The following is a 128492-nucleotide window of genomic DNA, read 5'->3' on the forward strand; positions in this document are numbered from 1 at the left end:
TTGAAAAGGGTTTGATGTAGAATGCTGTGACCCACCTTTAGGATTATGGTGTGTGTGTGTGTGTGTGTGTGTGTGTGTGTGTGTTCTCAGGGGTGAACCCAATCCTGAGGAAAGTAGCAGTGGCAGCCGCATCAAAGCCCCACGTGGAGATCAGGCAGGACGGCGATCACTTCTACATCAAGACATCCACCACAGTCCGCACCACAGAGATCAACTTCCTCATAGGGGAGGAGTTTAATGAGGAGACTGTAGATGGCAGAAAGTGTAAGGTAATTTCACCTGTGACACAGAGGTACAATGTGCCACAAACAAACGTGAATGCTGGAGGGGTAACATCTCCACAAGCTGCTGGACATCATAAGCAGCCTGTACACAGGTACTGCAAGTCCTGTGGAGAACAGGACCACAATCTCTGACGTTTCCCACTCAATAAACATTAGAGGGGCTCATTACACAGAAACCACAGTGTTGTCCATGGGGATCCACAGGCTCTAGATTGGATCATGTTTAGAAAATAGGTAGCTGACATTTTTCAAGGGTGGTATTAAGCTATGTAAAGTTTCTATAATGAGTTGGAATAATGTGTGAGTCCAGAATGTTCTTAGAACCTTAAGACCTCAACAGTTGCTAGAGGAATAACTCAGCCCTTTTATTTCCTGTTAATTATGTAAATTTTTCATGTCAATTTACCGTCTTAACGTATTTTATAAATTGTTAAGGTTCTTGTTATCATATACACACTATTATTATTATTATTACTACTACTACTACATTATTACTACTACTTCTATTTTGTCATTTAATTTTTAAATGGACCACAATTGAAATATTTTAACATATTTAGAATCAATGTCCATTGTTCAGTGTTGTGAGCTAATATACTGTATGTAGCTTCTCTTAAAACAATCATATTGACATTCAGTTTTGGCGCCATTCATCCTTGACCCGAAATGCATAAACATAGCAAACAGCAAATGTCAGCTCTCCCCGGTTTTGCCGTGATCAAAGCCATAAGCACCCACGTAAAGAACACTTTGCTATGATAATACTGAAATGGTGTTTACTGAAAGGTTATGGATTGTAATTGTAATTTCCTAATTTGTCTGTATGGAGGGGTGTAGGCGTGGATCAAGTCCTGGATCAAGACTAAAGATCTACGCTTTCAATGACTTCCTGGAATTGGCCATCAGAGGCCCAGTGAAAGTATTGAACTTTGTCTTAGCAGTGATGTTCATGCCTCTGGGTCCTTCATGCCTGGGAACAGTTTAGGGAGCCATGAGTGTCTGGATAGAGATGTTTAGCAATGTTGACTCCTTTGCAGAAGAATGAAGGTCGGCGTTTTTGAGATCCTAGTGATTCAAGTCCTACTTTGATTGTGAGGTTTGAATGCTAACCAGTAAGCTAGCACAACAATTCAATCAATTCAATTTTTTTTTTTTATATAGCGGCAAATCACAACAAACAGTTGCCCCAAGGCCCCAAGGCAACTGTATCAAAGGAACTTAGGGTCTCCTGAAATATTCCATTTGCATTGTGCGGAACCTCACCCCTACATGTTGTCCAGCTGATGAACTTTTGTGGTCATGACCCAGTATGCAGGTTCATCAGGATCCAATCAGTTGTCTAATTGGATAGTTGCCATGTCACCAATAAGACAAGATTACTTTTCTAAACAGAAAAACAAGAAAAATCTGAGATTTCTGACATTCACCAATTTGCATCACCTCCAAAATTCAGTGGAGTCTTTCATGCCCTAATATCTATCAGTGCTGCAAAGTTGGTGAGAATTCATGAAGTAGTTTTGACGTAATCCTGCTAACAGTCAGAGACAAATAAATGAATGCAGTTGATTTTATTACATTCTTGGTGGACGTAAAAATACTCCTCCTCTACCAAAGGAACAAGTGAACATTCAACCTTGAAATCAGCCGAGAAAACTTGTTCTGAGTTGACAATGTTACAGAGCACTGACTCAAAACAAGATGTTTCCACAACTCTTTCTCTAAAGTTTTTTGTTTTTTTAGCTGTATCTGATATTTAGTGTAATTAGATATTTTGACAAGAAATTAGACAGTATACTTAGTATGACTTTGTGTTTTGCAGTGTAGTTTGCTGAACATGTTTATTCTCAAAGTTAGTTTGTACTAGATATCAGATAACCAAATGGAAATGACCTAGCTGGGAATTCCTACTAGTCCTAGGCTCCACTACTGTAGTATTAAGGACAGCATGTTGAAGTTGTTTTTACATTTATGGTAGACTATATGTTGCACTAAAGTAGGTTAAATCATGTTACAAGAGTGTGACAATTAAAAACATTTAATTATGGTGAATTACCATTAATTTGTTGATTTTCAATTCAACAGATCTATAGACAACAGTACAATTAAAGGTGTATGTCAACAGAATCATATGTTTTATTTTTGTAAATTAAACAAAACTGGATCTGGTTTGTTAGCTATTTGAAAGTATCTATATTATAATAGTCAGTTGGCCTCTCTGTGTGTGTGTGTACGCACACACACATGTATGGCTTCAGTCATGCAAAAACTGGGGAGAGCTGACATTTTCCATTAGGTATGCTTATGTATTTTGGGTCAAGGATGAACGCTGCAAAAACAGAAAGTTGATGGGACCAATGCATTTGGAGAAATTAATAGTTTTGGAGAAGCTATGAATATTAGTCAACATTGGGGTCCAACAGGACCCTCCTCCTGTCCTGTGCACCAACAGCAATTCTTGTATATTCATCTGTGAATTGTTTCTGTAATTTGTGTCTGTATCATGGCCCAAGCAGAGGGTTACCGCTTTGAGTCTGGTCTGTTTGAGGTTTCTTCTTCAGAGGGAGTTTTTCCTTACCACTGTTGCTCTGTGGGTTGGTAAGGTTAGACCTTACCTGTGTGAAGCACCTTGAGGCAACTCTGTTGTGATTTGGCGCTGTATAAATGAACTTTAAAAAAATCAATTTGGAGTTGTGATATACACATCAAATAATATAAAGAGTTTAGGACCAGTGGACCCTCCCCAACCTAGTTAGAGTTCCTACATTTTCTTAGCAGAACCTGTTCATAGAGGGTTTGTGAATAAATGGTTCCTTTTTATTTCTGAGTATCGCTGTGGTAACACCTCAGTAATAAGTGTGAACTTGCTTTGAGACACAGTTTACTGATGACTTTATTGCTGGCAGCCTCAGACACACATGAAAGCGAACTGACGAGTCATGAGAAAAGTCATAAAAATTCCACGTTTTTAGTTGTTTCTTGTTTCCCAATCAGAGTTTGGCCACTTGGGAAACAGACAACAAGATTTACTGCAAGCAGGCCCTGCTGAGTGGGAACGGCCCAAAGACCTTCTGGAGCCGAGAACTCAAAGGAGATGAACTCATACTGGTGAGTAGTTTCAGGAAAAGGAAAAACAAAATTATTTTATTTTTTGACAAAGTTTGCAGAAAATAGAGTGCACATCTCTACCAAACACCTGATCTTACAGTTTTTTGACCTCACATAAATATGGGGGTTACGCCTCTTTTTTTGCAGAGCCCCTCAAAACGCTGTGTGATGGCAGTGATTCCCAGTTTGACCGCGTTATGTGAAAACTGGCTCATTCTGTGTGGGAACACCATTTGAAAGAGTGGGGTTTCAAAGTGAATCTGGATTTGAAAAGGTCGCTGCCGTACGTTTACTGTTAGAACCTACATTCCACACCCACCTGATCACGATCTTGCTTCCATCAGAAACACATCTGTCACAACTTTCCAGCCGTTTACATCAAGAATGAAGGAGGTTTTTCTGTAAACATCTGGGCCTGCTTGGATTTATTGGCCAGACGGAGGGTGGAGTGGAGTCTAGTTTGGATGTGATGATCAAATCAACTTTATTGACTGTGACTAATGTTAGAAGAAAGACGGTAACCAGGAAATCAGGGCAAAGGGCCGCAAATTCAGACTGAACACAGACTTTCAAACAATGTTTTAGTGTTTAGGATAAGGGCGCATCTCCGTCCGCGTGGAGCAACAGGACGTCATGTGATTGGCATGTGTGCTTTGACCACCAGGGGGAAAACAACTCTTCAAAGCAAGTTTGGGAGGGAGCGGCCTGCGGCACAGAAGTGTCATTTAGAATTCCATAAGTGTATACAGCCAAACGTTACCTAATTAACACGGAATTAGGCCAAACACCATCACAAGTAATTCCACCCATTTATGGAATCTTACATGCAGTCAAAAAAAAAAAAAAAAAAAAAAAAAAAGGCAGCCATCTACTATGTAAAGTTTTGAGCCATTAAAAATCTGACAAAGTGAAGCAAAACTAAAATCTATATGCTAAAATAATAACTTTATGTGAAACTAAGTGGATGTAACTGATTCATCACATCGCTCCACATGCTGAGCCAATCATCAACATGTAGGCTTTGCTCTGCATTGTGTTTTTGACTCCTCCCACTCACTCCCCTTGGGATGCGAACTCACAATCGCCAGCATGGGAGGCGACGCTCTAAACAGAGGGCTAAAAGCCAGGAGAATCCTTCAGGTGTTGGGGAGTGATGTTAAATGACTACTAGTGCACAGTGCCTCCTGCTGGCCTCCGTCACAAACACAGCATGCCTTTCATTTTGAAAAGGGCGCCCTCTCTTGCACACCCAGTAGCGGTTTTTGGTACAGGCAAACTGGGCAGCTGCCTGGGGCGGCATTTTTTCATGACACGTGGGGAAGTGGCAGCGGGGGGTGGGGGGGCATGACATGATCAAATTTCTATCAACCCTAAAACTTTTGCAGATTAGTTCATGCTGAATATTTACACATTTAGCCGAATATTTGCAATCATCAAGCTAAATGTTGAGACAAATATGCACCTTAAAGAGCTAGTTATTCCTCCTTCAAAGACAGACTAATAAAATGTCTAATGACAGACATTTAGCATGCAAGGGCGTGTTTATTCAAATTAGCAATTCATGGATGTTTTGTATAAGCGTTATATTGTAGTCTGCAGTCTTTTGATGGCAATTTCAGGGGCACTTCTAAAATATTAATAATAATAATAATAAAATAATAAAAAATGGCTGTTTGTGCAAAATGTAGTGGGGTTTTTTTTGGAGGGGGTCTCACCCAAGGAGTAATTCAGTGTAGAACCGCCACTGCACACAACACAGTAATGGAGAATGTTGTTGAAAGATTAGAGTTTAGCCCTGTTCAGACAATATTATGGCTATAGAAGTTGTATTTGTTATCAATGAATAGCACAGGAAAAAAAAGAAAACTCAATATAAATGACAGAAATGGGAGTGACTACTCAAACAGTGTCACTCCTCAAAATTTCTTTACAGCCACTTTTTTTTTTTTTCCACACTATGTGAAGAGCAGGTGGTTTGAACACCGGTCATACCGTCACTAAACAAATGTGTGCATCCCACTGACTATGGATTTGTGTGATTTATCTGCATGCACAGCTGCACTCTTCACAGACCTCAGTGTGTGTGCGCCACATGTCAAAGGTGTTCTGAAGATGCACAGAGCTGATGAGCTTACCCAAACACATTCACACAATTTCAGGAACTTTAGCTGTAATATTTGTGAGAGCAAACAAAAACAAAACAGATGCAGAAATTCTACATTAATTAAAATTCAGGGGTGAATTTCCAGTCTCCACTGCTGGTGGGATGATTGTCTCCCAAATAAATCCACTTTATGTCCATACATGAGATAAACAGTGGAAAACTCCTTTTCTACAGGATATTACTGACGTGTTCACACGGGACTAATGTAACCTGAGGTAATTTTTGGATTTTTGACAAAAGGTAAAAGGTGCCACAATCTTCAGACACCGGTACAAAAAAATAAAAATCACTGAGTACCTGCGAGTTTGTACCAAACATACCAATTAGTTAAACTTGGTTTGGATGTCGTGTTAAATAAAGTTACATGTCTCCGTCTATACATGTCAGCACTCAGCTTCTGTACACATCAGTGAGAAACAGCTCACAAATCCAGCTCTGTGCACCTGTTTGAGACCCGCCCACTGAGCCAGTCTGTGCACCGTGTGACCCGCCTACATTGTCTGTGCCCCCTGACACCAGCTCCTTTCCATTTAGAGTAGAGCACTGATGGGTCACAGACAGCTGGAATGTTCAGGATACATCGCCTCAGCGTCTGTGGACGTCCTCTGACCGACATCAGCTCACTGAAAAGGCTGATTAACATGCAAACACCACAGGTTTTAAACTAGTTTTACTTTTTTTGGCTTCCCTGTAGCAGTGGTCACACATGAACGTGTCAGGACGAGAAGCTTAGTGACAGCTGCACACTTTGGAGGCCTTTGAATGCACTAAGTATTGATTTGGAAAATGAACGGCGTGCTGATAATGGCTGCTTTAAATGGGTTTTGGATGGGACCCTTCAGGCTAAATCTGCGCCTCCTCTGGCGAGTGTTAATTAGCCTCATTGATCATCCTATTGAGAAATACCACTGGACCCTGGTGTCGCCCCCCAGTTAATGTCCCCCTCGGTCTCATGCTGCACACCAGATGGTGTCCTCTCCATTTTTCATGGCACTGACCTGTCTCCCTGTCACGCCACACAGCCTCAGCTAATGATGATGTGTGGAGCTTTCCCATAATGCAACACTCCTGGGATGCCTATAAATCTCAGCGTCTGGACACTCCCCCCCCCCCCCCCCCCCCCCCCGCTCCCCCAACCTGGGGCAATATTTCTGCCATTATATGTTGCTTTTTGTCACATTTGTTCCTTTAGGGGGGAGCGGCCATGTTGATGACCAGAGTGCGAGTTGATGTCACCACAAGAACAAAAACACAAAAAATATGAAGCCTTTAAATCAGAGCTTCAGTCTTTATCAGACAGTTTATGAAGGAACCAGACAAAGTCTGAAAATCATTAATTCCCCATCTGAAGAGCAGGGACATGTGAGATGGGTGTGGCCACGGGCTAATACTTTTCTTCTTCCCTTTCCTCTGTTGCTGTTTCAGATCTTTGGGGCAGATGACGTCTTGTGCAGGAGGATTTACGTACGAGCGTAGCAGACCTGCATGTAAATTCATACGACTCACACGTCCACAATAAAGCAGAGGGCTTAAACTGATTCCATAAATGGCCAAGAGGGGGCAGGTTTTCTTTGCAACCACCAACTCCAGCAACAGGTCACTGAATATTTTCAGAGAAATCTTTCAGCTGGTGGTACAAGCATCAAATTCAGCACAAATATACCTTAGACATTAGTCTTTAGAAGAAAGAAAAAAAATGGACACTTGAACTTTCATAGGGAGCCATCTCCAACCGCTTAGTCTAATAAAGGGTCACGGGGGGCTGGTGTCTATCCCAGCAGTCATAGTGTGCAAGGTGGGGTTCACCCTGGACAGGACGCCAGTCTGTCACAGGGTCACATACAGACAAACAAACACATTCACACCTACGCACAATTTAAAGTTTCCAGTCCACCGAACCGGCGTGTCTTTGGATGTGAGAGGAAACCCACACAAACACGGGGAGAACATGCAAACTCCACACAGAAAGGACACAGGTGGGAATTAAACCCATGACCTTCTCGCTGTTAGGCAACAGTGCTAACCACTAAGCCACAGTGCTGCCGTGAAGAATTATACAGGGGTCAAAATCAAAAGATGGTCCAATCAATTGTAAACTATTAAATTGTAAACATTATTTGTCTGATCGTAAAGATTCGAAAAAGGTGTAGTTTGGACAGTCTGACTGAATGTTCTGGAGTTTTGGGGGAAAACAGCAAGAATGGTGACAAAGGTCAATTTCACTTTGTACAGGGGTCAAAAGTTAAACTTGCTCCAATTTTGGTAAAAGGTGATGCAAATTATTGGTCGAGTTAATGGGATTAATAAATGGAATAGTTCTGACTGTGTTGAATGTTTGGTCTCCAAAGTAAAGGTCAAACAAGGTCGACATCCACTAGATTCTGACATGTGACATATGTTACGTGCTAACCAAGCAGAACACACAGTCCAAGTTATTCCTTTTTAAAACCCTATTAACCAATAAGTTGCATCACTTTTTACCAAAACTGGAGCAACTTTAACTTTTGACCCCTTTACAAACTGAAGTTGACCTTTGTCACCATTCTTCCTGTTTTTACCCCATAACATTCAGTCACAGATAGCTCAAACTAACCAATATTCCAAACCTTTTTGGAGTATTTATGGTAAGAATATTTCATTTGGTGAAAGATGAAATATTCTTTCCATTGAACAACTGAAAAACCATTATTTGTTTTATAGAACACCTATTAATTCATAACAACAGAAAGGGACTTACGTTTTGGTGTGTGTCACTGGTCCTTTGACATCAAGAAGTTCCCAACAGTCCAACACGAACTTTAAACAGCAGTTCAGTCCAAAATGGTCCTCAGTCAGATCGTTCAAAAACTATCCTGATGATTTCATCCGGAGCTGATGCCGTGCACTGACGTCTTCATGTACAGACTGCCGTCTGCTTTTCTCAGTCCAGTGAAAATTCGCACAAGAAATTTTTTCAAGCTCTTCATCCGACAGCGGTTCTACCTTAACGACATCCCAGCTAATATTGTAAATACCTCCTGACGACTTACTGGAGTTATTTTTTCTTTTGTGTTACAATGAGCACCATCAATATTTAGCAACACCACACTCTAAAGTGGTCGCCTGCTCACTATTTTTGTAGTGCCTGAGCAAAGGACCCCGCCTTTTCGAAGTGCTCTGCGAGTGGTATTGGATGTTTGTGTGTGGCACCTGGAATTTGTCTGACACCTGCTGCAAGAAGGATCAAATGGGCACTCACAGGGCACTGTCTGCCTTTCGGCCGCTGGTGTGCACGAATGGTTGTGGTGACAGGTGTACGAGGCGTTAGAGGCAGCTCAGATTTTTCATGAATGGCATACAATTCCTCCTTCATGCAACATTCAGCCTCATTTGTGCTGTGTGTGAAGGGGTCCTAACTTTTCACCCGTGTAATTCTTTTATTGATCCCTACCTGGCTGCCTTTTGAAAGTTCATATGGCCAGTTGGGTTTTTCAGAAGTATTTGTGCTGAATTTGGTGCTGGTTTGAGCATTTGAAGGATTGTTTCAGTTATAAGTTGCACTACAGGTGATTTCATTCATTAACTGATTCTATCTGCTTAAAGTGATCTTCAACCCTCTTGCACCCTTTCTGGAATCAGTCTGAGACCTCGGCAGTAAAGCGCACTTCAAACCAGAAGATCACCAGAGAGCAGGCCCCCGCCAAAACCACTCTGCATTTATGAAAAGTTCTGTGGCGTGTGTGTGTGTGGGGTTCTTTGTGTGTCCTGGCTGCGTTTTTGGCCATTTGTGAATGTCTGTTAATTTAATGTCTCCTGGTTCGACCATAGTATGTGTCAATTATTTCATTAGTAAAATAAAACTTCTCTTTACCCCCTTGTGCTGACTGGCCCCATGATTTCATGTGACCTGTTGTAGAAACATCCAACAATTTCATCAAGTCAAAACAAAAATGTTTGCCGTCCATCCAGGGTGGTAGCTGGAGCCAGGTAGGGGTCAACAAAGGGTTACACAGAGGTCAAAACTGAAAAATGCTCCAATCACTTTGAAATGTATACCACATTATTTGTCATAAAGATTCCAAAAAGGTATAGTTTGGATCATGTCCGACTGAATGTTATGGCGCTATGGGGCAAAAAAATAGAAAACAAAAACAAAAGACAAAAACAATGACAAAGGTCAGTTTCAGTTTGTACAGGGGTCAAAAGCTAAAGTTGCTCCAATTTTGGTAAAAAAAATGATGCAAATTATTGGTTGAGCAAATAGAGTTGTACAAAGGAATAGTTTGCAACATCTGCCACGCTTAATTATCATGTTACAGGGTGACGTACATTATGTCATAGAATCCAATGGATGTTAACCTTGTTTGACCTCTACTGTGGACACCAAACATTCAACATGGCCAAAACTATTCCATTTATTAATTCTATTAGCTCAACCAATAATATGCATCACTTTTCTAAAATTGGAGTAACTAACTTTTGACCCCTGTACAAGCTGAAATTGACCTTTATCACCATTTTTTCCAATTTTGTTTTTACCCCATAACATTCATAGATCGTCCAAACTATACCTTTTTACAGTCTTTATGATAAGACAAATAATACAGTGTAGTTTACAATATGATTGGAGCATTTTTTTAATTTTGACCCCTGTGTAATTTCCTACCTGGCTGCCTACTGAAAAATCAAGTGGACACTCCGCCTTTTCAAAGGGGTTAATAATGTCTACAGCCCCTTTCACACCAGGCCTGCATACTGTTGCATATCTATTATGCAGTAATGGCTGTGTATGTTGCGCGCAGGGGGAAGCTTTGGCCTGCCTCTTCTTCTGTGGTTTTGAAGCTTCTGTTGAACGAGTCCATGAATAAAATCTAGCAGTGCAGGTCTGTACTGATAAAAACCTGAAAGGATTTTTCACCAGACTGGCATAGGGAAGCGTACAATTGCAGAGGCATGGTGTACAGTAGTGGAGTGTTACGGAGACCTGCAGTGCTCTACGCCGAATGTCTAAGAAAAAATTAAACATTTAATTTTTGGGGTCCATTTTGTGGACCCCTTTGTGACCCTCAGCGTATTGCCCTGTAGGGCTGCATTAGTTCAGTGTAGTCAGTACGCTGCATTACATAACTCTACGTTGGCCCGGTGTGAACGCAGTTTAAAGTGTATTTGTGCCAAGTTTGGTGCTTGCGTCACTATCTGAAGGATTTCTTCAGTTATCCACTGAGCTAAGAGCGCCTGACTGAGTCACGTTAAGACAACATAATAAACACCGATGCTGTGGATTTATTGTCAGAAAACCACGATGACCAAAATAAAAACATATGTTCAACTACATTTTTGTTGATTCAAATGATTATTTAATTCTAAACATCATACACACACTCCACACAATCATAAAAGTGAAGAGACATGAACTGAGGTACAAACACGGTTTCATATGTACAATCAGCTCTGGCCGCTTGTTGTGGTATAAAAATACAAAGCCAGTAATAAACGGTTCCATGAAGATTGTCTTTAGCTGCTTCTCTTACTGACTGGAGCTCCGAGAAAACCTCTTCCTTGTTGTCAGGTCATTTATGTTTAAACTGCTCATCACCATGTGCCTTGATAACACATTTTGGTTTGTTTACAACCGGCTCATGTTTATTATTTTTGTCAGCCCCAATAGCTTTTCTGATTTGTTACATACGATTAAAGAAAAAGGCAGAGTCTCGTCAAATCAAAAAACAAACGTCTTTCTGTCTGTTCTTACCGTCTGATCTTACCAATATTTACACACACAAAAAAAACCCAAGTTACAAATCTCTTAAGAAAATACAACATTTACATTTCTTGCAAGAAACAGATACGGATAAACTGGACGGGAATTATTGCTTATTTTCTTGATGCTAAAACTGTGTGTATATATATACATATACACACACACACACACACACACACACACTATTCACCTGTCAGTTTTTGCCGTCAACACTGGCCACAGAACAGTTACACTTTTTGTTACTGGTGATAAACTGAGACCACCAAACCTGTTGCACTAATTCTGGATATTTAGTCACCAAAAACCTCTATACAGGCCCAAATCATTAGAAGTTGGGAATGACACACACACACAGACATTTACTTTGACTTCTACTTCATTGCAGACAGTATGAAGCAAAGATATTTCATGTTTTGTGTGACCAAATTCCTTTCAATATACATCCTGCATTTCAGTCCTGCAACATCTTCAAAGAAGAAGGAAGAAGAAAAAGGACAGGAGCAATTTAGGGTGGCCAAGTGGTTAGTGCGCTTGGATTCAGTGCAGAAGGTTCCTGGTTCAAACCCCACCCCTGCCACATTTCTCCATGTAAATCTTGTGCCAAATCAACATGCAGATCCACCTGGAATGCGATGGTGACCGAGTGAAAACAAGGGAGCAGCCGAAGGGTCTTAATATAGGTTTCACACACACACACAAAGTTTCAAAAGCAGAGGATACTGACAGGTGACTGTAATCATGATGTCATGAGTGTTTGAGGAGCAAAGCTGGGCAGACGATCTCCAGATCATCAACAAATGCCTGAGAAAATGATAGAATTCCTTAAAAATAACTGGAAGGGATTTGCTGTTTCTCCCTCTGCAGCAGTACTTCCCCAGTCCTGGTCCCTGTGACCCAGAGTACTGCATGCTTTCCCATCTACTCACACCAGACCAGCTCAGTCAATCAGCTGCTGGCTCAGCACACCTGATAGAACTCATCATGTGCAGATGGGCAGGCAGAAATTCAACATGTGTTACTTTGTGTCCCGTGGACCCAGATTTTGAACCACTGCTCTGTAGCGAGTAATAGAAAACAATTCAGAATTTCAGTGTGTAAAAGGCAAAGGGGGCACATCTAAACAGAGCAGCTGTGATCTCCAGTCCCTCACACTCAACTGGGAAGTACAAGATTTTAGAGCAACATGTGCTGCCTGCAAGACAACATTTTACAGGGACGGCTGTGCATTTTTCAATAAGACAATGCAAAACCACATTCTGCGCTCATTACAAAAGGCGTGGCAGCAGAAGAAGGTGCAGATATGAGACCGGCTCACCTGTACTTCCGAGCCATCCTCAAGAGGGAATGTACGGAGAACAATGAAATGAAGCAAAGACCCCATTACTGTTGTGTGTTTGGAGAATGAATAGGACAAAAAAACAGCTTCATCCCATCCTCAATACCAAAACATCTTTAAGTGTTAAGAGAAGGAAGGCCGGCATTTTGTTTTTTGTTTGTTTCTTTTTTTGGTGTTGCAGGCATTAAATGCAGGGATGGATGTATGTGAAGTGAAATCAAGTTGACTACAAAAAAAAAAAAAAAATCTCTCTGCTTCCTACTGCCTACAATGAAATAGAAGTTAAAGTAACAGTAAGAATCACTGAGGCTTTTTTAATTCTGCATTTTCCACACTGTCCTAAAGTTTTATCTGATTTGAGGTTGTACATGAAAAATAAGGAATATAAGTGTACTTTCAAGAGGGCAAATTGCTGCTCGGCTACATTCAGTTACCTTAAAAGCCAAAGACTGAACATAAAAATACAACAAGAGGAAGACATCACAATCCAGAAATGTATAAAAATACATTTGTCTTGTAAAATAAAAACTCCAGGAACAACACATCCAACATAAATGACAAAAGAACTCGACATAACATCCTTTGGTTAAAACAAAAACGATAAAAATTTCTCTATTGTAATACTTCCAGTGGCCTCAAACTGAAGGTGTACTTGGGCAGTCGTACTCTTGAGTTCTGCACACATTCTGCTGACATCGTGCTGGTGCCCAACATCCACCCAGCACGCACCAGCGATGTTGACCATAAGTGCCTCGTTGTACCGTCCCAATCAAAAGCACAAAACATTCACAAGCTGTACGACTTCACCGCTGGAGGTCAGCTCATGCTCCACGTGGTCGCACACGTTTTCACAGGTTGCAAAGTGTTCGTGCTACCAAAAAGGCTTTACTCCTAAATGTCTGCTTATCTTGGCAACAGGAAGCACAATATGTGTCTCAAATGGAACTTTTCTTCTGAATATTCATCACGTGGAACAGCCTGCGTTCAGTAGCGTTTTGGTATGAACAAAACTGCCCTGCCCGTTCCAACATAACATCCGCGGCAACACGACTGTCTGCAGCCTGGACTCGAGTTAGCCATTTATTCTGGAGCACTTTTGACACATTTGGGAAAAGTAGAAGAAGAAAACACCCACCAGCTGTCTCCAATGACAGCGTGACAATAGAATCCAGGTTAAAAAATTTTTTTCATCACCACCCGACAGTCTGTGTCATACTTTGTTTAAAATCAGATGTGGACTACAGTGCCAAGTACTTCACCTGGTACTTGTTAATACTGAGATAATGAAGCACCTCAGGGCTGCACGTGGTTGTACAAGACTTCAGGTTTTCTTGACCATCTCCCATCAGCCACCTGTGGCAGTCGGCAGCCATGTTGCTTGTGACGTGGTTTTTGGCCCAAGCGTCCAGCCAGGCCTGAAAGCGTCTGTGCAGGCGGGTGTTGACCCACTGATGGGACTGGAAGAACCAGAATAAAGCAGTTCAGCTGGGACACAGAGCGCATTACAAAGACAAACCTAAAGCAGCCACTGGAATGCTGAAGTGATGACACGACCCAGACTACGCCTTAAGAAGACCAGAGACGGCAGGCGTTTACTGTGGGACCAGTCTGTTCTTCTCTCATGTCTGTAAATATGCACGAGTATGAATCACAGTTGACACGGACCATAAAACGGAAATCAGTCCACGAGCCCATTGAAATGTAGTTACCATGAGAGGGCACCAAACTCTTTGTTTTATCTTATTTATATGCTCATGGACATAAAACAGCATGACAGATGAGTTCTGTAGTTAAAAATATTTTTTAAGACTCATTTACTTTTTGGCCGTATGCGTAGCAAATATGTCAAATTGACCATTAAACATTAGACAGTACAGGTGAACTGGTTTAGGAGTCATTTTCTGTGGTGTAGATTTGAACAAGGTCTGCTTAATTGATACAAAAGATCATTTTAGAGCACAAAATAAGGTCCACAAAGTATCAGATGGGCTAGACCTGATTTTGATGGGAACCATTTGATAAAGTTGATTTAGTTCAAATGAATAAATAAAAAATCTTTCCAGTACATTAATAAGAAAGAATCAATCATACGCATACCTGATAAGTAAGATAATGTTGATAAGACTGTTATGTGTCGACGCGAGTTGAGGAGCGGACCTGCGTCAGACAGAACCCAGCGCTAAAAATAACCAGAAAGCGGTTCCAACAACAGAAACAATTTATTTTTCACCTGTGCATAATAATGTGTACAAAACTAAAAGAACGTCCTTCTGGTGGAGTGACTGTTGGCACGCTCTTAAGCGCCCAAAAGGATAGAAGCCCGGCGTTCCTGGACCCACTACCACCAGACAAACACCCCCCAGGTGGACACGACAAACTGACTCTCTGTGAAGCAAAGAAGAGGTGAGGTAAGTCAACAGTTACAACAATATCTTTCAAAAGACACACGCTATCAGCAACACATTCAGGTCTGTATTTTTTAACTTTATGCAAATGAGCAGCTTCTCACAACAGGTGGAGGATCACTTATCCTGCACGCCACAGCAGTGAGAAGCAAACTGCACAATTCCCATCACAATTCCAGTAAACTGTGTAACAAAACACCAAGTTACTATCAACAATTAGTCGAACACTTAATCACCTTTAATGTGTGCTGACAGCAAGTGTCCTCACCCTTCCTTGCTTCACGGCTCAATGTGTCAAACCCAGGCGCGGTCCTCAGCGTCTCACAAACGGACATCACAAGGTCGAGTTCCCGGCAGTTCTGCTTGAATCACACATGCCCCAAATGCAGAACGCCATCCAACCATCCGCTTCAGCTGAAAGTCTCCAAGGCCGCACGTGAGCACCAGTCACAGGTGCCACACATGATGCCGATGAGGGTGAGGACTCTTCAGCCAGCACCTTCTCCACAGACAAATCAGTTCTCATGCCACCTGAAGAGCAAAGAAAAGAAAAGAACACCAAAACATCCAGCCACACCCCCCAACACACAACAAAGATAGTTAATATAGTCCTCCAGTGGTTAAAAGAAACTGGATTCCAGGAGAAACAGCCGCACAAATAATGCTTCAGTGCACAACCGGCCCTCTAGAGCTCTCAAAGACTCACATCTGACAGGACCAGGAGGACACCCTTCAATAGAGGATAACTGGACAAATCAATCTGGTCAAAATCTTTCTGAGTTTGTTCATCTGTCAACAGTGGGGGCAGGATCACCAAAGAAATCTACCTAAATCTAGCCGCCTACCTGATGGCACATTAAAAACAAAACAAAAACAAAAAAACCTCTGCACTGAAACAAAAGAACCCATTCGTAGATTGACCATCCAAAATGAACCTGAAGACATTTGACAAGAACAACAAAGTCACACAGAATGTTGTTAAGGAGGAAACGGTCTTGACAAGTGTTTTGGTCACATGTTGCTCGTGGTACATCCGACCCGAGACTCCCGTGCAACCATTCCTGACACCAAGCCATTCCAGCAGCACTCAAGGATCTACCAAAGACATCCAGCCCTAATCTTAGGTCTCACAATCACACGATGAGGCCTCATGTCCACAGAACATTTTTTTGTTTTCTGAAAGTGATGACTGAATGCCCTCAAAAAGGGTTTTCAGTGGGTTGGAGTGGATGGGAAGAGCTCCTCATGACGTGTTCCTACGACGGGAAGAGCTCCTCATGACGTGTTCCTACGACGGGAAGAGCTCCTCATGACGTGTTCCTACGACGGGAAGAGCTCCTCATGACGTGTTCCTACGACGGGAAGAGCTCCTCATGACGTGTTCCTACGACGGGAAGAGCTCCTCATGACGTGTTCCTACGACGGGAAGAGCTCCTCATGACGTGTTCCTACGACGGGAAGAGCTCCTCATGACGTGTTCCTACGACGAGAAGAGCTCCTCATGACGTGTTCCTACGACGAGAAGAGCTCCTCATGACGTGTTCCTACGACGAGAAGAGCTCCTCATGACGTGTTCCTACGACGAGAAGAGCTCCTCATGACATGTTCCTACGACGAGAAGCGCTCCTCATGGCTAGCTTATAAAGAACAGCAACAAAAAGTACTCACCCAGAGCAAAGAACCAAGCATTTGTCCAATCTGTTATCACAGATACATTACTTGTTTCTATTGTGATAGATTTTGAGTGACAAATCATCAAAAACGAGTCTCCTCATTTGCCAGAAGAGGCACTGCAGTGACACCACAGCACCTCTCTGAAAGGTTTTCAACTCAAAGTGCTCTGGGCAGGTGCACAGAAAAATACTCGTAGGTCCCTTCTTAAACTGTTTTTTCCTTCTTCTTTCCTGGAGGCGGTGCTGTTGGGCAGAATATTTCATGATGCTTGTCCTCGGACCAACTTGATACAAAACTGAAGGTCTACATGTCTGGATGCCTGTCTGAAGCAGACAGGGATCATGAAATATTCGGTTCTGTGCTAATGCTGACACAAACATCCATCACAAGGTCTACCGCTCAGATGAGCAATGCAAACATGTCACCCACACATAAGGTCACACTTTTCCACCCAATCACATAGCTCCACTGAACCACCCAACACAAAAGGCCCGCCCACTCGGAGGTTGGCCGAGTGCAGGCTTAAAATGCCGGGGAGCCCGGACGTTGTGGTTCTTATAAACAGCGCTGCATGTGACGTCTGTTTTCAAGACCCCAGCGCTGTAATGGTGACTCCTTCTTGTCCAATGTTGGTATCTCTTTAATACAGCATCTGGTTTTTTAAGTCCGTCTACTGTCAATATTTGAGTCTTAAGTTCACTCACTACACAAAATTACCAGGGTGGGGATCACAGGCAGAAAGGCCCCAACTGTTGCATACACTCCATTCTCATTTTGAACAAGTGGAAGAAAAAAAAAAGCTGACACTAAGGACATTATATGGAGATGGGGCCGAACAAAAGAATGACCATTGATCTCCTGCAACGGCCAGGGGCCACATAACTCCATAAATTCTTCTAAGGTATCTCTCAATTGCAAAGGCTGAGCCTTGGAGACATGAATGTTACTGCCGTGACAAGTTAACCTCTAAAGATTTGATACTTTGACTGCGTAAATCCATTCCACTTTTTTGATCCAATACAATGACAAACCAAGATACTCCAAATCCTCACCTACAGTTGAGGATAAATGTATTAACCCCCCTATGAAGTTGAATGTTTTCTTCAAAATTTTCCCAAGTGCTTTCTTAGCAGAACTAGCAGTTTTCAACACAGCATTCTCAACATCCTAGTTTTGTTTTGGCGCTTACATGGTTTTTCTTTTGACGCAGATTCAATTCATTATTTCACAAAAAACAAAAAACTACCAGGGTCAAAATGATGAGCTCCTGATGCTAACAGTCAGTTGCATGTCCTTTTTGCTGGATAACAGCCTGCAGTCATTCTCGGTCTCAGACACGTCCCCTGAGGAATCCCAGCCCACTCTTCTTTGGCAAATCTCTCAAACTTCTCCAGATTTGATGGTCTTCTGGCATGGACCTTGGTCTTCAGTTCACCCCAGAGATTCTCAGTGGAATTCAAGCCAGACCTTTTAGCAGGCCAGTCAGTAATGTTCACTTTGGTCTTCTGGAGGTACTTCCTCACTGGGAGTTTTGGGTCGTCGTGTTGGAAGACAAAGTGACAACCCAGACTCAGTTTTGCTGCTGACTGTTTGAGGTTTTCTTTTACAAATCTTCACGTCATCCTTTCTAGTGATTGTCGTCTTTTGAGATTAGTGTTAAAAATAAAAAAGCACTTGGGAAATTTTTGAAAGAAAAAAAAAAAGGGGGGGGGGGTTTACTCTGTGCTGCACTTCATAGCATCCATCGACTCCACAAAGACAACATGATCATCCACAAAGTTAACCTTTCTTTGCTGATAAAGGAACATACGGTGATCATCACCAGAAGAACAGCATCTCAACCCTCCTGAAGGAGTTCAGCTCAGATACCTCTGATCCCTTGAGCTTTCCCCTCTCAGCTATTTCACTGTTTGCCTCACAAGTCCTGAAATACTTATGGCGCCTTTGACCTGTGCCGCTGGGCATAAAACCAGACTCCTCAGGTTGCTGAGCAGCACACAGCTTGTACTGAATCCTACAGACAGTAATTCTTTACCCAGCAGCACAACACACTTGTTTGACTGAAATCCAAACATCACCTCTAACCAAACAGCTACTACATACACCTTCACATTTTGTTAAACTTGATAAACGTATCAAACAGTTAATATGTTAACATAGTTTAAAATACAACAGCGTGCATTTACCTGATGAGCTCGTGTGAGCGCTGTGTGTCTATACATGTAATCTTCCGATTTGCAAACATACACCATCTTGTAGGAGTTGATCTTGAACATGCACTCCATTTTTAGTTTGCCGTCTTCGTCCTGCATCTTGTCTGAAGGGCCCTTTGTGAGTCTGTCCTGCTGCAGCTGCTCCCATCCCCTCTGCCACTGTCTGATCCTTCTCAAATTCCTGAAGGCCAGAAGAAACGGACAATCACATTACTGCACGAGAAACATTCTATTTGTTAGGCTAACAGCACAGGTTTGCACAAAATGTATGTCTGTTAACAGTGCTATTTTGCAAAATGCCTGATAAGTTACACAATCCTGTCTTTAAAAGTATATAATGTGCAGCTTCAGATGTGGTCAACAATAACACACATGTTAACAAGCGGTGGCACTGAGAAGATGCTAGCCAAATTTGAGAGGACTGTCCCTTTAAACTAGTATTTTTAAACTCATGCATTGAAACTCACCGAGTCACAGATTTAGAAAGGGAGCCAAATCGTTCATCACAAATGAGGATCTACAAGAGCAGCAGAAGTAAAATATCTGCACAGTGCAATTTGTGTGTGGGTTGACAAATTGTGATTCAAATTTTGTGCAGGCAATAAAAATGACTCCACCCCACCTGAATGAAAGGTTTAAATGTGTACTTACCACAGGTGAGCGAGGACTGTAACCATGCATTCAAAGCTCCACTTAAAAGACACGACAGTGAGGCCAATTTCAAATGTGAGAAACAAACACTAGAAAAGCACTGCCCCATTACATACTAATCCAAAAAGTGACCGAAAAATACTCTAATGTGTACGTTTTCACCAACACTGCACAGTATTATGATCATGCAATGGAAGCCTAACAAATGATTTTTCCTGCAGGGTTTTTTTTTTTTTTTGCTGCTGGCCCCTCGTAGACTTGATGATTAAAAACACAAGATGTGAGTGAGGCCCATCGATAAATCAAAGATTTATGCAGTGGGTTAAATAAAAAGTATATTTTTTGGTATTGAAAATTTGTTCAAAATGTTTATGGAAATGGACAGCCATCTCAACAGCACACCCCCCCCCCCCCCCCCCCCCAAAATAAATAAATAAATACATATAAACCACAGCAAACAATCAAAAACAGCCAAGCTTTATGTGCAACACACATCTTGAGTCTAAGATGGAGCAGACACGGTCACAGCTGTCAGGAAATAAAACACACCAACATTTGAACAGAAATTTACAGCATTTTATTTACAAACCCTACTCTTGTGTACAGGTATCTTTGATTATGTGCTTAACCAGTGGAAAATCTCAGCCACAACAAATGAAGCTTTACAGCTGCAATTAGTGACAGGTCAGATACAGGGTTTGATCTGAATACAATCACAAAGAGCATGGTGGAGGGAAAAAAAACCCCAATATGAATCCACTCCTAAAGATGATCAAACCATAAATAAGACTTGTTTCTTCATCAAAAACATTGCAGCAAAAATGACCAAGAGAACATAGAGTGACAGAAGAAGGAGCCCAGTTATTTTCTTTACACTTTATGTATCAAAAATTTTTACAATAAAAATCATAATTTAATTCTCAACACAACAAGTCTCATCAAATGAAATGATTCCTTGTAAATGTCTGCTGGGAGGGGGTCAATTAGAAACCACACGTTCTAATTAATCATTTTAAAAATCTAGGCAATAATAAATAAAAGCCCTAATAAAAATGAACTAAATCAAAGTATAAATAAAATGCCCTTTAAAAAACTATATTTAAAAGAAACTATGGCTGCGTAAAGTGCCAGATCGGGTGTCAGACAGGTCAGAAACCTCCACGGTGAAGCGCCACACACACGGCACTGGAACCATCAACCGAGGTCACATGCAACCAAAACACATTGGGCATGATCACATGACCGCTCTGAGGCAGCTCAGTGTGCTCCGTCAGAGTAACACTGTCAAAGTCACATTACAGACGGGTTCCTAACAGTGTCACAGCAAAGGGGAAGTTGTCAGAACAAAACTCCCTCCAACATCCTGTGACATATTAAAGTGACACCAAGCCCCATTAAGGACTTGTTAATGTGTGACTCGCTTGTTTTATTGATGAACCTTTTGAATGTAGCTACTGCTGCCAAGAACCAATATTCTGCCACATACGCAGGCTGAGGATGCTTAATTTGTTTTATTCTTCTGTCAAGCATCCAGTGATTTTACATAAAGTAATATATGTGAAATATAACTGATTTCACAAATCCAAGTCCTTTTGGTCTTCACTGTCAAATACGAGTGCAGGCCTGCAGATCAGTAGACTTAAGTTCAACGACAGCACTTGGCCCCATCCTGCTGCTGTTTCCTTTTCAAACTGCGAACATTTTGTCTGTCACCACAGAGGCAGAGACCTCTGACATACAAAAGGATTGTGATTGGAGAAAGCTTGTGCAAAAAAAAACGCCACCGTTTCAGTTGTCAAAAGGAGTTTTGTTTGGCTCGTCAGCAGTGGACAACCTGCTAAGGCGACTGTGGCAGAAAAGTCAAGTGTGCAGACAAGAGAGGTCACAGGTGGAGCCTCACCTGGGGAGGAACACTGGCTTCTGGGCCAGATGGTCACGCAGCTCTGGAGAAGCAGAGTCCGAGTTCAGGTATCTACCCACGTAGTCTGACCACCTCTGGGGGGGGGGGGGGGGGGGGGGCAGATGATTATAGCAAACAAGTGGCTCAGATCTTCTTAAATATCTGTCACTTAACATTCGAGTTCCCAGCACTGGAAAACATAGTGATGTAGGCACGCGTACACAAACCAAGCACACACTGACTGAATCGTACCTCTGCCTCCACTGGCTCATCAGAGTTTTCCTCTTCTGTGTCCAGTAGCTCTACAGTCAGACTAACAGGACCCCAGTTCTTAACAAACATTACCTGCACCAAACACAAGCAAAGAAAGAACACACAGATATCCGTCTTGTTATTTCACAAATATATCTCCTACAGCGTTGAAAGTAACTTCATCTGTCGTACCTTAAAGCAGTTCTCTTCTGACATAAGCTGCTCGGCTTTGCGCTGGTAGGCCGCTTCTGCTGTGGCCCTGGACGACTGTGAGGTCAGTGTGCCCCCGGTGGCTTTGTTGGCGCTTTCACTCAGGTACATATCCATCACACAAACACTGACATCGTCACTGACAAGGTGATGGAGCTGAGAAACAAATGGTGTTTAATGTGGTGCACGAAAGCTAATCAATCCTAACAGAGGCGACGGGGCAGGGCAGAGTGGCTGTGCACTCGATGCATTAAAGAACACACGTCACAAAGTTTGGAGACGGGTGGTTTCAGGGAAATGAGGACTATCGCTCTGAACACTAACAGAAGGCTTTGTGGTTTCTCCTTGTGCGTGTGGCAATATGAGCCAAAACAGACTGTGACTAATAAAAGGGAAAGTTAACAAAGCTCCTTTGTGAGGTGTCTGGTCACCACGTCCCACCAGAACAGCTTCAACGCACCTTCACTGATTTTCCACGTCCAAGGAACTCGAACAGTGAGAAGAGAACACAATTCTTCCAAGAGATATTCCACCATTTGTTCTTTTGATAATGGTGTTGAAGAACGCTGGCTAATACTTTATTCAATATTTTTAAACCTACCACAGAGCAGAGCATGGCTGTATAACAGCACCTGTGTGGAAGCACAATTTGTTGAATTTCTCTGTTCATTTATCCTGGAATTTCCTTAAATTTTCCACTCTGGATGGCATTACCCTGAGCTCTAGTAATACTGTGAGAAATCTTGGAGTCATTTTTGATCAGGATATGTCATTCAAAGCGCATATTAAACAAATATGTAGGACTGCTTTTTTGCATTTACGCAATATCTCTAAAATCAGAAAGGTCTTGTCTCAGAGTGATGCTGAAAAACTAATTCATGCATTGATTTCCTCTAGGCTGGACTATTGTAATTCATTATTATCAGGTTGTCCTAAAAGTTCCCTAAAAAGCCTTCAGTTAATTCAAAATGCTGCAGCTAGAGTACTGACGGGGACTAGAAGGAGAGAGCATATCTCACCCATATTGGCCTCTCTTCATTGGCTTCCTGTTAATTCTAGAATAGAATTTAAAATTCTTCTTCTTACTTATAAGGTTTTGAATAATCAGGTCCCATCTTATCTTAGGGACCTCGTAGTACCATATCACCCCAATAGAGCGCTTCGCTCTCAGACTGCAGGCTTACTTGTAGTTCCTAGGGTTTGTAAGAGTAGAATGGGAGGCAGAGCCTTCAGCTTTCAGGCTCCTCTCCTGTGGAACCAGCTCCCAATTCAGATCAGGGAGACAGACACCCTCTCTACTTTTAAGATTAGGCTTAAAACTTTCCTTTTTGCTAAAGCTTATAGTTAGGGCTGGATCAGGTGACCCTGAACCATCCCTTAGTTATGCTGCTATAGACGTAGACTGCTGGGGGGTTCCCATGATGCATTGTTTTTCTCTTTTTGCTCTGTATGCACCACTCTGCATTTAATCATTAGTGATCGATCTCTGCTCCCCTCCACAGCATGATCCCTCAGCCCCAACCAGTCCCAGCAGAAGACTGCCCCTCCCTGAGCCTGGTTCTGCTGGAGATTTCTTCCTGTTAAAAGGGAGTTTTTCCTTCCCACTGTCGCCAAGTGCTTGCTCACAGGGGGTCATTTTGACCGTTGGGGTTTTACATAATTATTGTATGGCCTGCCTTACAATATAAAGCGCCTTGGGGCAACTGTTTGTTGTGATTTGGCGCTATATAAAAAAATTGATTGATTGAAATTGATTGATTGACCTTCAGTTCTTTGGATGCTGCCTTTAGGTCTTTAGAGACCATCTTGAATTAATCTTCTTTCTGGAATTCTGCAAGGTTGGCCACTGAGCAGAGGAGCTAAACAGCTTCTTTGCCCAGTTCAAGACCACCACCGCACACCTGCAGTCACTGCCTCCCCCTGGTTCCAGCACCTCACCTCTCCAGGAGTATGAGGTGAGGAAGAACCTAAAAGCAGTGAACTCCAGGAAGCTGCTGGCCCTGATGGTATCCTGGGGGGTAGTGATTAAACCATGTGCAGACCAAATTCTTTAATCTCTCCCTGACACATGCCACCATTCCCACATGTCTAAAGGCCTCCACCATCATCCCTGTCCCCAAAATACCTGCCATAGATGGACTGAATGATTACAGACCCATCGCACTGATATCTAAAATTATGAAGTTCCTGGAGCAATCAGTCTCACAGCACATCAGAGACCGCCTCCCTCCCTGCCTCAACCCCCCACCAGTTTGCTTATAGGGCAAACCGGCCTATGGAGGATGCCATTGCCCTCACTCTCCACACAGCGCTGAGCCACCTGGAGAACAAGAAGAGCTATGTGAGGATGCTCTTTGTGAACTACAGCTCAGCGTTTAACACCATCATATCGGACATTCTCATCACCAAACTGCTGAAATTACAGATCCCCATCCACACCTGTAACTGGAATAAAATCTTTCTGAGGAGCTGCCCATAGTCTGTGAGACTTGGCCCCCACACTCATTCTCAGCACTGGTTCCTCTCAAGGCTGTGTTCTGAGCGCTCTACTCCACCTCCAAAAATGATACTAATTATTGAAAAATGTATTTTGTGTTCACTCATGTTGCCTTTGTTATGTGCTAGTGTGAATATCTGAAATACTTTTAGCAGCACTCTTAGACATATTATGACGTCCTGTCAGAGCACCTTCAGCCACAGACTGAGACCACTGAGGTGCACCACAGAATGCCACAGGAGGTCCTTCCTACCTGTGGCAATCGGACTCTAACTCCTCCCCCTTCTGCAGGATAAATACATAATGAACAGAGTTTTTCAGTTACTCTGAGCTGTGTGCAACATTGTTGAACATCTTGTGAAAATGTCTGAGTCATTTCATATAAATTGTTGTACTTATTGTTAAAAGAAAAAAAAAAATTGTACACTGTTTACTGTTCAGTACTCTGCCAAAATAATTTCCTTCAGGAAAAATAAAGTTAATCTTATCTTATTATGAGGACTGCTTTCTTCAACCTGCAAAATATTTGTCCCATACTGTCTATGGCTGATGTTGAAAAGAACAACATAGAAACTTTGTCATTGCACATATACATACAACAAAACTTGTCCTCTGCATTTGGGATAAAATAAGATACACTTTTGGATGCATCCCATACATGTGCCAGAGAAAATGGATATTGGCCAAAAACCTAAGTGTTTTTGTCACCTTTGTCATAATCTGACAATGGCCTTAAAGCGATAAAGCATATTCTGCCCCTGAAAGGGCCACTTTAATAATGTAGTAACTCAAAAAAAAAAAAACAACAAAAAAAAAAAAATCAGACAATGATCAGTTGATTAGTGTGGATGTAAACATGCTCACTGTCTCGTACAGTGTTTTTGTGTGATACTGACCTGTCTGACAATGCTCTGGATGAGTTTGTCCATGGTGAAGCCAATGTAAGCATGAATAGTGAACATTTCCCTCATGGAGTCCTCGTACTGAGCTGGTTCCATATTTCCATCCAAAAGATTACGCACCATTTCCAAAAAGACAGAGTAATAGTCCTCTAGTTCAACTTCCGCTGAAAAAAGATAGTTCAGAGTAAAATATGTCATTTGTGTGATAAAAGGAACCTTGTCTCAAAATAATGTACAACAGGTATTAAGTTTAATGACAGAAACACTTCAAAGACTCGGCAAACAATCGTCTGATGCTGCCACACTTACTAGGCTCCTTCATCTTCAGTTGTATTGCTGGATTTTCATTCTTCTCCCTCTTGAGCCCCAAAACCTCCCTTTCCCACTCTTGCTCATGTGCGTCCTCCTCAATCTGCTTCTCAGTTTGGGTATAGATGTACAGTAAACGGGAGCAGAGGATGTGGTGCAGACGAAGGAAGATATACCAATAGTTGTTAACGAAGAACAGGTTATAGACATCGTCTGAGTTGCGCAGCTGCTGAGCTGCTGTGTTGCTGAAGAGCAGTTTGGACTTTGACACGTTGCTGCCTGGCAGGCCGTTGTGCCTCTTGTGGCCATCCTGATCTGTGTCCATGTCTTGGTCCGCCTCCTCCTCCTCTTCTTCCACATCTGAAAGTTCACGTCTCCGTGCAAACAGCATGTCAGGGATGAAGTGGTGGATGATCTGTTTGATCTTGTACTTCTCTTCTTTATGGATGCCCACCTGTCTTTTGACATGGTGGATGATGAGGACAGCAGCATCCTCCAGAATCTGGCTGTCACTGTAGGTCAGAGTCATGTGTGGACCGCTCAGTGGAAGTGTGGCGGTTCCTCTGATGCTCGCTCCTTGGCGCTGTAGAAGACAGGAAAAGACAGATTGATTACATGTTTTTTTTTTCCCTCTCTTTGTGAAGTACTGATCTGGGCCTCATGTCCAAGCATGCTTACGCACAAAAAACATGGCATATGTCCAATCTCCACGCCAGCGTTTAGATGTATTCAAAATTCTGTTTTTTTAGTGAAGCTAGGGCTAGAGGCCGGCGATCACCTTAGTATTTCTTCTGTTTTTCTTGTTGTTTATGCTGACAAATTATACTGTAAGTCTTGTCTTTCTGCTGCCGGATTCTGTTTTTTTTCCACTCTGAGTTAACGGCTCCATCCAGAGATGGGTGTGGTGTCTGTTCTGAAACCTCCTGTCCTGTGCACTAGCACATTTCCTGTATATTTGTTTTGTAAATTGATTTGTAAACTGTCTGTATCATGGCCCAAGCAGAGGGTCACCTCTGTGAGTCTGGTCTGCTTGAGGTTTCTTCCTCACAGGGAGTTTTTTCTTACCACTGTCGCCTGTGTTCTTGCTCTGGGGGTTAGTAAGGTTAGACCTTACTTATGTGAAGCGCCTTGAGGCAACTTTGTTGTGATTTGGTGGGATATAAATGAAATAAATTGAAACTGAAAATGTGTCAAAAGTGAAATGACCGTGGGAATCTGTGGTGCGTCCTGAAAATTCTAATAATGCCTCACATTCACCCCGATGTGAAGGTGGTGCCATACAAGGTGCTCACTACACACTGGGAGCAACTAGGGGATTAAAGACCTTGGCCAAGGGCCCTTAGTGATTTTCCAGTCAGGCTGGGATTTGAACTGAGGATCTTCTGGTCTAAAACCCAACGCTTAACCACTAGAACATCACCTCCCACTTTGCTCATGGATATAAAACCATGCGCAAAGTGAAGCATAAAATGGAACTACAACAGTGGCTGCGTTAGCATCAGAGTACCTCACAAATGGTGCAATCTGATGTGAGCATGTACTCAGGGAATGCGAGGATTTATTTGCAAATAATAACTGGCTCATAAACCAATTTCATTTACCACCGTCAACGGAGTTGCGCTCAGAACTGCGGCCAGCCCAGAACGCAATACAGAGAGGAGCCAGGGATTGTCTGTGCCTATACAGGCGCTCACCACAGTGGGCTTGCTGGAAACAGGGGCATTCCAGCGGGACCTGGCAGATCAGTCAGGATTGTGCCAGTCAACCTTATGCCGAGTCATGCCAGCTGTGTGGAACACAATCATCCAAATGTCATCAGGTACATCACATTCCAACATTACAGAGCCATACATCACATTCCAACATTACAGAGCCATTTGAGACAACAACATTACAGAGCCGGTGTCACAGACCGAACAGTCCGCCCCTAAAAATCAGTCCGCCCTGCCCCCACTGCAATTTCAATTTCAATTTCTTTTCATTTATAAAGCACCAAATCACAACAGAGTTGCCTCAAAGCACTTCACACAGGTAAGGTCTAACCTAACCAACCCCAAGAGCAACAGCGGTAAGGAAAAACTCCCTCTGAGGAAGAAACCTCAAGCAGACCAGACTCAAAGGGGTGACCCTCTGCTTGGGCGCTGGAACAGCCAACGGACCAGCCTCAATTTCAACATCCAATATAGTAATGGGTATTAAGTTTGAAAAGCATATCCCTCTATGATTTCTATGGACACGACTACGGAAGCAGGCCACAGTCTCAACTTGTTGAAATTCCCTCCCTGGCAAATAAACTGCACTGTCACCATAGTGGATTTTCTGCACTAAATTCCACACCCACATTTGTCATAAGCCTTGCAGGGTCTCTAATCACCTGCTCCGTGGCCTGCTGTAGATTCCTAATGTTACCATCCCTGTAGAGCTCTATGTTCGCAGACAAGATGGCAGCGGCTTCCCCAGTAGGGTGGAGGCTAGGGTTATGACTACAAAACTTTTTTCAAAACTTTCATTTTCCTGATGTTGCATTTGATGAACTTTTACCCATAGATCACTTTTTTGAAGTTTATTTCACTGGATCATGAAAAAACCTCCCGCACCTAGCACCACATCACTTTTAAAAATACACGAGTTTACACAATACTATTTAAAAATAATGTAACAAGAAAAGAATTAACAAGTATCAAGAAATAACAAGAAAATACATACAAATAAATATTGCTAAACTATATTATTAAAACAATAATTAAAAGAATTAAAAATAAAGGTAACATAGATGATGGGGGAGGTGATGGTCTAGTGGTCAAGGTGTTGGGCTTGAGTCCAGAAGATCATGGTTTCAAATCCCCACCTGACTGGAAAATCACTAAGAGCCCTTGGGCAAGGCCTTTAATCCCCTATTGCTTGTGGTGTGGAGTGAGCGCCTTGTATGGCAGCACCCTGACATTGGGGTGAATGTGAGGCATAATTGTAAAGTGCTTTGAGCATCTGATGCAGATGGAAAAGCGCTATATAAATGCAGTCCATGTACCATTTATATAAATGCAGTCCATTTATAGATAAACATGAACATGACACTCAACAAAGTCTGCTGCTAAACTGGTGTCTAAACACTCTGTCAACCAGAAAAGCGTCACAGGTGCTTCAAAGTCTGGCTGAAGATGGAGTTAGTGTCCCAACACCATCACAGTCTGTTGTCTGGCATCGAACAATCAGAGATGCAGAACAAGTTAAGAACCGCCTCATGGAACTGATCTCTGAAGAGAAATTTTGTTTGCATTTTGATGGTAAGAAAATTGACAATAAGGAGTACCAAGTTGTGTAATTGAAAAATGACAGAGGAACATTACAACTTGGCATTTTGGCTTGTGACAGTAGAACCATTGCAGACATCTATATACCAAGATAGGACCTCCTTGATGAGTACAATGCATGGAACAGTATTCAGATGATCATCTCTGACACAACAGCAGTCAATACTGGTCACAAAAATTGTGTTGTAGCCAGGCTTCAGAGAACATTTCGACACAAGGGATTCGATGAACCTCAATACATCGGCTGCCAACACCACTTTCTTGATCTTGTTCTGCGACATGTGTTGGACTTCTTTTTTCCTATACGGTCACCTAACATTAACTATGAGTTTATTGATGAGATTTTGGAACAGTATGATGATTTGCAAAATGCACACATGGGCACAGAAGTGATACCAGAATATGAGAACCTTGGCTGGAGACATGATTTTAAATTCCTTTTTGAGCTTTGTGAAGCATACAAGTTTTACAAAACAGAGGAAAAATGGCCTCACATCAAATGGCACAAGCTGCCATCACTTTACACTGCCAGGTGGAACTCACGAGGAATTTTAGCACTTATTGCATTTTTCCTTCTTGCAAAGTGGCGAGAACAGCTGAGGGCAACTTGCGATTTCATTGCAACTACATGGTCGCGGGCCTGGTTTTCTAACCAACACTATTCAGAGACAGATTATGAAGTCCTGCTGTCATCAATATCCATACCTAAGTGTCCCAAAGCTGTGAAATGCTTCTCTACTCATAGTAGCTCAGAGAGCTGTAAGGTTGATGGAGGAGGTTTGTTCTACTTGCAAAACAGACAAATATCTTAGCAGCAAATTTATTAACACTAATACACAAATCTGAAACACTATTAAAAAAACAAATGCTATATGTACTCATTTTCATGTATTCCTCATGTGTATTGTATGTAAAACTGACATGTTATAATAAAGAGTGTTTGAGCCGCTAGGTGTTTTAATGTGAAATATGAAACTGTCTTAGGTGCGGGAGGTTTTTTCAAGGTCTGGCAAAACCAAAGTCATTTTTGTGAGTTTTAGGTAAAAGTTCATCATTTATAACCCCAGGCTAATAAATTTGAGATTTGTCATAACCCTAGTGGAGGCCGTCCGGCATCAGCAAGCCACGGCGGCCCCAGAACGACAGCCAGTTATCAATAAAGCTAAAGCCTTGCTGCCTACAAAACTGCGCCAGCCACCTATTTAACGACGTCAGCCTGCTAAACGCCTCATCAGTACCCCGGGAGGGGAGGGGACCAGAGACTATTAACTGTTGCCAACACATCTTTCTGGCAAGGTCACAAGTCCTCTCTATGTCCATTTTTGTGACCTCTGAGTGCTTCATCCTGATATCATTGATGCCAACGTGAAAAACTATGTGACTATATCTAATGTCATGTTCCTTCGTCTGCCTTGCCTTCTGCAGCGTCAGCATACCATACCATACCCTTTATTTATATAACACATTTCACAAATATAGTTTCCAAAGTGCTGTACAAAAAAAAAAAAAAAAGAGGACCACACACTCATGCGGTGTTAAAAGCGAAAGCATAAAAATGGGTCTTTAGACAAGACTTAAAGCACTCTACAGTGGGGGCTGTTCGAATGTTAAGGGTGTCAGCACCCTAAGATGAGATGCAATGTCGGGAGCTCTGGCCCCAGAAATACATTTAACATCAGCCGGCATCTGTAACCTGACTTTGCGGGTGATAGAATCCCCTATCACTAAAGTCCGGTGTTTCGGCCTAGAGACAGGAGTGGAAGTCACTTGTGGGCTCAGAGAATTCACATCAGGCGAAACCAAGGGAGAGAACCCGATTCACAGTTCGCACCAAGCCCTACGGGGCTTCCTCCGTCTAGCCACAGTCCAAAAGCCGTTCTCCACAGCCAGCGTTTCTAAGCCTATGCTAATGGGCTCGCAAGCCGGCCCAACACTAACCTCATCTGGAGTGCCCGTAACGTCTAACTCCACTGAGCTAAGAAGCTGCTCTAACTTACGGACACGGCTCTCTAAGAGAGCCACCCTATCTTCCAACATCACGCAGGATTTACGGAGGGTGTAAAGTAGGATTTGTGACTGCACGAGTCATTTTGGAACCGAGCCGCTTGTCTAAAGCCTGGTTCACACGACAAGATAATTAGGCCGATATCGGACCCGATCTTCTCCTTCTGACAATCTTAAGGATGCCCCGGCAATTGTGATGATGCTAAAGATAATCTTATCAGATATTCTTGCCATGTGTGGTGTGTTCAGAGCGCTCTGGTCTGCTCGGAAGGACGTCAGGGGTGCTCAGATCGCAAATCAGGGATATTCAACATGTTGGATTGTCTTGGCCCGATATCGCAGTGTGTTGCGTCCTCCGACCACAAACAAGCACACAGCCTGCTGAACGTGACGTGCAGCCAATTAGAAAGCAAGGTGATGGACGCATAGAGAGGGGGGAGAAAAAAATAAAAAATAAAAAAAATAAAATAATGTGATCAGTCTTGCGAGAACCTCGTGCTGACCAGTGAATGCTTACAGGAGTTTGAAGATGTAAAAGTAGCACCAAAACAAGCTTAACTGATTTATAACATTAAAAAAAGTCAAGCCATTGACAGGTTCATAGTACATTTAGATTCATGTATCAAAGTAGTTGTGTCCTTTACTTTAAAAATTGATTTTCCATATGTGCTGGTTAATTGCTATACCCCTATAAAAAAGATGCATCAAGTTTTACTTCTGTGTGTTGGAGCTACAGGCATGTTCAGTAAGTGGGATTTGTCAAAAACCCTCAACCATACTGATGTGTTTTGCTGTTGTCCAGCACTTTGTTGAGACAACTAGGGTACACTTTTTGTTGTCATCTTATTTTTAAGAAGCACAGCTATAAGGACAAAACATGCTGCACGAGGCACAACGCTGTGAACACGTCATAAATAGTAATGCCTTTGCTTACCTCATCATATAGTGTTTCAATTTCGCTGAGTAAGGTCTTTGACCGAAACACTTTGTTATCATTCTGCTTGAAGTTAATGCCTTGATGATCCAGAGATTTCAGGTAATATTTTTCATTCTGTTCTCGCCAGATTTTGTTGAAGGCTCTCTGGGCTTCTCTCCACTCCTCATCCTTCATTTTTAGCCTGAGAACAGTGACAGTACAATGGCACACGATCTTTAGTAGGTCTAAATAAAATGCTATAAAGACTCCGCAACAGTTAGGGTCAGACCAGTGAGACCTTTTGAGGACAATGGGGACAGACACAGCTGGATTTCTCTTGAGCCCCTCGATGATGTCCTGGGCTTTGTCTCCATATATCCTCTGGATGGCCTTACGGTGAATGACCTCAGAGGAGCCACCGACTGTGTTGTCCAGCTTGAAGCGCAGCTGTTCCTCTGCAGACATGCGAGAAAGCTTCCTCTGTACAGACTCCAGGGCTCTTATTGTGCTGAGGTTGGCTTCCAGAACAATATCCAGCTAAAAGGGACATCACAACAACAGGGAGGGAGAAGACATTCTGAATGTTTCACTCTGGTCCTCTAACAAATGATTTGGTGAACCAATAAACTAAATCAACAGGAAATTAATGAAACACATTTTCTGGTTCCACCATTTAAAACTGGAGCCTCAAACTAGCAGGTCATTTTCATGCAGCTCCAGGATTTAGGGTATAAGGGTATGATGTTAGTCTGAAAGGCAGAAACCTTTGTTAGTGTGCAAAGATGTGAACATGTTAGTGGAACAGCTACACAGGCTAGGGGATTGACTTTTTTGATTGATTGCATTTATTTGTATGAACATATACAATACTACATGTAAATGGAGGGTAACACAAGCAAAATTGACTTGTTTCCATTATGTCCCTGAGATATCACAGACTCATATACACTTATAGTTTGCAGTTACGTGGAGACATTCCTCACCTCCAAAACGCTCATCCTCACATCTATAAATGTGCTCTTCATACTGAGTCTTCTTGGAGCTGACAACATGTAGAATCCTCAGACCACGATGGAAACGACACCACAAGTGTCATTCAAAACCTGCAACAGATTCATTCAAAACATTCATTTAACTCACTGAGAAGTTTCTCCTTTCACTGTGGGGAGGTGCTGGTCTAGTGGTTAAGCGTTGGGCTTTGAGACAAGAGGATCCTCGGTTCAAATCCCAGCCTGACAGAAAATCACTAAGGGCCCTTGAGCAAGGTCCTTAATCCCCTAGTTGCTCCCGGTGTGTAGTGAGTACCTTGCATGGCAGCAGTCTGACATCAGGGTGAATGTGAGGCATTATTGTCAAGCACTTTGAGCATCTGATGCAGATGGAAAAGCACTATACAAATGCAGTCCATTTACAGTGATGCATGCAGTAATATGGTATAACATCAATTTATAAATCACTTTTACAGCCACAGCCAAGTCAAGAATACAAGAATGTCAACAGAAGTGAAAGAATCTCTTATTTAAAACAAAACAAAAAACCCCCACCATCATTCTGTATGGCACAGCAATTTAACTGAATTTTGATTTGCTGTAGATTTGTTATCACTGAGATTAAAGAATATATGTTGAGCTTTTTTTCAAAAATCAAAGCTTTCACTTTGATGAAAAAAAATAAAAACTATTCTCTATTCAACTGTCTATTTGTAGCTGGGATAGGTCCCATAACTGGAAATAGTGGATTCAGGAAATGGATGGATGTTTGGTTGCATTAGTGTGCCGTTGCAGCCACTAACAGAGTAATGGTAAATGGACTGCATTGATATAGCCATACAAGGTACTCACTACAAAAAGCCAAACTTCAAGGCACAGTTGGGAGGGACAGACATTCGGTGTACAAATGCCGTTGGACTACTAAGAATGTGGGTGGATCCCGCCTTGACTGATTTGTGCACAACCCTTGCACATGCTTACAAATGTACAGGTTGTGCACGTACTTTGTACTAAGACTGCTGTTAGAACGCAGTAAGAATATTAAAAAGGCACTTCGAATCCCGTATGATGCGGTACGATTGCCACCCGAAGTCTGGTCGGAAGGCATGCAGGGGGAGGGGCAGGAGTCCTCTGTTGTTCTTACAAGACGTGCATTCCTCTCTCCCGTATGTCGAGCTACATTCAACCAATAAATTGAATTCATGTTAACCAGGTACTTCTGATAAGGCATCACTGAAGTTCATGCAAACAGAGCGATCAGAAACATTGCGGTCATCAGATCACGCACATGCCCGTGCGCAATTACCACTGCAGCTGCCAGTAATAGGCACCAGTCATCATGCAGTGCACTGATCCATAATCAGAAGGTCCTGGACTACATGTTTCAGGTCATAAATAGGATGCCCGTTGAAATCCAGGAAGAAGCGATGGCAGGTTTTTATGGATATGGCCATTACAGCGCGTGCACAGGTGCTCACATGCCCCCTCTCTCAGTCAACTCGCCATCTCTCATCCTCTTCTCCCTCTCATGGCATGCTGCGGGCCATTCAGCGGTCATAACAGCTGAACGGCGCAGCTGACTGATTGGATATTATGACACCTCATGCTGGAGCTGTGCGTCCCATTGCCTAACCGGACAGGTGAGTGCCATCTGCGTTTCATGTGCCGTTTTGCAACGGGTGCACGTCTGCATTTCCAAGTTGCCACAAACCCTACCATAACATGAGTGACATCCGCAATGTACAGTAACCAGTTTCGGAGTCTGTCTGGCTCACTTTGGGTGGGTCGTTGCACCGCGATTGAGGGGCACTGGATGTGCACACGTTGCATATTCAGGACATGCTGACAGGCTTTGATGTGTCTGACCATGGCGCGTTTCCCTCAAAGCGCGACCAGACTGTTCTGAATACTGTTTGACGTGTGAGAGTATTTAGAACGCAGCCAGACTTCAGTCAGAGTCCACCTTGACTGCAATTCAATTGTTCCACAAATGTTTTGAACATGAACAAAACATTCGGGGTAGCCGCACGACCATGCCCGACTGTTTAGACTGCTCTGAGAATGCTGATGTTTCGAAAGCCACCTTAACACTTCAATCAGAGGGGATTGGGGCTCATTTGGCCTTGATTGTGAGCTCGGTGTAAGCAACAAACTAGCAGATATAAAGTCATGAGTTTGATGTCGATTCTAACTGTAAAACAGCCATGACTACAGTAATGGTTTTCATAAGCAGACTTCACGGACCTCACTCTCTACAAAGCGGTGTCCTTCCTGTGCACTTGGGTTGCTGGTAGCTCTTTGGCAGTGCTCTGTAACTGGACCCCAGCCTCTTACAGGATGTGTAGTCAATCTCCATGGCGATGCCTTCTGTTGCACGTTCCTTGAAAACATTTTCTGCATGGTTCGACTCCCCCTGGCTAAATTCTTGGTAGCCCAGGAAATTTTTAAACCATGTAAAAAGCTCCGGGAATTTTCTGTCAAGCAATTCACAATGGACATAAAACAGACAATTAATATTAAGATTGGGATCACTTGCAAAAAAACTATTTTTAATGTCAACACCGGTTCACACTTTCAAAGGACTGAATAAAATATTGCAATTGGTTCAGAAACATGAAAAACAAGAAACGTCAGGTGAAATTATAAACACTACATTGGGGGAGGTGACGGTCTAGTAGTTAAGGTGTTGGGCTTGAGACCAGAAGATACTGGGTTCAAATCCCCTGCTGACTGGAAAAATCACTAAAGGCCCTTGGGCAAGGTCTTTAATCCCCTATTGCTCCCGATGTGTAGTGACCGCTTTGTATGGCAGCACCCTGACATCAGGGTGAATGTGAGGCGTAATTGTAAAGCGCTTTGAGGGTCTAATGCAGATGGAAAAGCGCTATATAAATGCAGTCCATTCACCATTTATTTATATTTAATAAAAACCCATCTGACTTGTGTACATCAAAACTTACTGTATAAAGAAACCATCAATGTTAGTCATAAAAGCTGCTAGTGTTGAGAATCGAACCAGTCGTCCTTGCGCAAGTTTTATCGAGCAAGTTATCTAAATGACTCCTGCAATTAATGGACATATGATGGACAGCCTGATAGTCCATGAGACAGAATCAACTGTTGGGTGTTGCGTCATATCATGCGTCTGCAATGTCTGAAACCACTTACAAATATAATCCCATAATCTGTCACGTTTCCTTCTGTTGGGGTGTATTTTCCAGTTTTTCACAGGTTGACGTGGAGTGACTCAAAAACTGACAGGAAACGGACTTCAATTTAAGATGTTGTATTGTACAGCTCATGTCTACATCAGCCTGCAAGCTGACCACACACACACACACACACATTTCTCCCTGCACTTCAGCTCCGTTCCCCTCAATGTGATCAGTAAAGCATACGTTGTATTAAACGATATGTATAAAAGTAAAACCGTGTTCTGTCTGTGTAGCATGGTAAGCAGAAGAACAGTATGCATCATGGCACATAAAGTTATTAGTATTACTATCATTAATTGTATAGGAGATATGCTGTTATTATTAGTATTATATGAAGTTAGCAAAGTAGCAAAATAGCCATGAGACAAACTGCCCCAACACTACCTCCAAGGAGTGGGACAACAGCCCAGCTGGGGGGGTGATACTTTTTTGAAAAGTGTGCAGATAAATCAGCACAGTTCTCTGCAGTGAATGTGGGCAGGACAGCTCAATTTCTCACTTGATTTCTGACTGCTGCACTCTAGTCAATCCATACATAGCCGAGACCAACAAATTGATGAGTTTTGGGTTGACTGTTCCACTCCGACAAGCTACAGTACAGTTACTCTGTTGCTACAATGTGGCTTCAGAGCCCCGAGACAGTCTATGAGCAAACTTACCCAAGGAATGGGATGACTAACTGCACCAGCTCAGTACGTGATATTATATCCTGGTTAAATATGTGCAGACATCGTAAGAAGGTGTCATATGCTTCAGAGCTATGTAGAGCCTTCTTCACCTGTTAAAAATGTTTAAAAAAAAAAACAACATAAGTCTAACCAACTTTCTCTTGATATGACAGAAAAAAAACCTTAACATTTGTGTTACAATTGCTAATTAATGTGTAAAATGGTTGTAAAAACACAGACCTTCTCAAAGAACATTGATTCAGTGCTGGTACTGTGTTTGCTCACTTCGGTTATGCCATGATCCTTCCCCATTATTTTCGGTTTCTTCTGCAAAAAGGGGGAAAAAAAAAAAAAACCCACACACATTTGATAAATGATTAAATATTAAACAGTGTTTAAACTGTAACATTATTGAACAAGGCCTACTTTTCAGTACTCAATACTCAAAAGTCAGCAACATTACAATGCATGCTTAAGGCCCCTTCACACAACACGATTTAAGCCGACTAGCGCACGAAGAAGGAATTGTATGCCGTTCATGAAAAGTCGTAGCTGCCTCCAAAGCCTTGTACATGTGTCGCGACAACTATTCGTGCACACCAGCGGCTGAAAGACAGTGTGCCCTGTGAGGGCCCATTCAATCCCTCTTGTGGCAGGTGTTGGCCAAATTCCAAGTGACACACACGAACATTGAACACCGCTCACCTGACACTTAGAAAATGTGTGGCCATTCACGCTGTCAGCATGAAAACAGTCAGCAGACAATCACTTTCGAGATGGATGTGAAATTTAAGTTCCCCCATGAGTGTGGTTTTGCAAAAAGCAACACACAGGTCCACGTCCCCGCTCCCCCGCATGCCATGTGTAGGGGGCATGATGCTTTTTTAAGTGACAGTTCAACCCATACTGAACAGTTGTATTGTAACATCACTATACAAATACAGTTTGATTGATAGAAATAACAGTTTTCTTCAAATTATACAAGATACGTCATTCTTAACCAACATTTAAGAACATCCAGACAAGGACAGTTTGATAAGATTTCCACCTTCTAACGTCAGATGAGGGCACAAAGTAAACTGTCATATTAATCTGGAGTACCAACAGCTGTGAGACAATAAACACGTAGTTATTACTAGGGATGCACCGATCCACATCTTTTCCACTTCCAATCCTGATACCTGAATTTGGATATCTGCTGATACCGATACTATTCTGATACCAGAACTCTGCTTTATCATCATCATCACCATCATCATTATTGTTGATTTTATGAGGACATTTTGTATCAGTTATACAGCTTCCTGATGAAGTGGTATAGAGGAGGATTTCTTAAAAAGAAGACCTGAAAGTTCAGCTACAGTTTGCCAGAAGGTACATCTAAGATGCAAGCCTAGATTTGATGTTTTGGTGAAAGAATTAAGTTATTTTATTTACTGTTGGTTCAGTGGCTGAAGTTTCATCTTGAACACCAGATGGCACACCCACCCCAAGTACATGCACTGTTCTCAGGATGGAGCACATATCCACATTTCCAAAATGCAAAAAAGAAGTACTTAATGTTTTTAATTGAATTTACCACACACTCAGCTCGGCGTTCAACACAATCATCCCACAACAGCTGGTGGAAAAGCTAAGACTGCTGAAGGTCGACAATGGAACCTGCAACTGGATCCTGGACTGACTTCCTCACAAATCGGCAACAGACAGTCAGGGTGGGTCACTCCACATCAAGATCCATCTCAGTGAGCACAGGCTCATCTCAAGGCTGCGTTCTGAGCCCCATATTGTTCAGCTTGCTCACCCATGACTGCACTGCTGGATTCAGCACCAACCACATCATAAAATTTGCCGTCAACACAACGGTAGTGGGTCTCATCCATAATAACGATGAGTCTGCTTACAGGATGGAGGTGGAGCAGCTGACAACATGGTGCAGAACTCACAAACTTGCTCTCAATGTGGACAAAACTAAGGAGATGGTGATTGATTTCAGAAGGTCTGTAAAAAACATCACTTGCCGCTGAATGTTGATGGGGCTGCTGTGGAGAGGGTGAACAGCATCATTTTCCTGGGAGTCCACCCATCTGATGACCTGTCCTTCTCCACCAACACCATCGCAGTCACTAAGAGAGCATTACAGCAGCTCAAACCCTCTCCGTAGACTCAGAAAAGCAGGTCCTTTCCGACTCCTCATCTTGTCACCTTCTATAGGGGCACCACTGAAAGCATCCTAACATACAGCTTCAATTCCTGGTATGGGGGCTGCAGAGCCTATGAACAACAGCGGCTAAACAGGATAGTGAAGACAGCCAGCAGGATCATTGGCGCCCCTCTTCCATTCCTGATAGAGCTTTATGAGCAGCGCTGTGCTCGAAAGGCGACCTCCATCATCAAGGACTTTCATCATCCTTTTCATGGCCTGCTCTCCCTCCTGCCATCTGGGAAGCGGTACAAGAGCACCGGCTGCAAAACCAGCAGAATGATAAACAGCTTCTTTCCACAAGCTGCCCGGCTGGTGAATAGATCGTGTCCCCTTCCATTTACCAAAGTAACTCATAGCAGTGTTTGACAGTTGTTCACCTGTCAAAATCACTTAAAGCACTTTATGATTATTATGGACAAAAGTAACACTGAACATTGATTGTGGTTAGTGATCATGTGACCGTGGCATGTGTGATTAGAATGCTTGCTTATTTTGTCTAATATTTTATTACTTACTTCAGATTTTTTTTTTTTTTTTTAAGAACAGCTTTTATTTATTTATTTTAACACACTGCAAGAAATGAGCTGATGAGAAATTATTTTTCATTTCATTCAGTGTATGCATATACTTGGTGGAATGACAATAAACCAAATCTTGAAATCTTAACCAGGTTAGTCCCACTGAGATGGAGATCGCTTTTGCAAGGGAGACCAGGACAATTATAAAATTCCCAATTCACCTAACCTGTATGTCTTTAAATGTGTGAGGAAACCCGTGCAAAGACGGGGAGAACATGCAAACTCTACACAGAAAGGCCACAGGTGGGAATCGACCCCATGATGTTCTTTCTGTGAGGCAGCAGTGCTAACCACTAAGCCACTGTGTACTCATATTTAATTACTAGATGGAGGACCGGGGCAATCCACACATTCGCTGGCTGTTGCCAGAGTGCTGCTAACCAGGCATAAACAGAAATCAATGAGCATGATCACCACGTGATGCATGTGACGTCAGTGCACTGTCTACTGTAGGTCACGACGGAGCTTCCACCTCTCGGTACAACAGCTCTGCAAGCATTGCACGTTGCTGTCTTGCTTTGCGGTGTTTAAGCGGACGTGTCAGCGACAGTTTGCAACCTGCAAACTGTGGAAGGGACCTCCCGAACGGAGACATCTCTCATTACAGTACTCTGCGTCTCAGTGAGAGAAACCCCTCCGCCCCTCACTCCGCAGCCAGCAGAGCAGAGCAGCACTTGTGGGGACGTTTCAGAGACAGCTCCTTGATCAAATCAAATCAAATTCATTTATATAGCGCCAAATCACAACAAACAGTTGCCCCAAGGCGCTTCATATTGCAAGGCAAAGCCATACAATAATTACAGAAAAACCCCAACTGTCAAAACGACCCCCTGTGAGCAAGCACTTGGCGACAGTGGGAAGGAAAAACTCCCTTTTAACAGGAAGAAACCTCCAGCAGAACCAAGCTCAGGGAGGGGCAGTCTTCTGCTGGGACTGGTTGGGGCTGAGGGAGAGAACCAGGAAAAAGACATGCTGTGGAGGGGAGCAGAGATCAATCACTAATGATTAAATGCAGAGTGGTGCATACAGAGCAAAAAGAGAAAGAAACACTCAGTGCATCATGGGAACCCCCCAGCAGTCTAAGTCTATAGCAGCATAACTAAGGGATGGTTCAGGGTCACCTGATCCAGCCCTAACTATAAGCTTTAGCAAAAAGGAAAGTTTAAGCCTAATCTTAAAAGTAGAGAGGGTGTCTGTCTCCCTGATCTGAATTGGGAGCTGGTTCCACAGGAGAGGAGCCTGAAAGCTGAAGGCTCTGCCTCCCATTCTACTCTTACAAACCCTAGGAACTACAAGTAAGCCTGCAGTCTGAGAGGAAGCGCTCTATTGGGGTGATATGGTACTATGAGGTTCCTAAGATAAGATGGGACCTGATTATTCAAAACCTTATAAGTAAGAAGAAGAATTTTAAATTCTATTCTAGAATTAACAGGAAGCCAATGAAGAGAGGCCAATATGGTGAGATATGCTCTCTCCTTCTAGTCCCCGTTAGTACTCTAGCTGCAGCATTTTGAATTAACTGAAGGCTTTTCAGGGAACTTTTAGGACAACCTGATAATAATGAATTACAATAGTCCAGCCTAGAGGAAATAAATGCATGAATTAGTTTTTCAGCATCAATCTGAGACAAGACCTTTCTAATTAGAGATATTGCGCAAATGCAAAAAAGCAGTCCTACATATTTGTTTAATATGTGCATTGAATGACATATCCTGATCAAAAATGACTCCAAGATTTCTCACAGTATTACTAGAGGTCAGGGTAATGCCATCCAGAGTAAGGATCTGGTTAGACACCATGTTTCTAAGATTTGTAGGGCCAAGTACAATAACTTCAGTTTTATCTGAGTTTAAAAGCAGGAAATTAGAGGTCATCCATGTCTTTATGTCCGTAAGACAATCCTGCAGTTTAGCTAATTGGTGTGTCCCCTCTGGGCTTCATGGATAGATAAAGCTGGGTATCATCTGCGTAACAATGAAAATTTAAGCAATGCTGTCTAATAATACTGCCTAAGGGAAGCATGTATAAAGTGAATAAAATTAGTCCTAGCACAGAACCTTGTGGAACTCCATAATTAGTCTGTGAAGAAGATTCCCCATTTACATGAAACAAATTGAATCTATTAGATAAATATGATTCAAACCACCGCAGCGCAGTGCCTTTAATACCTATGGCATGCTCTAATCTCTGTAATAAAATTTTATGGTCAACAGTATCAAAAGCAGCACTGAGGTCTAACAGAACAAGCACAGAGATGAGTCCACTGTCTGAGGCCATAAGAAGATCATTTGTAACCTTCACTAATGCTGTTTCTGTACTATGATGAATTCTAAACCCTGACTGAAACTCTTCAATAGACCATTCCTCTGCAGATGATCAGTTAGCTGTTTACAACTACCCTTTCAAGAATTTTGAGAGAAAAGGAAGGTTGGAGATTGGCCTATAATTAGCTAAGATAGCTGGGTCAAGTGATGGCTTTTTAAGTAATGGTTTAATTACTGCCACCTTAAAAGCCTGTGGTACATAGCCAACTAATAAAGACAGATTGATCATATTTAAGATCGAAGCATTAATTAATGGTAGGGCTTCCTTGGGCAGCCTGGTAGGAATGGGGTCTAATAGACATGTTGATGGTTTGGAGGAAGTAACTAATAAAAATAACTCAGACAGAACAATCGGAGAGAAGAGTCTAACCAAATACCGGCTCACTGAAAGCAGCCAAAGATAACGATATGTCTTTGGGATGGTTATGAGTAATTTTTTCTCTAATAGTTAAAATTTTATTAGCAAAGAAAGTCATGAAGTCATTACTAGTTAAAGTTAAAGGAATACTCGGCTCAATAGAGCTCCGACTCTTTGTCAGCCTGGCTACAGTGCTGAAAAGAAACCTGGGGTTGTTCTTATTTTCTTCAATTAGTGATGAGTAATAAGATGTCCTAGCTTTACGGAGGGCTTTTTTTTTATAGAGCAACAGACTCTTTTTCCAGGCTAATTGAAGAGCTTCTAAATTAGTGAGACGCCATTTCCTCTCCAACTTACGGGTTATCTGCTTTAAGCTGCGAGTTTATGAGTTATACCACGGAGTCAGGCACTTCTGATTTAAGGCTCTCTTTTTCAGAGGAGCTACAGCATCCAAAGTTGTCCTCAATGAGGATATAAAACTATTGACGAGATAATCTATCTCACTCACAGAGTTTAGGTAGCTACTCTGCCCTGTGTTGGTATATGACATTGGAGAACATAAAGAAGGAATCATATCCTTAAACCTAGTTGATCAGAAAATCGGAAGACTATATTGGAAATTTCTGATCTGTGAATTACGTTAGTATCGGAAGCCGAAACAGATACTGGATCAGATTGGCCCCTTCCTTAGTTATTACTAATACGGACATGTGGAGTGGTGCCTACCTTGACAGACGCTGTGTTTCCCACAACAGAGGGTCTCCTGATCGGCAATCCATTCTGGCTCACCCTCTGTTTGTTAAGCAAAGCTCTCTTCGCAGTGGCCCCATGATCATTCCGCACCGACTCTGCCTTGTCTGGTGGAGTCTTTGGCAGCAGCTGAGAACATCAGAATACATCATTGTCAACATCTCCAAAATCACGTCAATGAAAAGTTTGGTATTTAAACTTTTAAAGTACTGTACTGCCAGAAAGGCAGGTGATCATCCTGAAAAAAATATCTTTTGTTATACACCATCCCCAAGCTTTGGAAAAGTAAAAATCTGTGAAAACAGTGATTTTAAAGAACAAGCTAAGGTAAATCTGTCACAATATAAAAACCTACGGCACTCAACATGATAATTGTGTGCGGTGAATAGATGGTTCCTAGCGGTGGGGGGAATTCAATTCTTAGGTTAATTGTGACGCAGATGCGGATAAGCAACACGTTCTGGCTACATCTGAAGTTTTAACTTCAAAATCTAAAAATGAAACGACCCAGTTATGAGACAGAGCACTCGTTTGCAACACCAAAAAAAATTTCTGCTTTTATCCTCACTGTCTGTAAGCCTGTAATAAATTCAGCTGACTGCCCCTATCGTGCAGTGGAAAACAAACACCTTTATTCATAGATTTACTTTTGTTTACGTTACCTTTTTTCAAATATAAAACTACACAATCTGAGACACGCTTTGCTTTCATGGCATCATGTTGCCTCACCACCTTTCTTAGCACAGTGCAGCACACTTGTGTACCTCCTCAAATTAGTAGCTTGATGTTGTGGCAGACATTCAACACCAGGGTTATAGCTAGAACCATTTTAGTGCTGGATAAATTACGTGATCGCGGCTCACGGCCGAGGATACAGGGGCCCCCCCGCAGGGTCAAGAGGCAGAGACCCCTGAAGCTATAGAGTTTTATACGTCTAAAATGTTATTGGCAAACCCCATTTTAAAAACTTTTGAGTGGTTTTAAATGCATTGAAAGCAAAAATAATAGAGAAAAAAGACATTTAGATTTAATATTGTAATACCAAAGTTATTTTCTGTCAAAGTCTAGGTTAATAAAATAAGTAAGATTGAAAATGTTAAACACATTAATATTTGATGGGCATATAGCATTTGCTCTCTTCTTTAAAAATGACACACTATACTTTTAATCCAGTGAATAAGGCAGAGTTTTTCTGTCATGACAGTTCCCCCCCGGCCCGACATGTTTGAGTGGGATTGCATTACTTTAAAAAAAAAAAAAAAGAAAATGAGAAATATATTTATTTCTTTAATTATTTGGTTGAAATTGCAAAATAAAATAAAAGTATGACAATATAAGCTTGAAATACAATGGAACTGGTACATTTTTCAGCAATATTTCAGTTCATTTTTTGGAAAATCTGTGCTGGGTGGTATAGCCAATTTGAATATGAGAGCCAGGTGGAAATTTGCAGTGCTGGGTGGTGCCGCCCAGTGCCACTGACTGTAGCTAGAACCCTGTTCAACATGTAATGGACAATGTGGACATAATTCACCATACCAAGTGTCGTCACTTGTGGTTACAGTGCATTCCCTGTTTTGCATATGATAACACGCAGAGATGTGTAAGCACATATCAAGTGTCTCAGCCCCTTTAATGTTTTCCCATCAGGACCCCTGCAAGGGCAACAGCCAATGGCCGATGTTGTCCTGCATGTGACTGTTGTGCATGTGACAAAACGCTGACATGTGTGAAGTGTATACTAAAGTGTCTCGGCTCCCTTAATGTTTGCCCATGTGGTTAATGGGTGGGAGTGAGCTGTTCTATATAGGGATGGGTATTGATAAGATTTTATCGATATCGATGCCATTATCGATTCTGCTTATCGATCCGATTCCTTATCGATTCCCTTATCGATACCTTGTGAGTTTTGTACTAAAAGTAGTTTCCTTGAGTTTTAAAGTAAATAAATATGAAATTAGTCACTGTATCCTTGATCTCTGGACATAAATAAAAATAAACAAAACGGTGTTTCGCTTTGAAGTTATTAATTCAGACTGGATTCTATCGTTCTATCTTGACTTGTCAGAGAGCCGCGTAACGTTTGGAGCTGTGTGAACAGAACGGAGGACGATTCTCGTTTCTTTCTCGCAACGAGGCAGGAGTCCCAGTTAGTAACTTTAATCCGCACAAAAGTGAATCACAACTCATATTCAGGGATGAAAGTGGTGAAAAACAAAAAAAGCTGAAACCCAAAATTATCCCCCAACACCACCTGCACGAAAATGTTTGAATTCTAGAAGCTGTGAAATGCAATCTGGGACTATTACAGACAATAAACTGGAGTATCCATTTAGGTGAGAAAAAAAAAAAAAAAAAAATACAACTTTCCTTATTCAAATTCATTCCAGTAGTATTCTGCTCTTACTAGGATGCAGCAGTTTTCTAGTTTGGCAGATAGTTCTGGAGGAAATCACTGAAGAAATTAAACTGAAAATATGGTTTGACCGAAACAAACTGTCATTAAACTTAAATAAAACAGGGATGAAGTGGAGGTGTAAGAGTCACTAGGTGTTCACAGGAAACACTTATTTACTTGTATTTCTGTATGTATTTATTTATGTTCATTGTTAGTTGCTATTATATATTTTCTGTTGTGTTTCTATTCAGGTTCTTTTTGTCTCTTTCTCTAAAATTGTATATAATAATCATTAGGTTATTAATATATAAGCAAAAATAAATTTAAGGAATATTACAATTTGAAAACAAATGCACCCGAACGTGATGACGGCTGCAATTGCTAAATGCTAACTTTTAACATTGAAAAGGCCATAGACACGCTAACGCGTTAGCATCGCTCCCATTTTTAAGTTATAAAATACATCTATCAACTGTTTCAGAAGACCATAACAGGTCGGTTTAACATAGAAAAGGTAAATAATACTCACAGATGTATGCTCTTTAGGGTTTTAGCGGGGGAAAATTAAGCGAAAGAAAGAAATAAATGAAGCAAACGATCAAAGCATTGCTTCGATTGGTTCAAGGTTCAAAGCAAAACCGCGCTGCAGAAAAGTTGATTAAAGACCCACAGCAGGGTCTGTAATCAATGTAGAGAAATTATTTTTCCATTTTCCTGACAAACACCCGCCAAAACAACGGCCACTCTGAAGGACCGATAACAGAATCGTTAAGCACAAAGCTTATTGATGTCGGTGGATCGAATCATTTCTTAACGATACCCGAAAGGAACCGGTTCTCGATACCCATCCCTAGTTCTATAATGTCTGTGTGTTGTGTGAACCAAAACAGGAATAAATGGCACGCCATTGCATTGTCAAAATAGGAAATTATTGCTTCTTTCATCCAACACATTTTCCACAATGTACTGAATTCAGCCCCCCTTGAAGTGCTGAAGCTCAGTCCTGGGCCTTGGAACTCACATATTCAACACGTAGTGTGTCCCAGGACTCAGTGGCCAAAAGTTTGAATGCAAACCATGCAGAATGTACAAGAAAATGGCCAAGGTGGGTTTTGAACCTCAAATCACAGCAAGAATGACAAAGGAGGTAAAACAGACTACATTTATATGCTTATGATTGATTACTTTATGTCTCCAACCAAATGTCTTGTGTTCCAGCCAAAACAACACATTCGTCACTTTTACAAGTTAGTTTGGCCAAAAGTATTTCAACTGAGGGATACAGAGTGAACGTTTGCCTTTTGATCCATGCATTTTCCGATGTTTAATACTTTGGAATTAAAGATCACTTTTCAATTGAAGTGTATTTTAACTGTAGAGAAAATGAACTGAAGAATGTTTTGTAGACATATCTTCTTTGCTGAACAACTCTATCCATATTCTTTCTTGCAGTTTATAAATGGTAAATGGACTGCATTTATATAGAGCTTTTCCATCTGCATTAGATGCTCAAAGCGCTTTACAATTACGCCTCGCATTCACCCATTCACACAAACACACACACTGATGTCAGGGTGCTGCCGTACAAGGCGCTCACTACACACTGGGAGCAACTTGGGGATTAAGGACCTTGCCCAAGGGCCCTTATTGATTTTCCAGTCAGACTGGGATTTGAACCGAGGATCCTCTGGTCTCAAGCCCAACGCTTAACCACTAGACCATCAATTTCATGCAAAAATGTATAAACTGGTATAATGTTTTATATGAGAACGTGATTTAAAAAAACGACATGTCTGCATTAACTTGGCAGAAGGCCCCATCTAAAATACACCAACCATTCACAAAACTGCTGCCTGTGACCTTACAACAGGCAAAGCCGAACCGATACAGGATGTTTCAAACAGGTACCAATTTCGATATTTGGCGATTCTGAAATCAGATACAGGCGGCGACAAAATTATTAGCCGGTAATGTAATGGGCCATTTTCTCCATATGATAGGCCCTTCTCAGACATCGATGTCCCTGTGCAAAATGGAATAAAAATGAATTAATTCAAACTTTACCTTTTTAATCTATTGTAACTTGAACCAATTTAAAGTCACATATGATGCAAATGCCATATTCAGTTATTTTATGCTATATTTCATATCATTTGATGTTATACATGTCATGCACTAATTCATATTAAATATCAACTTCTGTAAATAGCTTGATGGTATAGTGTGCTGCTGCTGGTGGCAGTAAGGCAAACTGAATATGGTGACAGTGCAAATGTGGGTTGGTACTCGTAGGGTAATATTTCAGAATAAAAAGGGGAGTCTTGTTTTGGAGCTATGTTGTTTTAAGAATTAATGCTGATGCCACGTTAAAATGCGAATCACTGCACTCCATTCGTTTCTCAGTATTTTCTTTATTAAACTGGTGCTTGTAAACACGATAAATATTTATCTGTAAGTAGTTCATATTGGGCGATTATATCTGCTGGCTGATTAAACTGGTTTGTTGATTTATTGGTTGGGCTCTAACAACAGGTCCTAAACATTTGTTTGTGGATTTGATCTAAGCTGTAGATGAATAGACTGAAGCAAAGAAATGCACATGACAAAATATGGCCCAAAATGGAAGGCTAGAATAACACCCCCCCCTATGTCACTTGATGTCTTAAGACAGAACCAGGCCACTGTCACAAATATTACAGATGACTGAGATGTAAAAAAAATAGTAAGGATATATACCTGCACATGAAATTTATACATTAGAAAGGAATACTAGAACATTATTCAGTGGTTCTACATGTGTCACATTTGGAAAAGCATGGATGTTTAAAAAAAAGAAAGAAAAAAAGTGAAGTCACAATGTGAAATTTAGTATCCTTCCTTCTTCTAGATGGGGAAGGGGGGGGTGGGTGATCGCCATGACTTACCACTGAACTGTTTGCATCAGGTAGGAACTGTCCGAACTCAGAAAGCAGGTCCTCCTGATTCTTGAAGAGCCTTGCTACCTGAGTGTAGACCTCCTGCTCAGTCAGTGTCGGGGTGTAGTTTACCCCTGCCTCCTTCGCATTTCGTTGTTCCTTCTGCAAAATTTATTTTACAACAAGAGGTTGTGAGATTGACACATTTGCCTATCCATAAAAGTATAGGCATGAGTAATAACAGTAGACACGTTTCTACGGACATCATAGGAACCTGTGTTCACTTGCCTGGTATGTATGCAGGATTTCTAAGAAGGCTTTGTAGATGTCTGGCTGACCCTGGAAGCGGTTCTTTATTTTGTTGACATAATTTATTGCATGGTTGAACTCTACAGGCTGGTTGTTTTGGAGTGGTGGTCCAGTGGTCGGTGTACTGCTCACAGGAGTGTAACACTGAACCAAAGGTGAGCGAGGTGAGGCATATGATGGTATTGATGGGTTGGGCTGGCTGGTGGGAGTATGGACTGGAGACTGCATTAGCTGTTGAAAACAACAGTATCTTTGATTTTGTACAAGCACTCAGGTTATCAAACTAGTGATAAAATGTATACAACCAATTTTTGTCAGAATCTCAAATGTTCTGATCATCTAAACTCAATAAAGTCAAAGAGAATGGAGTACCAAGATATGATACGATGATGCATTTTAGACAACAGCCACTGGTGGCGCTGTGGAAGTACTACATTCTCTTTGATACAGTGGAGCCATATTGATATTCACAGTGTACCTTGCTGGTTTTATTTGGTGCAGGTTGGGTGGAGATAGGCGGCATGTTAGTGATTAGAGGGCTGGTTGGTGCCACATTCTGGTGTTGGTGATGATTTGCAGGCTGTTGGGACGCTCCACTCACAGAGATGCTCTGAACAGAAATACCTTGTGGTGTGATGTAGTGAATGTGACCTGGTGTGGTCACGTTGACAAGGTCATTTGTTTGCACCTCAATCTTATAACCCGGAGGCAAGAAAGTGTTGAAACCCATGATGAGGTCTGGATGGCCCTTAAACAGCTGGGAGACACGGCTGATAACTCCAGGAGTGTCTATGCTGTAGTAACAAAATTAATAACAATTTTCTACTGTCACATATGAAAAATTGAAAGTTTTTTTTTTTTTTTCATGTTTTAACCCCAGCTGTGAAAGTAACAGCAGTAAAACTGCACCTTACCTTTGTGACTTGAACTCTTTCATAATATCAAGGAAATCATTATAAACTTGTGGCTGATTCCCAAACTGTAGCTTCACCTGATCCAAGTATGACAAGGCATCTTCTACCTACAAAAACAAGAGTTTAAAAGATATTTTCTTATCCCTACATACAGCATCAACATGAATTGGGGTAACATTAGGAACTTACAGCAGGCCACAGAGCAGGTGATTAGAGACCCTGCAAGGCTTATGACGAATGTGGGTGTGGAATTCATTAGCTTAGCAGAGAAATTATTGCAGAAAATTCACTATGGTGATAGTGCAGTTTATCTGTCAGGGAGGGAAATTCATCAAGTTGAGACTGTGGCCTGTTTCCGCAGATGTGTCCATAAAAATCGAGGGATATGCTTTGCAAACTTAACACCCATTACTACACTGGATGACGTTGAAATTAAGGATGGCCTGTTGGCTGTTCCAGCAATATCAAAGATTTCGTGTCTGCTACCCACAACTCACGTGGGATGTCTCAAACACAAACCTACTTCCAGGCATCTTATATATGCTACTGTGGAACCACCCCCAAATCCAAACAGTCCAACTGTCAAACCCATTGAGGTCCTTAGTCTGGGTCTTATTAACATAAAATCACTGTCCTCAAAATCACTGTAGATTAATGATCTAATTATTGATCATCACTTAGATATGTTTGGGTTATGTGAAACCTGGCTTAAACCTACAGCTGTCCTCTCCTTAAATGAGGCCTGCCCACCGGCCTCATGATGTAAAGCAAGGCTGAGTTGTTGCTCTTATTTATCAATCAATCAATCAATTTTTTTTTATATAGCGCCAAATCACAACAAACAGTTGCCCCAAGGCGCTTTATATTGTAAGGCAAGGCCATACAATAATTATGTAAAACCCCAACGGTCAAAACGACCCCCTGTGAGCAAGCACTTGGCTACAGTGGGAAGGAAAAACTCCCTTTTAACAGGAAGAAACCTCCAGCAGAACCAGGCTCAGGGAGGGGCAGTCTTCTGCTGGGACTGGTTGGGGCTGAGGGAGAGAACCAGGAAAAAGACATGCTGTGGAGGGGAGCAGAGATCGATCACTAATGATTAAATGCAGAGTGGTGCATACAGAACAAAAAGAGAAAGAAACAGTGCATCATGGGAACTCCCCAGCAGTCTACGTCTATAGCAGCATAACTAAGGGATGGTTCAGGGTCACCTGATCCAGCCCTAACTATAAGCTTTAGCAAAAAGGAAAGTTTTAAGCCTAATCTTACAAGTAGAGAGGGTGTCTGTCTCCCTGATCTGAATTGGGAGCTGGTTCCACAGGAGAGGAGCCTGAAAGCTGAAGGCTCTGCCTCCCATTCTACTCTTACAAACCCTAGGAACTACAAGTAAGCCTGCAGTCAGAGCGAAGCGCTCTATTGGGGTGATATGGTACTACGAGGTCCCTAAGATAAGATGGGACCTGATTATTCAAAACCTTATAAGTAAGAAGAAGAATTTTAAATTCTATTCTAGAATTAACAGGAAGCCAATGAAGAGAGGCCAATATGGGTGAGATATGCTCTCTCCTTCTAGTCCCCGTCAGTACTCTAGCTGCAGCATTTTGAATTAACTGAAGGCTTTTTAGGGAACTTTTAGGACAACCTGATAATAATGAATTACAATAGTCCAGCCTAGAGGAAATAAATGCATGAATTAGTTTTTCAGCATCACTCTGAGACAAGACCTTTCTGATTTTAAAGATATTGCGTAAATGCAAAAAAGCAGTCCTACATATTTGTTTAATATGCGCTTTGAATGACATATCCTGATCAAAAATGACTCCAAGATTTCTCACAGTATTACTAGAGGTCAGGGTAATGCCATCCAGAGTAAGGATCTGGTTAGACACCATGTTTCTAAGATTTGTGGGGCCAAGTACAATAACTTCAGTTTTATCTGAGTTTAAAAGCAGGAAATTAGAGGTCATCCATGTCTTTATGTCTGTAAGACAATCCTGCAGTTTAGCTAATTGGTGTGTGTCCTCTGGCTTCATGGATAGATAAAGTTGGGTATCATCTGCGTAACAATGAAAATTTAAGCAATACCGTCTAATAATACTGCCTAAGGGAAGCATGTATAAAGTGAATAAAATTGGTCCTAGCACAGAACCTTGTGGAACTCCATAATTAACTTTAGTCTGTGAAGAAGATTCCCCATTTACATGAACAAATTGTAATCTATTAGACAAATATGATTCAAACCACCGCAGCACAGTGCCTTTAATACCTATGGCATGCTCTAATCTCTGTAATAAAATTTTATGGTCAACAGTATCAAAAGCAGCACTGAGGTCTAACAGAACAAGCACAGAGATGAGTCCACTGTCCGAGGCCATAAGAAGATCATTTGTAACCTTCACTAATGCTGTTTCTGTACTATGATGAATTCTAAAACCTGACTGAAACTCTTCAAATAGACCATTCCTCTGCAGATGATCAGTTAGCTGTTTTACAACTACACTTTCAAGAATTTTTGAGAGAAAAGGAAGGTTGGAGATTGGCCTATAATTAGCTAAGATAGCTGGGTCAAGTGATGGCTTTTAAGTAATGGTTTAATTACTGCCACCTTAAAAGCCTGTGGTACATAGCCAACTAACAAAGATAGATTGATCATATTTAAGATCGAAGCATTAAATAATGGTAGGGCTTCCTTGAGCAGCCTGGTAGGAATGGGGTCTAATAAACATGTTGATGGTTTGGATGAAGTAACTAATGAAAATAACTCAGACAGAACAATCGGAGAGAAAGAGTCTAACCAAATACCGGCATCACTGAAAGCAGCCAAAGATAACGATACGTCTTTGGGATGGTTATGAGTAATTTTTTCTCTAATAGTTAAAATTTTGTTAGCAAAGAAAGTCATGAAGTCATTACTAGTTAAAGTTAATGGAATACTCAGCTCAATAGAGCTCTGACTCTGTCAGCCTGGCTACAGTGCTGAAAAGAAACCTGGGGTTGTTTTTATTTTCTTCAATTAGTGATGAGTAGAAAGATGTCCTAGCTTTACGGAGGGCTTTTTTATAGAGCAACAGACTCTTTTTCCAGGCTAAGTGAAGATCTTCTAAATTAGTGAGACGCCATTTCCTCTCCAACTTACGGGTTATCTGCTTTAAGCTACGAGTTTGTGAGTTATACCACGGAGTCAGACACTTCTGATTTAAAGCTCTCTTTTTCAGAGGAGCTACAGCATCCAAAGTTGTCTTCAATGAGGATGTAAAACTATTGACGAGATACTCTATCTCCCTTACAGAGTTTAGGTAGCTACTCTGCACTGTGTTGGTAAATGGCATTAGAGAACATAAAGAAGGAATCATATCCTTAAACCTAGTTACAGCGCTTTCTGAAAGACTTCTAGTGTAATGAAACTTATTCCCCACTGCTGGGTAGTCCATCAGAGTAAATGTAAATGTTATTAAGAAATGATCAGACAGAAGGGAGTTTTCAGGGAATACTGTTAAGTCTTCTATTTCCATACCATAAGTCAGAACAAGATCTAAGATATGATTAAAGTGGTGGGTGGACTCATTTACTTTTTGAGCAAAGCCAATAGAGTCTAATAATAGATTAAATGCAGTGTTGAGGCTGTCATTCTAAGCATCTGTGTGGATGTTAAAATCGCCCACTATAATTATCTTATAAATCTAGGTTTAGTTTATTAGCTGTTGGGGGTCACAAATATAACTCGTTTGAACATCTGATTCTCCGCTCTGCCCACAATGTTAACGTACTGCCAAAATCAGAAGAATAAATATCAGCCGTTTTACCTTGTCACTGTATATAGGCCCCCTGGGCCATACTCTGAATTCTTAGATGAATTTGTTGAATTCATCTCTAACTTGTCAACGAGTGCAGATAAAATTCTGACAATTGGTGACTTCACCATTGATATAAATAAGCCTTCTGATCCCCTCTGCAAATCATTTATGTAAATTATGGATACATTAGGATTTTAGCAATGCATTCAGGACTCAACACCAGTGGTGGGCACAGCTAACCAAAAAGTTAGCTTCGATAACCATTAATCAGATAACTGAAAAGTTATATTTTATGACACTAAACCGATAAACTGCTAAAAAAATATATATATATCTTTATTACAGATAACAATAACTATTAGTATTGATTTGGACGCGGCCACATCAAATTACAGTGTCGGCTTCTGACAAACCAGTTTCACTTTAAGCGCCACAGGGGTTGCTGGGTAAATTCAAGGATCACAAACGCAAAGAACGCATGAAAAATGAATAAAAAATAAAACCCCAAACACTGTCATCATCTTTCAAAAGCAGTAAAACACAGTATTAGAAGTCACAGTTTATCCCGGTATTAGATACACCGCCTTTTACGAACTAAAAGCTGCTGCTTTTTTCACACGCTTTCAACCCTGCTTCTTAAACAACCGAAATACATCCATTAATACATTGATTGGCAGAGTAAAATACACGTGGTAAATATCGATTCTTACCTGTTAGTTTCAGTGGGATTCATCTGAATAAATAATCCACATAAAGCGTCCTTTTTAAAATCCAAAACAGTGTCGAAACGTGAAGAAAAGTCCCTCCCTCTGTACACACAGCTACGCTATGAGAGCTCCTCTCCCCCACCGAGTCTAGGCGATTAAATTACAGGCAAAAATAAATAAAATAAAGTTAAAATTAGTCTGGTTTGCTTTGTAACTGTAACGTCCAAAGTGAACCTGAACTACGCTACCCACAATGCTTTCTTTTATTTGTGCTAGAAAATTATTTTGGGGGACTTTTTCATACGCCCGTTTGATTGAGTGGTGTCGCAATGAAAATCTACACACACGGGGAAATTCACACGGGTCTTATAAATACATATCAGCTATTTCTTTCTGAAATCTGACCACATTTATTTCAATGCAAGTCTACTTTAAGGGAAGGGCAACTGTAGGTTTAAGCCAGGTGTCACATAACCCAATCATGTCCAAGTGGTGATTCACAATTAGATCAATGAATTTGAGGACAGTGATCTGATGTTAATGAGACCCAAACTAAGGGCCTCATTGGGGTCAACAACTCAACTGATCGGTTTTTAGTAGTGATGGAATGAACAACACTGGTGCGTCAACACTGTGCCGAGCACACAAGAGTAAAACCCCGTATTGGTGCGTGTATCGCTTTAAGAAAAAAATCATGACCGATACAGGAACTGTGTCGTTCGACTGCCCCGTGCCAAATTGTGTTTATAAGGAACCAAACTGTATCGACATGTTGCAGATTTGTTGGATGGAGTTTTGCTGTTGGATTTTTGCTTGCCGTCACCTTGTTCCACTGACTTCATGGATTGTTCAAAGACGTTTCCCCAGTCTGCAATAATTTTGATCTTTTGACGCCAAATAAGGTAAATCTTTGTTTACTGTTATTTTTTCAATTAGATATGTTTGTATTCCTTTACAATGTAAGTCCCTTCGGCTGCTCCCTTGTTTGCACTCGGGGTCGCCACAGCAAATCCAAGGTGGATCTGCATGTTGATTTGGCACAGGTTTTACGCCGGATGCCCTTCCTAACGCAACTCCACATTACATGGAGAAATGTGGCAGGAGTGGGATTTGAACCCAGAACCTTCCGAACTAAAACCAAGCGCATTAACCACTTGGCCACCACCCCTGCTACAATACTGGAAGAAAAACCAGAAAACATATCCACACCTTTATCAACTCGCACTGAAATTTTTATGCTCACCATCTTCATCTGTACCCTGTGAAAGAGATTTTTCTAAGGCAGGGGAACTGGTGTGTAAGAGGAGAAATCGCCTTAGAGCAAAGACACTTCAGAAACCTTTGTTCCTCAATAAAAATGCATAAATGAATCTATTTTTAGTCTTTTATTTCATATACTTTAACACAAGTTAACAATTTTCTATACATAAGTTACAAATTTTAACTCTGAATTTTATTACAAATTTGCTATATTTTACAAACCAACTCAGTTTAGCATTTACACAAACAAGGTTTTAAGCAAATCTCTTTTCATGAACAGCTTAACTCGACACACAAATTGAGCACATGAGATCATATTTTAAATAGAGGACTAACGATTAACTATTTCACAGGCTGATGTTGGGTTTGCAGCATGTTAGCTTTTCCATCTTTTTTTCATTTTATTTACCTGCAATGATTTTATAACTACTGCAGGGGTCACTACTGAGCAACCAATACAGTGTCAATACAGTGCTGACACAGTTTGTGTAATGTGTCAATACACTCCTTGAGGTATCATCATCCCATCACTAGTTTTTAGGGTGGTTCCTGAATAACATTCACAAGGTGCCTGGAAGTAGGTTTAGATTTGAGGCATTCCACGTGGATTGGTGGTCGCACACAAAATATTTAACATTGCTGGAACAGCCAGTGAGCCATCCTTAATATCATCCAATGTAGTCATGGGCAGTAAATTTATAAAACATATCCCTCTATGATTCTTAAGGACATGTCTGCAGAAGCAGGCCACAGTCTCAACTTGATAAATTTCCCTTCGCTCCTGATCCTGAGGGAAAGCTGCGCAGTGCAGCCTGTGCAGGATGTTAGGATTCACTCCACCTCTCCAGCCCCACCTCCTCAGTGTCCAGCAGCTCGACGCTGTCAGCTGATCAAGAGACGCCGGGTAAACAGGAAGAAGGTATCACTGCCGACGAAGTAAATCCACTTAAGCAGAGGAAATATCTCCAGAAAAATAACTTATTTCTGAGAGACCAGAACTGGAGTTTAAAACGCACGCTTGCGCGTGTGCCATGACACTGACGCTGTCCCCTGCCGGTTCCTCTCCGGGGGCAGAAGACCAACTCCCAGCGAAACAGCTCAGGCGGCACCGATGCCAGAAACGGTGGAAGCCCAATAGTCCTCTGATCGTAATAAGCATGATGAAACATTCCGGTCTCGTTGCGAAGATCAGAAAGAGCCTGACACTCATACACCAGCAGAGACTGTGTGTCCGTCGCAAGCAAACACGCCACTACTACAACAATAAACAATGCATACGGGACGGGGGCAGAGACAGAAAGATGGCTTGCCACAACAGCTGGCGCCATCTTGTCACTCCCAGCTTCTTCTAAACCTCCAGCCTTCTGCCTCAGGTCACGCAAGTGACCACTGAACCAAGGCAACTGTGTTTTGGGAAGGGGTGGTTTTAACACAGGTGGCACAATCTCGTCAAGTGTAGTTTTGAGCACTGAGTTCAAACCATCCACAAGACTGTCCACTGATTGAGCATTCTCCAAACATGAAGCTAAGATACTAGGCAGTCTAGCTTCGCGTTCAGTCATAGTTAAGGAGTTAATGTGTCACCGCAGTAAGAAACAAGGTTGTTGTTCCACTAAACATGGCAGCAAAACTGTAAACCTAATAAGTTAGTGATCAGAGACCACCGATGCAAGAGGCGTGATCTCAATATTCGTGACAGCAATACCACGTGTGGATAGTCCTATCCACTTTCTGTTTTATGATGTTCATCTTTGACCCAAAATACATAAACATACCAAACGGCAAATGTTGGCTCTCCCCAGTTTGTCCGTGATCAAAGTCTCTCTCACACACACACACACACGCCACCTGACTTTAAATATATAGATAAAGTACCTTCAATCGCTGAAACTGCTGCTGTCCCTGGCTTGAAGACAAAGGTGCAGGTGGATGAGCATGGCTATGTACCACAGAAGGCCCCTGTGACTGAATAGCAGGGCCATGTGTGGGGGGACCAACATGAGGTGTAACACTATTTCCATGTCCAAGTCCACTTGTGCTTTGAGGCACCGTAGATACCTTTAGGAAAAAGCATACTGACATTATAAAATCTACCGCATAAATATTGAAGGATCATGTACAGTACTCAACAACGACTTCAAAGTTACTCAAAGTCAATACCTTAATCAAGAGTCAAAATGTACCACTTTATAAAGATGATGAACAAAATGTAGATTCCAAAGATGCATAGTTTGGTCTATCTGTGACTGAATATTATGGAGTTATGGGGTAAAAATTGCAAGAATGGTGACAAAGGACAATTTAGGGAATAACCCTGATGTGTCTGATGATTTGCGGACGATAACGCTGGATTTTATGGTCGCAAATTGGTCAAAAGGATTTTAAAATAGCTATTTGCAATCGTAATCCAGCATTAACGTCCGCAAATCAGACACAAGGGGGTTATCCCCATTCTAATCCAATTCCAACGTTTGCACAGATCTGTGTCCACCACTGAAGGTTACATCTTAACCCGCATAATAATATAGTTCAATAAAACTGTTATGCAGACAAAGGGTGTAATTGGCTAGTCAAAGTTTACCGTAGCAACAGTGTCTTCATGCCAAACTAGAAATTCTGTAAGCAGAATCCACAATACTTTTGTATGGTAGCTTAAATTAATCCATTTCGGCATTGTCATCGCTTCGCCACTTTCACTCGCTCTCAGCACCAGTACTGACATCTGCGTAGCAGTGTGTGTGGTCAGGGCGTGGAGTAATACATCAATGATGAATATTTTGCCTCCGTCCACATGATATTTTATGGTCTGAAATCTCACGATTTATCAATCAGATTTGCAGAAAAATGTAATTAGATTAGAATGCAATCTGTACAGGGATGCAAATTATTGCTTGAGTTAATAAGGTTTTAAAAAGGAATAGTTTGCACCATGTGTCATGTTCAGTTATCATGTTGTGGGGTAACATTTCAACTCAATTTCAATTTATTTTCCTTTATATAGCGCCAAATCACAACAGAGTTGCCTCAAAGCGCTTCACACAGGTAAGGTCTAACCTTACCAACCCACAGAGCAACTGTGGTAAGGAAAAACTCCCTCTGAGAAAGAAACCTCAAGCAGACCAGACTCAAAGGGGTGACCCTCTGCTTGGGCCATGATACAAACATAAATTACAGAACAATTCACGGACAAATATACAAGAAATGCTATTGGCGCACAGGACAGGAGGATCACAACACAAATACAACTCCCATCACTGGATGGAGCTGCACCTTAAACAGAGAGAAAAAACAGAATCAGGCATCAGAAAGACAAAAAATACTGTATAATTTGCCAGCATTAAACAACAAGAAAAACAGACAAATACTAAGGTGATTGCCGGCCACTAGCCCTAAACTTCACTAAAAGACCCAGAATTTAGGTAAAGCTGAGGCCGCAGCCTGCTCCAATTACTAAGAAATTAATTAAAAAGAGTAAAAAGCGTAAAACAAAACTGTACCATTATGCTAGCCATATGAAATGGAAAAAAAGTGCGTCTTAAGTCTGGACTTGAAAGTCTCCACAGAATCTGACTGTTTTATTGATGCAGGGAGATCATTCCACAGAACAGGGGGACGATAAGAGAAAGCTCTGTGACCCACAGACTTCTCATTCACCCTAGGGACACAAAGTAGTCCTGCACCCTGAGAACGTAAAGCCTGGGCCGGTACGTAAGGTTTAATTAGGTCAGCTGAGGTGCCAGTCCATGAATAATTTTATAGGTTAGTAGCAGAACTTTAAAATCTGATCTTTAAAAACATATGTCATAGAATCCAAGGGACATCTACCTTGTTTGATCTTTACTTTGCAGACCAAACATTCAACAGTCAAAACTACTGCATTTATTAATCCTATAAAGCTCAACCAATAATTTGCACCACATTTTACCAAAATTGGAGCAACTTTAATTTTTGACCCCTGTACAAACTGAAATCGACCTTTGTCACCATTCTTGCTGTTTTTACCCCATAACATTCAGTCACAGATAGTCCAAACTATACCTTTTTGGAATATTTAATCAGACAAATAGTTATGATTGTAGCATCTTTTAACTTTGACCACTGTGTAATTCTTCAACTGACCCTTACCTGGCTGCTTGAAAATTGAAAATTTAACTGGCCGCTCTGTTTTATCTAAAGAGTAATGTCTCAGGAGTATTTGTGCCAAATTTAGTGCTTGATTCATAATTTGAAAGATTCCTCTGTCAATATTCTGTTATCTGCTGCAGTATTTCTGCAGATTCACCCCAAACAAATTCTTGTATGTACCGTTACATTTCTTTGTCATAAGGACTTGATAATGAAATGTTAGGAATCAATGGCATTTTCACGTACAGTAGTGTTCAGAATAATAGTAGTGCTATGTGACTAAAACGATTAATCCAGGTTTTGAGTATATTTCTTATTGTTACATGGGAAACAAGGTACCAGTAGATTCAGTAGATTCTCACAAATCCAACAAGACCAAGCATTCATGATATGCACACTCTTAAGGCTATGAAATTGGGCTATTAGTAAAAAAAAAAAAAAAAAAAAGTAGAAAAGGGGGTGTTCACAATAATAGTAGTGTGGCATTCAGTCAGTGAGTTTGTCAATTTTGTGGAACAAACAGGTGTGAATCAGGTGTCCCCTATTTAAGGATGAAGCCAGCACCTGTTGAACATGCTTTTCTCTTTGAAAGCCTGAGGAAAATGGGACGTTCAAGACATTGTTCAGAAGAACAGCGTAGTTTGATTAAAAAGTTGATTGGAGAGGGGAAAACGTATACGCAGGTGCAAAAAAATGATAGGCTGTTCATCTACAATGATCTCCAATGCTTTAAAATGGCCAAAAAAAAAAAAACAGACGCGTGGAAGAAAACTGAAAACCATCAAAATGGATAGAAGAATAACCAGAATGGCAAAGGCTCACCCACTGATCAGCTCAAGGATGATCAAAGACAGTCTGGAGTTACCTGTAAGTGCTGTGACAGGTAACGCCTGTGTGAAGCTAATTGATTTGCAAGAATCCCCCGCAAAGTCCCTCTGTTAAATAAAAGACATGTGCAGAAGAGGTTACAATTTGCCAAAGAACACATCAACTGGCCTAAAGAAAAACGGAGGAATATTTTGTGGACTGATGAGAGTAAAATTGTTCTTTTTGGGTCCAAGGGCCGCAGACAGTTTGTGAGACGACCCCCAAACTCTGAATTCAAGCCACAGTTCACAGTGAAGACAGTGAAGCATGGTGGTGCAAGCATCATGATATGGGCATGTTTCTCCTATATATGGCATACCAGGTATCATAGATCAGTTTGGATATGTCAAAATACTTGAAGAGGTCATGTTGCCTTATGCTGAAGAGGACATGCCCTTGAAATGGGTGTTTCAACAAGACAATGACCCCAAGCACACTAGTAAACCAGCAAAATCTTGGTTCCAAACCAACAAAATTAATGTTTCGCAGATGTGACGAAATCATGAAAAACTGTGGTTATACAACTAAATACTAGTTTAGTGATTCACAGGATTGATAAAAAAGCAGTTTGAACATAATAGTTTTGAGTTTGTAGCGTCAACAGCAGATGCTACTATTATTGTGAACACCCCCTTTTCTACTTTTTTTTTTTTTACTAATAGCCCAATTTCATAGCCTTAAGAGTGTGCATATCATGAATGCTTGGTCTTGTTGGATTTTTGAGAATCTACTGAATCTACTGGTATCTTGTTTCCCATGTAACAATAAGAAATATACTCAAAACCTGGATTAATCTTTTTAGTCACATAGCACTACTATTATTCTGAACACTACTGTATATATCAGAAGATTTATTGCATTATAAAATTTTTATTCCCCAATATCGGTCAACTCTACTAAAGTAGTAAAGTCATCTGGAAACTAACGAGCAGGTTGTGTAAAAATTTTGAGTGGCTAATTCAAGTAATGTTGTCTCCATGAGCTAAAATGATATCATTTTACACTCACTGGTCCTGTGACATAATTAATATACAAATCAGGCCAGTGTTGCTATAGTGATTATTCCCCCACTGGGTGTACACATCTGAGAAGTTTGCCTGGTTTAGGTGCAAGGGCTCTGGCAATGTAGTAGCAAATGTTCAGATAAGACAGAGCTCTCAGCTATATCCCTTGTCAATACTGTGCTTCGGCATGCGAGAGATAACTGCAGGCCTCAGATGGGAGTAAGGTGGGATGGACTCACTTCCCATCCGGGGGAGGATCACAGACTTGGCCAGCAAGTTGTGTTAATACCTGGTAGCCCTGGGAGATGGAATACTGGATGCCTGCAGATGGTTGCATGTTGTCTGGTACTGCTTCGATGACAGGAGGTGTCGGGGAGAAAACCCGATGCTGGAAGCTCTCTGCAACACTTGGAACTGGGAGACGGCGTGATGGCTGCGGCTGTGATGCAAACACTGGTTCCTGGTCATCCACGCACCTCTTCATTGTAAACACATGTTTTGACGATGGGGACTAAATCAAAATCAAATCAATTTTATTTATATAGCGCCAAAGCACAACAAACAGTTGCCCCAAGGTGCTTTATATTGTAAGGCAAAGTCATACAATAATTACGGAAAACCCCAACGGTCAAAACGACCCCCTGTGAGCAAGCACTTGGCAACAGTGGGAAGGAAAAACTCCCTTTTAACAGGAAGAAACCTCCAGCAGAACAAGGCTCAGGGAGGGGCAGTCTTCTGCTGGGACTGGTTGGGGCTGAGGGAGAGAATCAGGAAAAAGACATGCTGTGGAGGGGAGCAGAGATCAATCACTAATGATTAAATGCATAGTGGTGCATACACAGCAAAAAGAGAAAGAAACACTCAGTGCATCATGGGAACCCCCCAGCAGTCTAAGTCTATAGCAGCATAACTAAGGGATGGTTCAGGGTCACCTGATCCAGCCCTAACTATAAGCTTTAGCAAAAAGGAAAGTTTTAAGCCTAATCTTAAAAGTAGAGAGGGTGTCTGTCTCCCTGATCTGAATTGGGAGCTGGTTCCACAGGAGAGGAGCCTGAAAGCTGAAGGCTCTGCCTCCCATTCTACTCTTACAAACCCTAGGAACTACAAGTAAGCCTGCAGTCTGAGAGCGAAGTGCTCTATTGGGGTGATATGGTACTATCAGGTCCCTAAGATAAGATGGGACATGATTATTCAAAACCTTATAAGTAAGAAGAAGAATTTTAAATTCTATTGTAGAATTAACAGGAAGCCAATGAAGAGAGGCCAATATGGGTGAGATATGCTCTCTCCTTATAGTCCCTGTCAGTACTCTAGCTGCAGCATTTTGAATTAACTGAAGGCTTTTCAGGGAACTTTTAGGACAACCTGATAATAATGAATTACAATAGTCCAACCTAGAGGAAATAAATGCATGGATTAGTTTTTCAGCATCACTCTGAGACAAGACCTTTCTAATTTTAGAGATATTGCGCAAATGCAAAAAAGCAGTCCTACATATTTGTTTACTGTCTCTACTTCTTACAGTCAGATAAGCCTCACAAAATTACCAAGTGGTACTTGCACCGTAAACCAAGATCATATAGTTCCCAGCACTTCTCATGAGTCGTCTTCTTTGTCTTTCGGCTGTTCCCGTTAGGGGTCGCCAAAGCAGATCAATCGTTTCCATCTCACCCTGTCCTCTGTATCTTCCTCTGTCACACCAACCACCTGCATGTCCTCTCTCAGCACATCCATGAACCTCCTCTTTGGTCTCCCTCTTCTCCTCCTGCCTGGTGGCTCCATCCTCAGCATCCTTCTCCCTATATACCCTGGGTCCCTCCTCTGCACATGTCCAAACCATCTCAAATCTCGCCTCTCTGACTTTGTCTCCAAACCGTCCCACCTGAGCTGTCCCTCTGATATGTTCATTCCTAATCTTGTCCATTCTTGTCACTCCCAAAGAGAATCTCAACATCTTCAGTTCTGCCACCTCCAGCTCTGCCTCCTGTCTTTTTGTTAGTGCCACTGTCTCTAAACCATACAACATAGCTGGTCTCACTACTGTTTTGTAAACTTTCCCCTTCACTCTTGCTGATATTCTTCGGTCACAAATCACTCCTGCCACCTTTCTCCACCCACTCCACCCTGCCTGCACTCTCTTCTTCACCTCTCTACCACTCTCCATTACTTTGAACAGTTGACCCCAAGTATTTAAACTCATCTACTTTCACCACTTCTACTCCTTGTAACTGCACTATTCCACTGGGCTCCCTCATTCACACACATGTACTCAGTCTTGCTTCTACTGACTTTCATTCCCCTTCTCTCCAAAGCATATCTCCACTTCTCCAGACTAGACTCAACTTGCTCTCTACTCTCACTACAGATCACAATGTCATCTGCAAACATCATAGTCCATGGGGACTCCTGTCTGATCTCATCCGTCAACCTGTCCATCACCACTGCAAACAAGAAAGGACTCAGAGCTGATCCTTGGTGTAATCCCACCTCCACCTTGAATGAGTCTGTCATTCCGACTGCGCATCTCACCGCTGTCACACTATTCTTGTACATGTCCTGCACTACCCTAACATACTTCTCTGCCACTCCAGACTTCCTCATACAATGCCACAACTCTTCTCTTGGCACCCTATCATAAGCTTTTTCTAAGTCCACAAAAACACAATGTAACTCTTTCTGTCCTTCTCTGTACTTTTCCAACAGTATTCTCAGAGCAAACATTGCATCTGTAGTGCTCTTTCTCGGCATGAAACCATATTGCTGCTCACAGATCTTCACCTGTTTTCTAAGCCTAGCTTCTACTACTCTTTCCCATAACTTCATGCTGTGGCTGATCAGCTTTATGCCTCTGTAGTTACTGCAGCTCTGCACATCACCCTTGTTCTTGAAAATAGGAACCAGCACACTTCGTCTCCACTCCTCAGGCATCCTCTCACTTTCCAAGATTTTATTAAACAATCTGGTTAGAAACTCTACTGCCATCTCTCCTAGACATTTCCATGCCTCCATTGGAATGTCATCTGGACCAACTGTCTTTCCACTCTTCATCTTCACAGCAGCCCTCACTTCTTCCTTGCTAATCTCTTTTACTTCCTGATTTACTCTCGCCACATCATCCAGCCTTTTCTCTCGCTCATTTTCTTTATTCATCAACTCTTCAAAATATTCCCTCCACCTTCTCAGCACACACTCCTCACTTGTCAGCACATTACCATGTGCATCTTTTACCACCCTAACCTGCTGCACATCCTTTACAGCTCTGTCCCTTTGTCTGGCCAATCGGTACAAGTCCTTTTCTCCTTCCTTACTATTCAACTTCTTGTACAGCTCGCAATATGCCTTTTCCTTTGCTTTTGCCATTTCTCTTTTCGCCTTACACCGCATCGCCTTGTACTCCTGTCTATTTTCTTCATCTCTCCGACTATCCCAAAACTTTTTCGCCAACCTCTTTCTCCTTATGCTTTCCTGGACCTCTTCATCCCACCACCAAGTCTCCTTGTCTTCCTTCCACTGTCCAGATGTCATACCCAGTACTGCCCTAGCTGTCTCCCTCACCACATCTGCAGTACTTTTCCAGTTGTCCAAAATTGCTTCTCCTCCAACTAGTGCTTCTCTCACCTGCTCGCTAAATTTCACACAACAGTCTTCCTCCTTCAGCTTCCACCATCTGATCCTTTGTTGAGCTCTCACTCTCTTCTTCTTTACCTCTAAAGTCATCCTACAAACAACCATCCTATGCTGTCTAGTGACACTCTCTCCTGCTACCACCTTACAGTCTGTGATTTCTTTTAGCTTGCATCTCCTATAAAGAATGTAGTCCACCTGTGTGCACCTTCCTCCACTCTTATATGTTACCCTGTGCTCCTCCCTTTTCTTAAAGTAGGTATTCACCACAGCCATTTCAATCCTTTTTGCAAAATCAACTACCATCTGTCCTTCCCCATTCCTATCCTTGATACCATATCTACCCATTACTTCCTCATCACCTCTGTTCCCTTCACCAACATGCCCATTGAAGTCTGCTCCTATCACCACTCTTTCATGCTTGGGCACACTCTCCACCACCTCATCTAACACACTCCAGAAATGTTCTTTCTCCTTCATCTCACAACCTACCTGTGGGGCATATGCACTGATGATATTCATCATCACCCCTTCAATTTCCAACTTCACACTCATCACCCTGTCAGACACTCGTTTAACCTCCATCACACTTTTAACATACTCTTCCTTTAAAATGACCCCAACACCATTTCTCTTCCTGTCCTCACCATGGTACAACAACTTGTACCCACCGCCGATGCTCCTGCTCTTACTTCCCTTCCACTTGGTCTCTTGCACACACAATATGTCTACCTTTCTCCTCTCCATCATATCAGCCAGCTCTCTCCCTTTACCAGTCATACTACCAACATTCAAAGTCCCCACTCTCATTTCCACCCTTCTAGTTTTCCTCTTCTCCCGCTGTTCGTGGCAACGTTTTCCTCCTCTTCTTCGTCATCTTTGCCCAGCAGTAGCCCAATTTCCACCGGCACCCTGTTGGGCAACAGCACCGGTGGCGGACGTTGTTAACCCGGGCCGCGACCGATCCGGTATGGGAATTCGATTCTGAGTCTGCATAGTTGGGTTGGCTTGTTTTACGCCGGATGCCCTTCCTGACGCAACCCTCATTTATCCGGGCTTGGGACCGGCACTCAGAATGTACTGGCTGCACACCCCATGTGGCTGAGTTCAGCATTTCTCATGAGTAAGCAGTATAATGTCTAAAATGTATTTTGTAATACAAGTGGAGCTGAAGAAACAGTTGTATTTTCCCAAAAATCCATCACACTAATTAAAACATTGAATAACAGTGCTGTGAATTAAACTGACAATACTGTGAATCCCCAAGCTTTTCTTTGACAAGTAATTTTGGTTAAAAATATCAAATGCACCTGCTACTCTTCATACTTCTCACTACCGTTACAACAGACGGTTTGAGGGTGTGTAGCAGGAAAATGATCATTTCTCTATGTTAATTGTGGACCCACTGCTTCCGATTCATAATCAGCAGGTCCACATTTTATTCAACCTCCATCAAAGTCATTTAAAGATGTCAATCATTACTCATCATTCTGCTGATTAAAGTCACTTCCAAGACTCTTTACTATTGTTGTGGACAAGAAATGAGAATTGTCCAGTTTCATACCAGACAATTTTTATTCATTCGTCATTAACATGCTTTTTTCGTGTGGTAGCTGACGACACGGTTCTCTGGTGTGGACTGGACCATTAATATCTCCTGCTTCGCTGGTTCGTAAAGTGAAGCCACTGTCCCTCATGTAAAGGAAAAAAGTAAAAATAAACAACAACAACAATAATAATAATAGTAATAATAATATCTTCCATATGTAGTTGTGGGACTGACTACACAGGCCCAAATGCTGCGTGGCTCTCTGCTGAGTAAAGTTGGAAAGATAGACTCCGGAATTAATAACTTCAAAGCGAATCACTGTTTTAAATCAAATGATATGTCTTTCCAAACACTGTAATACAGACAAACTACAACGGACCAAAACGTCACACGGATAATTTCAGATGGCCCAGCTTGGGTGCATGGTCATCACTGTGCACACTAAGACATGGCTGGGGGCGATCCAAAGGTGATTCCTTTTGTTTTTATTTTTCCCCATGTTGTCATCATTTGCACACACGCATACACCAAATGCCTTGTACATGGGTGGTTGGAACACAGGTGACAATGTGTTCCCCAGCTTTGCGATGTGCTGATGTGGCGGTCAGCTGTGATGTGGAATGCACGAACACAGTCACTCAGTCACTGGCTGTGGCCCATGCTCAGCTCCCTCCCTACTTGATTTCGAATGACATTAAATACGATTTGATTACATGTCAACCACAGTCCCCTGACAAATGCATAACTGTGTTGGCTATGACTGTGTGAGATCATGTCAAAGTGGACATCATATCACTGACGAGCGGCATGGCCCCCCGTCCGGTGCAGTTCACATGAATGGGCTCACGAGCTGTCCACACGATACACAAGTGTACACAGCGACATGATGTGATCGCCTTGGTGAACATGCTTGTGAGCGTCTGACAGCTTCAAGGCTCCTGCCTGCGCTGATATGATCCGAGTGACACGGCCCCCTGTCCAAAGCAGCAAAGCGCTCACATGAATGGACTGTAGCTGTCCACAGGAGTACACTCGTGTGTCCTGGCTGTCAGCTAATATCCACCAGCTGCACGAATGTTGCTACCACGGTCAGATGGCAGTGCAGCCTCATCTACACCGCTGTTGTGTTTCTACCACAAGGCCTCGCGAATGTGTAGTGCATGTGCTGTGGCCGAATGGTTGTGCCGACTGCTGTACAAGGCATTCACGAGAGCCATTCAAACCTTCCTCTGTGCACCATTCGACCTCATTTGTGTTATGTGTGAATGGGGCCTTTAGTTATCACATCACATGGTAGCATATGTCACGTCATAGAATTGAATTGACGCTGACATTGTTTGATCAATACTCTGTAGACAAGCATTCAACATAGTCAAAACTATGCCATTTACTAATCATATTAGCTCAACCAATAATCTGCATCACTTTTTAACCAAAAAAATTGGAGCAACTTTAACTTTGGACCCGTGGACAAAATGAAATTCACTTTTGTCATTATTCTTGCTGTTTTTACCCCATACCATTCAGTCATCAGTGATGAAAGTGGGCCATAGGAAAAGAAAAAAAAATTTAATTTTTGGCAAGCCCCTTAGGGGGTCCTACAGGTGTTGGCCATATAATTAGAATATCATGAAAAAGTTTATTTATACCAGTAATTCCATTCAAAAAGTGAAATTTGTATAATGTATACATTCATTCCACACAAACTGATATATTTCAGGTGTTTATTTCTTTTAATTTTGATGATTATAACTAATGAAAACCCCAAATTCAGTATCTCTGAAAATTAGAATATTGTGAAAAGGTTGAATATTGAAGACACCTGGTGTCAGACTCTAATCAGCTAATTAACTCCAAACACCTGCAAAGGCCTTTAACTGGTCTCTCAGTCTAGTTCTGTGGGCTACACAATCATGGGGCAGACTGCTGACTTGACGTCTTGCCTGGACTAAAGACAAAAAGGACTGGACTGCTGCTGAGTGCTCCAAAGTTATGTTCGCTGATCAAAGTACATTTTCCATTTCCTTTGGAAATCAAGGTCCCAGAGTCTGGAGGAAGAGAGGAGAGGCACAGAATCCACGCTGCTTGAGGTCCAGTGTAAAGTTTCCACAGTCAGTGATGGTTTGGGTGCCATGTCATCTACTGGTGTTGGTCCACTGTGTTTTTTGAAGTCCAAGGTCAACGCGGCCATCTACCGGGAAGTTGTAGAGCACTTCATGCTTCCTGCTGCTGACCAACTTTATGGAGATGCAGATTTCATTTTCCAGCAGGACTTGGCACCTGCACGCAGTGCCAAAGCTACCAGTACCTGGTTTAAGGACCATGGTACCCCTGTTCTTAACTGGCCAGCAAACTTGCCTGACCTTAACCCAACAGAAAATCTATGGGGTATTATGAAGAGGAAGAAGCAACACGCCAGACCCAACAATGTAGTAGAGCTGAAGGCCACCATCAGAGCAACCTGGGCTCTCATACCACCTGAGCAGTGCCACAGACTGATAGATGCTTTGAAATGACCGATGCGCAGTGAACGCATCAGCCAGCAGCTCTCGACACTCTGATCACTTCCGCTGCCTTTCATGATGAAATAACGCTGAATTTATGTGGAAATGATTGTTGTACAAAACCTTCAGATATCTGTCGCTGAGATAGATGATGACTGGTGTGTAGTTTGAAGCAGGAATGAGGTGTTAATCCGTGAACCGCGTCATCCGGGGGACCAATTTTTAGGAGGACGGTTCGGTCAGCGACACGTTTTTCCGGTCATTTCCGGAGAACTTTCACCACCGAGTCACAGATAGTACAAACTATACAATTCTGGAATCTTTATGAGCAGACAAATAATATGGTATAGTTTTCAATATGATTGGAGCATTTTTAAATTTTGACCCCGTGCAATTCTTTGACCCCTATTAAAAATTCAAGCAGGCCAGTCTTTTTTTTTCTTTTTCAAAAGATTAAGGAGTATGTGTGCCGAATGTGGTGCTTCTTTGAAAGATCTGAAGGATTGTTTCAGTTATCAGCTACACTAGATGAAGCATGGACCATGACGGACGGCAAGATACGGCCGACTGCAGCCTATCTGTTGCATCTGAACAGTTTCAGTCCACTTGGGCACTACAGCATTATTAGGATTCTTCTCCCCTCAGGCCTTATGGAATAGACAAAAAGCTGCTACAACTTTACTCTTGAACTTATGTTAATAACTTTGACCTTCTCATTACCTGTTATTGCTCTGTTGGCCCTCCTCCTCCTCTTTCCTACTATTAAGTAAGTTGCTTAGACTTCTCTGTTTTTTTCACTCTGGGTCAACACAGGAGAACTGTTGGATGGATGAGATTTGCCTTGAGATTCTGACGTTTCTAGGTGTCGTTGGGCCGTCACAGTTCCCTTATGCAACGTTCCATGTTAATCAACACAGCAGATCAACCATGGACCTGCTGTGTTGATTTGGCAGGTGCCAGTCTTACACGTGGATGCACTTACTGACGCAACTCCACCTTACATGGAGAACAGGCATGGGTGGGCTTGAACTGGGAAACAAGCGCACTAACCGTTTGACCACCATGTCTGCCCTCGTCTTGTCTATCATACTTTACAAAACACTGCAATTATCATTCTACCTATCCTTTCTATCACAGCTACCAAAACACTGATTCAGGCTTGTATCCTTTAGAATTGAAGAAGAAAGACAAAACACGCAATCTTATATTTCCTGTCTGTCTGCATATGATACAAAATACAGCTGCTTGAAAATATGATCATGTCACTGCAGTGCTGGCAGCTTTCAAACTTTAGTTATTGACTTGGTGAAGTTAACTGGGCTACAGCACGGCAAGCAGGCTGTACGTGTTACTGCGTTACGAAGACCGAGGACACAGAAGCTAGCAAGCTAACTTCCAGAAAACACTGAGCTAGCACGAAGTTGTGGGACACATTTTGACAGAAAGATTTGTCATATGAGGTACTTTCTTTTCACTACGAACCATCTCATAACAAGGTCCGTCCGATTCAAGTATTAAATAAACAGAACCAGAAGAAACAGAAAGAGAACTCAACAGATCTAGCAGCTAGCTGTGGTTGTTAGTCTTCGCTAGCCTCACACGAAGCACACTACTGACGCTACATATTTTGCAGTAATCTACTGCGCACACAGTACTTTAAAGAGAAACAAACTCACATCATTACGGAAATAGCGCTTAGATCGCTGGTCCATACAGCAGCTAACGTTAGCCTAGCACAGTGCTTGTTCTCGTTACTGTCACCGGCTAAAGGGCTAAGAGTTTGCGCTAACTTACCTCGCAGGGCTGCGACCAGCAGCAGCTGCACACACCCGACCAATAAACCGCGATTCTTACATTTACCCGTCAGTAAAAAGACGTAAAGGAAACTCTAATAGAAACGTCAACATTAAAATTGCCCGTAAAGGCTACGTGGCTATCAACAATGTATGAAGCGGTGGACCTCGAATGCGGGGGGCGTGGTTTTGAGGAAGGCGGGTTTGTCCCCTCCTGGTCTAACCTGCATTCGACAAAAACAAACATATGCACAAACTAAAAATTAAAATCACATAGGACTAAAAACTGTGCAGTCCAGTTCTAGGATTATGATGCCTGGAGAGCTGAAGCAACGTCAGACTTAAACTCCTCTAGGGGCAACGATAAAATATTGGCCGGTAATTGGTTCCAAGCAACAACTGTCCGGTACTGGTCATTTGATGCTGTGAGTTGGATGAAATCCTGCTTCCTCCTCCAGGCAGAATGTATGTTGGCAGGGGCACTGCAATATATATATATGTGCAATATATCAAGTCGCCTTCCTTCCCTCCTATGCTCCAGTGGCTGCCACTCCAGAGTGCGACAAAGGTTGGTTACAATTCCTGGTTCCCGCCTGTATTCGTTGCAAATGAATCTGGCTGCTTGGCGCTGGACCATCTCAAGCTTATAGCCTTGTCTTTAATGAGGTAAGGGTCTCAGGAAGCACTTGCATACTCTAAGTGTGGCCGTACTAGTGTGAAGGATGCCTGTTCCTTCACCATAGGTGGGCAACATGACAAATTTCTCCGAAAGAAACTTAATACACCACTGGCCTTGACTGGCCCCATACCGTACCATGACATACGGGGGCAATGTCTACATGATGACGGTTAGAACCAGAATTGTCTCCAGCAATGGAAGACGTCACCATGCCTAAATAAATGAAAACATTGTGTCTATGAAACACCACAGGAGCGCACCGCCTGCGGTCAGGTCAGGTCCTGCAGTGGCTGAGAACCACATGATGCTGCCTTCAAAATCCACACAAATCACTGCTTCTTCACAACTGCTTTAATAATAGAATCCTGTTGGTGGCTCAGATCTTCAACAGGAAGGTTCTGTTACTGAAATATGACAGAAGGGTGTAATAATATCTGTCAAGCCAGAACACAGCAGAAAGTTTCTATGGTTCAGATCCTGACAACACTTGTGAATTTTATTTTCTTTACCCTTCACTTTTTCATATGAAGTATTATTATTATGTCACGACATCAAAATATCACTGTCAGTGCATGATCTAAAGCCCTGGTCACACGGCACTTACAAAGGACACGAAACGAAACGAGAAATCTGGACTTACGATGACTTTCAGAGACATCATTTAGCCGTCGTCCAGCTTCGTTGCTGTAGCTGGCGCTTCATCAGAATTTTCAAACTGTTGAAAATGTGAATGAATCCCAACGATAACTTCAGTTTGTCCATAATCCGTTTTGCTTTCTGTCTTGATGGTTCCTCATCATTTGCATAGTTCCTGTACCGTCAGCGTTCCATTTGACTGTCATCCAACTTCATCCAACCTTTGTTCTTTTATGCGCTCTGGACTCGCAGGCTTTTTGGTGATGGGAGAAGTCTTGGCTCATTCGTCCATTTTTTCTTGATGATTTGTGACTTTTTTCCTTTGTTCAATGATCACCATGTGCCATGTGACTGGGTCATAATAGGCTCCACCCACCCATCCACCCTTGACCCTTGACTGGAGTAATCATATAGAAAATGAATGAATGAATGACCTATATGTCTTTAGTACCGAGCAGGTTTAGGGGAGTCCACAACACTGCTCATACTCATCGTTTCATATTGATTTATGTTTCAAACATTTTTGTATGATTGTATGATTTGTGGCCCTGTGACAGACTGGCGTCCTGTCCTGAGTGTACCCTGCCTCGCGCTCTTTGACTGCTGGGATAGGCTCCAGCTCCCCGTGACCCTTAATTGGACTAAGCGGTCGAAGATGAGTTCGAGAGTGTGTGTGTGTATGATTTGCAGTCATCTTGTCACAAGTGCTGTGGACTCGGCTCCTCTTTTCCCTGCTTGAACATGATTTGGCCTCCTCACCCTGCCCTTCTTCATGCATTTATCACATCAGAACTCTGACATCAGACTGATGCAGGTGAGCTTGAATGCACCTATAATGATGGCAAAATTATTTTCAATTTCAATTTATTTCATTTATGTAGCACCAAATCACAACAAAGTTGCCTCAAGGCGCTTCACACAAGTAAGGTCTAACCTTACTAACCCCAGAGCAAGAACACAGGCGACAGTGGTAAGAAAAACTCCCTCTGATGATCTGAGGAAGAAACCTCAAGCAGACCAGACTCAGAGGGGTGACCCTCTGCTTGGGCCATGACACAGACACAAATTACAGAACAATTCACAAAATGAATCTACAGGAAATGTTGTCGGTGCACAGGACAGGAGGGTTACAGGAACAGACACCACACCCATCTCTGGATGGAGCTGCACCTCAAACAGAGAGGAAAAAACAGAATCAGGCATCAGAAAGACAAGAAATACAGTGAATTTGTCAGCATTAAACAACAAGAAAAATAGAAGAAATACTAAGGTGATCGCCAGCCACTAGCCCTAAGCTTCACTAACAGACCCAGAATTTAGGTGAAGTTGAAGCAGCGGCCCGCTCCGTTTACTAATAAAATGAATTAAAAGAGTAAAAAGCGTAAAACTAAACTATGCCAGTATGCTAGCCATATGAAAGTGAAAATAAGTGCGTCTTAAGTCTGGACTTGAAAGTCTCCACAGAATCTGACTGTTTTATTGACGCAGGGAGATCATTCCACAGAACAGGGGCAGGATAAGAGAAAGCTCTATGACCAGCAGACTTCTTATTCACCCTAGGAACACAAAGTAGTCCTGCACCCTGAGAATGCAAAGCCCGGGCTGGTACGTAGGGTTTAATTAGGTCAAAATGATGCGTTTTGAAGTCCTTATGTGACAGTTAAAGAGCAGCAAATGTGATTACTTGTGATTATTGTAATTCATTATTATCAGGTTGTCCTAAAAGTTCCCTAAAAAGCCTTCAGTTGGTTCAGAATGCTGCAGCTAGAGTACTGACGGGGACTAGCAGGAGAGAGCATATCTCACCCATGTTGGCCTCCCTTCATTGGCTTCCTGTTAATGCTAGAATAGAATTTAAAATTCTTCTTCTTACTTATAAGGTTTTGAATAATCAGGTCCCATCTTATCTTAGGGACCTCGTAGTACCATATTACCCCATTAGAGCGCTTCGCTCTCAGACTGCAGGCTTACTTGTAGTTCCTAGGGTTTGTAAGAGTAGAATGGGAGGCAGAGCCTTCAGCTTTCAGGCTCCTCTCCTGTGGAACCAGCTCCCAATTCAGATCAGGGAGACAGATACCCTCTCTACTTTTAAGATTAGGCTTAAAACTTTCCTTTTCGCTAAGGCTTATAGTTAGGGCTGGATCGGGTGACCCTGGACCATCCCTTGGTTATGTTACTTTAGACGTAGACTGTGGGGGGGTTCCCATGATGCACTGTTTCTTTCTCTTTTTGCTCCGTATGCATCACTCTGCATTTAATCATTAGTGATCGATCTCTTTTTCCTGGTTCTTTCCCTCAGCCCCAACCAGTCTCAGCAGAAGACTGCCCCTCCCTGAGCCTGGTTCTGCTGGAGGTTTCTTCCTGTTAAAAGGGAGTTTTTCCTTCCCACTGTGGCCAAGTGCTTGCTCATAGGGGGTCGTTTTGACCGTTGGGGTGTTTCATAATTATTGTATGGCCTTGCCTTGCAATGTGGAGCGCCTTGGGGCAACTGTTTGTTGTGATTTGGCGCTATATAAGAAAAAAGTTGATTGAAGTTGATTGATTACTTGGACGTGTGGTCGCTGACAGCAAATTCAGTGACACAGTCCCAAGGTCTATGTGGTGGAAGACATGTGGCTTTTTTTTTTTAACTAATAATTTTAAATCATAATAGACTGCTCCAATTCATATGCTGGACTTTCTTGGGTAGTATAGATAGAGGAAAGTAAGGTCAAAATGTACATGTCTTATGTGGTTGAGAATTTTTTAAGTTACTTTTTCAGTGGTGTCAAACTGTTCTATCAACCAAAGTGATCTACATGATGTGACACCTGGCCATTCCACCAGCTGCAGAATCCACTAAAACTGGAACAGCTGTAGTGGTACACAATAGCACTGTGCTAGACTCTGGTAGGACAGTTTACCATGGAGAGGATCAGATGGTGCAGTTTGCCCCTGATCTCAGCTAAATCACATTTAGATGGTGTATTTAGATTAGATTGGATAGAACTTTATTGATACCTTGGGAAGACTCTCTGAGGGACGCTGAAGTTCCAGCAGCATTGTATAGCAGCACACAGGGTAAGAAGCACACAGAGTATCAACTGTGAAAGTGGCAGATTGACTCTGTGGTCCTCTACAGTAACACAGGTGTGTCCCAACTCCAGGGGTGTCTTGGGAACTTGTCATGGTACTCCTCCTTAGGTTGTATAGCTGAACGAAGAGAGTATTCACCTCATCCACATCCAGCTACAGATCCCAACAGGTTAGTTCCTTCTGAAGATGTAATAGATTATGAAATTCTCTTTGCGATCAAAAACTGCCTTGAAATTTGTCATAAAATCTGTATTAGATAGTGTCAGTGCTCCTTCCTCCACCATCCCAGTTCCATATAGTCTTTCTGATCCTGAAGTGTGACAGGCCGGCAGAGATACACAAATTGTCCTGGATATTATAGCAGTCAAAATACAACCTATACTGCATGAAGAACGCTTCAATATGTAAAACAGTTACTTATCTTGAAGGAAATTATTTTGCCAGAGTATAGCAACAATAAACAGTAAATACACAATTACAGAAAATGTTAGTATAATAGACAAGTTTTATAATAAGTACAACAAATTTATGTGAAATGACTGGAAGATATATTGCACATGTTTGACAATATTGCACATAACTGAATAACTTTATGTATTCATCGTACAGAAGGGGGAGGAGCTATACAATCTGCCACAGGTAGGAAGGATGTCCTGTGATGTTCTGTGGTGCATCTCGATGGTCTCAGTTTTTGGCTAAAGGTGCTCTGACAGGACATCAGTGTGGCATGCAGGGGGTGGGAGGTGTTGTCACAGATGGTGACCTGTTGAAGAACATGTTGAAGAACAGGTTGAGCTCTTTGTCCTCATGTAGGCCTCCTTCCATCATCTGGTCTGCCTTCTTACCATGACCAGTGATGGTTCTCATCCCTTCCACACCTCCCTCATGTTGTTCTGCTGCAGCTTGGTCTCCAGCTTCCTCCTGTAGCTGTCCTCCCCCTCTGAGATCATCTTCCTCAGTTCTTGCTGCAGTTTCTTCAATCAATCAATGAAATTCTTTATTTTACCAGGTAGGCATCGAGATTAAAAATCTCTTTTCTAAGAGGGATGTGGTCAGGAGGGCAGCACAGTGTTCCAACAATAAGTTTCAAGTTTATTCAGTTCAAGGACAAAAAGAAGAACTTAGCAACAAAATAAAAACAAAATAAATAAAACTGATTTCTCAGTCAGTCAACCCATGCAACTGAAAGGGTGTAGATAGAAGGAAAGCTTATATACACTGACCGCTTTAACATCAGCAACTTATACTGATTGCTACAAAACCACAAAACAAAGTGAGCAGAACAACAAAACACAGATATCTCAAAAATAATCAGTAAACTCAAATTCCTCATCATAGGCACACATCGCATAATATCTATCTGTCTGTCTGTCTGTCTGTCTCTCTCTCTGTATATATATATATATATATATATATATATACACTCAACAAAAATATAAATGCAACACTTTTGGTTTTGCTCCCATTTTGTATGAGATGAACTCAAAAGATCTAAAACTTTTTCCACATACACAATATCACCATTTCCCTCAAATATTGTTCACAAACCAGTCTAAATCTGTGATAGTGAGCACTTCTCCTTTGCTGAGATAATCCATCCCACCTCACAGGTGTGCCATATCAAGATGCTGATTAGACACCATGATTAGTTGATCACACTGAGACAGACGTGCGGAGGAATTCCGCGCGTTGTGGCGGTACCGCATGGCGCAAAGCAACGCCGTGATTAAGCCTCACGGGACATGTTCTGGCATGTTTCTGAAAAAATTCTGAAGGAAAAAAAGCCCAAATCATTCCGCCATTTCCTGACAATGAAAATCCGCCGAGGGGGCTGGACCACTCCTCACTCAAAGCCTGCTCACAGGCGAATGACGCAACCGACAGGCGTGGAAAAACTCACACATGCGCACGAGGGTTCAAGCTTGTCTGACGCAATCACACGTGATTCAAATCCATATGGTTTTGAAAAAAAAATAAGGTCGGATACTTTTCTAATAGACCTCGTATACACACACACACACACACAAAAAATCAATGACATAATTGTCCATACCTTAACTAACAGCTATATAGTCCTTCAACATGAATTGTATTTTCAGAATTCAGACAATTTTCAAATATTCAGAAAACATCAGTTCCTTATATTGGTGTTTAAACTGATTGATATTTGGACATCACTTGAGTTCCTTCACCAGATTATTCCACATTTTTGGGCCACAAGTAGAAACACAGAAACCTTTCCTGGTCGTCCACGCCAACAATTTTAAAATGATACAAGCCCTGTAAATTATATTTTCCCTCTCTCTCCTTGAAGAATTCTTGAATTCTGAGGGGCAGTTGCTTATTTTTTACTTGATACATTAATTGCACATTCTTAAATGTAATCATATTGTGAAGTTTTAATATTTTAGATTTAATAAACAATGAATTGGTGTGGTATCGATCATAAACACTGTGAACTGTTCTTAATGCTCTTTTTTAGAGAATAAATAATGATTGCAGTGTAGTTTTATAATTATTACCCCAAACTGATTTTTGGATAGAAATTTAAACTGTACATAGTATTAATGAAATCCTCAGTCACTTTATGCTTATGCGGATTTAAAAGATCTATATTTATATCTCCACAAACAAATATTCGTTTGTTATACTTATACATCTGTGAAAAGAATTTCTCAATCCATTTTTGAAACTCTTCAATTTTAGAGCCCAAAGTTCTGTATATGCAACTAATAATATGTTTACCTTTTTCCATGCATATTTCAATTGTCATGCATTCCAACAGATTTTCCATGGCCATTGTCAAATTATCTTTAATTTTGGCAGCATACAATGCTGCTCCTCCTCCTCTATTTTGCCTATTCAAATGGTTAAATTCATACCCTTCCAATTCGTAATTCCTATCATCAACCTCTGCAAGCCAAGTTTCCAATATGGCAATTATACTAAAGGGGGAAGACCCAAGACACGCTGGAGGGACTACATCTCTCGGCTGGCTTGGGAACGCCTTGGGGTTCCCCCAGAGGAGCTGGGGGAGGTGTGTGTGGATTGGGAGGTCTGGGCAGCTTTGCTTGAGCTGCTGCCCCCGCGACCCGACTCCGGATAAAGCGGAAGAAAATGGATGGATGGATGGATGGATAATCTTTGATCAGTGTCAAAGTCTTCAGCTCCTCTCTGTCTCCACTCTTGAATGCAGCCTTCTTCCTGTTCAGTGTCACCATGATGTCCTTGGTCATCCACGGACTGTTGTTGGGGTAATGGTGCACAGTCTTGGTTGGGATGTTACTGTCTGTTCAGAAGTCGATATAATTCGTTATGCTGTCCATAATGCTTTCAATGTCCTCTCACTGCGCATCAGAGCCCAGCCCAGCCCAACTGTGCATGTGCGCAAAGAAAATTTTGAAATGTTCAAAATCTCCATCACACATTAATTACATGAACTTCAAGTGAACATTGTCTAAACAATCCACAAACACTGCATGTGAGTGCGAGTGATTGCGTCAATACACCACATCAGAGTGCAGCTCATCTGAACAATTATAATGACATGTTAAATCTGTCATAAATGTACTTTTACCGCTGCTCACAAGAAGGACTGAACATGCAACTGCTTTACCTACCCATTACAACATAAAAATGACAAATAATTACCTTTTTCGACAGTTCCAAATGTGTTCTCCACTCATGAAGCCTGCAAGAGAGTGAGAAAAGCTGCAGCTGGAAAGGTATATATGCAGCATCCAACGCACAACACGTGTCATCCAGTGGAACAAAGCACAGTGTCCAGCTGGAAACACAGCAGCTGGGATCGTCACGACGGCGTGCATGCAAATGCGTGGATCAGAGTCGTGCAAGTGTCAGGGCACATTAACGTTTAAAATCCCCAGAGATGGCAATGAAAGCTCTGGGGTGTAGGGTCTGCAGCCTCACTGTCGCTAAGGTGATGACGTCACTGGTCCGCAACACGTCTGCCGCTGGTGGGATGTGAACAATGAGTACTATGGTGTGGGAAAACTCCCTCTGCAAATAATAAGGACAAAGACTCACTGCCAAGAGTTCAATGTCTGGTTTACACACGTGCTCCTTCACCGTAACATGTCCTGGATTGCACCACATGTTCACGTAGACAGCGACTCCTTGCCTTTCTTTGATAGCCGGGCATACAGATGCAGCCATGTCTCTCTGACTGACCAGACTGAGCCCTCAGGAAACGCACGGTAACTCCTCACGAGTGATATTAGTTCGTCCATCTTGTTCGCCAGCGATCTTATGCTTCTCATCACAATGGAAAGAAGATACAGCCGATATCGCCTCTTCCTTTGCCAACATCTCCTCCCAGCTCTACATTCCCTGGTATTTCCTCCTCAGTTTTTTAGGGATATCCTGTTTTTCCCTGAATGGGCAACTGTGTCGGAGCTCCATCAGCTGGTCCCTCTCGTGTAGACAAAGGAGCCCTGGCGCTGTTTTGCCATGGCTGGGACCCGGCTCAGTGAAAAGTATTCCAATTGCCAGAAATATGATAAATAACGAGTGAAGCAGCATTTCTTCACTGGCCGATGAATTATTAAAATGTATTATGCTAAAAGAAAAGTAGAGGAAGAAAAATAAGTTGTAAAATGTGTTTAAAAAGACACAACAACAAGGATCAACTCTGATGGACAGCTGTCCGTAACAGCAGCAGAATAAAGTGTGAGTATTCAGATGTACCCACAGTCTGGGTTTCTAAAGGGCATGGGAGAGCGGATGGGAACAATCGTGGAAATGAGATTCAGCTGAGGGTTAAAACTCTGGAGATGCCACTCTGCACCAGCGGAGGGCACCACCAGGATGGGTTATACGCCTGTGATAGTTCAAGACCGCTGGGACGCAGCATCTGTATGTTGGTGATTATTTTAAGCTTTATTTTCAGTAAAGGCAACTGTAAATAAATGCTGTGATTTTAATGTGTTGCTTGCAAATTTAACTCTAACTCACTGTATGTATTTGACATTTCTGTTACTAAAGACTTCAATAAAAACATGAATCAAGGTGTGGTAAAGTATTTATTGATTTACCAATCACCATTTTCTGTTTTGATAGGTAGAAAGAATTTAGTAAACATGTTGAAACAATAAAAAACAAGCTTAATTTCTACTGTGACAAATTGTCATGGACAGAGTAAAAAGAATGAATAATAATAATGGTAATAGAAATTACAGAACCAGATACTAACATTGTGAGCTACAACCCCTGGCAAAAATGATGGAATCACCGGCCTCGGAGGATGTTCATTCAGTTGTTTAATTTTGTAGAAAAAAAGCAGATCACAGACATGACACAAAACTAAAGTCATTTCAAATGGCAACTTTCTGGCTTTAAGAAACACTATAAGAAATCAGGAAAAAAAAATTGTGGCAGTCAGTAACGGTTACTTTTTTAGACCAAGCAGAGGAAAAAAATATGGACTCACTCAATTCTGAGGAAAAAATGTTGGAATCATGAAAAACAAAAGAACAATCCAACACATCACTAGTATTTTGTTGCACCACCTCTGGCTTTTATAACAGCTTGCAGTCTCTGAGTCATGGACTTAATGAGTGACAAACAGTACTCTTCATCAATCTGGCTCCAACTTTCTCTGATTGCTGTTGCCAGATCAGCTTTGCAGGTTGGAGCCTTGTCATGGACCATTTTCTTCAAATTCCAAAGATTTTCAATTGGATTAAGATCCAGACTATTTGCAGGCCATGACATTGACCCTATGTGTCTTTTTGCAAGGAATGTTTTCACAGTTTTTGCTCTATGGCAAGATGCATTATCATCTTGGTGGTTGGCTCTCACTGCGGTATTGTATCACTTCCTGTTCCGGAGCACAGCGGTGTTTTTCTGTATCTGTTAGCTGTTTAATCTGCGCAGTTAGATTGATCTAGTTATCTAGATTACGATTTGTTTCCCAGTGTAATCTTTACGTGCCTTAACTAAAGCACTCCTTCTGCTGAATCAACTCTAAATTATTTACACATTATTCACTTTGCGTGTTTTTAGGAATCCGCTAGCTTAGCGTAGCTACTAGCTCTTAGCCGATTTAGCATGGCGGCTTCTCCTGTCTCTCCCGCACTTTTCTGCTCTGGGTGTGAAATGTTTAGTTATTCCTCGGCCTCCTTTAGCAGTAACGGTACTTGTAATAAGTGTAGCTTATTCGTAGCTTTGGAGGCCAGGCTGGGTGAATTGGAGACTCGGCTCCGCACCGTGGAAAATTCTACAGCTAGCCAGGCCCCTGTAGTCGGTGCGGACCAAGGTAGCTTAGCCGCCGTTAGTTTCCCCCTGGCAGATCCCGAGCAGCCGGGAAAGCAGGCTGACTGGGTGACTGTGAGGAGGAAGCATAGCCCTAAACAGAAGCCCCGTGTACACCGCCAACCCGTTCACATTTCTAACCATTTTTCCCCACTCGACGACACACCCGCCGAGGATCAAACTCTGGTTATTGGCGACTCTGTTTTGCGAAATGTGAAGTTAGCGACACCAGCAACCATAGTCAATTGTCTTCCGGGGGCCAGAGCAGGCGACATTGAAGGAAATTTGAAACTGCTGGCTAAGGCTAAGCGTAAATTTGGTAAGATTGTAATTCACGTCGGCAGTAATGACACCCGGTTACGCCAATCGGAGGTCACTAAAATTAACATTAAATCGGTGTGTAACTTTGCAAAAACAATGTCGGACTCTGTAGTTTTCTCTGGGCCCCTCCCCAATCGGACCGGGAGTGACATGTTTAGCCGTATGTTCTCCTTGAATTGCTGGCTGTCTGAGTGGTGTCCAAAAAATGAGGTGGGCTTCATAGATAATTGGCAAAGCTTCTGGGGAAAACCTGGTCTTGTTAGGAGAGACGGCACCATCCCACTTTGGATGGAGCAGCTCTCATTTCTAGAAATCTGGCCAATTTTCTTAAATCCTCCAAACCGTGACTATCCAGGGTTGGGACCAGGAAGCAGAGTTGTAGTCTTACACACCTCTCTGCAGCTTCTCTCCCCCTGCCATCCCCTCATTACCCCATCCCCGTAGAGACGGTGCCTGCTCCCAGACTACCAATAACCAGCAAAAATCTATTTAAGCATAAAAATTCAAAAAGAAAAAATAATATAGCACCTTCAACTGCACCACAGACTAAAACAGTTAAATGTGGTCTATTAAACATTAGGTCTCTCTCTTCTAAGTCCCTGTTGGTAAATGATATAATAATTGATCAACATATTGATTTATTCTGCCTTACAGAAACCTGGTTACAGCAGGATGAATATGTTAGTTTAAATGAGTCAACACCCCTGAGTCACACTAACTGTCAGAATGCTCGTAGCACGGGCCGGGGCGGAGGATTAGCAGCAATCTTCCATTCCAGCTTATTAATTAATCAAAAACCCAGACAGAGCTTTAATTCATTTGAAAGCTTGACTCTTAGTCTTGTCCATCCAAATTGGAAGTCCCAAAAACCAGTTTTATTTGTTATTATCTATCGTCCACCTGGTCGTTACTGTGAGTTTCTCTGTGAATTTTCAGACCTTTTGTCTGACTTAGTGCTTAGCTCAGATAAGATAATTATAGTGGGCGATTTTAACATCCACACAGATGCTGAGAATGACAGCCTTAACACTGCATTTAATCTATTATTAGACTCTATTGGCTTTGCTCAAAAAGTAAATGAGTCCACCCACCACTTTAATCATATCTTAGATCTTGTACTGACTTATGGTATGGAAATAGAAGACTTAACAGTATTCCCTGAAAACTCCCTTCTGTCTGATCATTTCTTAATAACATTTACATTTACTCTGATGGACTACCCAGCAGTGGGGAATAAGTTTCATTACACTAGAAGTCTTTCAGAAAGCACTGTAACTAGGTTTAAGGATATGATTCCTTCTTTATGTTCTCTAATGCCATATACCAACACAGTGCAGAGTAGCTACCTAAACTCTGTAAGTGAGATAGAGTATCTCGTCAATAGTTTTACATCCTCATTGAAGACAACTTTGGATGCTGTAGCTCCTCTAAAAAAGAGAGCTTTAAATCACAAGTGCCTGACTCCGTGGTATAACTCACAAACTCGTAGCTTAAAGCAGATAACCCGTAAGTTGGAGAGGAAATGGCATCTCACTAATTTAGAAGATCTTCACTTAGCCTGGAAAAAGAGTCTGTTGCTCTATAAAAAAGCCCTCCGTAAAGCTAGGACATCTTTCTACTCATCACTAATTGAAGAAAATAAGAACAACCCCAGGTTTCTTTTCAGCACTGTAGCCAGGCTGACAAAGAGTCAAAGCTCTATTGAGCTGAGTATTCCATTAACTTTTCTCTCCAATTGTTCTGTCTGAGTTATTTTCATTAGTTACTTCATCCAAACCATCAACATGTTTATTAGACCCCATTCCTACCAGGCTGCTCAAGGAAGCCCTACCATTATTTAATGCTTCGATCTTAAATATGATCAATCTATCTTTGTTAGTTGGCTATGTACCACAGGCTTTTAAGGTGGCAGTAATTAAACCATTACTTAAAAAGCCATCACTTGACCCAGCTATCTTAGCTAATTATAGGCCAATCTCCAACCTTCCTTTTCTCTCAAAAATTCTTGAAAGGGTAGTTGTAAAACAGCTAACTGATCATCTGCAGAGGAATGGTCTATTTGAAGAGTTTCAGTCAGGTTTTAGAATTCATCATAGTACAGAAACAGCATTAGTGAAGGTTACAAATGATCTTCTTATGGCCTCGGACAGTGGACTCATCTCTGTGCTTGTTCTGTTAGACCTCAGTGCTGCTTTTGATACTGTTGACCATAAAATTTTATTACAGAGATTAGAGCATGCCATAGGTATTAAAGGCACTGCGCTGCGGTGGTTTGAATCATATTTGTCTAATAGATTACAATTTGTTCATGTAAATGGGGAATCTTCTTCACAGACTAAGGTTAATTATGGAGTTCCACAAGGTTCTGTGCTAGGACCAATTTTATTCACTTTATACATGCTTCCCTTAGGCAGTATTATTAGACGGTATTGCTTAAATTTTCATTGTTACGCAGATGATACCCAGCTTTATCTATCCATGAAGCCAGAGGACACACACCAATTAGCTAAACTGCAGGATTGTCTTACAGACATAAAGACATGGATGACCTCTAATTTCCTGCTTTTAAACTCAGATAAAACTGAAGTTATTGTACTTGGCCCCACAAATCTTAGAAACATGGTGTCTAACCAGATCCTTACTCTGGATGGCATTACCCTGACCTCTAGTAATACTGTGAGAAATCTTGGAGTCATTTTTGATCAGGATATGTCATTCAAAGCGCATATTAAACAAATATGTAGGACTGCTTTTTTGCATTTACGCAATATCTCTAAAATCAGAAAGGTCTTGTCTCAGAGTGATGCTGAAAAACTAATTCATGCATTTATTTCCTCTAGGCTGGACTATTGTAATTCATTATCAGGTTGTCCTAAAAGTTCCCTAAAAAGCCTTCAGTTAATTCAAAATGCTGCAGCTAGAGTACTGACGGGGACTAGAAGGAGAGAGCATATCTCACCCATATTGGCCTCTCTTCATTGGCTTCCTGTTAATTCTAGAATAGAATTTAAAATTCTTCTTCTTACTTATAAGGTTTTGAATAATCAGGTCCCATCTTATCTTAGGGACCTCGTAGTACCATATCACCCCAATAGAGCGCTTCGCTCTCAGACTGCAGGCTTACTTGTAGTTCCTAGGGTTTGTAAGAGTAGAATGGGAGGCAGAGCCTTCAGCTTTCAGGCTCCTGTCCTGTGGAACCAGCTCCCAATTCAGATCAGGGAGACAGACACCCTCTCTACTTTTAAGATTAGGCTTAAAACTTTCCTTTTTGCTAAAGCTTATAGTTAGGGCTGGATCAGGTGACCCTGAACCATCCCTTAGTTATGCTGCTATAGACGTAGACTGCTGGGGGGTTCCCATGATGCACTGTTTCTTTCTCTTTTTGCTCTGTATGCACCACTCTGCATTTAATCATTAGTGATCGATCTCTGCTCCCCTCCACAGCATGTCTTTTTCCTGGTTCTCTCCCTCAGCCCCAACCAGTCCCAGCAGAAGACTGCCCCTCCCTGAGCCTGGTTCTGCTGGAGGTTTCTTCCTGTTAAAAGGGAGTTTTTCCTTCCCACTGTAGCCAAGTGCTTGCTCACAGGGGGTCGTTTTGACCGTTGGGGTTTTACATAATTATTGTATGGCCTTGCCTTACAATATAAAGCGCCTTGGGGCAACTGTTTGTTGTGATTTGGCGCTATATAAAAAAATTGATTGATTGATTGATTGATTTCATCATCCCCAAACATCCTTTCAATTAATGGGATAAGAAAAGTGTCCAAAATATCAACGTAAACTTGTGCATTTATTGATGATGTAATGACAGCCATCTCCCCAGTGCCTTTACCTGACATGCAGCCCCATATCATCAATGACTGTGGAAATTTACATGTTCTCTTCAGACAGTCATCTTTATAAATCTCATTGGAACGGCACCAAACAAAAGTTCCAGCATCATCACCTTGCCCAATGCAGATTCGATATTCATCACTGAATATGACTTTCATCCAGTCATCCACAGTCCACGATTGCTTTTCCTTAGCCCATTGTAACCTTGTTTTTTTCTGTTTAGGTGTTAATGATGGCTTTCGTTTAGCTTTTCTGTATGTAAATCCCATTTCCTTTAGGCGGTTTCTTACAGTTCAGTCACAGACGTTGACTCCATTTTCCTCCCATTCGTTCCTCATTTGTTTTGTTGTGCATTTTCAATTTTTGAGTCATATTGCTTTAAGTTTTCTGTCTTGATGCTTTGATGTCTTCCTTGGTCTACCAGTATGTTTGCCTTTAACAACCTTCCCATGTTGTTTGTATTTGGTCCAGAGTTTAGACACAGCTGACTGTGAACAACCAACATCTTCTGCAACATTGCGTGATGACTCTTAAGAGTCCAAGATCACACATCACTCCTTTTTAGATGCAGACTAACGAGCAGATCTGATTTGATGCAGGTGTTAGTTTTGGGGATGAAAATTTACACGGTGATTCCATAATTTATTCCTCAGAATTGAGTGAGTCCATATTTTTTTTTCCCTCTGCTTGGTCTAAAAAAGTAACCGTTACTGACTGCCACAATTTTTTTTTCTTGATTTCTTATAGTGTTTCTTAAAGCCAGAAAGTTTCCATTTGAAATGACTTTAGTTTTGTATCATGTCTGTGATCTGCTTTTTTCTACAAAATTAAACAACTGAATGAACATCCTCCAAGGCCGGTGATTCCATAATTATTGCCAGGGGTTGTAGATTGAGAGTAAAGAGCAGGTTGAGGTGAGCTTGGAGAGGTGGAGGTAAACTCTGGAGAGAAGGAGAATGAAAGTGAGTAGGAGCAAGAACACGCAAGTGTGTTCTTGCTAGACCATATATGTAGGATATTTCCAAACAGTCAAAGAGGCATCCATGCACATATGGCACCTGCAGTATATATATAAGTAGACACACGGGAAAATTATGTGTGACATCATCCAAGCCTAAACACATCCCTATCTTCAAATCCGAACCAGGTAAGCTAACAGACGAACCTCGGTTCAGGTGTTTAAGTCATACTTTTGGGGACTGTGTGGTGGTTCTCATAATGGTTTGCCTTGGTGTGGACATACAACGTTATGAGCCACTTATTTTCTCAGTAATTGTGCATTAAATGGACTTAAAGGATGAAGTCGCTAAGTCTTAGATGGTCCATTAGGACATTTCACCACACAACAAGCCATATTATGACAGGTGTTTGTAATAAACTGTACCAAACAATAAGACACAGGCCTCCACAACAGCGAGCAGCCGCGGTGAGCGGACAGTGAGTGATGGACATTACAAGAGGCAGAGATCCTGGGCTCAGCCACTGCCACTAAAAGCAACCACACCCCAATTAGGCAGAACTTTATGGGTTAAAACATCTTAAACTAAAAAGTTAGAAAAAAATTCACCCCCTGTGCAACTGTCATGGAGGAGGGACAATCTATAGAGACAAGACCACTCTTTTGTACCAGGCTGTAGACATATTTCTGCTCTACAGTTGGACATTTTAACATGGACTTGAATGGGAACCTGGTCGCTTTTGGAGCCAGACTCAAGTGGCCAGTCAAGTAAGTGCAACTTTTTCTTCATCTAGGTGGACTTCATCTGAGACCATCAAAGCTTACTGCTTGGTGTGAATGAGATGGGGTGGGTTAATTACAAGAAGTAGAGCTGGTGAATGAAGATTAGTTTAAATATCTGGGGTTAACTGTTCTAATGAATGGTGGAGAAGAGCCACACAGTGACTTGTGATAGATATCTAGAAAAAATGAAAAGTAAAGTTTACAAGGCTGTAGTGACACCGGCTCTGTTTTATGGCTTACAAACAAAAAGACAGGAGTTGAAGGAAAAGGATATATCCATTGTATTCAGGAAAGTCAGACGTTTTGCAGAAATAAGCTGAGGGAGCTTAAGATCAGTGCTGTCCTGAGAGCCAAGCCGCCTTCTGGAGCTGCAAGACAAGAACGTAGTTGTTAAGAACTTGCCCTCTTTTAGCACTGATGGTTCTTTAGATATGAATGGGCAAAGATTTTTGGATTCATGTATGGAAACCTTTAAAGCTTCCAGAGACAGCTGTGATATTTTACAACACAATGTGTCCTCTAATGGGGCAGTCATGATATGGTCTTACAATCACAGCAAACAAGCATAAAGCACACATTGTCTGCTAGTGCTGGGACGAAGAATGAAAATCATATTAGTCACATAATCAGGTACTCTATGCATGAAATAGATAAGGTCTAGCTGCAATATTCTAAATGGACTGTAATTTAGAAAAAAAAAAAAACTGCAGAAGTAAATGTTGAAAATATGACACTAAGACAGTGAACGACAAAAACAACATTTGAGGTTCTAGTACATTCAAGGTATTCATTCAAAAGCCTGAAGTGAGGGCAGTGATGGCTGTTTGTGGGTGTTTAAATGGGTCCTGACTTACCGCTGTGCAAGAAAATCTGAATTACCTGTCTGTCTGGCTGACCAGAAGAAAAGTTGACTAATATGGTACTAGTCATAGTCAACTGTTATAACTGGGTGTACTTTCTACATCAACAGCCACCCCGGTGTTTTGGAAAACAGATAAAAATCACATTGTAGTATGTGACCATGCAGAGAAAACAATTCTAATAGTAAGTTCCTTCAGGTTCTCAGGGCCACCACAGCAGATCTGATATGCGTCTGCATGTTGATTTGGCACAAACTTTATGTCTGATGTCCTTTCTGATGCAGCTCCACCGTACATGGAGAACAGGCACAGGCGGTCTTGAACTGGGAACCTTCTGTTTTGTCTTGTAATCAAAGTGCAATGACCACTTAGCCACCACTTAGATCCACCTACTACAATTACAATAAATTCAATAAAGGAATAAATGATAATAATAATAATAATAACAACAACAACCAAACAAACTAGAGCACCGCGCTCATAGAGCGCAAACCTCTGTCAACACTTTGCAATTCCACTCATTTTTACGTTGGAAAAATTTTCAAGGTCAAAGTCCTATTAGAAGTGACTTTTCATAAGCTAAAATATAATACAAAATATAGATCAAAAGGGCATTTCAGTGTTAAAATCAAATATCTGCTAAATCTGCAATACAGCTCAGATGTGGATCAAACTTGATGTGGATCTGTTTATTGAGAGTGTCAGTTTGCACTTCACTGTCACAAATGAGTGCGATTGAGGCGAAGATTCGTCCCATCCTGTCTATGGCTGATGCTGAGATCCTGATCCACGCGTTTATCTCTTCTAGATTGGACTATTGCAATGTTCTATTTTCTGGTTTACCGCAGTCCAGCATTAGGGGTCTCCAATTGGTTCAAAATGCTGCTGCCAGACTTCTGACACGAAGCAGAAAGTACAACCACATTACACCCATTTTGGCATCTTTTCACTGGCTTCCTGTCCCAGTGAGATCAGATTTTAAGGTTCTGCTACTAACCTATAAAATTGTTCACGGACTGGCACCTCCCTACTTAGCTGACCTAATTAAACCTTATGTACCGGCCCAGGCTCTGCCTTCTCAGGGTGCAGGACTACTTTGTGTCTCTAGGGTGAATGAAAAGTCTGTGGGTCACAGATCTTTCTCTTATTGTGCCCCTGTTCTGTGGAATGATCTCCCTGCATCAATAAAACAGTCAGATTCTGTGGAGAATTTCAAGTCCAGACTTAAGACACACTTACTGAAGCTTAGGCTGGGCTTGAGACCAGAAGATCCTCGGTTCAAATCCCAGCCTGACTGGAAAATCACTAAGGGCCCTTGGGCAAGGTCTTTAATCCTGTATTGCTCCCAGTGTGCAGTGTGCACCTTGTATGGCAGCACCCTGACATTGGGGTGAATGTGAGGCATTATTGTAAAGCACTTTGAGCGTCTGATGCAGATGGAAAAGCGCTATATAAATACAGTCCATTTCCCTTCTGTTTAAGGTGCAGCTCCATCCAGAGATGGATGTGGCATTTGTGCTGGAGACCCTCCTGTCCTGTGCACCAACAGCATTTTCTATATATTTGTTTTATGAATTGTTCTGTAATTTGTGTCTGTAACATTGGCCCAAGCAGAGGGTCACCCCTTTGAATCTGGTCTGCTTGAGGTTTCTTCCTCAGAGGGAGTTTTTTCTTACTATTGTTGCTCTGGGGGTTAGTAAGGTTATATCTTACTTGTGTGAAGCACCTTGAGGCAACTCTGTTGTGATTTGATGCTATATAAACGAAAATAAACTGAAAATTAAATGGAACTTCTGATTGAGACATAATGTAAAATATACACCAAATGGTCTTTTCAATATTAAATTCAAATGTCCACAAAATCCACAATACATATCAGATGTGGATCACACTTTACCAAGTGATAGTGAGTGTCAGTCTGCACCTCACTTTCAAATACAAGAGTGATTGGGGCACATTTGATTAAGATATAATGTAAAATGCACATTAAATGGGGTTTTCAATGTTAAATTTAAATGGCCACAAAATCTGTAATCTGGATCAGATCTGGATCAAACTTTGTCAGATGATAAAGGGTTTCAAATATGAAAGAAATTAGATCTTTTTTGACAGAGTTGTGAATTTTTTAATATTTGTTCAATGTTCCAGATAGGTAGTTCTCCAATTTTCCAAGACTTTTCCTGACCTTGCTCTTTGAGCCATGACCTTGAAAATTGAATCACTTCTTGCCTATGAGGACATGAATCTTCAGTAAAAGTGTCATAATATATGAAAAATGGTGGCTTCCAGGCTGTTTCCATCAAACAGACAATCAATCAATCAAATGGGTGAAAACATGAACTTCTTTTGGCAGAGGTAACAACAAGAAGGCACACTCGTGCACCAAGCATCCCCTGCTGGTAAATTGTACTCCCCAATGCAGTTAGCGTCATGCTGGTTTAACCACTTTATGTCAAAAAATTAAGAGATATTCAAGGAATCATGTCTTTTGTCTTCTGGAACTGTATTTGGAAATAAAGACAACTGGCTGAGATTTAAATTAAATCGAAATCAAATATTAAATCGAATATTTTTAGGTCTGCTTTCAAACTTTAAAGCTGGAAGGTTTAACATTTATGGCAGAACAAATATTGATGTGTTTGTTTGTGGCTGACTGTTTAATTCGGAGTCTGATACCAAGAAGTAACTCATCTCAGCTTTGATTCGGTGTCATTTTGATTATGCTTGTAGTTCATGGTATATTGGACTCATGAAGATCTCAGTCTACATTACAATTGGCTCAGAATAAGGTTGTTAGATTCATGTTCAGCCTTCCTCCACGTGGTCATACTGGTGCTGAAGAATTTAGAAAAGTTAACATGTTACCTGTGGATTATAAAGTCAAACAATTAAAATGGAATCATGCATATATTATCAAAAAGAACAACACTCCCAAATATATGAAAGCTCATTTTCAGTTGTCTTCAGTTCATCATACCAAAATAATATTGGATGTTTCACTGTCAATCACGTTGGTTCTTTTAGTAAAAACAGCTTTTATTATGGTTCTGCCCTCCCTGAACGTACGTGTTTAGTTTGGCAGACAGGTAAACAGTTCTCCAAATGAGAGACGAAGTCTTCCAGGTTCAGCCTGTTTAATTCTTGCCTCACACCTGAAGGTACTGTAAAACTAAAATACACAAAAAGAAATGTATTAAAATAAAATATTTTTAGTTGCACAGGTGTGTTCAGTCATGTATACAGATATAACACTTGCTTAAAATGCTCCTAAATGTGGCTAGCATTATTGCTGCAAACACTTAAATATTAATAGCACATCTTCTTAGCTTGATGCTAACACATAGTGGGAAATGCCATAGACGGGTTAACAGAAATTAGAATTGCGACCAAAATAATTTTATCTTTATAAAATGACCTTTAACTAAACATATTTGGCATAAAACAACACATGTAGTCATACTCACAGACATATATTTCCAAAACTGTGGAAACAAGGTAAAGCTGCTGTGTTACTTTAGTCTGCTGCTTCAGCGCTCAAGTCTAACCAACTACGGAAGCCCAATGGTGGCAAACTTCAAAACTCAAACAGAATAACTTTAACAATACTGCCACCTTTGGTCAAAAACATGCATGACAGCCATAAGAAAGGCTGCACAATTATACTTTCATTATACTGGTGGAAATTGGGCTATTGTTGTGTGGGCCGCCAGAAGAGGAGGTACTGCTGGCCCACCACCAGAGGGCGCCCTGTCTGAGTGCGGGCTTCAGGCACGAGAGGGCGCTGCCGCCACGGACACAGCCGGGAGTGACAGCTGTCACTCATTATTTCCTGACAGCTGTCACTCATTCATGCTTCATCATCTCACTCCATAAAACCCAGACGTCATCTCCACCTCATCGCCGAGATATCGTACTTCTATGGAGGTAACCTTCTCAGCCTGCAGATTCAGATAAGTGGTTAAACAGACGCTGCACGAGTGTGTGTTAGAGGTGGAGGTGGTATTCCCACTGTTGTTGTTACTGGGTGTACACACACCCACACTTGACTGTCTTTGTTCTCGCCAGCAGTACCAGATCCGACAGTCGGGGACAAGGATCACCTGGGAATTCGGGACTTGGCGGCTCCAGTATTCACCAGGTTCGGTGGCGGCGGAAATCGTGTGGTTCCGGCTCTTCTCAGGACAGACGTCTTCTATCCTCGAGCCTGCCCACACGTCACCTTTGTGGATTGACTGTTATCAGATTCTGAGATTGTCTGTGTGTTCGTTGTGCACATTCACAACATTAAATTGTTACTTTTTGGCTCATCTATTGACCGTTCATTTGCGCCCCCTGTTGTGGGTCCGTGTCACTACACTTTCACAACAGCTACTGCTGGGCGAAGACGACGAAGAAGAGGAGGAGAACGTTGCCACAAACAGCGGGAGAAGAAGAAAACTAGAAGGGTGGAAATGAGAGTGGGGACTATGAATGTTGCTAGTATGACTGGTAAAGGGAGAGAGCTGGCTGATATTGGTCTCTTGTGTACAATTCCCCTTTGGCTGACCTGGTAGAGGAATGGTCTTTAGTGCGAGCCGTTGGGGTTCGATCCCACCACCGTCCCGGCCACAAAGATCCTGCGGTCACATAGGGAAAAGGATGCTGAGGATGGAGCCACCAGGCAGGAGGAGAAGAGGGAGACCAAAGAGGAGGTTCATGGATGTGCTGAGAGAGGACATGCAGGTGGTTGGTGTGACAGAGGAAGATACAGAGGACAGGGTGAGATGGAAAGGATTGATCTGCTGTGGCGACCCCTAACAGCCAAAAGACAAAGAAGAAGAGCTTTTATTATACTGGTGCAAAGTTGATTTACTTGTTTCTACCAGAATGTTGCAGATTAAAGACTCGTTGAAGGATTTTTTTTTTTTATGCCACAAACTGGAATGATTTAATGTATTATTAGACCTATTTATACCTGTTTATACTAGTATGTTATAAACTAAAGACTCTTAAGAAAGCTGTTAAAGGGGAAGGTGATGTTCTAGTGGTTAAGGCGGACTTGAGACCAGCAGATCCTTGGTTCCCAGCCTGACCAGAAAATCACTAAGGGCCCTTGGGCAAGGCCCTTAATGCAGTTGCTCCCGGTGTGTATTGAGCACCTTGTATGGCAGCAGCCTGACATCGGGGTGAATGTGAGGCATTATTGTAAAGCACTTTGAGCATCTGATGCAGATGGAAAAGCGCTATATAAATGCAGTCCATTTACCATTTGTTGAAGAATTTTTTCATGTCACAAATTTTAGTCAATGACTGGAATTATTTTCTGTATTATTTCCAACAAAAGTTAATATGTGGGCTATATTTTTATTCAATAATAATAATAATAATAATAATTAACAATAATAATAATTTATTTCTAAGTGTTTTGGTAAGTAGAATACCACACAAACACAGCTGCAAATTATCATGCGTAAAACACAATTACTCGTACTTTAAGTCATGTTACTCTTAAAATAGTTTTTAAGGTCCTGTGACTTATACTTTGGTGTAACTTACGTATATACTGAAAAACGACATGTAAATAGTACCAAATTTTCAAATTATTAAAGTTGAAATTCATCACACATTTCATTTCTTTATAAATATTTATCAGGTTTTCATCATTTATACTTTTATGATGCATTGAATGTGCGTAAAACATTTGCACAGTACTGTACATAAAGACTTTACTAAATCATTTATTCGTTCATTTTTTTTATACCCGCCTACTCCAGTTAAGGGTGAGAGGCGGGGCACACTCTGGACAGGATGCCAGTCTATGTCAGGGCTTAACTCAATCATGCAGCTGCTTATTTTTTCATCATGAGGTATTTTACATTTTAAATGTATTTATCTCGGCAGTGTTCATTAAATATTTTTTCTGTTTTCAAGTTTTACATTCTATAAACAAGGAAAAGAACGACATGGAAAAAAAGGACTGAAAATAACTTTAAATCTAATACAAAACACTGAAATCACCAGGGCCCGTGTCCTCGGTGCATCTCAAAGAGCTCCTAACTGAGCCTAAAAAATCCTGGCAAGGATTCCCAGCCTCAAAGAGACCCAAGAGGCGTCTGAGAGCAACTCTGGGCAAGGAGTTGACAGAAGCTCAAATCTTAGTGAGAAGGTGGGGTTGACCCCATGGCTAGGTATGACATGGTCCTGTAATAGCTGTAGTTGGTTGTCACAGAAAGGGTAGGGGAAATAAAAACAAATAACTGCACTCTGCGCTCCTAAAAATCAAGTGATCATATACTGCATTAAAAAATGCGTAATCGTGAAATAATTTAATGTCATGATGATGATACTCACCAAAATTAAATAGGAGTGATCGCTGGGCCTGTTGCTAAACCTGTAAATTCTTGTGCTGCAATGCATTATGGGAGTTCTGTGATTTGGAGTTTTAAATGTTGTTATTGTGGTTCATGTTAGTTTAACAGTGTTGTTAGTGTTATTTATACCTCAGCCAGATGTAAATCCTTGGATTTACGAGTGGATCCAGACCCCCCGGGTCAGGTGTAGTGGATCCAGGTTGTGTGTAACTATTTTCTTTCGGCCATCTTTGTTTTGGTCGGCGCGTAATATGAATTTGTCGTCAGCTCACACAAAACAAACAAAATGTCAGACTTGTCAACCTCTGAGAATTGTTGTGTGGCTGGGGTGCCTGGCTGGCTTTTGTTTCTGTCTTCTGTCTTTCCTTCCAGGTGGCATGCGTTCAGGACTGAGTGGCTGATGTGTGGCTGAGTTATTAGGACCTCACCCTGATCACCTGAGGCTTGTCATGTGCAGCTCGTCAGGACTCACAGCTGTGGTGCATCTGTATGGATTGGGGCATGGTTGCATTGAAGTCTGGAGTACACTGTGTATTTGCCAGAGACTCAACCTTGTGACCAGACGGGTGAGATCGACGTTTGGAGAACCATCTCATCATTATGGACGCAGAGACCGTACCAGGTTTGATGCCATGGTCTGTGAAAGAGGAGGGGGTGAGGTCTCACGCTCGTCAGCACACTTCCTGAGGTACTTTAGGTTTTGTGACTAACATGAGTACAGTCAGTAGATGTGGTGTCCCTCACACCTTATTATATTGAGCTGTTATGTTAGTCGTTTAATCAGCTTCCACTGCAGTGGAGAATTGAACTGGGTGTTCCATGCCTGCAGGGTGGGAAGCTGATTGGTGATTAAGCCAGGAAGTGTTTGCTGATTATGTACACCTTTGAGTGGTCTCTTTGTGTGTGGAGTGGTGGACTCACATTATGGTTTCTTCTTTCACAGACTCGGTTGGTCGCGGCCACCTGGGGGGTGTCGGCGGGGTCCTTGGGTCCGAACTGTTCTGGCTCCGGACCGTTTGTGCTGCTGGGAGCGCACCGTTTTTCCACCTCGCCAGACCGCGCACTTATTGGTTATTAATTGAGCACTCACTGTTATGTCATTAAATTCTGTTATCCTTTGAACCGTGCTCTGTTTCCTTTATGCTGGGTCCTAATGTCAAACGCTGGGTCGGTGCTCCGACTGCGTCCGACACATAACAAGAATGATGATTTCTAATCTTGTTTTACATATCATTTCTGAGGTATAAAAAAAAAGAAACACACACACAATATGGCCGGATCTACTTTGTTTGGGATGGCAGATGGATGTGGACGGATACAGACGGATCACCTTCGCCTCCGGCTTTTCGAAAACTAATAATCTTGTTTAAAGTATCAGTTTTGTAAAAACACAGTCACAGCTGAGGTATAAAAATAAAACACCCCTTGTCTGGGGAGCAATGTGACCGGAAGATCCAGTTCGTTGGAGATGGCGGAGGGATCACCTTCGCCTCAGCTGAGGGGTGTTTTGTCATTTGATTTATTGTGTTTTTGTAGTTCAATTGGTTTAGTGAGTTAAGTGTCCCCATGTTGTCACCATAAGTGAAAAGTGTATTTTGTTTGATGTCATCTCTCTGTTGGTGTATCTGAAAAATAAGAGCGCCTCCTAGCGGCAAAGTGCCCAAAAGACAAAAGCTCTCGCTTGTCTTTCATTATTTCACGCAGCTCACCACAAAATGAACTGTTACACAGATGTTTGAACATATCTCATTCAAACGCCGATTATCTGTGTGGGTGTGTGAGTTTATTAATAAGTTCAAAGTAAGTACATAATATTGTAAATACGTTAAAATTGCATGCATGAAAAAAGAAAGTGAAAACACTTATTTCCACTGTCCATTTAAAAATCAAATGACAAAATAGAAGTAATAAAAAAATAAAATATCAATAATACTGCTAATAATAATAAAAATAATGATAATATGAATGTGTGTATATGATAACAACCTAAACAATTTATAAATACATTAGGACAGTAAATTAACATAAAATAATTAAGTAGATCAAGCTGGTAGTGTGTTACTGACTCACTGTCATCCTACATACGGAGAATATCTCTCTGCTTCCTCTCTGTCTTTTCCACCAGCTTGTCTGCTTAAGACACTCTTAGGTTTCTTAAAAGTCCTCCTCACTACTCTTACCAGTTTGACACCTAAGGAGCTGTCTTAAGGTCTAAGATGCTTTGTGGACAACTTTTATCTTTCCAAGGAAAAAATTCTAAGAAATGTCTAAGAATTCGAGGAATTCTAAGATTTTTCTTAGAATAACATCACTAGGAGCTATTTTTAGCCTGAGGATGCTTCGTGGATACAGGCCCACATCTGCTGAAAATTCACTGGCTGCAAAATGTAAAAAAAAAAAATGAATGACCATAATGCCAGAACTAATTCTTCTTGGTAGCTTTCAGTCCTGTTTTTTTTTTTTCCAAAAACTCTGACTTTTTGAACTTTCTAAATTTTTCAATCATTCAGAAAGCACTCAGTCATCTATAAAGACTAGTTCAAAATATAGAGTTGTCAACATATCTTTGATGTTCTTCTATGCGAGCTGTTGGGGAGCTGTGAGTCCAGTAAGCTGGCTCGGGCTTTGTTTTTCCCCTGAAGCAGGTCATCTCCTGAGATAAGGATGAGGTTTATTGCTGAAATAAAGTGAAGCTTATATGTTCTGTACATGTTTGTTTTAGTCTTGCTGTGTTGTGTATGTGTGTTTGCAACTGTCAGGATGGAATTTAATGATTATTTTGGAATGTAAAAAAAAGAAGAAAGACTTGGGGACACAACGGTTGGAGCCCTTTGGTCGTAATACACTGTTGTGATTATCATGATGTAGATCAAGTCAGTGACTATCAAAGAAATGGAGGCTTTTTCAGAAGCCAATCTTACCGTGTGAGCTGGTGGTGCTCTGGCTCGTAGAAGCACTATTAGTAGAAGTTGGAGTGGGGGTGGCAGTAGTTGCAGTTGTGGTCGCAGTAGAGATAGTAGTACTGGCAGTAGCAGCTGTAGTGGTCGTAGTAGGAGTAGCCGTGTTTGCAGCGGTACTAGCCGTGTTTGCAGCGGTACTAGCCGTGTTTGCAGCGGTACTAGCCGTGTTTGCAGCGGTAGTAGTAGCCGTCTTTGCAGCGGTAGTTGCCGTGTTTGCAGCGGTAGTAGTAGCCATCTTTGCAGCGGTAGTTGCCGTGTTTGCAGCGGTAGTAGTAGCCGTGTTTGCAGCGGTAGTAGTAGCCGTGTTTGCAGCGGTAGTAGCCGTGTTTGCAGCAGTAGTAGTACCCATGTTTGCAGTGGTAGTTACCGTCTTTGCAGCGGTAGTAGTTGCTGTCTTTGCAGCGGTAGTAGTAGCCGTCTTTGCAGCGGTAGTAGTAGCCGTCTTTGCAGCGGTAGTAGTAGCCGTGTTTGCAGCGGTAGTAGTAGCCGTGTTTGCAGCGGTAGTAGTAGCCGTGTTTGCAGCGGTAGTAGTAGCCGTGTTTGCAGCAGTAGTAGTACCCGTGTTTGCAGCGGTAGTAGCCGTGTTTGCAGCGGTAGTCAATCAATCAACTTTTTTTTTATATAGCGCCAAATCACAACAAACAGTTGCCCCAAGGCGCTTTATATTGTAAGGCAAGGCCATACAATAATTATGAAAAACCCCAACGGTCAAAACGACCCCCTGTGAGCAAGCACTTGGCTACAGTGGGAAGGAAAAACTCCCTTTTAACAGGAAGAAACCTCCAGCAGAACCAAGCTCAGGGAGGGGCAGTCTTCTGCTGAGACTGGTTGGGGCTGAGGGAAAGAACCAGGAAAAAGACATGCTGTGGAAGGGGGCAGAGATCGATCACTAATGATTAAATGCGGAGTGATGCATACAGAGCAAAAAGAGAAAGAAACAGTGCATCATGGGAACCCCCCCCACAGTCTACGTCTAAAGCAGCATAACCAAGGGATAGTCCAGGGTCACCTGATCCAGCCCTAACTATAAGCCTTAGCGAAAAGGAAAGTTTTAAGCCTAATCTTAAAAGTAGAGAGGGTATCTGTCTCCCTGATCTGAATTGGGAGCTGGTTCCACAGGAGAGGAGCCTGAAAGCTGAAGGCTCTGCCTCCCATTCTACTCTTACAAACCCTAGAAACTACAAGTAAGCCTGCAGTCTGAGAGCGAAGCGCTCTAATGGGGTAATATGGTACTACGAGGTCCCTAAGATAAGATGGGACCTGATTATTCAAAACCTTATAAGTAAGAAGAAGAATTTTAAATTCTATTCTAGAATTAACAGGAAGCCAATGAAGAGAGGCCAGTGGCGGTAGTAGCCGTGTTTGCAGCAGTAGTAGTAGCCGTGTTTGCAGCAGTAGTAGTAGCCGTGTTTGCAGCGGTAGCTGTGTTTGCAGCGGTAGTAGTAGCTGTGTTTGCAACAGTAGTAACCGTGTTTGCAGTGGTAGTAGTAGCTGTGTTTGCAACAGTAGTAACCGTGTTTGCAGTGGTAGTAGTAGCTATGTTTGCAGCGGTAGTAGTAGCTGTGTTTGCAACAGTAGTAGCTGTGTTTGCAATGGTAGTAGCTGTGTTTGCAATGGTAGTAGTAGCCGTGTTTGCAGCGGTAGTAGTAGCCGTGTTTGCAGCGGTAGTAGTAGCCGTGTTTGCAGCGGTAGTAGTAGCTGTGTTTGCAACAGTAGTAGCTGTGTTTGCAACAGTAGTAGCTGTGTTTGCAATGGTAGTAGTAGCCGTGTTTGCAGCAGTAGTAGCCGTGTTTGCAGCGGTAGTAGTAGCCGTGTTTGCAACAGTAGTAGCTGTGTTTGCAACAGTAGTAGCTGTGTTTGCAACAGTAGTAGCTGTGTTTGCAGCGGTAGTAGTAGCCGTGTTTGCAGCGGTAGTAGTAGCCGTGTTTGCAGCGGTAGTAGTAGCCGTGTTTGCAGCAGTAGTAGCCGTGTTTGCAGCGGAAGTAGCCATGTTTGCAGCGGTAGTAGTAGCCGTGTTTGCAGTGGTAGTAGTAGCCATGTTTGCAGCGGTAGTAGTAGCCGTGTTTGCAGCGGTAGTAGTAGCCGTGTTTGCAGCAGTAGTAGTAGCCGTGTTTGCAGTGGTAGTAGCCGTGTTTGCAGCAGTAGCAGCCGTGTTTGCAGTGGTAGCGGTTGGAGAAGAAGTAATCGTGTTGGTATTTGCAGCGGGAGCAATGAGGCTAACAGCTTGTGACCTGAAGCTGTACGTTTGGGTGAACACATTCTGAACGACATGACTTGTATTTGAAGTTTGACCAGAACACGGGTCAGGGCACACCTGGGAGGGCAGCAAGGGCAGACACAGCCTCACCGAGCACTGGAAATACACCTGCACAACAACATGAAGACAGGCTGTCAACGACAGTTCATAGCTTCCATTTGTATGACACAGGCGCCACCTCAGGAACCAACCAACACAGCAGGCGAGCGCTGTCTTTAAAAACCATAAGTCTGAACAGTGGAAGTACTGTTTACATCAGGCAAAAGATATTCTGAACTGATTTTAACAAGACACGAGTCTCTAAATCTAATTTGGGCACTTCATGAGTGTTTAAGTTCAAGTTTAAGTTTAATTAGCTTATAATGCGCCAAATCACAGCAAAAGCCATCTCAAGGCGTCTTACATAAAACAAGTCAACATAAAATTGAATAAATAATTAAAAATGAATTAAAAAAAATTCAAATACATAAATAAAAACAGAAGTAAAAGAATAAAACAAATAAAAATAAAAACTATCCATAAGAAAGAGAATAAAAATAAGTTTTGAGTCTTGACTTAAAAATGTCCACGGAGTCAGACTGCGTCACGGTCGCAGGAAGACTGTTCCACAGGGTGGGTGCACGATACAAAAGGCTTTTTGACCTGCTGACTTCTTCTTGACCATGGGAACACAGAGAAGTCCCGCATCCTGCGACCGCAAAGCCCAGCCGGCACGTAGAGTTCCACCAGATCAGCCAGATAAGATGGCGCCAGTCCATGAACAACCTTATAAGTCAATAGCAAAACTTTAAAATCTGCTCTCACAGAGACAGGGAGCCAGTGCATAGATGCCAAAATGAGTGTGATATGTTCAGACCTTCTGCTATGTGTCAGAAGTCTGGCGGCAGCATTCTGAACCAGCTGAAGAACCCTAATGCTGGACTGTGGTAACCCTGAAAATAGAACATTACAATAATCTAGTCTAGAAGAAACAAAAGCATGAATCAGGGTCTCAGCATCAGCCATAGACAGGATGGGGCGGATCTTCGCTATATTTCTCAGATGGAAAAAAGCAGTCCTAGTAACATCCCTGATGTGGAGGTCAAAAGACAGCGTGGGATCAAAAATTACCCCAAGGTTCCTCATTTTGTCCGTATGATGTATGACACACGAACCCAGGCTGAGCGCCAGCTGGTCAAACTGATGCCGATGTCTCACTGGACCAAGAACCATCATTTCAGTCTTATCAAAGTTTAAAAGTAGGAAGTGTTTGTATAGAAAGGATTTAGGACTGGAAAAGGTGTGTAAGTGTGGCCTGGAAGACCTTCGGTCTGCTTCATTGAACGTTTTGAAGTTGGGAACTTTCTTCGCTGAATGATGGGGCTTCTTGGGGAGAATTTGGAGGTACATGTAGATTTGGGTGAACTGTGAAAATTCTCCTGCCCAAATGATTCATCCGACATCACTACAATCAGTGACGTACTAATGCACCTAATGAACACTGGCCTATATCTAATTATTTATGCAGCCTGGTGGGAAACCAGGGTTATGGAGGAAGGACATGTGTGAATCTTGTATTTTTCATGTAAATAGTATATTTGCTTTAATGTCAAATGGTGATGATTTTCGCCATCTGTGATAATATGTGACTGAAATATTGTGATCAGGAGGTTAAGTGTGAAATGAATTGCACGTGGACCAGCTGGTGGTTTCTATTGGCTGGTTGGAGGACGTGTGGTACGGAGTGATTTCTGGAGAGTATGAGTGAGGTAGGGTTCGGAGTTTGGTACAGACTGAAGATTGAGGACGCGGAAGTCGACAGGGACAAGCAGGGTTGAGAGAGACGTCGTTGAGGAGAGACGGCCGAGGAGAGAGCTCCTTCACTCTTTCACTCGACAGGAGATTGAGCTGACAGAGCTGCACCGAAGGAGGGCGGGCACGGGTTCGGCGCCGAACAGATAATGCTTACCCCGGACACGAATTCAACACTGGCTGCCAAACATTTGGCGGGCAAACAGACGGAGGAGACATTGAGTTACTGCAGCTGGGAGTGGCGGGAACGCCGGACGGTGAGACTTGAGAGACCGACGACTTTGTGCATGGAGACGGATGCATTTGGAGCAGCCCGAGGCACAGGTGCACCTGGAGCGGCAGAGACACCACCGAGACGTGTTGATGAGAGATACGGCTGATTCCAAGATGTCAAGCAGGTAGCCTGTTTCCATGCGCTGGCCGTGGCTGTGTTTAACAATCTACACAGTGATTGTGTGTTCTGTGCCAAGGTTTGCTGCACCGCTGAGGTTTGTCACCACGTATCCAAGTATTGCATGGTGGCCAGAGAAGTTTCAGCACACTCAAAGTGGACACCTGGTGGCCTCTGCACAGGCCACCAGGTGGAGACAGTTATTTTCTGTTCCATCTGTTCCTCTCGCCTGGACGGCGTGAGTACAAGACTGGAGTGTGTGTGTGTGCGTGTGTGCGTGCGTGCGTGGGCCTGGGTGTGTTGTGTTCAGGAGCGTCGCAAACGTGGGGATTTGATTTTAAGAGTTGGGAATAACTAAGAGTGGGTTTGTTTTTATTGTTGTGGTGTGTTTGCGTTTTAGCAAGTGGTGGAATTATTTGTAAGTTTTGAAAATGTTTCTTTCTGTGCTATGAAATTAAATAAACAAGTTTATATTGCATTATATTATGTTGTGAGAGTGTAGGGATAATCCTCCTACTTTTTTGCAGTTGTTGAATGAAATCTGGTATGAAGAGGAGCACGAGGATGCTCGTCACCGACTGCAACCTGCTAGTGGAGTGTATACCAGAAATGCTATAGTTCCAGCAGACCCAGAGGTGAGAGATTTGCAGGCAGAGATACAGAATCTTAGAACTCGAGTGAGGGAACTCACGGTTGCTGCTGTCATGCCTAGGTCTGCTGTCGCTAGTGTTTCAGCCCCAGTCAGTATGCCGGGGGAGTGTTCTGACTCCACAAGTGTACAAGCCTTAAAGAAAGAAGTGGCGAAGCTTCGAAAGAGAGTCTCTGTCATGGGAGTTACCCCCCAGCATAGTTCTGTTGAGGTGTTCCAGCAGAGGGAGGCGAGGTCTAAGCCTGTATCACCTTGAACTTTTGCCTAAAGAGAGTCTAGGGAGTTTCCTTTGTTACTGATGTGGTGAGGATGGTCATATGGCCTCTAAGTGTGTTGCCCCAGAGAATTATGCTAAGGTGGTACTAAAGTTGTTACAAGTGTGATGTGAACAAAAGTTCAACCCGATATCTGATAGTAATCCTAGAGCTAAGACCATTCAAGCTAGTATTAGGAGGAGTGTGGTGCAGGTGCCCATGACTAGTTTGCCTGAGGGACTTGCTGGGCCTCCTCCTATTGTACCGATCAAACTACCCTTAGTTGGAGATTGGACCCAAAACACCCTCCAGATCTGAAGCATGAGTATTATAGAGTTGTGGTAAGAGTGCTACATTTATTTGCAACAATTCTATTGTTGCATAGTATGCCAATCATGTGCTGTGGTATTTGTTTTATTACTTTGGTTGTAGCAGATGGTCATCCCATTGACTCTAGTCTGCTTGAGGTTCTTAAAAAACAACTGAAGGAATTTTTCAACACCAATGTCACCACTGTCCTCCCATGTAATAGTAGTACCTTGAGGTGACTTATGAACTTATTTGCTGCTGTATAAATAAATGGAGGGTGGCACGGTGGATTAGTGGTTAGCACTGTTGTCTCACCGCAAGAACATCATGGGATTGCTTCCCACATGGGGCCTTCCTGTGTAGCATTTGCATGTTTTCCCCGTGTTCATTTCTACTTTCAAAGACGTAGGAATCTAATCTTGACCCTAGTGTATTGAAAAACTATCAGCCAATATCAAATCTATCATTTTGTTCGAAAATTCTGGAAAAAGTGGTGTCATGGCAGCTCGTGGGGTACTTTACTGAGAATAATCTCTTTGAGCCACTGCAGTCTGCTTTTAGGAAATATCATTCCACAGAGACGGCTCTCGCTAAAGTGGTGAATGATCTTCTGCTTGCAATGGATTCAGACACCATTACGGTTCTGGTGCTGTTAGATCTCAGTGCTGTGTTTGATACCATGGATCATCATATTCTACTCGATTGGCTGATTTTGGGATTACTGGGAATGTCCTTGCGTGGCTGATGTCATACCTGTCCAGTCATTCTCACTGTGTTTTGTACAGTAACACTACCTCTAACCTTAGTGACATGAGATATGGGGTCCCACAGGTGTCCGTCTTAGGCCCCCTGCTTTACTCCCTTTATATAGCACCCCTTGGCACATATTGTGGCATCTTGGGATTACCTTCCACTGCTATGCTGATGATATTCACTTATCCATGCCAATAACTGCTGGTAATCTCATCATCTTCAACCGCTTTTCTGGGTTTGGGTCACGGGGGCAACAGCTCCAGCAGGGGACCCCAGACTTTCCCGGGCCACATTGACCACCTCTGACTGGGGGATCCCGAGGCGTTCCCAGGCCAGTGTGGAGATATAATCTCTTCACATAATCCTGGGTAGTAGGGGGTCTCCTCCCAGATGGACGTGCCTGGAACACCTCTCTTGGGAGGCGCCCAGGAGTAGGGATGCGTATTGATAAGATTTTATTGATATCGATACCATTATCGATTCCGCTTATCGATCCAATTCCTTATCAATTCCCTTATCGATACCTCTTGTGAATTTTTTGTGTACTAAAAGTAGGCTTTACAGGTTTTCTATGTCAGCGGGTCAAAGAGCTTTTTCTTATCGTGCACCTGTTCTGTGGAACGGTCTTCCTGCAACCGTGAGGCAGTCGGAGTCCGTGGACATTTTTAAGTCAAGACTTAAAGCCTATTTTTATTCTCTTTCTTATGAATAGTTTTTATTTTGTTATCTGTTTTATTCTGTTACTTCAGTTTTTAATTATGTATTTGAATTTTTTTATTTTTATTTATTTATTTAAATTTTTTATGTTGAACTGTTCTATGTGAGGTGCCTTGAGACGGCTTTTGTTGTGATTTGGCACTTTATAAGCCGATTAAATTGAAACTGAATTGAAACTGAATAACATTTTATTGAGTCTTAAAGTAAATAAATATGAAATTGGTCACTGGATCCTTAAACTTTGGACATAATAAACTCTACATGGTGGATCCTTGATTTCTGGACATAAAATAGAAATAAACAAAATCTATAGTTTTTGTCAAAAGCATTTCCTTTCAGACATTATTGGCATGAATGTCTTTACATACATCTGAGCTGAGCTCTTGCAGCTGGCTGTGCTGCACGTCAGGATGTAATTCATAAAGAATGCAGAACGTCTCATTTTGGGAGGAAAAAAATGTTTTAGTTGATTGTAGTTTCTTGTCTGCAACGTTTGTAAGAGGTGTCATTTTATTTAAAGCAGCAATTCATTTTGAAGTTATTAATTCAGACTGGACTCTGTCTCGGCAGAGCCGCGCAGCGTTTGGAACGGAATGGAGGATGATTCTCATTTCTTGACTGCAACAAGACAAGAGTCCCAGTTAGTGACTTTAATCCACACAAAAGTGACTCACGATATTTTAATGGCTTTGAGAGGGGTTAAGAAGCGAACTTGCCATTTCTGAAGAACAGCGAATCAAAGAACCAACAAGCTAGTGGATCGAAGCATTGCTTCAATGGTTCACGCTTCAAAGTGCACTGCAGAAACGGTTGATTGCAGAGCCGCTGCAGGGTCTGTAATCAACATAGAGAAATTATCATTTTCCCGATAAACACCCTCAAAAACAACAGCTGCTCTGAAGGACCGATAAGGGAATCGTTAAGCAAAAAGGTTATTGATGTCAGTGGATCAAATCATTTCTTAACGATACTCGAAAAGAACCAGTTCTCGATACCCAACCATACCCAGCAGGCATCCTTACTAGATGCCCGAACCACCTCAGCTGGCTCCTTTCAACGTGAAGGAGCAGCGACTCTACTCCGAGCTCCCCACAGATGAACGAACTTCTCAACCTATCTCTAAGGGAGACACCAGCCACCCTCCTGAGGAAGCCCATTTCGGCCACTTGTACCCACGATCTAGTTCTTTCGGTCATGACCCAACACTCATGACCATAGGTGGGAGTAGGAACGAAGACTGACCAGTAGATAGAGAGCTTCGCCTTTTGGTTCAGCTCCCTTTTCGTCACAACAGTGCGGTAGAACGAATGCAACACTGCCCCTGCTGCGCCGATTCCCCGGCCAATCTCACGCTCCATCGTCCCCTCACTCATGAACAAGACCCCGGGGTACTTGAACTCCTTCACTTGGGACAAGGCCATATTCCTTACCCAGAGTAGGCAATCCATCAGTTTCCTGCTGATAATCACGGCCTCAGATTTAGAGGTGCTGATCCTCATCCCAGCCACTTCACACTCAGCTGCAAACCGATCCATTAAGTATTGGAGGTCACCGGCTGATGAAGCCAACAGGACCACATCATCTGCAAAAAGCAGTGATGAGACCCTGAGCCCACCAAACTGGTAATCTCATCCACTTAAAATCCTTAGAGGATTGCCTTGCATCAGTGAGAAGCTGGATCTCCAGCAATGTCTTATTTTTAAACTCTGAAGACTGAAATTATGGTTCTTGGTCCAGCGAGACATCGGCATCAGTTTGATCAATTAACACTTAAACTAGATATATGTGTCATACATCACACTGACAGTGAGGAACCTTGGGGTAATTTTTGATCCTACGTTGTCATTTGACCTCCACATTAGAGATATTACGAGAACTGACACCACTTGCTGGACACGGCCCATCCTTGGACCGACTGTGCTGGAAATTATAAATCTCTCATTAACTTCTGGATCTGTTCCTAAATGTTTCAAGTCTGCAGTGATCAAACCATTACTTAAGAAATCCAACCTTGACCCTAACGTATTGAAGAATTATAGACCGATATCTAATCTATCATTTTGTTCTAAAATCCTGGAAAAAGTGGTTTCACGACAGCTCGTGGACTACCTCACTGTGAATAATCTTTCTGAGCCACTGCAGTCTGCTTTTAGAAAATATCACTCCGCAGAGACAGCACTTACTAAAGTAGTGAATGACCTTTTGCGAGCAATGGACTCCCCCTCTAGCTGCCACCTTATCGTGGTGGGGGAGTTTGTGTATCCGGATGATCCTAGGAGCTATGTTGTCGGGGGTTTTGTGCTCCCTATAGGGTCTCCCAAGGCAAACAGGTCCTACGTGTCGGGTCAGACTAAGGGCAGCTCAGAACCTCCATGACCAGTGAAAGATCAAGGACCGAGACGTCGCCCGGTATGGCGGAGCCGGGGTCCCACCCTGGAGCAAGGCCTGGGGTTGGGGCTCGCACGCAAGTGCCTGGTGGTCAGGTCCTTAGCCCATGGGGCCCGGCCGGGCTCAGCCCGAAGGAGCAACGTGGGCCCGCCGTCCTGTGGGTTCACCACCTGCAGAGGGGGCCATGGGGGTTGGGTGCAGAGAGGATTGGGTGGCAGTCGAGGGCGGGTGGCCCGGCGGCCTGGTTCATGCTCACAGCCCCTGGCTGTTGGGACGTGGAATGTCACCTCGCTGGGGGACAAGGAGCCTGAGCTTGTGCAGGAGGTTGAGAGATACCGACTAGAGATAGTCGGGCTCACCTCCATGCACAGCATGGGCTCTGGTATCCAACTCCTGGAGAGGGGCTGGACGCTTCATTTTTCTGGCGTTGCCCACGGGGAGAGGCAGAGAGCTGGCGTTGCATTGCTTATTGCTCCCCAGCTCAGTCGCCATGTGTTGGAGTTCACTCCGGTGAATGAGAGGGTCGCATCCCTACGCCTTCAGGTCGGGGACAGGTCTCTCACCGTTGTCTCAGCCTACGGGCCGAGCGGCAGTGGAGAGTACCCGACCTTCCTGGAGTCCAAGGGAGGGGTACTAGATAGCGCTCCGACTGGGGACTCCATTGTTCTCCTGGGGGATTTCAATGCCCACGTGGGCGGCGACAGTGAGACCTGGAGGGGGGTGATCGGGAAGCACGGCCTCCCCGATCTGAACCCGAGTGGTGTTCAGTTGTTGGACTTCTGTGCTAGTCACAGTTTGTCCATCACGAACACCATATTCGAGCACAAGGGTGTCCATAAGTGCACGTGGCACCAGGACACCCTGAGCCGGAGGTCGATGATCGACTTTGTAGTCATATCATCTGACCTTCGGCCACGTGTCTCGGACACTCGAGTAAAGACAGGGGCAGAGCTGTCGACCGATCACCACCTGGTGGTGAGTTGGATCCGCTGGGAGGGGAGGAAGCCGGTCAGACCTGGCAGGCCCAAACGTATCGTGAGGGTCTGCTGGGAATGACTGGCGGAACCCTCTGTCAGGGAGGTCTTCAACTCCCACCTCCGGGAGAGCTTCTCCCAGATCCCGGGGGAGGTTGGAGACATGGAGTCCGAGTGGACCATGTTCTCCACCTCCATCGTTGATGCGGATGCTCGTAGCTGTGGTCGCAAGGTCTCTGGTGCCTGTCGCGGCGGCAATCCCCGAAACCGGTGGTGGACACCGGAAGTAAGGGATGCCGCCAAGCTGAAGAAGGAGTCCTACTTATCTTTGTTGGTAGGTGGGACCCCAGAGGCAGCTGACAGGTACCAGCAGGCCAAGTGTGCTGCAGCCTGTGTGGTCGCAGAGGCAAAAACTCGGGTCTGGGAGGAGTTCGGGGAGACTATGGAGGAGGACTATTGGTCAGCCTCGAAGAGATTCTGGCAAACCGTCCGACGCCTCAGGAGGCGGAAGCAGCTCTCCACCGGCACTGTTTACAGTGCGGGTGGGGAGCTGTTGACCCTGACTGTGGATGTTGTTGGGCGGTGGAAGGAGTACTTCGAGGATCTCCTCAATCCCATCGTCACGTCTTCCGAAGAGGAAGCAGAGACGGGGGACCCAGAGGCAAACTCATCCATTACCCAGGCAGAAGTCACCGAGGTGGCTAGAAAGCTCCTCGGTGGCAAGGCTCCTGGGGTGGATGAAGTCCGTCCTGAGTACCTTAAGTCTCTGGATGTTGTGGGACTGTCTTGGCTGACACGCCTCTGCAACATCGCGTGGCGATCGGGGACAGCGCCTCTGGATTGGCAGACCAGGGTGGTGGTCCCTCTGTTTAAGAAGGGGGACCAGAGGGTGTGTTCCAACTATAGGGGGATCACACTCCACAGCCTCCCCGGTAAGGTCTATTCCAGAGTACTGGAGAGGAGAATTCGACCGATGGTCGAACCTTGGATTCAGGAGGAGCAGTGTGGTTTTCATCCTGGTCGCAGCACACTGGACCAGCTCTACACACTCCATCGGGTGCTCGAGGGTTCATGGGAGTTTGCCCATCCAGTCCACATGTGTTTTGTGGATCTGGAGAAGGCATTCGAACGTGTCCCTCGGGGCACCCTGTGGGGAGTGCTCCGGGAATACAGGGTCTGGGGTCCTTTGCTAAGGGCTATCCGGTCCATGTACGACCGCAGCAGGAGCTTGGTTCGCATTGCCGGTAGTAAGTAAAACCGGTTTCCAGTGCACGTTGTCCTCCACCAGGGCTGCCCTTTGTCACTGGTTCTGTTCATTATTTTTATGGACAGAATTTCTAGGCGCAGCCAGGGTGTAGAGGGGGTCTGGTTTGGGAACCACAGAATCTCGTCTCTGCTGTTTGCGGACGATGTGGTTCTGTTGGCTTCTGTAGGGACATGAAGTTTGGGGTTCCTCAGGGATCTGTTGGGGTTCCTCAGGGATCTGTTTTAGACCCCCTGCTTTTTTCCCTTTATGTAGCACCTCTTGGGAATATCCTGCGGTGCTTTGGGATTTCCTTTCATTGCTATGCTGATGACACTCAATTGTACATGCCAATAACTGCTGGTAATCTCACTCACATAAAGTCTTTGGAAGATTGCCTTGCATCAGTAAGAAGTTGGATGTCTAATAACGTCCTACTTTTAAATTCTGATAAGACTAAAGTTATGGTTCTTGGTCCAGCGAGGTATCTGCATAAATTTGATCAGCTAGCACTTAGCTTAGGTCCGTGTGTTATACATCATACGGATAAAGTGAGGAACCTTGGAGTAATTTTTGATCCTACGTTGTCCTTTGATCTCCACATTAGAGACATTACGAGGACTGCTTTCTTCCATTTGCGAAATATAGCGAAGATTCATCCCATCCTCTCTATGGCTGATGCTGATCTATGCTGATGCTATGGCTGGCTTACCGCAGTCCAGGATTAGGGGTCTTCAACTGGTTCAAAACGCTGCTGCCAGACTCTTGACACAAAGCAGAAAGTTTGACCACATTAAACCTGTTTTGGCGTCCCTACACTGGCTTCCTGTTCCTGCAAGATCGGATTTTAAAGTACTGTTATTAGTTTATAAAATTGTTCATGGACTTGCACCTCCCTATCTGACTGACCTGGTAAGCCCTTATGTACCAGCTCGGGCCCTGCATTCTCAGGGTGCAGGACTTCTGTGTGTTCCCAGGGTGAATTAAAAAGTCTGCCGGTCACAGAGCTTTCTCCTACCGTGCCCCAGCTCTGTGGAACGATCTCCTGGCACACATTCAGCAGTCTGATACTGTGGAGATTTTTAAGTCAGGTTTAAAGACTCATTTGTTTTCTCTGTTTTATCATTAGTGTTATGATGTGTTTTTATTCTTGCATTCTTTTATGGTTGTCTTTCTTTTATTGTCATTTTTTTTTGTGTGTTTTAAATTTTTTAATTGTTTTTTGTGTGAAGCGCCTTGAGACGATTTTATCATGAATTGGCGCTATATAAATTAATAAATTTGAAATCTGAATTTGAGGACTGCTTTCTTCCACCTGCAAAATATAGCAAAGATTCATCCCATCTTGTTTATGGCTGATGCTGCATGAATCAGGGTCTGACTTTCTGGTTTTCTACAGTTCAGCATTATGTTCAAAATGCTGCTGCCAGAGTTTTGACACGAAGCAGAAAGTTTGACCACATTACAGCAATTTTGGCATCTCTTAACTGGCTTCCTGTCCCAGTGAGATCAGATTTTAAGGTTCTGTTACTAGCCTATAAAATTGTTCATGGACTGGCACCTTCCTACTTGGCTGACCTAATTAAACCTTACGTACCGGCCCGGGCTCTACGTTCTCAGGGTGCAGGACTACTTTGTGTCCCTAGGGTGAATAAGAAGTCTGCGGGTCACAGAGCTTTCTCTTATTGTGCCCCTGTTCTGTGGAATGATCTCCCTGCATCAATAAAACAGTCAGATTCTGTAGAGACTTTCAAGTCCAGACTAAGGAGTATCTATTTTCCCTCTCATATGGCTAGCATGGTATGGTACTATTCTTCCTATCCTTTTAAAGTAATTTTATGAGCAACAGCACAGGTCTCTGCCTCAACTTTATCTAAATTTTGGGTCTGTGAGTAAAGCTTAGGGCTAGGGGTGTTGTGAAGGTGTCGTAGCACGGACCTACAACAGGGGGCGCAAATGAACGGACAATGACTAACCAAAAGGTAACATTTAATGTTGTGACACTACACAACGAAAAGACACAGAAAATATGCACAGTCAATTAGCACCAGGTGACGTGTGGCAGGCTCGAAGATAGGAGACCCCCCCGACGAGAGAGAAGCCGTACTCCACACGGCTTCCACCACCAACGGTCTGAAGAACACCGGAGCCGCCAAGTCCCCAGGTGGCCTCTGTTACCGGCTGTCGACCCTGGTACTGCTGGCAGAAAGCAAAAACAGGATGTGTGAGTGTGAGTCCGCACACTCAGTAATACACAGTCCAACACTGATGGGAGGGAGCACCTCCACCTCCAATCATACACTCAAGCAGTGCCTGTCAGTCACTTATCTGGATGGAGTGGGAGGCGAAGACATCGCGGTTCCCACAACACGCCACTCCAACAAAACTGTCCCACAGGAATAAACGGCTGCAAACAGAGATCAAAACGTGGATTAATCCAAATACTGCAGAGACGGATTACCTCAGGAATGGTAGTCGATTTCTCGGCGAGGAGGTGGAGTTGCAGTCCGGCTTTTATGGTGGTGATGATGATGAACGAGTGACAGCTGGGGCAGGGGATGAATGACAGCTGTCACTTCTTCTAGGTCTGGCGCCCTCTCGTGCTTGGAGCCCGCACTCCAAGCAGGGCGCCCTCTGGTGGTGGTGGGCCAGCAGTACCTCCTCTTCAGTGGCCCACACAACAAGGGGTAGGCGATCACCTTAGTAATTCTGTTTTCCTGTTGATTTACTGCTGGTGAATTATAATTTAGGTGTAGTTTTTCCAGCACACTGATTCTCTTCTTTTTCTCTCTGTCCAAGGTACAAATGACAGATGGATCCGAACTGAACAGCTCAGATGGACTGTGAGGTGGAAGGCCTGCGGCGGGTGAATGTGACCCTGTTGCAGGGACAGGCCTGTGGTGCTGACACCTGTGTGGTCTTCTCATCTCATTTATATTATGATATTGTTTGATTTTAATATCAATGGGTATATATAAATAATAAAAGGGGATGCAATACAGAACCCTGCGGTTAAATAAAAAAGAATCCCATTCATGGGATTTGAACCTGCAATTTACAAAAGCTCTGATTAACAGACGGAAACTTTACCACTGTGCTACCATCACTGTCTTGTAACAGGAGTGTAAAATGACTAAAGTCAACAAGGAGATAAATGTATTTTTTTTTTTTTAAATAAAAAAAGCACTGTAGTAACTGACAAAATGGTGTTTGATACGGTGTATTTTTGGTGATATGTGACTGAAAGTGGCGTATTTGTGGCTCTGTTGGCTTGTCATATTGTCACAGTCTTGAGGTACACGTGTTCTGCCCGACACGCATGTTGGGCAGAACACGTGTGACATTCAGATTTCCTGCTGCATGAGCTGAAGGTCTGTTTCACATGGAGCAGCCTGCTGAGGTGCGCTGTGTGCAGCTGCTGCAGCCCAGCTGTGTGCGCTCAGACGTAGCTGTCTGGCCCACATGTGATCATGTCTGTGTGATCATGTCTGTAAGTACATGTCATGCAAGTGTGCTCTCCCCCCGCATGCTGTGTGTGTGTGGGGGGGGGGGGGGGGGGGGGGACACACGCACATTTCACGTGTGTTGCTTTACAACACCACACTTGTGGGGGGCACTTAGACAAATGTCACTGCCAGCTTGAACGTGATCGTCTGCTGACTGTGCAAATGGCCCCACATTTTCTAAGTGTCCAGCAAGTGGTGTTGGATGTTTGCGTGTGTCACCTGGAATTTGGCCAACACTTGCTGCAAGAGGGATCACATGGGCTCTTACAGGGCACTCTCTGACCTTTGGCAGCTGGTGCCTGCAAATAGTTGTAGCGACAGGTGTACAAGGTGTTGGAGGCAGCTCTGATTTTTCACGACTGGCACACAATTCCTCCTCCTTGCGCTAGTCGGCTTCAATCGTGTTTATGTGTGAAGGGCCTCTGACTGCTGTCGCCTGTGTTCTTGCTCTGGGGGTTGGTCAGGTTAGACCTTACTTGTGTGAAGGGCCTTGAGGCAACTTTGTTGTGATTTGGTGCCATATCCTCCTGACTACTATAAACAATCCTGGTGTAAATAAACTGAAAATAAAAAAGTGAATAAAGTAGGTTCAGTGGATTGGAAACTTTAAATTGACCATTGGTGTGAATGTGTTTGTCTGTCCATATGTGGCCCTGTGATAGACTGGCGTCCTGTCCAGGGTGTACCACGCTTCATGCCCTATGACTGTAGAGTAAGCAGGTGTAGAAAATCAGTGAATAAATGGAAGTGAACTAAACAGATTGTGTTGTGCAGCTTTTCTTTCTCTTGGAGATTAAAACACATATTTGTAGTGTTTTGTGTAATTGTCCCTTTAACACATACGTAGCCTGAAAACTAACAATATTTCCCATTTGTGCAACATATCGTTTAACAAAGTGGAACCTTGTGTGGATGTCAAACCTCACGTCTACTTTAGGCTCCTGCTTGCTGTTGTGTCGGGTTTAAGGTAAAGTGCCTTTGGGCTCTTAGTGGTTACAACCCAGATGAAAGAATAATCTAAGGACAAGCTTTAGGTTGGTGTCGGCCCTCTCTCACAACACAGGAAGTATAGTTAGCACCAAGCTAAGATTTAAATTATTGCCCAAAGAAGCCCAAAATTGTCTTATTTTTATTTGATGGCAGGAGTAGTTTTGTTTTAGACTTGGATGGGTTTGAATAAGAGCTGCAACATGACTGCTGGCAAGTCTAAACCTCGTTCATATTTCTAAATCATTAAAAATGGTTTGCAAAGTGCTGTGACTGGTTTCACAGTTTTGTGGTTTAGAAAATCCCCCAAACATTTCTAGCAACATGACGTGTAAGATGTGTTCTCGGATCAAACCATGGTCCCTTGAGTAGACACTTTCTGGTTTTGCCTGTAAGATCTAGACAGACATGACTGGAGACGACAACAGAAGAAATGTTTTAGAGAACTGACCTTGGATCCATTGTTGTTCATTTTACACAAATTAAGGCGGTAGATTTTTACAGAAGAAACTGTTGTTTCAATCTCCACGATGTTGTCCGTTAAACACCTGAGGAAGAAAAAGTGATGGAATGTAATCATAAGCATTAAACACTGTTTTGTTTTGTGTTTTTGCAGCTGAAAGAGGTGAACATTTAGATTGAACAGCTGTCACTAACCCTCGGTCCAGAATGGGGTTGGACACAGCAAAGTCCTCAGTCTCAGACTCCGTGCAGTTGGTCACTATCAGCTGGGCTCGCTGGACGTGGCTGTTTGACATCACGTAGAGATCCAAATGTTTGAGTCTACTGCCGGGGGGCGCTGGAGAGCTGTTGACAGTGTCACCGGAGCTGCTGTTGCTCGCTCTTGCATCCCCACTGCGACTACCAAGGTTTGTTGAGTGACTGCTCTCAGCCAACCTGGCAGTTGTTGTGAAGTTTCTGAATGGGCCCTGTCCTGGCTGATAAAATTCAAACCAGAACGTCACATTGCCGAAAGTCTCCTCCTCTGTGGGTATACTACTCCGGAAATTTGGTCCCACGACTTGAACTCCACGTATCCGGCAAGCCAGAGGGAGAAAGAGGGAGGGCAGACGGCTCACCATAGTGAATGGACGCACAGTTTTCAAGGTGTTGGTGTAAATCAGCTCTGAACCAGAGTGCTGAAAAACAGGAGAGGATGAGAACAGTCTGAGGAGGACAGGGATTTTCTCTAAGATGACCCTAAAAAAAAGGCTCAATATAAATGAGAGGTAAGTGTGACTACTTAATAAACAGGCTGGATGCACAGTAACAACAAAAGAAAGAGGAAAAAAGACAAAACATTACCAGGTTACTTGTAAGTGGATGTTTGACTATATGCGCTCTGCAGAGGTGCACAGTGAGACGCGTTCTTTGTGCAGAGTCAGTGTTCTGAACACCTGTCATACACACATGTTCCAGCCCAATGACTTTGGGTTTTTCATCATTTTTATCAAAATACAGAGAGCTGTGGGCTTCATTATAAGCGCGACAAAGCAGGTCACCCCCCCAAAAGCATAGTGTGTTTAAAAAATGCATCTTTATGCACCTACATGGTTGAGATCAGGGTAAATGGCAGAAAAGTCCTTTTACACAAAGGGTTATGTTCACCCAGAATAATATAACCTGAGGTAGTTTCTACGGACCATGTTACAGGAGGTAAAAGGTGCAGAGTGCATGGAAGTGCACAGTTCATGTGGTGTCTTCTGATATTGTAAAATACTGAGCATTTCTGGTATTAATTAATTCACCCCCCCCCCCCCCCCCAAAAAAAAACCTTTCCCATCTTAAAAAGTTATGCAATCAAGAATTCAAGGAACAGGGGAGGAGCATAAAGTCTTACTCTACATGGATGACATGCTACTTTATATATCTCAACCCCTTTTGAGCCTTCCTACATTAATGGTTTTATTCACTGGATTCAGGAAACTATTCAGTTATAGGGTCAATATTCAGAAAGGGGACCTGATGCCTGTTGGCACAGGTAATGATGAAATATCCTTAAATTCACTCCCCTTTAAAATCAGCCCTAAGAAATTCAGATACTTTGGGATATGGATCACAGATAAACGTAAAGATCTTTATGCTGCTAACTATCAGCCCCTGTTAACTCATTTAAATCAGGATATTGAATGTTGGAATCTCCTGCTTCTCACTGGGTGGAAGAACTCATACAGTTAAGATGAATATCTGTTTTTTGTAACCAAATCTTTTTTTTATTTAATTAAATAATCAGATATCAAGTTTTATTTGGAACAAAAACACCTTGGGTGGCTAATATTAGAGTATTGCTTTATAGGACGGACAATGATAACAATAACATGGACACTGAATGGCTAAATCTGGATTTAAGGTTCACATCCTTAAAAGCTTTACTGTGTTCCAAGCTGCCATTTATACACCCCATCTCTAATTTTACTTCTCATCTGGTTATTTTACACTCAGTTAAGATCTGGAACCAGTTTAGAAGCTCCTTCTCACTTGCTGATCTATCTCAAGCTACACCAACTGCAAAAAATCATGTTTGCTCCATCAGTAATAGATGAGGTCTTTGATAGATGAGGTCTGACCTCAGTGTCTGATCTGTATATTGACAGCAATTTCTCAGTTGAACAGTTGGTACAAAATAGCATATTCCCAAATTACATTTTTTTTTATAGATATCCACAGCTTCAGAATGTTGTCTTCTCAAACTCAATATGTTTCCCCTTATGTCCTTCAAACTTGTCTGTTAGACTCAATTTTTGATTGTAAACTAGTTAAGAAGCAAGCTATAAGCACAATATATTAAATTCTGTACTCTCATAATTTGTTGCCTCTGGATTCCCTCAAAAACAAATGGGAGACAGATTTAAATGAACCAATTACAGAAGACACTTGGAACAAAATAATAGAGAGAACCAGAAGACTGGGAGCCTTTTTTTAATGTTTATTGTAGATAAGGAGGCCAATACTATCATATTGTGAAACTCTTTTTTAAATTACTATTGTTACTTTGGGGATGTCTGCCTATTGTTATTCTGTCTTTTTTTAAACACTTGGCTATGCGAATTCTGTATTTCATTTCTCGTGTAGTTAGTACTGTGACTCTGGTATTTGGGAGGAGGAAGGGTGGAGGGTGATCTGGGATTGGCGCAGGATCAGTATCCTGTTTTTGTTTTTCATTCTTGTTCTCATTCTGTTGGACCTAGGTTAAACTGTAAAAGCACAATAAAAAAAAACCTTGATTAGAAAAGTTATGCAATCATAAATTTCTCAATCAGTTGTACTGCAGACAAGACAAGGTTTTTGTAGAGACTGCAGGTGAGGAAATACTTTTTTCAGCTCATTAAACCTATTCAGGACTTTTGGCGTCCACTGGACCCCATGCCAATTGCTTTCTCCATATTGTGCTCACTAAAGTCCTGAATAGGGTTAAGAAGGTAAGAAACCAGACCCCTTTTTTTTTTTAAACCCAGATGTGTTGGAATTAATTGAAGACTGTATTATCTATGTAGCAATAATAATATTATTAGTAACTGTTAAAGTGAGCATTCACATCAATGATGCAAGGGCAGTGTTCCAGCTTTGTTTGTGATCACACTACACTACGTGCGACCACATCCGAGTCCAGCGGGACTGGGCTCCAGGACACCTCTGCAAGTCAGACCAAAACATTAGTGGGATTGTCCCACCCAAGGCCCAGAGCTCCCAGACTAGTCAAACAAACTGGATTTTGGGGGCATAATGTGTGTGAGGACAAAGTGTGAGCCAGACTGACCCAGTGGGCATGTCTGGGAATACGAACGAGTCCACGTATGGACTTTCATGATATAATAACCACAAATGAGCAGTTCAGGCTTAAATTTAGCTTGTAGCAGTGCACAAACATCTTCAACATGAAACCCAAACAACAGACAGCCATACAAGGTAGAGAAAACGACACTGATTTTGCACAATTTGATTGCTTTTAATATGAACAATTAATCTCCAACAAGCCATTATAATATGAAAAACTGATTTTGTACAATATGCCCCCTTTAATATAAATAGTTTCCAACCAGCATGTCTGTTGATTCTCACCCACGTCACACTACAGAAACCAGAGATACGTACCGGCACCAGTGGGCCTGTGGACCTATAGAGGACTTCCACTTGACAAAGATTTACACACTGTTTGTATTTCTTAATGATTGATGTAAATAATGTCCAAGACATATTCAGCGACTTGGAAATGTTTGTGTGTCCTCACTTGACTTGTCTGATGAAAACTGGCAGTAAAAGTGATTCTCAAATTGGAAAAAGTTATTTTAATTTTTATTATTTTCTTCTTATTATTATTATATGGAAGCACTACACACTAGCAAGTCACTTGTGTAGTCTGGCCCCTGGAACAGTATCTGGTCTTTAGTAACCCGTGACTTTACAGAACCTTCCCCTCCTCCTCTTTGTGTGTGTGATTGTCTGCAGGTGTGCCCGAGTCAGTGTGGCGTCACCAGGTGCAACTTATCACCATAACCAAGACCGTGACTTCCAATTGGTGCTACCATCTCCACATTGCCAGATCATTCTTTGTAATGCTCCAGCATTACTACAGTAACTGGCTTCGGCTTATTCTTGTAAATCATTTCCAGTGACTAATCTAGGTCTTCCTGTTTCTTTCAGTCCTGTCACTGCTGACTCTGGCTCTACTTCATCATGCTATTGGACCTATTTCATTGCTCTGCCTGGGGTACTATTACACTGTTGGGCCTACTTTATTGCTCTTCCTGGAGTACTATCATGCTGTCCTGGGCCAAAGCTCTCCCAGCTTCCACCTGGAAATTCCTCTGGACTTGCTTCAGTGGTCTGAAACCTTTGTGTCCAGTCTTAATGCTAATTCCCTGCCCTCAACCATCAATATCCACTTCAACAAACACCTCCTGTTATGTTTCGGACGCGGTCGGAGCACCGACCCAGCGTTTGAAAGGAGCCAGCATGAAATAAGCAGAGCACGGTTCAAAAGGATAACAGAATTTAATAAACATAACAGTGAATAGTGCTAAACAACTAAAACGTCCACGGTCTGGTGAGGTGGAAACACGGCGCACTCTTAACAGCGCAAACGGTCCGGAGCCACAGCAGTTCGGACCCAGGGACCCTGCCGACACCCCCCAGGTGGCCGCGACAAACCAAGTCTGTGAAGAAAGAAAACATGAGGTGAGTCCAACTCCACACAGAGAGACACAACTCAAAGGTGCACGCAATCAGCAAACACTTCCTGGCTTAAATCTATACATCAGCTTCTCACTCTGCAGGCACGGAACAACTCAGTTCAAATCTCCACTGCAGCAGAAGCTGATTAGACAATTAGCATAACGTGACAGCTCACTAACACAAGGTGTGAGGGACACCAAATCCACTGTTATTACTTCATAAAAGTCACCAAAACCAAATTACCTCAGGAAGTGTGCTGAAGAGCGTGAGAACCTCACCCAATCCTCCTTCACAGACTGTGGCGTCAAACCTGAGCGGTCTCTGCGTCCGTAATGGTGAGATTGTTCTCCTGACGTCGATCTCACACGTCTGCTCACAAGGTCGAGTCTCTGGCAATCACACACTGTGCATTCAGGTTTAAATGCAGCAATCTCTGATCAAGACAGAATACACCACAGCTGTGAGTCCTGATGACCTGCACGTGAAAACAAGCCTCAGGTGTTCAGGGTGAGGTCCTAATACTCAGCCACTCAGTCCTGAATGCATACCACCTGGTGGGAGAAACAGAAAACAAAAACCAAGCCAGCCAAACACGCCAGCCCACAACACCTCCTACTGATTCCCAGCATCATATTGTGTATACATGTGGGTTCACTTGTTGACTGCCCTCTAAGGGCTCCCACACTAGTATTTGTCAGAATTCTAATTGAATATTTGACTGCTGTTCTTGGAAGGTCAGGAAGGCATTCAACCCTGTTGCCTGTGTTCTTGCTCTAGGCGTTGGTATGGTTAGATCTTACTTTTGTGAAGCACCTTGAGGCAACGTTGTTGTGATTTGGCTTAGGGTTAGGGGAGGTAATGGTCTTAGTGGGAGGTGATGGTCTAGTGGTTAAAGTGTTAGGCTTTGAGAACCAGGGATCCTTGGTTCAAATCCCAGCCTGACTGGAAAATCACTAAGGGCCCTTGGGCAGACAGCTCAGTGAGAGGAGAACTTGGGCAACCAAACAATATGTAGACCTGGGTTTGATTCCTTGTCACGCTACCTGGCTGTGTCTTTGGAAAGGATACAGATCTGTATTATGTCCATCCACCCAGCTGTAAAAGTGAGCTGCGTTAGACTCTGTTTCATATGTGAGGTGTGGGAGTTTGCGAGTGTGATCCTGGACTGACACATCTGCTGGTGCTGCATGTTGTTACATCCACTACAATACAGAACTGCATGGATCCTTGACAAAAAACCACCCATACACACACACATGCCCCTCCTGAAAGTAGCCATCTAGTTCCCACAGCCAGGAGAAGAGTGGGCATCCTCTTGGTGTGTGTGATTTTTTTTTAAGTTCCTGGGGGCCTGACCACTGAGGCACCTGGATGTGTGATTATGCACAGAGAAATGCAGCTAAAATGTCATAGCTGTCATAATCCTCATTTTAGCTAGTAACTGTTAGTTTGACACAAAGTCAGTCCACAGTATGCCACGATCCTCTGAGGAGACCAAGAACCAAAGACAGCCAGTAACTGGTTAGCAGCCAAGTCACATCCTGCCCCAGAAAATAAACATTTTATAGAAGTCATTGAAAGACACTGACATGGCCTCAGGATGACTACTGTACCAACTACTACACTGACTGCTACACTGACTACTATACCAATTACTACACCGACTAATATACCGATTACTACACCAACTACTATACTGTCTACTATACCGACTACTATGCTGACTACTACACCAACTATACCAACTACTACTGGTTTCTGCTTGGGACTCCAGCAAAGGCGGCCGCATCTCCTTCTCTCTCCTCTCCCTTTGTGCTTTTCTATCTGTGCTCCAACCTTCAAAAGTCCCAACTTCACCAGATTCTGTATTCTTTGAACTAAATTTGGATTAACCATAGAATTGATCAGCTGGTCTCTGAACGCCACTGACACCATTTTTCAACAAGGAAATCAGGGCCGGTGGATCCTGCACGCCCAGATGGAACCTACCCTGCGCGCTATATTCTCGACACCTGGGAGAAGTGGTGCATTGTGTGCTTGGTACCAGTCTCTGTGGAGGACATCGAAGACTTATTTATGTTTGGTTTTATTGCGGGAGGGCTGGTACTTATTGGTTTATGTGCTGCCCTGGCCTACTGGAAAATTGGCAAGAGGGCTGCTACCAGAAACATGACCCCTCACCTGTCCATCATGATTAATGAGTTGAGCAAGGTGATACAGTCCCTTGAACTCAGACGTAAGTTGGATAACATCTCAGAACAAATGTATGCCTTACAAAGGAAGATGTTGGAGACCAGGGAATACTCATAAATTGGATGTGGTCGGTCAGAGGAGCTGCAAATGTGTTTCTCTGCTCAACCCTAAACATGGCAGGCTTATCAGCCTCCAAAGGTCAAAAACGTCCTGCTGTTTTCCCTCCAGAATAATTTGTACGGCCTTGGTGAACCATTCGGCTGCCCTCTTATCTTCTGCTCTCCCCTACAGTCTGATGTTGTCAAGGCAACTCCAGACATTATGCACACACTGACAGAACCTGGTACAAACTCATCTGACTGATACGAACTCATCTCATCTGCACACATGACCACGCACCTCTCTCCCACCCCAACCCCTCCACCCCCCCACCTCCACCCTGCCGCTCCCACCGAGGCTTGCGGGTGCGTGGGACACTGCTGTGCCCCCCCCATCACATTTCCTCAATTCGATGACAGACTGTCTTAAAGTCTAGCATACATAAACAATCAAATGTATCGTGTGGTTGTTTTAATTCTGATGTGATCCATTATTATGTTTACTTGTAATAATTGTGGATTAATTGTATTTTTGTCTGAGGTGATTGGGTGTGAAGAAATTTTGTTGCACTTGTTCTAATGACAATAAATCTGTCTATCTATCTATCTACTATACTGCCTACTACACCGACTACTATACCCCTATAACTGGTACTGTAGACAGTTTTACTTCAGCCATTACAGACAGTTGAGATAACTTCTAAATGCTTTTAGGGATACAATGATTTTAAAAAACAACTGTTGGCTGGGTTAACAGTTACTGTACATGCACACTGAACTCTCATTTCATTTGTTTCTGTGAAACATAGAAGACATTTTGTTTTGATATCAAAAGTTGATTATGTGGATTTCATGCTATGTTTTTGCAGTTTATTTTTAAATGTTTTTTATTTTAACAACAAAATGCGAGATTGGTTTATCATTTGATCAGTTTCTCTCTCTCTCATATATATATGTACAGTGAGAGAAAATAAGTATTTGAACACCCTGTGTTTTGCAAGTTCTCCCACTTAGAAACATGGAGGGGTCCTGAAATTTTCATCTTTAGGTGCATGTCCACTGTGAGAGAACATAATCTAAAAAAAAAAAAAAAAAAAAAAAAAAAAAAAAAATCCGGAAAATCACATTGTATGATTTTTTAATTATTTGTATGTTACTGCTGCAAATAAGTATTTGATCACCTACCAACCAGCAAGAATTCTGGCTCACACAGACCTGTTAACTTTTCTTTAAGAAGCCCTCTTATTCTGCACTTTACCTGTATTAATTGCACCTGTTTGAACTTGTTACCTGTATAAAAGACATGTTCACACACTCAATCAATCACACTCCAACTGTTATATGGCTGGGGGGGGCCTGGCTGCCGGTTTGTTGCTGTCTTTTGGTTTTTCCTCCCAGGTGGCGTGCGTTTGGGACTGAGTGGCTGTGTTGCTGAGGCCTGTCAGGACCTCACCCTGATCACCTGCGACTCATCAGGACTCACAGCTGTGGGTGGCATCTGGATGGATTGGAACATGTTGGCATTTAAGACTGGAGTGCACAGTGTGTATTTGCCAGAGACTCTGTTGGGAAAGTGTAAGTACACGGACCCACAACAGGGGGCGCAAATGAACGGACAATAGAATAGGTCAAATAACAACACTTTACTGTTGCGAACGTGCACAACAAACAACAGATTCCACAATAGATCAAAGTCAGAATTACAAGGTGTTGTGTGGGCAGGCTTCGAAGATAGGAGACGCCCGTCCAAAGCAGAACCGGAACCACACGATTTCCTCCGCCACCAGACCCCGGAATACTGGAGCCGCCAAGTCCCGAACTCCCCAGGTGGCCACTGCCTCCACGTGTCGGACCTGGTACTGCTGGCGAGGAACAAAAACACAATTAAACGTGGGTGCGTCTGCACCCAGCAATCTGCACGGCAGGGAAGCTACCTCCACCTCTCGTTGGAGAAAAAGTCTGTTATCACTCACAAAAATCACAACAAAAAGGCTTTCTAATCAAGCAGTTCAGGCTGAGGATATTACCTTTCAGGTAGAACGATATCGCGGCAAAGAGGTGGAGATGACGTCTTGCTGATATACCGATGCAGATCAGATGAGTGGTGACAGCTGTCACAGGTGATGAGTGTCAGCTGTCACCCCGGCTGCTCCTGTGAGGCGGCAGCGCCCTCTGGTGCCTGGAGCCCGCACTCCAGGCAGGGTGCCCTCTGGTGGTGGTGGGCCAGCAGGTACCTCCTCTTCAGCAGCCCACACAACAGACCGCCTTGTGACCAGACGGGTGAGATCGTCGTCTCGGGAGCCATCTCATCAGCAGCGGATGCTGAGAACGGTCCAGGTTTGATGCACAGTCTGTGAAAGAGGAGGTGGTGAGGGTCTCACGCTAGCAGCACACTTCCTGAGGTACGTTAGATTTTGTGACTAACAGTTATACAGTCAGTAAATGTGGTGTCCCTCACACCTTATTGTATTGAGCTGTTTGTTAGTCATGTATCAGCTTCCACTGCAGTGGAGTTTTGTGAACTGGATGTTCCATGCCTGCAGGTTGGGAAGCTGATCAGTAATCAGCCAGGAAGTGTTTGCTGTTTGTACACCTTTAGTGGTTCTGTGTGTAGGAGTGTGGACTCACATAATGGTTCCTTCTTTCACAGACTCGGTTGTTGCGGCCACCTGGGGGGTGTCGCGGGGTCCTTGGGTCCGAAACAGCTTCTGGCTCCGGACCGTTAGCGCTGCTGGGAGCGCACCACGCCAGGCCGCACCTTTTTGTTATTATATTATCACTGTTATGTATTAAATTCAGTTAGCCTTTGTACCGTGCTCTGCTTATTTCATACTGGGTCCTTCAAACGCTGGTCGGTTCTCCGAGCTGCGTCCGACACATAACACCAACCTGTCCACCATAGCCGACCAAAGAGCTGTCTAAGGACACCAGGGACAAAACTGTAGACCTACACAAGGCTGGGATGGACTACAGGACAACAGGCAAGCAGCTTGGTAGAAGACAACAACTGTTATGATTATTTATTAGAAAGTGGAAGAAACACAAGATGACTGTCAGTCTCCCACGGTCTGGGATTCCATGCCAGATCTCAGAACTACACAGGAGGACCTGGTCAATGACCTGAAGAGAGCTGGGACCACAGTCACAAAGATTACATTAGTAACACATGATGCTGTCATGGTTTAAAATCCTGCAGGGCAGCAAGGTCCCCCTGGTCAAGCAGCACATGTCCAGGCCCGTTTGAAGTTCACCAGTGACCATCTGGATGATCCAGAGGAGGCATGGGAGAAGGTCATGTGGTCAGATGAGACCAGAATAGAGCTTTTTGGAATCAACTCCACTTACCATGTTTAGAGGATGAGAACAACCCCAAGAAAACCATCCCAACCGTGAAGCATGGGGTGGAAACATGGGGGTGAGAGATTTTGGCAAACAACCTCCTTCCCTCAGTAACAGCATTAAAAGATGGGTCATGGCTGGGTCTTCCAGCATGACAATGACCCCAAACACACAGCCAGGGCAACTAAGGAGGAGCTCCGTAAGAAGCATTTCAAGGTCCTGGAGTGGCCTGGCCAGTCTCCAGACCTGAACTCAATAGATAATCTTTGGATGGAGCTGAAACTCCAAAACTGAAAGATCTAGAGAAGATCTGTATGGAGGAGTGGACCAAAATCCCTGCTGCAGTGTGTGAAACCTGGTGAAAAACTACAGGAGACGTTTGACCTCTGTAATTGCAAACAAAGGCTACTGTAACCAAATATTAACATTGATTTTCACAGGTGTTCAAATACTTATTTGCAGCAGTAACATACAAATAAATTATTAAAAAAATCATACATTGTGATTTCTGGATTTTTTTTTTTTTTTTTTTTTTTGATTATGTCTCTCACAGTGGACATGCACCTAAGATGAAAATTTCAGACCCCTCCATGATTTCTACGTGGGAGAACTTGCAAAATTGCAGGGTGTTCAAATACTTATTTTCCTCACTGTATATATATATATATATATATATATATATATATATATATATATATATATATATATATACACGAGGTCTGTCAATAAAGTATAAACGTGGGCGCGTTTGCACCCAGCAACCTGTACGGCAGGGAAGCTACCTCCACCTCTCGTTGGAGAAAAAAGTCTGCAATCACTCACAAAAATCACAAAGGTTACTGTCAAGCAGTCAGCTGAGATTATACCTTCCAGGTAGAACTATATCTCGGCGATGAGGTGGAGATGCCGTCCTGCTGATAATCCCCAGTGATAATTGCCGTCCAGCTGTCACAGGTGATGGGTGACATCTGTTACCGAGGGCTGCTCCTGTGGGGCGGCGGCGCCCTCTGGTGGTGGTGGGCCAGCAGTACCCTCCCTTCAGCGGCCCACACAACATTAAGGTCGCTTAAATGATTTAAAAAACATATTAAATTAGATGTATTAAGTAAGTATGAAACTATGAAGTAAGTCAGTGGGCTGCAAGAAAGTAAAAAAAAAAAAAGTAAACTTAATAATGTTTGGAGTGTCTTAAGTTAAATGTACCTGTCAGTGATGTAATCTATTAATTATGGTCATAATTATGAAATGGGTCAGTGGTATGTGACAAGTTAAAGAAATGCAATCTGTTAAATAATGTTGACTATGATGCTGTATATTGAAAGATTGTATTGTTAAAAGGGGCAGAAATCATAAGACTTGTTCTTCTTTCTGCTCCTTTTCATTCTGGTATTGTGGTGCTTTTGTTTTTTGCTTTTCTGTTTTTCTTTTAAATGAATGAAATAAAAATAAATTAAAAAAATATATATATGATCAATCTGTCTTTATTAGTTGGCTATGTACCACAGGCTTTTAAGGTGGCAGTAATTAAACCATTACTTAAAAAGCCATCACTTGACCCAGCTATCTTAGCTAATTATAGGCCAATCTCCAACCTTCCTTTTCTCTAAAAAATTCTTGAAAGGGTAGTTGTAAAACAGCTAACTGATCATCTGCAGAGGAATGGTCTATTTGAAGAGTTTCAGTCAGGTTTTAGAATTCATCATAGTACAGAAACAGCACAGACTAAGGTTAATTATGGAGTTCCACAAGGTTCTGTGCTAGGACCAATTTTATTCACTTTATACATGCTTCCCTTAGGCAGTATTATTAGACAGCATTGCTTAAATTTTCATTGTTACGCAGATGATACTCAGCTTTATCTATCCATGAAGCCAGAGGACACACACCAATTAGCTAAACTAATCATTAGTGATCGATCTCTGCTCCCCTCCACAGCATGTCTTTTTCCTGGTTCTCTCCCTCAGCCCCAACCAGTCCCAGCAGAAGACTGCCCCTCCCTGAGCCTGGTTCTGCTGGAGGTTTCTTCCTGTTAAAAGGGAGTTTTTCCTTCCCACTGTCACCAAGTGCTTGCTCACAGGGGGTCGTTTTGACCGTTGGGGTTTTACATAATTATTGTATGGCCTTGCCTTACAATATAAAGCGCCTTGGGGCAACTGTTTGTTAAAAAAAATTGATTGATTGACTTGACCCAGCTATCTTAGCTAATTATAGGCCAATCTCCAACCTTCCTTTCTCTCAAAAATTCTTGAAAGGGTAGTTGTTAAAACAGCTAACTGATCATCTGCCAGAGGAATGGTCTATTTGAAGAGTTTCAGTCAGGTTTTAGAATTCATCATAGTACAGAAACAGCATTAGTGAAGGTTACAAATGATCTTCTTATGGCCTCAGACAGTGGACAGTGTTAGACCTCAGTGCTGCTTTTGATACCGTTGACCATAAAATTTTATTACAGAGATTAGAGCATGCCATAGGTATTAAAGGCACTGCGCTGCGGTGGTTTGAATCATATTTATCTAATAGATTACAATTTGTTCATGTAAATGGGGAATCTTCTTCACAGACTAAGGTTAATTATGGAGTTCCACAAAGTTCTGTGCTAGGACCAATTTTATTCACTTTATACATGCTTCCCTTAGGCAGTATTATTAGACAGCATTGCTTAATTTTCATTGTTATGCAGATGATACTCAGCTTTATCTATCCATGAAGCCAGAGGACACACACCAATTAGCTAAACTGCAGGATTGTCTTACAGACATAAAGACATGGATGACCTCTAATTTCCTGCTTTTAAACTCAGATAAAACTGAAGTTATTGTACTTGGCCCCACAAATCTTAGAAACATGGTGTCTAACCAGATCCTTACTCTGGATGGCATTACCCTGACCTCTAGTAATACTGTGAGAAATCTTGGAGTCATTTTTGATCAGGATATGTCATTCAATGCGCATATTAAACAAATATGTAGGACTGCTTTTTTGCATTTACGCAATATCTCTAAAATTAGAAAGGTCTTGTCTCAAAGTGATGCTGAAAAGCTAATTCATGCATTTATTTCCTCTAGTCTGGACTATTGTAATTCATTATTATCAGATGGTCCTAAAAGTTCCCTGAAAAGCCTTCAGTTAATTCAAAATGCTGCAGCTAGAGTACTGACGGGGACTAGAAGGAGAGAGCATATCTCACCCATATTGGCTTCTCTTCATTGGCTCCCTGTTAATTCCAGAACAGAATTTAAAATTCTTCTTCTTACTTATAAGGTTTTGAATAATCAGGTTCCATCTTATCTTAGGGACCTCATAGTACCATATCACCCCAATAGAGCGCTTCGCTCTCAGACTGCAGGCTTACTTGTAGTTCCTAGGGTTTGTAAGAGTAGAATGGGAGGCAGAGCCTTCAGCTTTCAGGCTCTTCTCCTGTGGAACCAGCTCCCAATTCAGATCAGGGAGACAGATACCCTCTCTACTTTAAGATTAGGCTTAAAACTTTCCTTTTTGCTAAAGCTTATAGTTAGGGCTGGATCAGGTGACCCTGAACCATCCCTTAGTTATGCTGCTATAGACGTAGACTGCTGGGGGGTTCCCATGATGCACTGTTTCTTTCTCTTTTTGCTCTGTATGCACCACTCTGCATTTAATCATTAGTGATTGATCTCTGCTCCCCTCCACAGCATGTCTTTTTCCTGGTTCTCTCCCTCAGCCCCAACCAGTCCCAGCAGAAGACTGCCCTCCCTGAGCCTGGTTCTGCTGGAGGTTTCTTCCTGTTAAAAGGGAGTTTTTCCTTCCCACTGTGGCCAAGTGCTTGCTCACAGGGGGTCGTTTTGACCGTTGGGCTTTTTCTGTAATTATTGTATGACTTTGCTTTGCAATATAAAGCGCCTTGGGGCAACTGTTTGTTGTGATTTGGCGCTATATAAATAAAATTGATTTTATTTGATTTGGTTTCTGCCTCTCGATGGCGGCTCGGAGCGCGGTGCGCCGTGCGCCATTGTGGGGTGTCCTTAAAGCTGTAGTAACACTC

At 42.5% G+C, this 128492-nt stretch overlaps 2 protein-coding genes and 2 long non-coding RNA genes across 4 annotated transcripts in view; 2 read left to right on the forward strand and 2 right to left on the reverse strand.

The window, feature by feature from the left end:
* LOC117501264 (cellular retinoic acid-binding protein 1) overlaps positions 1–7347 on the forward strand; it is a 15341-nt gene extending 7994 nt beyond the window's left edge. The window contains exons 2-4 of the mRNA XM_034160107.1: positions 91–269; positions 3276–3389; positions 6979–7347. Coding sequence (XP_034015998.1) covers positions 91–269; positions 3276–3389; positions 6979–7029 — 344 coding nt within the window. The 3' untranslated portion in view covers positions 7030–7347. The remainder of the gene's footprint in view (positions 1–90; positions 270–3275; positions 3390–6978) is intronic.
* A 5451-nt stretch (positions 7348–12798) lies between these two features.
* On the reverse strand, positions 12799–70915 carry LOC117501250 (paired amphipathic helix protein Sin3a-like). Its single transcript, XM_034160098.1, is given in 22 exon segments — positions 12799–14086; positions 18895–19102; positions 21473–21567; positions 21725–21817; positions 21917–22090; positions 25328–25497; positions 25643–26225; positions 31892–32075; positions 32172–32412; positions 32860–32923; positions 32925–32976; positions 35112–35336; positions 36737–36855; positions 36986–37072; positions 42938–43090; positions 48284–48436; positions 48563–48814; positions 49062–49377; positions 49498–49604; positions 57131–57313; positions 61541–61762; positions 70723–70915. Coding segments are annotated over 21 exon segments (3873 nt in total). The 5' UTR covers positions 61736–61762; positions 70723–70915; the 3' UTR covers positions 12799–13867.
* On the forward strand, positions 19111–19870 carry LOC117501270. Its single transcript, XR_004557990.1, has 2 exons — positions 19111–19277; positions 19318–19870. It is a non-coding gene; the product is annotated as an uncharacterized LOC117501270 (long non-coding RNA).
* Positions 70916–86343: 15428 nt separating the features above from the next.
* LOC117503272 lies at positions 86344–91688 on the reverse strand. Its single transcript, XR_004558534.1, has 3 exons — positions 91605–91688; positions 91207–91309; positions 86344–87648 (listed from the first exon to the last, which is right to left on the reverse strand). It is a non-coding gene; the product is annotated as an uncharacterized LOC117503272 (long non-coding RNA).
* Positions 91689–128492: the final 36804 nt, after the last annotated feature.

Source organism: Thalassophryne amazonica, chromosome 2, assembly GCF_902500255.1.
Source record: "Thalassophryne amazonica chromosome 2, fThaAma1.1, whole genome shotgun sequence".
Classification (NCBI taxonomy): domain Eukaryota; kingdom Metazoa; phylum Chordata; class Actinopteri; order Batrachoidiformes; family Batrachoididae; genus Thalassophryne; species Thalassophryne amazonica.